This window comes from Heterocephalus glaber, unplaced genomic scaffold, assembly GCF_053883595.1.
Source record: "Heterocephalus glaber isolate CG9 unplaced genomic scaffold, H.glaber_assembly_v1.0 deba00001608, whole genome shotgun sequence".
NCBI lineage: Eukaryota > Metazoa > Chordata > Mammalia > Rodentia > Bathyergidae > Heterocephalus > Heterocephalus glaber.
In genome coordinates, this window is record NW_028258379.1 from 33812221 (window position 1) to 33956399 (window position 144179).

At 43.4% G+C, this 144179-nt stretch overlaps 1 protein-coding gene across 4 annotated transcripts; it reads left to right on the forward strand.

The window, feature by feature from the left end:
• The first annotated feature begins 723 nt into the window (after positions 1 to 723).
• On the forward strand, positions 724 to 78332 carry Dicer1 (dicer 1, ribonuclease III). 4 transcript variants are annotated; one of them, XM_004837007.4, is made up of 27 exons: positions 724 to 1024; positions 30489 to 30677; positions 31310 to 31472; positions 32555 to 32685; positions 33706 to 33840; positions 34258 to 34418; positions 36856 to 37024; positions 38539 to 39011; positions 45890 to 46022; positions 48027 to 48269; positions 49355 to 49509; positions 51768 to 51900; positions 52739 to 52814; positions 53856 to 53995; positions 56023 to 56202; positions 56442 to 56655; positions 56840 to 56993; positions 57522 to 57704; positions 57968 to 58073; positions 58884 to 59059; positions 60225 to 61005; positions 64276 to 64431; positions 67879 to 68806; positions 70472 to 70740; positions 73319 to 73481; positions 73571 to 73646; positions 73943 to 78332. In XM_004837007.4, the coding sequence occupies exons 2-27, from the start codon at positions 30534 to 30536 to the stop codon at positions 74106 to 74108; spliced, it is 5808 nt and encodes a 1935-aa protein (XP_004837064.1). In that variant the 5' UTR covers positions 724 to 1024; positions 30489 to 30533; the 3' UTR covers positions 74109 to 78332. The 4 variants fall into 4 exon arrangements, with proteins under 4 accessions (XP_004837064.1, XP_087051651.1, XP_021100317.1 ...); XM_021244658.2 differs by lacking the exon at positions 724 to 1024 and adding an exon at positions 1581 to 1600; XM_087195525.1 differs by lacking the exon at positions 30489 to 30677 and having other exon boundaries at positions 865 to 1024.
• Positions 78333 to 144179: the final 65847 nt, after the last annotated feature.

Below are 144179 nucleotides of genomic sequence, written 5' to 3' on the forward strand. Positions count from 1 at the left end.
TATTTCTTATTATCTGTTATCGCAGGTCTGGGTGTTTGTTATTTCCCAAACGCAGAGGCCCCTGCTCCCACTAAGGCAGGGCGCAGCAGCGACAGGGAAGGTGCTTCAAAAAGGGGTGGTGGTGGTGTGGTGGAGCCAGGCGTGGCGGTGCACTCCTGTAATCCCAGCATTCTGGGAGGCTGAGGCAGGAGGATCCAAGTTGGAACCCAGTCTGGACAATTCAGCGAGACCTTGTCACAAAATAAAAAATAAAATAAAATAAATAAAAAAGGCTGGGGATGTAGCTCAGTTTGAAGGGCCTGGGTTCAATCCCACGGGGTGAAGAAAAGAGCGGTGGCGGTCAGCGGGCCAAGCTATGAGAACAATTACGATGGGGGGGAAGGGCCTCGCCGAGGGCGTGGTGGGTACCAGAAGGTGCCACTAAAGAGAGGCAAGCCCTGAGAGCTCGCCAGGACCAGCTAGCAGCCGGCCTCCGCGGGCGCCCCGCACAGGGCCGCGAAGACCCTGGGCAGCCACCCGAGATACTGCGCTAGGTCCCCGCGCCGGGCCGCCAACACCTCTACGGCCTCCCGGCCCGCGCCCGCTGTCTCCCAGCTCCTGAATGGCTGCGGGGCCGAGGTTAACCTTTCACCGCGGCGCCCCATCCAATCAGAGGCCGGCTCTCAAGCCGCCGCGGGCCGAGCGGGCGTGGGGCGCGGGGAGGCGGCACGGCGCGGCGCGGCTGGGATTCTCCAAGCGGCCTTGCGCCGTTGCCGCGGGCTGTGCGCGGGCCGCGGGCGAGCCGAGCGCTGCGCAGTCTCCGCAGGCGCCGGCGGGAGGGGTCGGGGCGCGGCGCGGCAAGGCGCAGGCGGCTCCGGGCCCAGGTGAATGGAGTAACCTGACAGCGCGGACGAGGCGACGGTGAGCGGCAGGAAATGGCGGCGACGACGGCGGCGCCGGGCGGCACCGGGAGGCCTGGGCTGTGACGCGCGCGCCGGAGCGGGGTCCGATGGTTCTGGAAGGCCCGCGGCGCCCCGTGCTGCAGGTGAGGGGCGTGGGCGCCCGCGGGCTGTGGCGCTTTGTAGCCGGGCGGGGGCGAGGCCGGCGTGGGGGCCGGGGCCGGGCCGAAGGCCGCGCCGGGGAGCTCGGGCCGCGCGCACAGATGGCGCGGCCTCGCGTGCCGGGCCTGCAGCGGACCGGACACTGCGCCGGGACCTCGGCGGCCGCGGGGCGCGGGGCCTCGGGGTCTCGGGGTCTCGGGGTCGCGGCCTCCCAGGCCAGAGGAGCCGGGCTTCTGACAGGTCCCGGGCCGCGCGCCAGAGTGCAGCCGCCCCCGGAGTGTCCACGCAGACCTGGCGTCCCGCCGGCATCCGGGCCTGCTCCCACGGTGCGGGTCGCCGCGCGGGCCCTGCGTTACCCACGGGAAGCGAGAGCCTTGGGTCCCGCGCGGGGCAGCTCACTTGTGTTTATTGGCAGGTGACCGGAGCTGGCCCCAGGGGGCGGGTGGCCGAAGCCATCTTTTTGCCCCTCCCCTTGGATGTTTTTTGTGCCTGGATGCTCGGACCCTGGAAGGAGCCTCTCACGGATCTTCGGGTTTGCGGGAAATCAGTGTCTGTTTTAGGTTAGCGCTTCTGATTTACGTGAATCTCCTAGTAAGGTTTTACCTGCAGGACTGAGCCTGTGTCATGAAGATTTGCAAAAACCGATGAGTGAGAGGAGTCCTTGCTCTGTAGTGGTCAGTCATTGCTCTCGTGAGGAAAGTTGTGGTTAAAGGGATGAGTTACTGATGGATCCGATAAGATTTAAGTATTTTTATGATGATCAGGTTTTGAAAACCTTCATTTGATTCAAGTTGGTAACTTGAGAGTCTGTGCTTGTGTCTTTGGATGTTCTGACTCTTTACAATTTTTTAATCCCAATTGTCTTGTTTTCAGGTGCAGCAGCGAGTAGAAAAGGGCTCCAGTTAGGTGTTAAACAACTTAGAATATATTTTTTTAAAATGTGGTTTTAAAAAGTTAACTAAGTTGAAAGTGTAATGCTACAATATATTACAAAATATATTACAATTTTAAATAAAAATACTCATTCTAACCAAGTAATTTATTAAGAGATGGGTTCTGGATGAGTCTCGTAGCAAGTAGAAACTTCTGGTTATAATCTTTGGGGACTGGGTTCTGGAATGATCAATGTATTTTGCAAAGTCTTTAAAGCTAACTGGCGTGTGTATGTTATATGTAACATATACAGTATACTTACATATATAATTTTATAAAACTGTCAGTAGAAAAGACTGCTAAAGATTGCTTTCAATCTGGTTACTATAAGCATTGCCTGGGCCGGGGATTTAGCTGAGTGGTTTCGTGGCCTGCTGCGAAAGCACAGGACCCGAGTTCGATCCCGGTACCGAAAAACAAACAAACAAACAAAAGCATTGATTGTGTGAAGCAAATCTGTGGATTTACCCATGGCATCAAAACATTGATTTAAGAAAAGATGAAAAAGTCAATTTTAACTTGAGGATAAGAGACTTTTTCTTGCAATATTTTAGTAAGAGTTTTATTTAATTTCTGTGCTACCCTGTCTTTATTAATAGTGCAGTTCCAAATACTGTACCATGCCTGTGGCTCTGTATGAGTTGTATAGCTAGATTATTTTGCTAATGTTGAGGTTCATTGTTTTGGTTTTAGAAGACATTTTATTCTGATGTCATGATGCCCATCATTCTTATTTGCTAGTGATTTTTGCGGTGTTAATAATGAGTAGCACTTTCTAGGGAGGATAACTTTATGGTATTGAAGTATTTTATCCTCTGCCACTGTCTGATGTGTAAGACGCTGGTTTCATTTGATGAAGTAGATATTTCAGAAACAGTCTCTCAATTGTGACCTTAACATGTTTACTTGTGGCAGAAGAAACAGAAACATTTAAGTGTTTCCTTATTTGTCAAGATGTGTCAGATTCTCTACAGACATTCTCCATTCTCGCTGTAACCCTGAGACAGTCTCAATATTGTCATTTTGCAGGCAAGGAGTTAAGACTCAGTGATTACTGCTCAGAGTTGTGAATCTACAAATGCCCATCAGGGCTGAATGATGGTTTGACCTCAGAGTCTGAGCATGCAGGCTCTGTGCTGTGCACTGCTGTTCCAAGTAGACGTTAGGGAAAAAGCCTGTGTGATGTGCAGAAAGTCCCCTGTTGGTGCTTGTGGGAGGAATGAAGCTCAGTCTAACCTGAATGCTCAGATGACCTCTGCTTATCTGAATATTTCAGATTTCTTTTAACGTTGTGAAATACACATAACATTTGCCATTTTAGCCATTTTATGTGTATGATTTAGTTGCATTAAGCACATTCACGTTGTTTTACAGTCCCTCTCCAAACTGTCCATCTCCAAACGTTTTCATCTTCCGCAACTGAAACTCTATACCCATTTAAATACTAATGCCACGTTCTAACCTCCTACCACACTGGGCAATCACCATTCTTTGTCCCTTGTCTAAGAATCTGACTGCCCTAGGAACCTTATAAAAGTGGGATCATATAGTATTTGTCCATTGATGTCTTGCTGATTTCACTTCACGTGATACCTTCAGGGTTCATTTATGTCGTAGTATTTGTGAATTTCCTTTCTCTGACTAAATGATATTCCATTGTATATACAGAGCCCTCCTCACCCCACCGTGATGGTTTGACTTACAATCCTTCAGCTTTCAAGTGGTGTGAAAACAATACATTCAGTAGAAGCTATACTTCAGATTGTGAATTTTGATATTTTCCTCAGCTAGCAATGTGTGTTATGGCTCACCCTGGTCATCTGTGTGATTGTGGCATAAACAGATGATACAGTACAGTGTACTGTGTTGCTAAGATCGGGTCTTTGGTAGGATAGGTGTATTAAATGCATTTTTCACTTAACAGTATTTTCGACTTACAATGGGCTTATAGGGACATAACCCCATTGGAAGTGGAGGAGCATCAGAGTATGCCATATTTTTTTTTATTCATCTATTGGTGGCTACTTGGGTTACTTCCATCTTTTGACCATTGTGAATAATGCTGTTATGAACGCAGGTGTACAGATATCCATTTAAGTCATTGCTTTCCCTCCTTTTGTTCTATGTATACTCCAAAGTGGTCAGCTTGTTTCTTAATCATCAGAAACACTAGACTCAGGATTTATTGCAATGTAAATTTTCCCAGGATTCTTGGAGACTGATAGTTTTCTAAACAGTTTCTCTATGTCAATAAAAGTCTTTTATATTCTTGAAGCCCCTAGGCATTACCCACTTTTATGATCTTGGTTCCTGTCATAGCATGGCATATAACTGAATTCATTAAGTGGATCAAACATAGAGTGATGTTCTCTATTGAATGCCAGAGGATACTGCCAAGACCTCTTTTTAAGTTATATGAATAGAAAGTTGGAGCCAAATGACTTATTTTGTTTACCTTGCATTTAGGAGTTCAGCTCATCCTGAAAGCCCTGTGGATGCATGTGTATTATATTATCTCTTATTTACAGGTTTCTTTGGAGATTCCCCCTTCCTTATGCACTTAGGACTTCCTCAAGTAGACTGTAGTCTTGGAGGCACAGTTATGTCCTTGATTATTCTACCTCTTTAGCCTGTGAGACTTGGACCTTTTAGTCCTTAGTTTCTGGTTTTTGATGTTTACCAGATCCTTTGTGTGATAAAAGTTTATCTTCAGTTCTTACTAAGTTCTGTTAAAGAGACTGTGGTATTAGAACATTCTCTTCAGGGACAACTGTCTATTTAATACAGTAATTTATACTCTGTCTCCTTTGAGAAGGATAAATGATGTTCTCAACAATAATAGAAAGGTACTTTCGAGGACTCTTAAGCATAATGGTAAAATGTTGGTGAAGAGAACGGAGGGAGGGAATTGGGTGGAAGAGCTTAGGGCAAAGTTAACTCAGGGCCTCTGTGTAACTAAAGTTTTTTTTTCCCTAAGGTGCCAAAATGAAAGAGGAAATAGAATTATTGTTGGCATTGATTAATGAGAGGAAGTATGCCAATTAGGAGAAACAGACATTTCTCTTTTATGAAGAATTAATCTGTTGAATTTTTACATAAAATAACATAAGGATGTAGGGAGAAAATGTTTCCCAGTTTACAGATGATAGAGAAACATTTTTCACCTGCTCTTGTAGAGAAACTGGATAAAAGCCTCAGACGTGGTAGAAAAACTTGAGTAAGGTAGGTGTGCGTGATTCTGGTGATTTCATTCATCAGAGTTAATTTGTCTTTCAAGTGTGTTTCCTCAAAATGTCGGCTGTCTTGTTGAGCTTTTCACTGGTGCCAAGTAACAGCCCATTCAGGAATAACTCTTCTAGACAGCATAGGCTATGAGGATTTTCCAAATACTGTAGTTATTTTCTTTAGGAGTGTATGTTGGTCTAAGAAGTAGGATTCACTTGTATGTGGGTGTTTACCTGGTAAATGAATGAATACAGACAGAAGTATTATTTTTGAGGTATAGCTAATGAAATTTAATTTTTAATCATGTAAGAAAGCATTTGTTAAATTCTAAATACAAATGGCTTTCCCAGCTGGATGTGGTGGGACATGACTGTCAGTCCCAGCATTCTGGGAGGCCGGCTGAAGCAGGAGGATAGAAAGTTTGGCTCTAGCCTGGGCAATTCAGTAATTAACCAGACGTTTTTTGTTTTTTTTTGACATGAATGAATATAGATGTTTATTCACTAATTTATTAGTTTAACACATGCTAATGTCAAATTGAGAATTAAAGGGTCGGGGATTTAGCTCAGTGGTTCTGCTGCCTGCCCCGCAAGCTCAAGGACCCAAGTTTGATCACTGGTACAAAAAAAAAATTGAGAATTAAAAATCTCTCCAATTTCTCTGAGTTTTTAAACCCATAGCAAATTTCGTTCACCTTGTTCTTTATTTAGCAAATATTCACTCCATCCTGTCACTACTGTGTACAGATTTTGGGAGTAGGTACTGTGGAACATGGTCGTTCATGTGACTTGCCTCTTATCCTAAAGAATGACTTTTCTTTTTCCATGTTTCCTTCCCCTCTTCCATTCTTTCGTTCTTTTTTCCCTTAAGAATCATGCATTGGAGACAGTTATGTGAATATAATTCAAAGGAAAAAATAATGACCAGACCCTATCTTAAAAAAAGAGGCTTGGGCTGGGGATTTAGCCCAGTGGTTCTGTCGCCTGCCTCGCAAGCGCAAGGACCTGAGTTCGATCCCCGGGACCAAAAAAAAAAAATGTTAAAAAAAAAAAGAAGAGGCTAAAAGGCTTTCCTGCTTATCTGAATTGCCAAGGAATTGCTGGTACTTCGTTAACATTCAGTTATGCAGTATAAATAGGTGACTAAGAAGATAGCATGAGACATTTCCTGAATATGTCAGTATGTCTGTTACTAGAAATGAGACATGACAGGCTTAAGTGTGGCTACAGGGTTTTGGTTTTTGACTCCCGTATTGACATTAAATTTTCTTGGCTATGTTAAGGTTTGTAGAATAGTGAGGATTAAGTACATCATGCATCTTAATTTCTAGATATAGTTTCTTGGCCTGTAGAAAGTATACAGTTTTGTTGAGTAAATATATTAGTTTATGTAATATTTTTGAAGTTTAAAAGCCAAAACAGTTTTGTGGAGAGTAATATTGCCTGCATATTATGGCTTCTCAATTTTGGAGTGGTCATGCTACTTGTTCTCCATTTGTGAGGTCCACCTGACTGGGTCATAAACACATTGCAGATGGAGGGAACAGTTAAGAATTGCTGGTATAGTTGGAGTCTTATTGGTGTTTTGTGTAGACTTTATCATTGTTGAAGTGGGCTAAACCAAGATTGTTTTGTTTCTATTAATTGATAGCTCAGTGTATGCAAAAAAGTAGAGATTTTAAAAACACAGTTGAAAAATCCTCTTGGGGATTAAAAAAATCGACCAGTCAGTTAACCAGTTGAGAATTTTTTTTGGTATTGGGGATCGAACTTGGGTCCTTGGGCTTGCAAAGCAGGCGGCGAAACACTGAGCTAAATCCCGGGCCCCCCAGTTGAGAATTTTAAAAAATGTTGTACTTGAATAATGAGAGAAGAATCTTAGTCTAAAAATTGATCTTTGAAATGATGTAAAAAGGTTCTTTGATTAAGCAGTTAGAATAGTAAGCCTATTTGAAAGGAAAAAGAAAGGCAGTAGACTTTTCTAATACTACTTGGAGATATTTTGAGATTGCTGTGTTTCAACCCAGTTCTGCCATATAACTTGCACTTGATAAAATTTAGGTGATATTATTTTTTCTTTAGATAAGTGTTTCAGAGAACATTTTGGTGTATTCTTTTTTTTTTTTTTTTTTTTTTTTTGGTACTGGGGATTGAACTCAGGTCCTTGCGCTTGAGTAGCAGGTGGCAAAACCACTGAGCTAAATTCCTGGCCTTGGTATATTTGTAATGTGATTAAATATAGCCTGAGTCCCCAAATTATTAATATTGATGGGCATGTCCAGTTTTATGACAGAAGATGAAGAGAGCTTGAGCATATATTTTATGAATGACTTTTCTGTGAGACTTTTGGTTCATTCTTTTCAGTTGGATTTTTATAATAGTGATACCAAGTGTGATAGTACCTTAAACATCTCCATGTTTCCCTGAATAACCTATTATTTATCTGCTATGCATGAATAAATGCATCATCCCAAAATACTTCAAACCAATGTAATTAAAACAGACCAGTAGTTCTTAGGCATTGGAGACTCCTGATTTGATGGAAGATATGAATTTTATACTCAGAAAAAAATGTGCATGTACCTACTTATAATTCTACATGAAATTATAGGAGGTGCAGTGAGCCCTATCCACAGACACTTGATCTAGGCTATGTCCACATAGACACATGTAATAGGGAACATGGAAATTCCGGGTAACTGAGGCAGATGTGATTGATGGAACTGAACCGTTTAAAGTATGTTGCAGTTAAGAAACCTTTGTTCTTTTCTACTTTGATTTTACTTCTAACAAACTTGCTTGGTGATTACAAGTCACCCTGGGCTTCTAGACTTCGTTTGTTTTTTTGGTACCGGGGGTTGAGCTTGGGACCTTGCACTTGCAAGGCAGGAGGCAGAACCACTGAGCTAAATCCCCAGCCCTAGACTTGGTTTTAGTTTGTCACATGTTTGTCATATTTTAATTGTAAAAGCTTACTATATTTTGTATATACCACTTTATTGATATTACCCAGTGTTTTTAGGGTTATTGTTATCATCTAGCTAAACATTAAAAAAGAAAATAAACCCAAATCCCCAATTCTAATTCTTTATATGTACCTGTTACAAATAATAAATTCAATTTATTAATCTTAGACCAGTCACAATTGTATTTTAAGGACAATGCAGAAATTCTGTGAAATATATGAACATATAATAGGAAGACCTAAATTGGCATTTAAGCCAGGTGTGGTGGTGCACGCCTGTAATCCTATCATTGAGAGGCTGAGGAGGGAGGATCCCAAGTTCAAGCCCAGTCTGGACAACTTAGACCTTGTCTCAAAATAAAAAATTTTAAAAAGGACTGGGAATGTAGCTCAGTGAGTAGACCTTGGGTTCAACCCCCAGTACCTCAAAAAAAAAAAAAAGCATTTAAGTATAGTATATAAATGAAAGTTGACACTGAAGTGGAGTTAAGCAAGCTGAAATTTCTACATCATGTTAATATCTTACAAGTAATTTGTTATTGTTCATGTAATATATGGGCTTACTTTCCAGCCTTCAATAAAATAATGAAGGAATTACCAATCAGTGCTTCACTTTTGGGGTATGTTTATTAAAAAAGTTTCCAGCCGGGTGCGGTGGTGCGTGACTGTAATCCCAGCACTTGGGAGGCTGAGGCAGGAAAAAGGCCAGCCTAGGCTACACAGCAAGAAGCTGTCTCAAAAGAACAAACAAACAAAGTTTCCATTGACATATGACAGACTTCAGAAGGAGGATACTGTTTTTACAAGGACCATAGCACTAAGTCTTGTAAACCACTAGCTCTTTTTGCTGAACATCAGTAGCATTCCAGGAATTTTTATTTTTATTTTTTTTTTTGAGTTGAGACCATACTTTGCCCAAGAATAGAAAGATAAGTAATTTTCTTAATCCTCTTTAGTATAGTTTGGTTATTAAAACGTGTGTGTGTAATATATTATAGGTAAATATAAAATTACATTTTATATATGAAGTAAATACACTTGTACAAACATATGCAATTTGTGTCTTGTATAAGCAGTAAATCCTCAGGCAGATCCTTGTGTTGTCTATATCATATTACATAGCACATACTGGTTTCTATATTATAAGTTTACCTAGTTTATTTCACTATGTGTGAGTCCCCTTTAAGTTAACCACTTAAAATGGCACTTTCCATTTCACTAGAGAAATAACTTGTTATATAGATTGAGTCTAGGTGTGCCTTGCATTTAGTTGTCATGTCTCTTTACTCTTTTCTCAGCTTTTGTCTTTTATGATGCTGACATTTTTGATAAGTACTAGCCAGTTTTATAAAATGAGCCTCATATTTGATCTTTATGTTTTCTCATGATTAGATTCAGGTTTTGCATGTTGGCAGGAAAACTACATGAGATACATGTAAGTTTGTCACAGTATTGGTAATCTTAACTTTGTCACTTTGGTTAAGGTAGTATCTGTGAGTTTTTCCAGTTTTTCCCACTGTGAAAACATCAGTATTGATTGTAATTAGTAAGTATCTGTGCAGAGATACTTTCAGACTTTGTAAATATTCTTTTATAATCTTCATCCATGGCTTTGGCATCCATTATTCATTCTTGCCTCAGTTACTGATGTCTTGGTTAAAAATTACAAATGTGATAGTGATTTTTCTGTCGTTCCAGCTGCTTTTATTAGTAGACATTGAAGAGAGCTTTACTTGAATTTTAAACTTGACAAAATATGTTTCTAAAGTGAAAACTTAAAGTTTAAAAATGTTGAGTCTTTGGATCTTCCCCAGTTACACCTTAACTTTAAATTGTTTCTGAAACATCTTAAAGGCTAAAATCAGATTACTTTGAATTACTGTGGAAAAGAATTTTATAATAGTTAGGAGTTACCTGAGAAGGAATAGAATGGGTATAGTTGGATGATGTCAGAATTTAACATTGTAGGAACTGATGCCTCTAGATTTTTTTCCACCTTGTGGTTTTGAAGGTGGAACCTAGCGCTTTCTGCATGCTAGGCAAGTGCTGTACCATCAAGGTACCTCCCCACCCTTTGAAAAAAAAAGTTTTTATTTTGAGACGGGTCTTGCTAGGTTGTCAAGGCTGGCTTTACACTTGCTATCCTCCTGTCTCAGCTTCTTGAGTAGTTGGGAATATAAGCATGTGCCATTAATACCCAGTTGCCTCTATCTTCTACAGTTTCTAGCTAGTTCTTTGGGCTTCTTTGAGGTACCAAGGATAGAGACATTAACTTATTGAAATACTTTGGGTTTTTTAAATTCTTCTTAAAAGTAGAAAATATGGCAGCCTAGAGATACTTTTAATATGGAGATTTAGATGGGTGGAATTTGTTCAAATAGTATTTGACCTGTGCTTTTCTTCGATTTTGGACACATCCAACTTTAGGCATGGTTATGTTGAAATCTAAAGAGTACGTGTATGTTAAATATTTAGAGAACCTTGGAATAGGCTCATAGAGACGTGTATGAAGAGGAGAAGTGAAGTTGTGGAGAGCTGTGGGGGCAAATTTTACTGCATTCAGTGGCTTCACAGGGGAGATGTTTTCATTATCTAAATTATCTAAATATTACCTATTATCTCTAAATTGTTGTCTTTGTACACATCATCCCTAGCTCTAGAAGTAATACATGTTCAAAGTGTAGGGACTTTTAAAATGCAGAAAAGTTTAAAGTAAAATGAAATCATTTATTGTAGTAATTCCATTATTCATTTTTGGGTGAATTTTCTTTCTCTTCTCTTCTTTTTCCTTTTCCTTCCTTTAGTTTTCAACTGAGACACTATCATCATCTAACTGTAAATGAAAGTATTGTGCTGTTTTCATTTAATGCCACAACATAGGCATTTTTGCACATTATAGACCATCATCATTTTCAATGCCTGAATTGAGTTCCATCATGTAAAATGAAACATGGTTTGCCAAACCATTCCTTCATCCATTCTTGGACATATAAATGGGCATGGGATGAGATGGGGTAGATTTCTTTGCTATTACAAAGAAATGGTGAAGGGAACATTTTTGTCTGAAGATTTTTGTGGTAATGCTGTAGGCTAGATTAATGTGCATAGACTTTTAATGACAGATACAGCACTTAAAAGTGAAAATGTAGGCTCCCAGTGCAGAGGAAGGGCCTTCCGGGCCGCCATACCAACTCTCCCAGTGCAGAAGAAGGGGCTTCTGCACTGCCATACCACTGCTTGCAGCTCAGAGGAGGTGAGCCCTGCGGGTGCCAACAGCACACACCCACCCTGTCCCATCCCCCCCCAGCCCCCTGCCCCCATTGAAATGAGAAGACAGATAAATAAGTCTCAAAACCAGACTTCCAGATCACCTACAGCAACCCCAAAGGGAAATGAGATGGAACGCTCCGATACTCAACCACCTGGACTCCCTGAACTGGCAACAAAAGAGGATCTGGAAAAAATGAAATCAGAAATAATTTTGCAGATAATAGCAGAGATTGTGCTCATAGTGCAAGACATGACTAATAAATCTAGAGAGGAGCTGAGGAACATGATGGAATCCCAACACAGGAAACAAATGGAATCCATAAAACAGATGCAAAAAACCCAGATTTCCAGGAGATTAAAAACTCCACTGAAAGTCTGCACAGCAGAATGAGCCAATGTGAGGGCAGAATTTCAGATATAGAAGCTAAGATTGCAATTAGTGACCAGGGAAAGAAAAATTGCTTTAAAATTATAAGGCATCATGAGAAATCAATCTAGCAGCTGCTAGACGATGCAAAGAAGAATAACATAAGACTGATTGGAGTCAATGAAGAAACAGAAGAGAGTGCAGATGACATAAAAAAAACTGTTCACAGAAGTAGTGGCAGAAAAATTCCCAAGTGGGGGAAAAGAACTTGACATAAAGATAAGTGAGGCGCATATAAGATTCCAACTAGCCTTGATTAAAAAGAATCTACACATAGGCATATAATTGTTAAGATTCCAGAAACCCAACAGAAGAACAAAGTTCTACAAGCAATGAGAGAAAAGAAACAAATCACGTACAAAGGAAAACCCATCAGAATCACAGCAAACTTCTCAGTGCAAACCCTCAAGGCAAGAAGAGCTTGGAGTGACGTATTCTAAGTCCTGAAGGAAGACAGCTTCCAACCCAGATTGATGTACCCTGCAAAACTATCTTTCAGAATTGATGGAGAAATAAGATACTTTCATGCCAAAGAGCACCTTAGGAACTTCATGAATTCCAAACCAGCACTCCAAACAATTTTAGACAATGTTCTAGGAAAAGACAGTGAGGGTCACAACCCCAGGAAGCACAGCAGAATGAATCCGTTGGGTCTGACAAGAAATTAAATGTAAAGGGGGAGAATCCAACAAAAAGAAAAGTCATGACAATGATAAGTCAGTATGTACCAGTTATAACCATCAATGTTAATGGTCTGAATTCATTCAAAAGAAATAGACTGGCAAAATGGGTCAAGAAGCAAAATCCAACAATATGCTGTATACAGGAAACACAAAAAAGAAACTCATAGACTGAAAGTTAAGGGGTGGAAAACAATACTCCATGTGACGGGAATCCCCCCAAAAAGCAGGAGTAGCTTTCCTCTTTACAGATCAAGTGGATTTCAAACCAACGCTGATTAAGAGAGACAAAGAAGGACACTACATCCATGTAAAGGGAAGAATTCAAGAGGAAGAGATGACAATCATATATATGCACCAAATGCTAGTGCACCCAACTATATAAAACAAATACTAATGGACATGAAAAATCATGTATGCACTAATACAATAGTAGTGGGGAACCTCAGTACCCCACAGTCACAAATAGATAGATCAGCTAGACAAAAATAAGCAATGAAATACTATAACTCAATCAAACTCTTGAACAAATGAACTTAACAGGTGTTTACAGAGTGTTCCACCCCACAAAATCAGAATACACATTCTTTTCAGCTGCACACGGGTCATTCTCCAAAATAGACCACATACTTGCTCATAAAACATGTTTAAGTAAGTGCAAAGGAATTGAAGTTATCCCCTGTATATTATCAGACCATAGTGTGATGAAATTGGAGATCAACAGCAAAAGAAACTGCAAAAATTTCATAAACACATGGAAATTGAACAGCACACTTCTGAATGACCAATGGGTCGCAGGAAATTACAGAAGAAATCAGACAGTTCCATAAATTAAATGGCAGTGACAGTACAACATTGGAATCTGTGGGACACAATGAGAGCAGTCTCATAAGGGAAATTCATGGCAGTGAATGCGCATATTAGGGAAACAGAGCCAGCCCAATTAACCTGATGCTGAACCTCCAGCTTCTAGAAAAAGAAGAGCAGGACAAACGGAAAGCTCATATAAGGGAGGAAATTATAAAGATCAGATCATTGATTGCTGAATCAATTCCATGGAGACTAAGAGAATAATACAAAAAAATTAATGAAGCCAAGAGTTGGTTCTTCGAAAGAATAAACAAAATTGACAAACCCTTAGCCAACCTTATCAGAAAAAGGAAAGAGGCTGGAGATTTTGCTCAGTGGTTTCTCCGCCTCCTGCACAAGCACAATGAGCCAAGTTTGATCCCCAGTACCAAAAAAAAAAAAAAAAAAGAAAAAAAAGAAAAGAAAAAGGAAAGAAAAGAAAAGGCCCAAATCCATGCAATTAGGAATGAAAAGGCTGAAATTACAACGGACCCAGCAGAAATCCAGAGGATCATCAATACCTACTTCAAGAACCTATACGCCAATAAGATGGAAAACACAGAAGAAATGGACAGATTCCTAGATACATATGAATTACCAGAGTTGAATGAAGAAGACCTAAAAATTCTAAACAACCCAGTATCAATGAAATTGAAAATGCAATTAAAAACTGACCAACTAAGAAAATCCCAGGTCCTGATGATTTCACTGCTGAATTCTACAAGACATTTAGAGAGGAACTACTGCTATTACTGTTTAAACTCTTCAATGAAACTGAAAGTGAAGTAGTACTCCCAAATTCATTGCTGGAAGCAAACATCACCTTGATCCCCAAAGCAGAGAAAGACCCAACCGAAAAAGAGAACTATAGGCCAGTCTCACTAATGAACATAGATGCAAAAATCCTTAATAAAATACTGGCAAGTAGAATCCAGAATATCATCAAGAAGATCATACACCCTGACCAAGTGGGATTCATCCCAGAGATGCAGGGATGGTTCAACATATGCAAATCAATCAGTGTAATACACTATATCAATAGAGCCAAGGACAAAAACCATATGATCATCTGAATGGATACAGAAAAAGCATTTGACAAAATCCAAAATGCATTTATGATAAAAGCCCTACAAAAAATTGGAATAGATGGCCTCTACCTCAATCTGATAAAAGCCATCTATGAAAACCCAACAGCCAGTATCATACTAAATGGTCAAAAACTGAAATCCTTCACACTAAAATCAGGAACAAGACAAGGATGTCCACTATCACCACTCCTGTTCAATATAGTTTTGGAAACATTATCCACAGCAATTAGACAAGAGAAAGAAATAAAAGAAATAAAGATAGGAAATGAAGAAGTCAAGTTGTCATTATTTGGAGATGACATGATATTCTATATAGAAGACCCCAAGAATGCCACCAAAACTTCTGGAATTAATAACCAGATTCAGTAGAGTAGCTGGATACAAGGTTAACACACAAAAATCAGTAGCTTTCCTCTACACAAACAACAGACTCCTTGAGAAATAGGGCAAACAATTCCTTTCACAATAGCATCCAAAAAACTGAAATACCTAGGAATCAACCTAATAAAAGAAATCAAAGACCTCTTCTCTGAAAACTATAGCACTCTGAAAAGAGAGATTGAAGATGATATCAGAAAATGGAAAGACATCCTCTGCTCCTGGGTAGGAAGGATCAACATAGTGAAAAAGGCCATACTTCCAAAACTGCTATATAGATACAATGCAGTCCCAATTGAAATCCCAGCAGCATACTTCACAGACCTTGAGAAAACAATCCAAAAAGTCATTTGGAACCAGAAGAGACCCAGAATAGCAAAAACATTCTAGGTAACAGAGACATGGCAGGGTATCACAACCCCAACTTGAAACTATACTACAAAGCTATGGTGATAAAAACAGCAAAGAAACAGACCTGAGGACTAATGGAACAGATTAGAAGATGCAGAAACAACTCCAGACACACTCAGCCACCTCATGTTCAACAAAGGAACCAAACACCCTCACTGGAGGGAAGATAGCCTCTTTAATAAATGGTGCTGGAAAAATTGGGTTTCAACTTGCCAAAGATTAAAACTAGACCTATATCTCTCACCATGCACTCAAATAAAATTGAAGTGGATTAAAGATCTAAATATTAAAGCAGAAACACTGAACCGGCTGGAACAGAGGTTATGTAGAACTCTTGAAGACATTTGTATAGGAAAAGATTTTATGAACAAAACCTGAGTTGCCCGTGAACTAGCACAATCAACAAGTGGGATCTCTTCTTATTCAAAAGCTTCTGCACAGCAAGAGAAAGTACCAGCAGTGTGAAGAGACAACCCACATTGTGGGAAAAAATCTTCACCTGCTGTTCCTCAGACAAAGGTCTACTATCTAGAATCTACAAAGAACTTAAAAAAAATCAGACCTCCCAGATTTAAAGACCTAGTCCAAAAATGAGCATCTGAAATGAACAGACATTTCTCAGACAAAGAAGTAGACATGCCAAATAAACGCATGAAAAAATGTTCAACATCACTGGTCATTGAAATGCAAATGAAAGCAACGCTGAGATTCCACCTCACTCCAGAAAGGATGGCTGCTATTATGAAATCAACCAATAACAAATGCTGTCAGGGCTGTGGGGAAAGAGGAACATTGCTCCACTGCTGGTGGGAGTGTAGACTGGTGCAACCACTGTGGAAATCAGTATGGAAATACCTCAAAGAACTAGGACTGGAAGTACTATTTGACCCAGTTATACCCTGCTGGGGATCTTCCCCAAAGAATTAAAAGAATCATACCACAGTGATATGTGTGCACCCAAGTTCATAGCAGCACAATTTGTAATAGCTAAAACCTGGAAGTATCCCAAATGCCCATCAACTGGAGACTGGATAAAGAAAATGTGGGTTTTTAAAAAAAGGGAGTACTACTCAGCCAAAAAAATGAAAAATTTGAGACATTTATAACTTAATTGATGCACATTGAGTCCTTACTCTTATGTGAAATAAACAGGACACACGTGTAAATACCAAATAGTTTCTCTAGTGTCAGAAACAAAGTGTAAATAAGGACTCAAAGGTATAATAGATAATGTGAAATAGGAAGAAAAGAGGAAGGGGAAGTGGGAGGGGTAGGGGAAAGGAAAGAAGGGAATGGAATTAATATGAGAAAAGGAAAAAATGGAAGCAAAGTCTTTGTAGATAGGGTTAGAGGGGTTGAAGGGAGGGCAGGGGAAGGGGGAAAAGTAAGAACCAAGAGAGATCACGTAAAGGTGCAAATTTCCAATGATGAATGTCATTATATTGTATGCCTAAAATGTACCAATAAAATAAAATTTTTAAAAAAATGAAAATGTAAGTATAGTATTTTTCTTTTCCTGTGTATTTGACTAAAGATACTAATGTTTAAATTCTTGAAATTACTAAGCCATTTCTTTCCTCATTAGTATCTCAATTTTTAGTTGGAGCTTAATTTTTTCATAATACATGTTCACTAAGTAATAGTTGATAAGTCCTTGACATATTTATCTTATATGCTGTGGATATTTTGACTATTCCTTGTCTTTTTATTTTATGTATTTTAACTTGTATTTTGCATTTTCAAAACTTAGCCATTTGAGTATTACTACTTTCTTCCCCTCTTTGTAGCATTTCATTGGCTAAGAAAGTTTAGTGAAATGTTTTTAATGATGTCTGTACGTAGATAGTGCGGAGCACATAGTCTCTTGTAGTTTGCTTTTTTGTTTGTTATTGGTTGATTGATTGATTACTTTTGAAGAAAACTAGTAGGTCCATGCATGCCTGTAATCTCAGCCATGAGGGAGACTGAGGTAGGAGGATCACAAGTTCCAGGCCAGCTGAGGCAACTTTAATTCCATACCCTTTAAAAGGGTAGCATGTTCTGATTCCCTTAAGGACTTGTTGTTTATTTCAGGGTAATGTAGTTGCAAGTACTGTATAAAATCTTGTATGTTTTAAAATATATATGAGATTGCATTTTGCATGCTGAATTTTCGGATTAATAAAACATTTTGTTTTTCTTAGTGGTTCGTTAACATTTTTAACAAGTATTATTCATCATCTGTGGTTCTAGATAAAGACAGTGGTTGATTTTTTTTAAACCTACTCTTTATTGAGCATTTTCTGTGTTCTAAGCAGTTACTTCTCCTGACCAGGTTTAAGATCTCATTTGATCTTCATGATAATCAGATATTCCTGTCTTAGTCACTTTCATCCTCCCTCAGACACTATCTGGCACACACAACTTGGAAGGAAGAGAGGCTTATTTTGACTTAGTTTTAGAAGTTTCAGTCCATGGTCTGCAGGCTCCAAACAGGAAACAGCGTGGTGGAAGGGCCCATCACAGAGGAAAGCTACTCAGGTTGTGACGGTCAGAAAACAGAAGAAGAGAAGGAAGGAGCCAGGGAATGAAAATACCCACATCGAGGTCTTGCCCCCGGTGACTGCCTCCTTTTGACCAGATCCCACCTCCTAAGAGGCACATTTAGCTTTGAACTCATCTGTGGATTAACCCACTCACAGTGTGGTGCCTCCATGACTCAGTCACCTTCCAGAAGCCTGGGGAGGAAGGAAGGCTGGACGGTTGGCTTCTAGGTTTCTGGTGGTCTTGGTCCTGCCTATGTGGGACGGCATCTGTGAGAAGTGACTGCATTTTCAGAGGCCAGAGCATCGTCTTGATTTAGAAAATTAGCTAAAGAAGGCTGAGGTTTTAAAAAATCCTGTTATTAATGTAGAAAAGGAGGTAGGTGGGAGTTGTTTTTTTGTTTTTAAACCACTAGGATCTTTTCTGTGTGTGGATTCATTTTGAGTGTATCAAAGTGTGTGCCCACTTAGCACCCACCACCTTCTCTTGTAAACATCCTCTTCTCACTCCAGTTGAGCAGCATATTTCAGGGTTTCTCTAGTACTCAGTTCCAGTAAATAGAATTGTGTTATTTGGCATGAGTTATTATTTGAGAAATAGGCTTTGTTTCAAAATTAAGCCAGGGTTGGGGAATAATAATAATAATAAATTTCTAACCCAGAAAATCTCCACAAAGGTAGAAGAGAAAACACTTATTATTTAATACCGTTGAACCAGAGTGTAATGTGCATTCCACACAGTTGCTAGAAATTGCAAATACAAAAAGAAATGTGGCTCTTGTAGAGCTCAGTGGTATCAGTAAATCCAAACTTAGAAACTGAAAATGAAAAGCACTTTTTAGGGGGGGGTCTTAAAACAATTGCCAATCAGGAAATAGGTTCAAATAGCTCTGAGTCAGAGCTATTCAAGGAAGGTAGGGAAAATGAAAGCTTATAGTGAATAAACTGTGTTGATTTATTGCAAGGTAGTAAAAATTCTTTTGTTGGGAAACTTCTTTTATTTTTTTTATTTTTTTGGTACCGGGGATCGAACTCGGGACTTCCCGCTTGCAAGGCAGGTGGCGGAACCACTGAGCTAAATCCCCGGCCTGGGAAACTTCTTTTAGAATTTAGAACGGGTGCTTGTGTGACGGGGCCTTGTGTGACCAATAGAAAATGAAGAAAAGAATTTTTTTATTTAGTAAAAATATTCATAAAAAAAGAGTCCTGTAACCTTGTATGTCTTGAGTCTCTTGCACAGTGTAGTTATCTGTTGGAGCTGCTGGTAGTTAGAAGGTAACCAAAGTTCCTGGGCCTGGGCAGCAGCTGGAATCCTGTGTGTGTCTTTCTCCCTATGGCCTCCTGACTCCATTCTGAAAGGCTCTTTCAGTGTTGTTTTTATGTAATTTTTCTTCAGTTTAACAGTAGTTATAATTCATTACATCCATGTTTTCAAGATAAAATTGCTAATTTTCTCCTATCTTTATGAATAGAGGTAGGTTTTACAATTCGGAGTCAGGTTACAAATTAGGCCCATTTTCTCCTAGAAAACTGGGAAATGGGGTGTTGGCTTTCTTGGTTATTGTTCAGAGTGGCTCTCAAGTCTTGCAGGAAACATTTTATAGTTATGAGACTGGAAGCTTAGATTTACTTGCACTGAATGGGAAAGAAAAAGAAATTCTGAAAAAGAAAAAGGGAGAAGGGACCTCTTCCCTCTCCTTTCCTCAATAGGAAGAATTTTGCCTCTTTAAAATTTGTTTACCCTTAGCCATGCAATCGTATCAGCTCTTCCAACATTTTTTAGCTTTCTCTCTTAGCTTACTGGAGTACTTTTTTTTGACAGTGTTCATGCCACAGTGTCTATAGTGTTTTTTTCCTTTTTGCTTAACGTGAGATTTCATAGTTATGCATTTTGAGCTTGAGAATAGGAATGAAATGATGGTAATATTTGTAAAGTTAATAATGCTAGGGCCAGGGATTTAGCTCAGTGGTTCTGCCGCCTGCCTCACAAGCGCAAGGACCCAAGTTTGATCCCCAGTACAAAAAAAAAAGCTGGAATCTGAAACAGAACAAAATGGAAGAGTTGGAAGTTTCTGTTAACCAGTTTTGAAAATTTCTATCTTTTAGGCTTCAGTTGGTAGAGTTAATTATCTTTGAAAGGATGCAGCCTGATTACTACATTTAGATGCTAAGTTTGCTGGTTTGTACTAAAGCTTGACCAAATGTTTGGTATTGGCTTGTGTATTTCAGAGTTATCTTAAAGGGACCTGTGCAACAGGATTTTGCAGGTTTATAATTTAAGTCATGGTCATAAATTAGTATTAGTGAACTACTGGTTTTGTATTATCAACATAAAATAAGTTGTCATTAGACTTGCCATATAATCTTTCTAATTATATACAGAGCTATCTAAGGAAATAATTTGGATAATTTAGCACTAATTTTTTAATAGTTGAGTTGCACTGAATTTTAAAGGATAGTTAGTTTATTCTTTTAGTTAAGATGTAACTAGAAAAAAGGTGAATCTGGTGTGTGGCCCATCAGGCCATGTTGTTGTGTATTATCTACTAGGTGACAGTATAAAATGGAATTAAAAATCAAATGGAGGATGAGATTACCTTAGGAAACAAACTGACATACTGGGAGATAGGAAGATACACTTACATAAAGCACGATCCTGATTTACCATAGTGTTTGTCAAGTATTTTTTTTATATTATTAATTTTATTGGAACTTTTTTTTTTTGGTAGAGGGGATTGAACTTGGGTCCTTGTGCTTGGTGCAGCAGGCGGCGAAACTACTGAGCTAAATCCCTGGCCCAATATTAGTACATTTTAGATATATAGTATGATGACATTCATCATTGGAAATTTGCACCTTTACATACTCTATTTCGGTTCTTATTTTTTTTCCCCTTCCCCTGCCCTCCCTTCAACCCCTCTGCCGCTCCCTATTTACAAAGACTTTGTTTCCATTTTTTTCATTTTCTCATATTAATTACATTGTCAAGTACTTTGCTGCTCTTTCTTTTTTTTTGGGTACCAGGGATCGAAGTTGGGACCTTGCACTTGCGAGGTAGGTGGTGGAACCACTGAGCTAACACCCCCCCCGCCCCCGGCCCCTTGTCAAGTATTTTTAAAGTGAAGTATTTTGGCGGAATATGTAATGTCCCCCATTTCTCCCTTATATCTAATTGGGTTGTGTCCACAAAGGTTTTTAAATTTTTCTTCAGTTATATTAGAACATAATACTAATTTTAAAGGGCAAGTCTTTCAAATATGTGCAGTACTGTCTTCTAGTCTCCCAATAGATAAGTGAATAATTTTATGAGGGCTCTTATTCTGAGTTCACTATGAAAATTTTGTTAAGTAGCAAAATTGTTAAGTGGCCAATTTCCTAAAACTGATTTTATAAACTGAGTTGTCTCTTGTAAAATATTTTCTCAGATTGCTATTAGGTTGCCTTGGGTATGAATTAATACTGACTTGGAAACTGAGAGAACTTAGAATCAGTATTTTGAGGTAAGTATGTGTATATTCAAGTAGTGTAAAGGCTGTCCTAGTCTGCTTTCTTAATTTTCTTAGCAAAAAAAAAAAATGAGTATGGATGAGAAAGCTTAGTCTTCCTAGGAATGTCCTAAAGGTCTGGAACTAGATTAAGTAAAAAAGAGACCAGGGCTGGGGATTTAGCTCCGTGACGCCATGCCTGTCTCACAAGCGCAGCGTCCCAAGTTCGATCCCCAGTACCAGAACCCCCCCCCCCCAAAAAAAAGAAATTAGGGGCTGGAGAGTCAGCTCAGTGGCACCCTGCCTGGCTTGCAAGTGCAAGGTCCCTATCAGTTAGATCCCTGGTATGTGGGGGAGGGGTACCTTTAGGAACTATGTCCTTTCTGAGCTTTTGATAGCATAGGCATTGCAGTAAGCTCATGAGCATAGATGTATTCTGGTGTCTTAGCTAACAAAAGTCAGTATGTTTTTATTAAGTTAAACTCTACATATCAATACTTAACTGCTTTCTTAGTTGTTTTTGGTTTTTTTGCGACAGGATCTTACTATATAGTTCAGGCTGGCCTTGGACTCTGTGTAGTCAAGACTGGCCTCGAATTTATGGAGATATTTCTACCTCAGCCCCCAGAGTGCTGGGATTATAGGTGTGCACCACCACACTCAGTGCTTTCTTTGTTTTTGGTTTATAATCTCACTTAGGAGAGGCTCCCTAAATTTAGATTTCTCCCTAACACTAACACTGACATTGTTAACTGTGTTCTTGAATTCTTTAAGTCATAAACTAATTCTATAAAGAGCTTATCGTACAGATTAACTGATTTAACAGATTTTTAACAGATTTAACTTTTTTGTTTGTGCTTTTAATTTCATTTTGGGAAATTGGAATTGCTGTTGGATTTCATACATGTATTAGACTTATTACTAGGTTGGTTGGATTTCTCAGCAAAGTGCCTCTTCATGCTGACTTTTATTTCTTTTGTGCATGCGAATTTGGGAAATAATACACAGTTACTTCTGCATTTTTCAATAGCCTATGGTTCATGATCTTTTAAAATGATGTTCTTTGATTGCTTTGTGTTCATTTTGAAATTTTTCCTTGGTCTTTTCTCTTGCTTTTATGCTCATCTCTGGAAGTTGGGCATGTTACTATTACAGCTCATTCTCTTGTTCTTTGTTTTAGGCTAAGACTTGCTATCATAACATAACCCAGATGTCTTTTGTGTAAAATTTACTGGGAAATAGTGGCCTCCCATACAGCTCTGTCAGCAGGGCTCCCTCGTGTGTCTGTTCAGTTTACAGGGCCTTGTGCTTGGCTAGTTTTGCATTTTTAGAGCAGAAGCTTGGGTGTGCTGTGATTTTACAGTAAACTGCGATCAGCGTCAAAAAGATTGCAGCAGCACAGAGAGGTCTCAGCACTAAGGTGGTAAATCTGTGATTTATCATATGTAGCAAGGGGAAGACTTTATCCTTGTACTTCACAAAGCTGTTTTACCTTGTGCCGAGATGGAAGCCAGGGACTCGCACAGCAAGGCACACTTTCCGCCTCTGAGCCGTATCGCCAGCCTCACCAACCATTTCTCTGTGAATAGTAAGTAGGGAGAAGCTATGAGGCAGCCTCACCGGTTTCCTGAGTGTAGGTGATTTGACAAAAAATTTAAAACCTGCAGTTGAAGAAAGAGTCACTTGAAGTTACTGTTTTTGATTGTACCAAAGCAGTTTACGGTAGTAGGTTCATTTGCGAAACTGTAGAACTTTTACTTATGAGGATTTAGGCCTTTTTATTAAGGCCAGGTTGAAAAAAATATGCTTAAGCATGTTAAGGAAAGTAAAAATTGACAAAATTATAGGTTTTTCTGATTTTACATTATTAGATTATCTATTGAACTTTAAAATCTTAGATTTGCTTTCCCTTAATAGAAAGTACTTTAGTGGGGCCAGCCAGTAATTTATTCAACTATGGCTTTATGGAAAATGTAATTGAGAGGGTTAAATTGCTGTCTTCTGTGTGCTTGTAAATCATCTCTCCTACACTCATGCTCCAGGACTGGTAGGAGTTGGTGGAGGTACATTTTTAAACCAAATAGAAATACATAGGAAACCATCTGTGATTCTGTACTGTGCTTCACTGTGTGGGCATTCATGAATCTCTGACTCACTTTGTATAACACTTACCTGTAGATGTGGAATATGCTAGTAGGAAATTTAAGAAATACAGAGAATGAGACACACATTTTGTTCTGGAGCATGCTTTCCCTTAAAAGAATAAGATGTGGGCCAGGGATTTAGCTCAGTGGTGCTGCTGCCTGCCCCTCAAGCGCAAGGTCCCAAGTTCAATCCCGGTACCGAAAAAAAATTAATAAGGTGTGCTTATATGTGTCTCTGTGAATATATGTAATACGATATAAATGGTGAAAGCAAATAGAAACTGAACACTCAGGTACCATTGCTTTTGTTCTGCATTGTTTGTTTAAAGTACACTTTAGTTTGTGGAAATTAGACAGTATACATTTACATAGAATAACTGAGTGAACTGGGTTGAACACATAGGATTAAAATATAGGAATAAACATATTTAGGAGATGGTCATTAGGGAGGAGTAGGCATTTAGCTAACCGAGATTGCTCTTCAGTTGTGGGAGTAGTTGGTGAATGGTGATGAAAGAGAGGTAGCTTTGTATGGTGGGTGAATAATTTGACCAAGAGGGTAGTGATGCAACGTTATACAATCCTGAGTGTGGGGCAGCAATGTTCAGAGTATGCTTTGGGACCAGAGAGCACAGAGGAATGTGCTTGATTCATTTCCTATTTCATATCAAGTTTCTTTTCTACAAATTTTCTTTTAATAGTTTGTATCACTCCTTATAGCTTTTTTTTTTTTTTTTGGTTTGGTTTCATTTTGTTTTGTGAAAGCAAATAGAATCTTTATCTTTTAATGATTACAAGTTTCAAGTCTATACTGACATGTTTTTGACATTTCCTTTTACAATGGAATGTATCTATTTTTCTTTAGAGCCAAATACTGATAATACTATATACTTTCACCATTGTTTGTTGTTTTCCTCTCTCATTTTCAGATTGATTCTTAAGAGACCACTTGCCTTGTCTTTTCCCCAGACTTTGTGCAAATTGTAGGGAGGGGTAGGAAAAGTTGTGCAGTGTCTTGACAGCAAATGGTTTCTGTGCTTTGAGACTCTGGACAATAAAGTGCCTTGTACCTCTTCCTCCTCCAAGCTTTTTACCTGCTGGTGTGTAGGAATAGGCGTGTCACACATGGGTGAAGTTGGTGTTGGGACATGATACAGGGCATGAGAATCAATAGCAATCAGTGTTTTACTTTTCACCTGGAATTTTGGTCTGCCTTGTGGGTCTTGGGCCAGCTTCCCTGGCTTGCCTATTCTCCTTTGTGTTCTTACTTTTAGATTTTAAAAGAAGATTTATTTCTTTCCTTGACTTACTGTGGAGGGAAAACTGTCCAGATTTTTCCTTAATTTGTTTCTGAAACAAGCATTTGATCCTTTTTAGTTTTAAAAAAGATTTACAGGCAGCAGATAGTGAAAAAAAATACTCATAAAGACAAGAAGTAAATTTCTGTTTCAGAAGTCTCAGAAACTTCTAGATGGAACTCCTCCCTTGTTTCTTGGGCTGAGAGTGGTACTAGATTCAGAACTTTTCTCCTACAGCGCTTTCTAGTTTCCTGTGATGGGGATGCAGGACCTCTTCATTATCTCATTCCTGATATCTGATGCCTTTCCTTATGTCTGTCCCTGACTTTTCTTTTTCCTTTCCTCCCTCATTTCCTTCCTTTCTTTTCTGCTTATTTCTATTCTTTTCTCTGTTCTTTTTCTACTTAGACCTTTTACAGGGAGGGATAATAGTTTGCTTTTGTTGATGAGTCTCAGAAATTTCAGTCTAGCTTGGATAATCAGGAAATTTGTTGGCTCATATAATTGAGGCTGTGTTTTTGAGGTTGGTAGATCCAGCAGCCCAGCAGTTTATTGATATTACCAAGAGCCTACTTTCTCTAATTTTTGCTATCTGCAGTGCTAGTTTCATTCTAAGACTGGGGTTTTTCATAGGTGTAGGGTAATTTGAGCAGCAGATGGGGCTGATAATTTCTTGTACCATGTTCATAGGGAGAGAAAGACAAAGACTTTCTTTTCACCTACCAAATGAAAGTCCTAAACATTTTGCCATTGGATTAGCATGAACCAGTTCTTCTGGCCAAGGGAGAATCCTGTGCCCATGGACTTAGGTCTGGGTGACTGGCAGAAAATAAGAAACTGAATTCTTGATGAGTTCAGTGAGCTGCTCTTTGACTGAGACTACACAGAGTTGGACACCAGCTGTTTTGGTGGAGTAAGTGCAAGTGGTATTTGAGAGACAGCCACAGAATCCATTGTAATTGTACCTTTAGATACATAAGGGAATGGAGTATTTATTTAAATTATAATATAAATTTTAAAAAGAATTTCAGTCATACCCTTTTTGATTGAGACTAGTATCTCTAAGAGATACCTTCTTAGAGATATTCCAGCATTATTCACAATGGCCAATTTAAACAACCCATGTCTGTCAGTAGTCAATGTGCACACATAAACACACACAGGAATGTTATTCAGAAAATGAAAAAGGTGGCAAGACTTAGAATAAGACAAAGAATATGAGGTAGGATCATAAAATATGGTTAATGTATACATAAAAAATTTATTACAGTGAAAGACACACTGCCATTAATCCCCTCACAATATTGTCACTCCAGACACACTTATCCCATCATTCTTGACACTTTTGAAGCAGTTCTGGAAGTCTTCTTTCCTGAGTGTCTTCATGGGGTGTGATTTAAAAAATATGGTGAATGCTGCTGCCAAGGGCCATCCAACAGAAAGGAAGACTTGTAAAAATATTATGGTAGGTCCTTGTCCTTGTCTACCTATTCGACAGATTTGGCACCATGCGACTTCGGGGGTTTCCTCAAACTCAAAATGGCCATGAAAGGTAAACATTTTGAATTGATTCAGGACATCGAGGCAGCCATGACAGCTTAAGTAAAAAGACTCACAGAAGAGGGCTTCTAGAACTGCTTTGGAAAAGTGACAAGAATGATGGCATAAGTGTTTTCAAAGAAAAGGAAAGTTTTTTTTTTTAAGGTGGGAATTAATGGCAACATGTCTTTTACTATAATTTTTAAAATTTAAACATTCTCTGTATTTTTTAATCATACCTTATATCTGTTTTACCCTTTTGCTTCATTCTCTTTTTCCTCTTGTATGTAGATTCTTTTTCTGAACAATTCAAGAATACCATGGGCCTGTGCCCCTAAATATTTAAGTATGTATTTCCTGAGAATAAGGATATTTTCTGCCAGTGCTTATTTAATCAGTTTCCGGGAGGTTTTTTTTTTTTTTTCATTTTTTTGGTACCAGGGATCGAACTCAGGTCCTTGCACTTGGGAAGCAGGCGGTGGAACCACTGAGCTAAATCCCCAGCCCAGTTTCAGGGAGTTTTAATGTTGCTGTTACCTACAGTTTATTTATTTTTTATTTTTTAATTTTTTTGGATCCCAAAAATGGAGCATAAATTCTTTATTTCTTAGGTCAGTTTTGCTGGTTATATTTATACTTTCTGATAGTGCTTCTGATGATGATATTTTGTGTTGTTGGTACTGGGGATTGAACTCAGGACCTTGAACTTCTGAGGCAGGCACAGCGCCACTGAGCTAAATCTCCAGCCCTCTGATGATGATATTGTTTAATGTTATCACAACTATATTCTCATCATTAGTTGAAATGTTGGGGCAAGTTTTTTCTTGTTCTTGAACACACAAATGCATGCAAACATGGAGGCCTCAGTGTCTTATGACAAGTTACCATCATTTTCACTATTCTATTTTTTATCAAACGAGTCACCACATACAACTCACACTTTTTCAGTTCCTGACGCTAAAGACAACCATAGTTAACAAAAGGAAAGATATTGTCGAAGTATTCTTTTTGAAGAAAATAGTTTAGTAATCAGCTTTAAATATTTCATGTGTAGAATCTTTGGTGAGTCAGTTTACATAGAATGCAACTATGTTGCAGTGTTAATGAGGCCAAGGTCATGAGGGCCTAAGTTCAAACCAGTCAGTGTGGTATTCTGTGGTTATAAAAGGTACCCAGTGTCCCACACAGCCTTTTATGCAAATACTAGTTATCATTTGGGCTGGAGAGAGATTGCAACGGGAGGAGTAGGATGACTCTCAGTATACATTTATGATGTAAAAGCCATGGAAATAAGATTTTTTTAAGTAAAGTTGAGTGGGTAGCATGATCAGTCACGGGGACTGACAGTGCATTAATCAGCCCTCTTGTGTGAAAAATGAGTCTAGAGAGTATGATTTCTGAGGGTAATCATAGTTTGGGGATTGTATAGCTTAGGCAGCACAACTGTCCACCTGAGCATTTCTTTCTGTACCACATTCTCAGCACATTGTTTTTTTTTTTTTTTTTGGTCTGTTACCTACAGTTTAAAAGATACACCCAAAACTATTCTTTATGAATGAAATCAGTATCTCTAAGAGATATTTGACTTGCATGTTTGTTTCATCATATTCACAGTCACTAAAATACTGAAACAGTCTTAAGTTTGTATCTTCAGATGAGTGGTCTCTCTCACACATGTACATACCCTGGAATATTCAGCTCCAGAAAGGAAGAGCTCTTGCCATTTACACTAACATTTAGAACATTATGCTTAAGTAAGATAAGCCAGGCACAGAACAACAGCACATGCTCTCACTTCTATGTGAAATCTACAAAAGTAGAATTTTTGCAGGCAGAGAATAGAATTGTGATTACCAGACGCAGGAAGGTGGGGAAATGAGATATTGATGAAAGGGTACACTTACATAGAGTGAATAAGTTCTAGAAATGTAATATACAACCTGAGGGCAGTAGTTATTAATAATTGTATATATTGTATATCAGAATTTGTATATCAGAATTTGCTAAGGAGTAGTTCTTAAAGTTTTCTCTCTTTTTGGTACTGGGATCAAACTCGGGACCTTGCGAGGCAGGCGGTGGAACCACTGAGTTAAATCCCCAGCCCTAAAGTTTTCTTACCACACCAAAAACTGGTAACTGTAGAGAGGTAAATGTATTCATTAGCTTGACTATAATAATCAGTTCATTATGTATATCAGAACATCACACTGCCTACTTTTAATATAATCAATTTTTAATCCTTTATGGCATTGTTCTTCAGTATGAGATCCTATCTGGGATCAGGTTTTATGTTTAGTTGTCATACCCCTTTAAGCTATACCACTTTCATAGTTTATATTTTATGACAGTGTGTGTGTGTGTGTAGTGCTGGAGAATGAATGCACACTGAGCTACATCCCTGGCCTTTTAAAATTTTGAGACAGAATGTCACTAAGTTGGCCAAGCTGGACACAAACTTTTGATCTCATGCCACATCCTCCCAGAGTGTTGGGGGTTACAGGCATGTGCCATCATGCTTGGCCGATACAGACATTTTTGAAGAATACAGCGTACCCCCATTAAAAAAAGCTTATTGGCAAGGTCCTGAGTTCGATCCCTGGTACCAAAAAATAATAATAATTTAAAAAAACTTATTGGTACCTGTTGCTGAGAAAAAGAAAGTTGAACTGCTGAGGCTACAGATCCTGAGGGCCTGAGGGCTTTGGAAGAGTGGATGTCAGGTACAGAGTGAAAACAGTGGCAGCTGGGGCTTTGGTAGAAAATGAACATAGTTTCTTAGATCCAGGGAAAGTTATGGCTTGGTACTTTCTTATAAAGTACTCTGTTGTACTTTGCATGCCACCTTCCTCTGAGAAAGGTAAGGAGAATGGTTGCACTCTGATCTGCAAACTGCTTTCTAGAGGACATCCTCAGCTCCTGCAGCAAGGTGCCCCAGGGCCATTTCCTTGAGATAGCACTTTATAGTAGCTGGATGTTGATTTGTCAACAGAATTAATCTCTGAATCAGAGTTGAGTATTGTGCCTAGGCATGAAATAGACTTTATACTTAAGACTTCTTGTTAGATTAGACAGAACACCTTAATTGTATTTTGTACAATGGTTATAAATATAACATGCCCGGAAGGGCCAGAAGTCTGGTCAGGAAACAAAAAGCTGGATTCTCTGTCCAGTTTCACAGGGTGATAGCAATGAATACTTCAAAGCAGCCTAAGGGAGAAAATTCTGCCTGAGGGACACTACATTCTGCTGACCATCCAGAATGCTGGTGGTGGACTTCTACAGAAATTTAAAACCCTAGCCCTCTGTTCTGATTATGAATTTTTTAAAAATCCAATTTTTATTTTGTAATATGACAAAATAAAAATATAGAAAAATATATGAAATATGGAAGAGTGCTTAGCATGAAAAAATTTTCATTTCACAGAATGGAATACTTGAATTTATCTAGGATATTTATAGTTTCAAAGATACATGTCTAAATAGTTGGTCAGTGTCCAGTTGTGGTAGATTGTTAGTTGAGTAAAACACCATGTGTTCATCGTCTTGATAAATGACATAATTAGTGCAGGTGTTCACATCTTTCCTGTGGTGTAGGCACAGTGCTGAACGATGTCATTATTTTTTCAATAATTAAAATTTATGAAGACTATATATTTACATGCTTATATATATTTTATGTATTATAGTCTTGTATATACATATTTAACAAGACATCATATTATACAGGTTTTAAAACCATATTTTGGATACTGTTCTATGTCAGTATAGATACACATTATAGTCTTAAAAGATTTAAAATATTTCATTAGCTATACATTATTTAGCTGATTTTCTACTAATAGGTTTTAAAGTTCTTGTTTTTAGATAATAATGCAGCCGCATGTACTCATGTACTTATATCTTTGTATAGTTTTCTGATTCTTTAAGACACATTTCCAAGTGTAGAACTTCTGGGTCAGGTATAGAATGCTTGTCTTTTTTTTTTTTTGGTACCGGGGATCAAACTTGGGACCTTGTGCTTGAGAGGCGGGCACCAGAACCACTGAGCTAAATCTCTGGCCCAAATGCTTCACTTTTAAAACAATCCTCTTAGATTAGGTGAAAAGTTAAAATATCTATAGGAAGAGTTTCAAAAAGCCTCTGGAAATGATATTCTGATGTTTCTCTTGTTTCTGTGCTTTCTTTTGTTTTAACCCCGCATGGTTGTGTAATGGTATTCTTTTTCCCTTTTGTAGTAAGCTGTGCTAGAACAAAAATGCAATGAAAGAAACACTGGATGAATGAAAAGCCCTGCTTTGCAACCCCTCAGCATGGCAGGCCTGCAGCTCATGACCCCTGCTTCCTCACCAATGGGTCCTTTCTTTGGACTGCCATGGCAACAAGAAGCAATTCATGATAACATTTATACGCCAAGAAAATATCAGGTACTAATGAAAACACTAATACCGGAGCATTTTTTGCTAAAATGGAGTAATTTAGCATATAGTTGACATGACTTATAAAACTCATTTACTCTTCCAAGCCTCCCTCTTCTGATTAATTTTGTCATTCAAAACACTTGTTCTTAATAGTCCTTTTCTAACATCTGCTGGGTAATTGATTTGTTAGTTCTGTTTGTGAAGTTTCTTACTTGTTTTCTCTTCTATAAGCTCACTCTTCTTTAATATCCATTTGGGTGTGTCTGTGCTAATGAGCTGGGTAAGAATTGAGATTGTTTTGAAAATATTCAACCATGAACTGGCAGAACTACAATTATTATAAGTTTAGTCATTCATATTATTTTACAGAAATAATTCTGGGCAAAAATAATTCTTAAATGAAGAAATTATAAGGCCATTTCAGCATGTATTTACAGTACAGCTATATGTAGCAAGCATTTTATTTCTGTGATTATTATTCTTATATAAAGTTACAGAAAGTTTTTCATTTTTTTGGCAAAGCTCTTGGAGGAAGATTTTAGAAAATAGTGAAATTTCCTGGTTTAAAATAGAATTCAATTTTCTAAATTTTGTACTTAGGACAGAGTATATAATCTTTTTTTCCATCATATTTCTAGGTTGAACTGCTCGAAGCAGCTCTGGATCATAATACCATCGTCTGTTTAAACACTGGCTCAGGGAAGACATTTATTGCAGTACTACTCACTAAAGAGCTGTCCTATCAGATCAGGGGAGACTTCAGCCCAAATGGAAAGAGGACTGTGTTCTTGGTCAACTCTGGTAATAAAAAATTATTTCATCAGTTGTGTGGAGGAAATTGGATGAAGTGTTATGTTTAAGCAGATTGTCTCAGTGGATATTAAGTTAAATTATTGAAAGTGAAGAGAGTTGGACAAATATAGTAATGAGCTTTTTGAAGCTCTGTTAGCAGAAGTATCATTTTGTTTATAGTATTTCTTTCAGTTGCTCTAATTCTGCATTTCTTTTGAATGAATTACTTTTTTTGTTTTGTTTTGTTTTGTTTGTTTTTTTTGGTACTGGGGATTGAACTTGGGTTCTTGCGCTTGCGCAGCAGGCGGTGAAACCACTGAGCTAAATCCCCAGCCATGAATGAATTACTTTTAATCTAAGTTAGTTATTTTTATTCTTGATATTTTAGCTTCACCCAAAGTATGTGCTTGATTATGAGGTGCATACTTTTTTTTTTTTTTTTTTGGTACCAGGGATCGAACTCGGGTCCTTGCACTTGAGCAGCAGGCAGTGAAACCACTGAGCTAAATCCCCGGCCCCTTGGTGCATACTTTTTGATTTAGAATTTTGTGAAAGAAAATTATATGCTTCTTTTAAATAGGTTATTGAGTAAGAGTTTAAAGTACAGATTTTTGTATGTTTGGGATTGTACATAATAAACAAATTGTGCACCTAAGCTTAAGGGTCCTTATATAACCATGTCACTCCTTCCCCTTTTTGTAGATTGTAGCATAACTATGTACATTAAAACATATGAGGTGGTCTCATTTCTTGGTGAACGAATCGGATTTTACTGAGGGAAGCCGGAGGGGTGGATCTGGTGTGGCTGCCATTCCAACCCGGAAGGGATACTCTTAGATTAGAAGAAACCAACTGGGAAGAAGAAAGATGGTGTAAGATTCTTTGGAGTGAGTGACAGGCCAAGTGGCAAATCTTGTAAGTGCATTTTGGAGGATGACTTTGAAACTTTGATTTTAAATTGGCTATTTAAAAAGCTAGTGGTTAGGTGTAAGAGCTGTAAGGGCTTTCATAACTGTCTCAGTCATTAGTTGTCCAAAGACCCAACTAGGCAAGACTTCTCATATTTACACAGAGTATTCTATTGTAATCAGCGAACCAGGTTGCTCAACAAGTGTCAGCTGTCAGAACTCATTCAGATCTCAAGGTTGGGGAATACTCAGACCTAGAAGTGAATGCATCTTGGACAAAAGAGAGATGGAACCAAGAATTTACTATGCACCAGGTAAGACTTGTAGAGAAATCTCACTTTATAAATCCTACAAGTCCTTGACTTGGTTGGTGAGATGGCCTGTAGCCTTGATTATCTGAGTTAGGTTAAGCAACTCTTACTTTCCTGCTCTTTCTCAGCCTAAAGACTAGCCCTATGTGCTCTTTCTTGTTTGACTGTCAAGTAAATTACTAATTTGTGTTGCTTTTAATCTGTAGGAAAAAACCCAACATTCATGGTTATTTACTTACTTGAAAAACAAATTCCTATGACTGTTTCCAACTTGCAGATAATCTGCCTTAAGAAAATTTACTCTTGAGTTAAATATATTGAAACTAGACAAATTTCTTTGCTGACTTCTTTGAATTTTTGGTGCAAATTTCCTCTACCTTCCATTTTTCTATATAGGCAGCATATACTGAAGGTCTTATGTGTGGTCTTGGGAGATACAGAGTGGTAAAGAGCTTCTTCCTACTAACTTTATAAACAGCCTGCGCCCTACTGGTATTTCCCACATATTGGAATACATCCTCAGAAATAAAGCACTTTAATTGACCACAGAATGATAGGCTATAAAAAAAAAAATTAAGTCATCCAGAAAACCTTGCCAGTTCAGTAGAGGGGGGAAGAAGTAAAAGCAGTGAATTGCTTTGTGATTTGACTAAAGGGTCTTATCAGTCAAAATATGGCCTGAAGTAGGTTTGGTAGATTTATTTTTAAAAAATGTTCTCCCTTATCAAGAATTGTTTACTCATAATCTTTTCCCGTGTTCTCCTAATTCTTGGTTCCAATGTATGAACATCTATACCAGTGATGATGAACCTTTTAGAGCTTTCAACAATAGCTAACAGCCCACTCCAGCCTGCATGTTGCAGATTTGCCGCCACTGGTATACATTTAAAATTTAAAAAAAAATTTTTTGACCAATGAATTTCTAAATTCTCACCTATGATATAATGGCTCTATGATCTGATCTCATGTAAATATATACAGCAGATGAATGGCATGTTTGTACTGATGGCAGTTTTGTTTTAGGTTCTCATTATGACTTGCTCTGTTGCCTTGAATGTTTTGAAAAATGGATACTTATCATTATCAGACATTAATCTTCTGGTATTTGATGAGTGTCATCTTGCGATTCTAGACCACCCCTATCGAGAAATTATGAAGGTAAGTTTTTAGACTTTACCTCTTAACAAGTCAAAGTAAATTACAGAGAATGTACAGTTTTCTTTTAAGACATGAAAAACAATAATATTAATTATCAGTATTTGGAACTTGGTTCCAGTGTATGAATGAGTGAACAAATGAATATTAATGTTTATTTAAATCTGTAAGTTTTTAAACATAATGTAAACTGCATATACTAAAATTTTGTAGTGTGTCTAAGTCTGCCTTTGAAAAACTGCTTTTAAAGAAACTTCTGTAATTCTATAATATTATGTCATCCGTGGTATATTGGTGTTTCCACTGAACATAATGCTTTTTAGTGTCTTTCAGTAATTTTGATATGTTTTAATATGGTAGTGTCTGTATTATGACCTTGAAAAATGAAGTGTTTATTGTCAGTATTTTTCATTATGTTAGCTCTGTGAAAATTGTCCATCAAGTCCTCGCATTTTGGGACTAACTGCTTCCATTTTAAATGGGAAATGTGATCCAGAGGAATTAGAAGAAAAGATTCAGAAACTGGAGAAAATTCTTAAGAGTAATGCGGAAACTGCAACTGACCTGGTGGTCTTAGACAGGTAAACAGTTCTGATAGGCATGGCTTGAATAAGACTAGTTGTAACTAATGTTAAGCCTTCAGTTTCTTTTGTTCTTTCTCAAGATACCTCTTTAAGTGAACTATGACTGTTAAGACTTAAGAATTCTTTATAAATACATTACCTGCAGATACAAGCATCCAGTCTTGTTTCAGAGAGCAGCAGACAAGGCCTTTTTACCTTGGCAGATCATATTGCAAATGTCAGGTCCTTCTATTTCCTGATGTTACCTGAGACTAAAGATTTTGATAGTCAGTTTGGGTTTTCTGTCAAAGTGCGTGCCTTGTTACTCTGATCTACATGTTGCATGTGATGCTTTGAAAGAACATTAATTTATTTAGAAAATTTAGCAATATGCTTTAAAATATTTACAAGCGTCTTACTATTAATAGGTTGCATATTTTTGCATATTACTACTAATAGGGTGCGTATTTTGGAGAAAGACACTGTTTATAACTTGTAGGCTTGTCCATGTTTTAGGAAGTTTCAGTTTTGAGTTTCATTAATTTACACATGGACACACACATGTTCACCATGTTACTGATTTGTTTAAGTTGGGCCAAGAGAGCTGGAGCCTACATAAATCAGAAAAAATATGGATCTTTAAGTAAATTATCCAGTTCATGTCAAAATAATCATAACCTTAAGTACTAGATAGTCTTTTAAAAAAGCTAAAGATTACCAAGTGGTGGTTCTTAGGACAGGTATAACAAATAGAGAAGACTGCTGTGGTTAGAGTTGAGTCATACATGGGTTTGATTACTTGCTCCACTAATTCTGAGCCATGTGACCTCAGGTGAGTCACCTCCCTGAACCAAGTGGCATTGGCAGTGGTTTCAGAGGATTCTTTGATGGGCGGTTACATAGATGTGTGGAAAATGCCTTGTAGTGTGCTTAGCAGTCAATAAAAATTTGGGAAATTTTCTTTTTACAGAGAGAAGACAAAATAACATTTTAGCTTCATCCAACTTAAATATCCCAATGCTATATGAAATAAAAATCTTATAACCTTTAGGACATGCTGTTTTTGTTTTCCTGAGTCAACATTAGTTATAATGTAGAAATTAAAAGGCTATTCTTGTGCTTTTCTCTGGCCGAAGTTTATTTTTGTATCCTGTACTAGTGGAAGTTTTTGGGAGAAGTACAGCTATTAGAGCAGTTGAAGAGTTAACTGCTAAGTAATCTTTTGGCTTAAGCATTATCTAGTTGTCTAAATGTGACACTCTAGTTAAGTATAAATTCTAGTTTGGGTTAAAAAAAATGAAAACTATAGTATTAAATATGTCCTCACTATATTTCTTAATTAAAATTACTACATGTGCTTTTAGGATACTACTGTGTGTCTTTCTGGTTGTCATATTTTGTGGAAGGAATGACATCAGGAGTGAGTGAAAGCTGAGGAATTTTCCTTCGGAGGATACATTAAAAATGAAATTAACATTTGCAGATGTTAAAGATTTCAGACAGTATGGAAACAACACAGTATATTTAATGGCAAAGCATCCCCCCTGCTACCACATCCCTGTTTACACTTTTTAGAAATAGTTGTTAATTGAGTTTCTCAAATCTTTTGAACATTTTTGATCTTCATGTTGCCCAAAGCCTAAGGAAGCAAAACTTGGAAATCTAAACCTAAAAAACAAGACAAAAAACCCTGAGATAATATTGAAATTTATCCACACAATTATTATTATTATTTTTTTTGGTACCAGGGATTGAACTCAGGACCTTGCGCTTGTGAGGCAGGCGCCGGAACCACTGAGCTAAATTCCCATCCCTATCCATACATTTCTTTGAACATCAGTCTTATGCAGGTGTTCCTTCTAACCTAACAGGCATGCCTGGCACTGATAAAAGCATCTCTCTAGAAAAACTGTGTGACTCTGCCTGTTGGCCTAAGTGGAAATAGAAACTGAAACGAGTTAGATACACAGAGGATCATAGGTTGTAGTGGGTTTTTACAAAGAGAAGCCAGGTGTTTGGGCAGGCATTGGGGTAGCCGACAGAGGCTTCAGAGGAGGGCAGGGCTGGGTTTTATTAGAATCACTTGCTTTCTTTGAACTTGCATTTCTTTCCTAATCTTCCCTGCGTGAGTATTAAGATAAGGAGTATGTAAGGTTCCCGCCATAATGTTTGCAATGTAGTAGATGCCCAACTTGAACTCTCTTCTTTCCCACTTCCTTTTTCCTTTAGAAAATATCTTACAAATAATTCTTTAATTTTTTATAAAAAAGGTTAAATATTTCCTGTTGAGAAATTTAGAAATACAGAAAGAATAAATACCTAAGATCCCATCCCACTGCTAACACTTTGGAATATTTTCTTAGTATTTTCCTCTTTTCTTTGTTTTTTGAAAAACAGTTTTAATGCATTTTCACCATTGCAATATTAATGACTTTTTTTATTTCTGATCTTAAAGATACACTTCTCAGCCATGTGAGATTGTGGTGGATTGTGGACCGTTTACTGACAGAAGTGGGCTTTATGAAAGACTGCTGATGGAGTTAGAAGAAGCACTTAATTTTATCAATGACTGTAATATATCTGTACATTCAAAAGAAAGAGATTCTACTTTAATTTCTAAACAGGTAAGCATATATAAAGAATAAGTATAATAAAGTTTTTGTTTATTTTTAATGTTGAAATGAAAAGCTAGTTTCTACACATTTTAGTTTAAGGCCTTATCTTTATCTCCTTGGACGTTTTCCATTGAACATGTCGTATTAGATTGAAGGTTAAGTTTACTTGATATTTTTATTTTTAAGTATAGCACTTCCTTATTTAAGGAGATGAGTTACAATTCATGTCATTGTTTTAGTATAAGGAATGAGTCCAGGTTTGGTTTTGTTTTGCTTTTGATCAGGTGAGTTAGTTCCTGCTCAAACCTGTGGACTAAATGAGTGTTCTGTTGTCGTCTGATGTGTAACTGGACATGAGTCCGCTGTCCTTCAGAGGTCCAGGTTGAGAAGAGAATCTTGAGAGCAGTGGTGCTGAGTTGGACCTCATGTTGAGAGCAGCAGCTCCTTACCCCTCAGCTTTTTAGAAATACAAATTATAGGCCCCACCACAGACCTGCCGAGTCAGAAATTCTGGGCTAGGGTCTCCGTAATTGAGTTTTAAGTATTAAAAAACCCTGACTTTTGAGTTTCGTCAGGCTCTTCAGTGCTCCTGACAACTTGGAGCTTGAGAACCACTGCCTGGGTGTTGGCTGCTGCTTTTGGATGTTAGCACTGTCTTGAATGTAGTTCTTCATTTTGCTTATGCTGATTTTTTTCTAGAGTATCAATGCCCAGGTTTTTCTCACCCTTTTCATTCTTGCTGAGTCCATACTATGTCTTCAGCTGGAATGTAGACCAGCAATTTCTGTATCTTAGCTTGGCTGTGGATTTTTATTCTGCTCTCAGCTAGAGTTGTAAAATGTGACATTCTGGGGAAGCTCCAAGATCATAATCTGGATTTAGCTTAAAGATGAGGAGCCCTGCCCTTGTGTTACAGTTTTCATTGAAATAATGCCAGAAGACAGTTGTATAGGTTTCAAACACTAACCTTTATAACTTGAAATACAGTACTGGCTGCAGACAGGCCAAAATTCATTCATAGTTCCTAATCTTTCTCTATTTAATATTTATTATAATGACCCCCCCCATACCCTGCAGTGTATGTATGTATGACCAGGGGATGTTATATGTAAAGTTTAAAGAAAATCATATTGTTCTTTCTGGAAGAGCAAAAATTGCTAAAGTAAAATTGCTCTGCTAACATAGTTCTTTGAATAATTTCGCAGGAAGTAAATGACTCTGTGTAGTTCTCACTAATCACAGATGTAAAATTGAGTCTTATTAGATTTTATTAACCTTGTGCACTTGCATCTTTTCTATTAGATTATTGCTGGGAAAAAAAAGTGATGGTTCTAAGCATAGACGTGTGAAATGGCAGAGACTGAGGAAACCACTGACCCCTGCCCCCCAGTATTAGGGTTCTCTTGGTGGGGCAAATTGATTTTGAAGGGACAGCCTGAAGACACTTACATTCTAGCTATACCCCTTGTGAAAATGCTACACGATTATTGTCTAGTATTTGGCTCCTTCTTATTTTTTTGTAGATTCTATCAGACTGTCGTGCAGTATTGGTAGTTCTGGGACCCTGGTGTGCAGATAAAGTAGCTGGAATGATGGTAAGAGAACTTCAGAAATATATCAAACATGAACAAGAGGAGCTGCACAGGAAATTTTTATTGTTTACAGACACTTTCCTAAGGAAAATACATGCACTATGTGAAGAGCACTTCTCACCTGCCTCACTTGACCTGAAATTTGTAACTCCTAAAGTAATAAAACTGCTTGAAATCTTGCGCAAATATAAACCATATGAGCGACAGCAGTTTGAAAGTGTTGAGTGGTATAATAATAGGAATCAGGATAATTATGTGTCTTGGAGTGATTCTGAGGATGAGGATGAGGATGAAGAAATTGAAGAAAAAGAAAAGCCAGAGACAAATTTTCCTTCTCCATTTACCAATATTTTATGTGGAATTATTTTTGTGGAAAGAAGATACACAGCAGTTGTCCTAAACAGGTAAATCTCTCAGGTTTACATCTGTTTCCGAATAGAACAAAGGCAGCTTTTTGTGCTGTGAAGGGATAGATTGTAACGGTGCAAGAGCCAGCATGATCGGTCAGGGTCCTCCACACAGCCCCACCCATAGTTCATGGGTAATGCTATCTTGGGGTTGGATGTGGGTGTCTGTGTGCTGGGGGTTTTTATAAATATGATAGCTTGCCTGAAGGCTGATTTTGGCATAACTGAGATTTTTGTCTTAAAGGATATAATCTATTCTAAAGAGAAATGGAGAGCAAGTATAAAAATTTACATTTGAAAGATGAATTCCTTATTTTGTATTTAATTTTTATATTCATTTATCAGGCATGGCATTAAGCATTTCTCACCAAGCTTTCTCCTTAGAGTAATTTGTTTTTGTTTTTTTTTTAATTTTTGAGACAGGGTCCTGCTATGTAGCCCAGGCTGGCCTCGAACTCGAGGTCATCCACCTGCCTCAGCCTCCCAAGTGCTGGGATCACAAGCGTGCGCCACTTCGCCCACCCTTAGGGTAATAGGGTAAACTTTATCTGAATATTGTGGTTTTTTCTTGATGCATTGTGATGTTGTGAAGTAGCCCTTTGGTCTTCTTCCTGTTTACTGGCATGCAGCTTTTTAAAATCTTTGGATCTTCAAGGTGATTTGTATGCTAATTAGTCATTTTATGGGTGCCTGACTCTCCACTGCTTCAGGTTGGGGCTGGTTTTAGGAAAGACCATGCAGTGAGGTCGGAGAATTGGGTCTTTTAGCCCCACCCCAGCCCTCCGAGGGCGGAGTGAGTTGGAAGGCTGAGTAGATGCTGGCAATCTTGCCTGTACAGTGAAGTCTGCATAAAAGCCCTAGAGTACAGGGCCTGAGAGCTTCTAGATCCTGAAGGTGTAGAGGTTCCTGGGGGGCGGCACACTTTGAGGTCTGTGTCCCTTCACACATGCCTTGCCCTGAGGGTCTCTTCATCCGTGTCTGTCTGCACTGTTACTTACAGTTAACAGGTGAATGTAAGCGTTCTGAGTTTCATGAGCTGCTGTAGCAGAGTAACCAAATTGGAGGAGAAAGTGGTGGGGATCTGACTTGGAACTGCTGGGTGGGACAAACAGATACTGCAGCTTAGGGCTTAAAATAGCACCTGAACTCAAGGAGTAGTCTTGAGGGCTGAAGCTCACAACCTGTAGGATCTAATGACACCTCTAGGTAGATAGTGTCAGAACGGAATTAAATTAGAGAACATCCAGCCGGCTGGTGTCCACTGCCACAGGGTTGGCTGCTTGTGGGGAAAATCCTCACACCTTTTTGAGGTTTCAGAAGTTTTCTTTGTTGCTTGTTGTGGTCTGAGAGCAGAGGAAAGACTTTTTCCAGTTTGGGGGCTGTGATGGGAAAGTTTAGAATAACTGGATTTGGGCCAGGGATTTAGCTCTGTGGTTCTGCCACCTGCCTTGCAAACGCAAGGTCCCAAGTTCAATCCCCGGTACCAAAAAAAAAGAAAAGGTATTTCTGGTAGAATAACTGGATTTATAATTTGGATTTACAGACTATATAATAAAATTTTCTGAATTGGAAGAAACGAGTTCAGTGAGTTCTGAGAATGAGTAAATGTGACAATGAATCTGTATGTTAGGTTGTAGATTCCAGTCTCTTTCCCTTTTTCACTAAAGGTTAATTTTTTACTGATGAGAGACTTAGCCAAAGAGCTCTAGTTTAAATTTGTGTCAAATGATCACTTAACGTATGGTCCTTTTGGGTTGTGGACCTATTTCTGCCAAAATAGGGACCTTATTTTGTGCTTAAGACAATCTACTTTTCTAGGAGATCCATTAATTGACCAAAATTGATCTCTAAGAAGCCTTTTCTGCAAGTAGTGATCTCTGAGGAAAAATTAAGCTTTGTTTCCTGAGGTAGTTTTTTTTTTTTCTTTAACTGCTTGTAAATGTTTAGAGGTTTTAAGATTTTTTGCGTAATGAGAAATTGTACTCAAGGGTAGTCAGTCATCTGGCAGTTTTTAGTCTGGTAATTTTCATAGTCATTGAGCCTGAACCTTCTGATGAATATAAAGTATATAACTTCAGGTACTGAATTACATTTAAATCAGAAGTTTAAAGTTGGAAAGGGGCCTCATTGACTATCTAATCCAACACACTTATTTTTATAAAAAAGAAAAAGTGCCTCAGGAGGAGAAGTGATTTTCTGTATGTTAAATTGCTAGTAAGTGGTGGAGACAGTTTTAGAATCCTAATATCCTAACTCCTAGTTTCCATTTGCTTCTACCATCATAATCCCCCTGGGTGTCACAGAATCCTGGAAACTGGTGCTTTACAGTGGGAAGATGGCCAGGACATAGCCAGGGACCTTGACTGACAAGGAATTGTTTCTTAAAATGGGGAGAAGGCATTTTGGGGGTCAAAAAGTTTAACACTGGCTCAGTCTAAGTCTAGTTATGGATGTGCTCCCTGCCCTAGATAGGATAATTTTAGGATTGAATAAATTTTCTGGGGCTTAGAGAGAAGAATAGGCATTTATTCCTCCCCCAGCCCTGCCCTTTTGTTGTGTAACTGGGAATTGATCTGCATGCATTTATGTTTCCATTGCAGGAATACTAGCTTGAAAAAGTTTATCCAGAATCAATCAGTTACTTCCTATTGACTTTAAGGATCAGATGGTGATCAGCTTTCAGAAAATGTGGCTGGAATTTAGTGTTATAGGGTGAATCAAGAGCAGTCTCAGGGTTGATTTTATGAACAGCTAATTAAATGTAGAATAGAAGTCTTGTTCCAGTAAGCTTTTTAATAAGCTTAGGAAAACTTCCTGAAATCCAGATTCTTTCCTTCCGTCAGCTTAATGGGAGGAAAAACCCTCCTTTGGTGAAGTTTCATGGGAATAGATGCTCTGGCAGTACACATGTAGTTTTCTGTTCTCCTGAGTAAAAATCAGTCACAGCTACTTCTCAGTGCAGTGTAGGAAGGTGCTCAGCCTCGTGTTTACAGCCTTGCTCTTAACTTACGTAGGGATTTATAGGCCACTTTTATGTATACCTGAAAAATTTTCACAGCACTCCGTGAAGGAGGAAAGTAGATGTTCTTACTATATTACAGATGAAGAAACCAGTTCTGTTTGTGACCCTGCAGAGTGGCAGAAAATGGCTCTCAGTCCTTTCACCATGTGATTTACTGGTGTGGTGTGGTATTGGTAATGGACAAACCTGAGTTCACATCTTGGCTAATCCTTCCCCCTTTTTCCCCCTAACATCTTTTAATTTTGGAATGATTTAGATTTGTGGAAAAGTTAAAAAGAAGGTACAGAGAGTTCTCATATTCTCCTCACCTACTTTCCCCCATTGTTAACATTACATATCACCATTGTGAAAACTAACATTGATACATGGCTATTTACTAAATTCCAGACTTTTATTAGATTTTGCTATTTTTTCTGTTGTCCTCTTTTAAATTCCAGGTACTATATCACATTATTATCATATCTCCCAAGTCTCCTTTGGTGTCTTTAGCTGTTTCTCTGTCTTTTCTTGTTTTTGATGCGCTTGGCAGTCTTAGAGAGTACTACTAGTCAAGCATTTCAAAGAATGTCCCTCTGAGTTGAGTGATGTTTTTCTCAGGATTAGGCTAGTGTTACAGGATGTAGAAGAGTACTATGAAGGTCAAATGCCTTCTGGTCACTTGATATTGGGCCTCATGATATAAACATGAAACATTATTGATGATGTTAAACATCATTTGGTTATAATAGGGTTTGCCTGACTTCTGCATTGTGAAGTATTATTTCTTTTTCTTAAATCTATGCTTTGGAAGCAGATTTCCAAGTCTAGCCCATCCTAGCAGGGAGGACTAATCTACTTGATGGAGAAGGATGTATCCACATATATGTTTGGAATTCTCCTGTAAGAGAAATTTGTCTCTTTTGTCCTGTTTACCTTTCTATTTATAGTTATTTAACCATGTATTTGTCAGTATGGAGCCATGTTTATTTTAAACTTTAGATTATAATTCAGTACCGTGTTAATTTATTTTGTTGCCCAATTTGGTTTCATCATTGGCCATTGGAAACTATTTGAAGTTAGCTCCTGTGTTCCTTTGACATACCCTCATTCTTTTTGAGTATTTTCAAATTTGGTAACGAGATGCTTTATTACCCCCATACCTTAGTAGAGATTTATAAATTATTTTTTATAAATTTAACTTTTTAAAGCCTCAGCATCCATAAAGAGTAATGATATTTCTAACTCTTATTGGTTTGTTAATGAAAGACAACATATACAAAAGAGTGTTTAATCACCTGACACAGTAAATGCTAGTTCTCAAGTTCTTTGTAGACGTATTTTGGGGATCCAGTATCAGTATACTGTCCTGTCACGAAGGTTTTTTTTTTTTGGTAAGATTATAGAGGAATTATATTTGGTTTCCTCATATTGATAATGAAATGTAAGAAGGGATACTATTAGAGGCACTATTGATAATACAGTTGAGGTACATTGTAGAAAGCTACGGTATGTTTGTATCTTTGAAGTTTTCATTTCAAAGTTGTCTGCATTAACTAACATGTTTAGTCAAATCTCAAGTTTCAGTAATAATTTTCATTTACATATTTCCTATTTTGGGAGAGGCATTTGCATATACCCACATAATATGATCTTACCTCTGCTGGAACTTGCATACATAGGTTGAAAGTAAGTATAGACACTCTTATAAGCAGTTTGACAGTAATTTTATATCTACTAAATAAAGTTGGCACTTTAATTTTGCAAAAATTGGTCTCTGATCAGAGATTTTGTAAAAACTTGCTCTTCACTACCAACAGTGTGAGAAGTCCTGTGTGCACTGGGGAACAGTATAGTTGATCAGATAGCTTGCTTGTGGAACAATTCTGATAAACTCACTTTAAAAGTTAAAAAACAAAACATGATTTCTGACCCATTTCATGACCTCAGGAAATCTTTAAGTAGTTTGTGTTAGTTTGAACTTCTTGAGGACAACAGATAAACTTGTTTTCCCTGAATCCTGTGGCTTTGGGGACATGATTAAGCATCTGTTAAATTTATGCAGTACAGAAATCATTTTCCTCTGTAAATATTACCAGCGTAGGCGTATAACATTGAATTATTGCTTGCAGGACTTAAAAAAATACATGTCATGTCTCTTCTGTTCTCTGCAGTTTTGACATGGTTGTCATTAAGGAGAAATAAATTACTGTTAGTGTTTTTATTTCTTAGCTATTGAAGCCTGCCATATGGGTAATTTTGGCAAAGTATATTCTTTGCTTAATTAAGAATGGCTTAAAATTGTTTTTAGAAACTTCTTTTACATTCAAAATGATACTTATATAAACTAAGATTTGGAAGTACATGTTATTTCTTGTTTTGTATTCATTAAGTTTATTGATACATTTTAGATATGCAGTATGATGATGTTCATCATTGGGAATTTGTACTTTTACATGCTATATCTTGGTTCTTATTTTTTTCTCCATTCCTCTGCCTCTCCATTTCTCCACCCCTGCCTATTTACAAAAATTTTGTTTCTGTTTTTTCCGTTTCTCGTATTTGTTCCTTTCCCTTCTTTCCTGTACATGTTATTTCTAAGGTAATTTATTTCAGATTTTTAGGCTTTTGGGCATACTGTTTGTTTGCATATAATGCTGTTCTCTGTTACATCAAACATTTATTATAATTAAACCTTGAGACATAATAAGGAAGTTTCTGATTCTGGACATTTTAAGTACTTGAGCTGTAGAACAGATTCTCCAGCTAGCCTAGATATGCCAGTGTTCTGTTGATTGGAGGCAGGAGATATTTTAGATGGCCACTCGTATTCTCCCAGCTCTTTGATATTAGCCTGTTCTATGTATTTAAAAGAATGGTTTGACTTTAAAATGTAATTTTCTATTAGGAATTTATGCTATGCAGTATGGCTTAGAGGAACCATATGGAGTCACTTATGTCAGGTGTAGAACCATTTATCCTGTGTGCTGAGTTTTTGAATGTATGTATTTCCAGAATAGCTGCAATGGCAGCACGAACTGTTAACCTTCGGTGCCCACATAATCTGACCCCGTCCTGTCTTGTAGCTCTTTTCTGTGTCTTAGCCAGGAGGCCAGCTCTACATTACTAGCACTTTGTGTTACTACGAGAAGTAAGCAGGAAGGAGGCAGCAGCTCAGGGGTCTCTTCTCTTTTGTGACTCTGTATTGGGGCGGGGGGGGGACTGCTGTCGTTTGTGCTGAAGTCCAGCACGCTGCTATGCCGAACCCTGTTTTGCTGCCTGGGGACCAGAACGTGTTGCCTCTCAGATGAGGAGGCATTTCTTTTCCAAGAGCACTGCTCCCAGTAATAAAGGCTGTTGGATAAGAGGAGAAACAGCAGCTGTTCTTCTGTCTCTTGTGCAGCTGGAACTCTTACCACATCTGGTGGGGAATGTGACAGACCCCTTGGTGTCAGACTTGTTCCATGTGAACACGGCCACAGAGGAAGGTGCATAGAGGCAGCTGAGGCCAAGTGTGTGAGAAGTATGTTGAGCTAAGATCTGTGTTTCTCAGTCTCTCTGTCCTACCCTGGGCCATGTTTCTATTAGGTCATCATCACCAAAGCAGAAGTTGGAGGTAGTGAGACTGTTTCATTTGTCAGTGTAAATCAGCCTTGTATTTGTGTTGCAAGGACTTGGTCCACAGATCTATATGGTGAAGCATGGCAGTGATTTCTGTTGGATCTAGGTGGAAAGAAAAATACTAAGACTATTTCATTAGGTGTGTTGCAAAAAATAGTGTGCATATATTTCTATTTTAAAGAAGACCTTAGAAACAAAACCTTGAATGTATTTCCCTCAGCACTGTTTAACTTCCAAATGTGTATAATTTTCTTAGATTGATAAAGGAAGCTGGCAAACAAGACCCAGAGCTGGCTTATATCAGCAGCAACTTTATAACTGGACATGGTATTGGGAAGAATCAGCCTCGGAACAAACAGATGGAAGCAGAATTCAGAAAACAGGAAGAGGTAACATCAGTAACTGTATGGTGGCACTTGTCAGAACACACACAGATACACTTAGCCCACAGGGATTCCCCACTGTGTAGCTCACTCCCTGGCAGTTTCTTCTTTTGTAATATAGGGTACTTGTTTATGTGTAGACCACTATCCTATGAGGTGGCTGTGGTGATTTACATAATTCGAACTAGAGAAGCTCTCTGGTAAATCAGTTTTATGTCTTAATTGTCATCAGCTAGTTCATTCCCCTTTATTGGATTGGTGTCACACAACTACTGTACATCTCATAGAAACGTGAAACATGGGTGATGGTAACTCCTGCAGACTCTGTGTGGTTATGAAACAAGCTGACATCTTTTTCCCTAGAATATATTTTCTTTTTCATTTAAAGTCCTATCTGGGTTGAATATTTTTTGAAAAACTGTATTTTATAGATTTTAAGTTAAATTTTCTCATGATTTTTAATGTCTTATGTGTAGGAAGCATTAGAAAAATGCTGAAAGCTAGTTTAGTGTTCTGGCTTGCAAGTAAAACCTTTCATTAAAATTTGTTCTTTAACTTAAATTTAGCCGAATAATTTCTGCTAAAGACATCATTTTTGTTAAAACTTTTCGATAATAGTCCAGGTTTAGGGATTGCATAAGCCAGTCTTATAGATCTGTCTGAAAACCAGCTTATGTTATTTCTTAACTCACAAGGTATGATTGGAATATATGGTGAATGTTTAAACTTTTAAAAATTTATTATAGTAAAAGGCACACTGTTGTTAACTCCTTATAGTACTCTCCCTTCCTTTAAACGCACTATCCCATTGTTCTTGCCACTTGCCTAAGCAGCTCTAGAAGTCGTTTTCTTGTGTCATTAGTTGTGCAGTTGCGGCTCCCTCAATGTCCCGAATGGGTTCAAAACATTTACTCTTCATGGTCATTTTGACTTTGGGGAAGTGCCAGAAGTCACACGGTGCCAGATTGGGGAATAAAATGGATGACGACATTTTAATGTTTTTAGGAGTCTGCTTTTTCATTCCATGGCACTTGGCAACAGCATTTACTGTATTTTTTAGCCATACCTCAGACAGACAACCACAAAAGAGGACTTCCAGAAGTACTTCAGAAAATGGCAAGAATGATGGGATGAATGTGTTCAAAGTGAGGAGCAGGAGAATATTTTAAGGCATATTAATAGCAATGTGTCTTTTATTATAATTATTTTATTTTTTTGAGTCAAGGTTTCGCTATGCAGTTCAGGCTAGCCTTGAACTCACTATGTAGCCCCGGCTGGTCTCAAACTTGGAGTGATCCTCCTGCCTCAGTCTCTTAAGTGCTGGAATGATAAGCATATGCCACCTTGCCCAGCTATTATAATTATTTTAAAAAATTTTAACATTCACTATTTATTTCAGTCACCTTGTATCTTGGATTGGGGAGTGATGTGATTTTCAATCTCAAGTGAAAAAGCTTTCCCTTTATTTCAGTAATTCTGACTCCTTAAATTGAAAATTTTCGTAGGTGCTAAAAAATAAACAATGCTCTGCTTGTCATTTTTAATTCCAAGTGAATTGGAGATTTTAATGATAGAGTTTTGAAATGTTTGGAGGTCTGTTGGTTGGTAGGGTCTCAGAGGCATCCATACTCATTCTGGAGGATCAGGGTATCAGTGGGACTTCAGAAGTGGATTCATTTGGATAGGTGGTTAGGTCTACTTCTGTTTGTTAAAGAAGCCAGCCCCTTCAACCTGAAGGCTTTCTGTGATTAGTGGCTTTGGTATTTCTGTAAAATAGGCATTTTGATTTTCCATTCATATTTAGTTGAAAATTCGTGTCATTAAATCACAGTTCCTGTGTTGATGTGGCTGTGCACTGGGGTTTCTGTGATACTGTCATCTTGTTTAGATTGACCATAGAGATCTAGTGTGCTCAGGGTATCTGTCAGAAATAACCATGGTTACTTATTTTTATATTCTTTTCTTTGGAAAATTTCTTAGAATTGCTTTTCTTGGTGGATTTTTTTTCAGGTACTCAGGAAGTTTCGAGCACATGAGACCAACCTGCTAATTGCAACAAGTATTGTAGAAGAAGGTGTTGATATACCGAAATGCAACTTGGTGGTTCGTTTTGATTTGCCCACAGAGTATCGATCCTATGTCCAGTCTAAAGGAAGAGCAAGGGCACCAATCTCTAATTACATAATGTTAGCAGATACAGACAAAATAAAAAGTTTTGAAGAAGACCTTAAAACCTACAAAGCTATTGAAAAGGTAAGATCAAAAAGTTAACTTAGTATCTTTGTTAGTCTTTGTGTACATAGAATATGAGGTGTGATGGAAACATCACAGAAAAAGACACATTACCATTAAATATCCCCCTCTTTGAAGACACTTATCCTGTCCTGGCTGCTTTCTGCAGCAGTTCTTTAAATTCTGCTTTGTGAGTGTCTTTAGTTGCACTGTTGTGGCTGCCTCAGCATTCTCAAATGATTTTAAATTGTTGCTTTTCGTGGTCATTTTGACTTTGGGGAAGAGCTAGAAGTCACGCAGGGCGAGATCCAGTGAGCAAGGTGGGCGAGTGCACTGTCATGTTTTTATAGGCCTACTTTCTGTTGGATGCCACTTTCTAGCTGCATTCTCTGTATTTTTGGTCACACCTCGTAAAAGATACAAGAGAAGACTCCTAGAACTGCTTCAGAAACTGGAAAGAACGAAGAGATAAATATTTTTGAAGTGAAGGAGGGGGTATTGTGAAGGGAATTAATGACAGTGTCTTTTACTGTAATGATTTTTTTTGGTAATGAATTTTTAAAAATGTAAACATTCATTGTATTTTTCAATCATATTTTGTTGATAAAAACAGTTTATTCACAGAGAAGTGTCTCGTCTTGACAGGGGTATGAAGTATGTATATTTTAAGGAAGTTGTGATCACCAAGACCTGGCACTGTTTTACAAGTGACTGGAAAGTCCCAGTAAACTAGCTGTGAACATGGTCATGTGGATCCCTGGGAAAGGGTGTCTGGGCAGGATTATGTTAAGTATGGACAGTGTAGAGACACTGAGTTGTGGAGAGAGAGACAAAATGCCATAGTAGCCTTCCTCAAGAATTACATGTATGTGTGATGCAGCGCAGCGTAGACCTACACTGAATGGTTAACATCTCCATGTGTTAGGGCTGGGAGGCATTCTGTGGGAAAAGTTTTTTGTAGCAAGTAATTGTGGAGTTTTGATAAATGTTTCAGAAAAATGGGTATGTCATGTCAAAAGAACTTTTTCTGTAGGTGCAGAGGCAGACAACTAACATGGCAAAGAAGACATTTGTTCTCATCCTCAGTTCTGTTTTAAAATGTTCAGATCTTGAGAAACAAATGTTCCAAGTCAGTTGATACTGGCGAGACTGACGTTGATTCTGTCGTGGATGATGATGATGTTTTCCCACCGTATGTGTTGAGGCCTGATGACGGGGGTCCCCGAGTTACAATCAACACGGCCATTGGACACATCAATAGGTATGCTATCAGATCATTTCTGTGGAAACCTGTGAATATCGCAAGATTTAAGTGTAATAAATCTGGAAGTATTATGTTGTTTACATTTTACAATCAAACAGCCTTTGCTTTTATGCCTTACAGTATTTTGATGAAAAAAAAAAGAAAAGCTTTTGTGATATTTTTTTTCCCTTGCAAAAGCAAGATTGTTTAGTAATAAATGTTTAGGACTCTATCAACAAGGCTAATGCAATGACATGCTTCATTTAATTGGATTTAATTTAATTTTATAATGCTCATTTTTTTTACTAAATTATGGAATTTGTTATTTTGCACCAAAAATGTTGGGTAATACTGAATTTTCCATTAGTAATGAAGTGAGATTATTATAAATTAATTTGTACTTTTGAATATGTTTCAATTTACTTTTTCTGATAGTGACATTTCTAAGAATTAAAGAAAAGCAGATACAGAACTAAGAAAAGCAGGGACATAAACTGGATTATAAATCAAGATAAATTTCATTCAGATGCAAAATAAAGGAACCTGTGTAAGATTTTCTTCAGCCTTTTATTTTAAAACAATTTCAGAAATTAAAATGTTGCCAGAATACTGCAAAGAACACTCAGACACCCTTCCCCAGAGAGACCACTCAGGATTCACAAGAATGTTCTCTGTAGCGAAAGCATCCAGTCCAGGATCACGCACTGCACCCCTCTGTGGCATCTCCCCAGTCTCCTGTGGTCTTGCCCTGACTTTAATGGCCTTGAAACTTTTGGAGATCATTTTGTAGTCTGCCTTTCATTTTGAGCTCAGTGTATATATTTTGGTCAGCGTGCCACTGAAGTGCTGATGGGTTCCTCTTGTCCTGCTTTGTGTGCATACTGGTAGTGGTAACATTGATCACTTGATAAGATCGTCATTTTTATATATTGTAAAGTTACCTTTTATTTACCCTTTTGTAATTAGTAAATATTTCATGGGAAGATACTTTGAGACTACATGAAACTTACTCTTCTTCCTGGTAGATTCATTGGTATAATAGCCATTGGTACTCTTCTTTGAATTGATGGTAATTATGATGGCTACTAAATGGTGATTTTTTTCTAATTCCTGTTAGTTGGCATTCTACTGTTAAGGAAAAGGTTTTTCCTTTCCATTTATTTATTCTTACTGTTTTTTATCTCTGTGAATTTATAGATCTTGTTTTATTTCATTATAATGTTACTATCATTTATTACTTATTTCCATGTTAAAATTGTATCCTGTTTGCCCAGTGGGAACCCATTCAAGCTAGCTTTTCTGTCTTTTTAGCATGTCACCATTATTCTTGAAACCTTCGTTTTGTTGTGGCAGAAGACATTTTGAACTCAACTGGAATACATTCCTTGCCTCAGCCTTGACATTGGCAGTTTTTTCAAGGGGTCCTGGTTGCTCTTAGTGGAGAATAAGTTATGTATAGAAACCAATGCTAGTATATTACCACAGCCAGGCTTTTTAGTGGACAGAGCTACAAAGTTTATTTGTCACACATCTATACTTACTTTCATCCCCGTACACATTTCTGTCTGTAGTTGCTTCTGTGTCTGATTACCTGTATTTTGGTCCCACACACTTTAGTATGACATTAAGAGGTTCATTGTAGATTTGCTGTTTTATTTCTCTCTCTTTTCCTCTAATGAGAAGCCTGGTTCACCATCTTCAGAATAAGCACTGCGTGCTCTGTTTGCCGCTGTGTGCTGGTTTCCCTGTTCTGCAGGCCCCTGGTTGCCGTGCTGTCCCCTCACAGGGCTGCTGCCCATCCAGCTCCACCCCTCCCAGGCCTGGCTCTCCCTGGCTCGCTTCTTGATCCACACCGTTGCTCTTGTTCTGACAACCTGCGGCTGTCCTTCTGGCCTCTTGATGCTTCGCTTTACACATGTCCTGATGATTGTGGCAAGTGTGAAGTTATTAAGGCATAAACACTGGCAGTGTAGTCTTTTCATGGATTCAAAACAGTACTCTGCACTATGCAGTATGGTGACACTAGACACAGCTATTGAAATTGAATAGTCAGTGTAAGTTAAAAGGTTATTTTGGAGTCGGACATAGCAACTTCAAGTGCTCAGTTCTGTCTTACTGCAAGTTGGAAGCGGTGAAGTACATACTCCATGTACAATTGTCAATCTAGTGGAGGGGAAGAGAACATAAGAAACAAGCTTTAGGCTGTGAATATCAGTACAGATTTTTCCATCTTTTTCTCATGTGTAGATTCAGTCAGAATTTCTGTTTCTTTACAGATACTGTGCTAGGTTACCAAGCGATCCGTTTACTCATCTAGCTCCCAAGTGTAGAACCCAAGAGTTGCCGGATGGTACATTTTATTCAACTCTTTATCTGCCGATTAATTCACCTCTTCGAGCCTCCATTGTTGTAAGTTTAGAAAAAAAAGTGATTATACCTCTTGAAGTATGTCACTAATGGATTTGTTTTTCCTAGTTTCTCTTAGACATACAAGTTACAAATTTGATTTTAAAATCTATTTTTAAAACTATTTGTAAATCTCTTCTGTAGTCTATGTGTTCAAATTTTTAGTAGACTGTATAACTTATAGATTCCTAGAATTGGACTTAGATGACTTCTGAGTTTTCCTTATTAATGTGAACAATTTTGGTAGAATTATTGAGGTGTGATTTTAATGCCTAACAGCGAAAAAGTATTCATTAAATATAGTTGGGCTACTCTAGTTATGTTGTCAACTACTCAGAAATCTGCCTTTTGGGCTTGGGGTGTAGCTCAGTGGTATAGGTCTTGTCTAGCATGTGTGGAGCTCTTAGTCCAAACCCTAGTACTGCAAAATGTTAAAAAGATAAATAAAATAAAAAACAAGAATTTCCTTTTGTAAAATTTCATTTTTTTCCTTGATTTTAACACTGACTTGGAAATACTCTATGACTAATTCTATTGCACGCAGAAAGCAGCTTAGTACTATTAATCTTTGTTATAGTTATAATCTATCTTTTTTGTTATTTAAATTTATCAAAATTGTAAAATCGTAGTCATGACCTTATTTACAAGGCAGTGTTTTTAAAGATGGATATTTTGAATATAGGTATTAGGAATTTTAAAAACTTACTGACATTTTAAAAATAAATACCTTTGGGTAAAGTGAGCTTTAGAGATACTAGGGCACAGGTTCTGTGGGTGTTTCATGTGTCAGTGATAATACAGCATTGGAGATGCGATGGAAAAGTTTTTTTGTTGTTTTCAGGGCCCGCCAATGAGCTGTGTACGATTGGCTGAAAGAGTTGTAGCTCTCATTTGCTGTGAAAAACTGCACAAAATTGGTAAGTAAATGTGCTTGAGAAACATGTAAAAAATAAATTATAAATGTTGCTTTTAAAAAGTATGGGCTGGAGATTTAGCTCAGTGGTTTCGCCGCCTGCTGCGCAAGCGCAAGGATCCAAGTTCGATCCCCGGTACCAAAAAAAAAAAAAAAAAAGTCATATTAAGGACTTTCCAGGTGTCTGAGGAGTTTGTAGGGCTGTGAACTTCTGCTCTTGGTGTGCTTGGTGAGTGTAAATGTAAATATTACATAACTCAAAGGCTCTGCAGTGTTGTGAGACCTCTTTATCCTCTGCAGCTTAAGTATAAACAACTGCCATTCATTTGCCTCCTTTAATGACCCTTTTTAAATGCTGTATATAAAGGTTTTAGGGCCAGGGATGGTGGCAGATGCCCATAATTCTAGCACTCAGGAGGCTAGGATGCAGGAGGATCACTATGAATTCCAGTGTAGCCTGGGCTACATAGTGAGTTTAAGGCCAGCCTAGACTACATAGTGAACCCCACCCCCTGCCCAAGAAAAAAGGAAAAAATTATTTAAGGAATACAATATTTGACTTAGTAAAAAAAATATATCATCTCGAGGTAAATACCTACTATTGTTATAATTGGGTGGGACCATACATGAATGAATGAACCAACAGGTAAACTACAGTAACTAACTTCTGATAACCATGGGATCATACATCATAAACATTTGTGTTTATTAGTTTCTCAGTATAAAACTTTCTCTTTTTTTTCTTTCCTTTCTTTCCTCCTTTTCCTTTGCTTTTCCTTCTTACTTATTGGGAGAACTTATTTTCCATGGACTTTTTGTTTAGTGTTGTATGCTGTAGTCTTTCTAGATGTTTTATTTTGAATCTGAGAACAAGATTTGCCATCCTGCTCCCTAGACTCTGCCTAAAGTTTCATGTCTGGTTACTGTGACATGACAAGTTTCTATTACTTTTCTGCTTGTTTCATAAACTAGTGCTGTTATTTACTTAGAATTAGAGTGGCAAAGTCTGGGTTATTTGCATTAACTCCCTTTCTAAACTTCTTAGGTGAACTGGATGAACATTTGATGCCAGTTGGGAAAGAGACTGTTAAATATGAAGAAGAGCTTGATTTACATGATGAAGAAGAGACCAATGTTCCAGGGAGACCAGGTTCCACAAAACGAAGGCAGTGCTACCCAAAAGCAGTTAGTATTGATTAGAAGTGAATAAAAATCTAGTTGTTTTATTTCCTGCTGCATCAAATCTAACTTCCTCTGTGTAGTTGTTTCCCAGATCCTTGTAATGCTATCCACTCTGTGGATCTCGGTGCATTTCCTTGATTCTCAGCTGCTCTCAGATTAGCCCCTTTCATTTTAGATGGTTTATATTCATTTTTGATGGTTTATATCATTCAAAGAGACATTCTTTGTTTGATTCAATTTAGTGGTGTGATTATTGCCTTACTTCCCATCGGCACTGAAACAAGAGGGAGGCAAGTGGAAGTGTTTTCTCAAGGTGGTGGTGCCTGGGAAGGTGGAAGCACAGATGTGAGTCACCAGTTTGGCCGAGGGCCACTAAGAGCTGAGGTTATTCAGTGGAATCCTAGCGGGGTTCACACTCTTAAACATTCCTGAAACTGACTTCTCGTTATACCTTATTTGACTGAAATATCAAATATTTGCTACTATAGTATTTTCATCTCATAAGAATCCCCCAAAAATAGGGAATTTTGCTGTGTATTTTGGTCTTAGCTATATGTATAGTTCTTTTGTGTTTGCAGTTGTTACTGAGTTTTTACACTTCAAAAATTATATCTAGCTAAGCATTTTCAAGACTCAAAATCATACTGGTTTTTCAAAAATCATGACTGTTAGCTACTTTTGTGTAATGCTTGTTTCCTTCATACCCAATTTTTCTATTGGGCTAGTTTCATATGATTAAGGCCGCTAATGATAAGTATTTTGAGAGGTACCATAGTGTAACTAATAGGCACGTTCTGTGTTATCTGTGGTCTCTTGGACAGTATTTCTATATCTTTTGACTACAGATGCAATGATTTATAACTGACTCTCAGAAACTGATAGATCTTAATCTGTAAAGTTGTGTTAATATTGAAAGCTTAGAAACAATCTGAGATAATTTAATTATGGCTCAATCATGTAATGAGATAGCCGTGAAATATGATGATATTGATTCAATGAGAGGTATTTCATTGTAACTGGGGATGAAAATCAGATTATTTTGCATGTGTGTACACACCAGTCTGTTGTATGAGTCTTTTTTATTGAAGAATATGAAAATGTTTATCTTTACAGGCATTTATACATAGAAAAAAGCTAAATAATGTAACTGATTGTGAAAGGTTGTCTTTTTTTTTTCATTAAGTTTATTGGTACATTTTAGGTATAAAATACAGTTACATTCATCATTGGGATCTTGTACCTTTACATGATGTATCTTTGTTCTTATTTTTCCCCATTCCCCTGCCCTCCCTTCACCCCCTCCACCCTTCCCTATTTACAAAGACTTTGTTTCCATTTTTTTTCCTTTTCTCATATTTTTTCTTTTCCCTTCTTTCCTTTCTCCTACCCCTCCCACTTCCCCTACTCCTTTAGACATTTTCTTTGTATTTCACAATATCGATTATACATTTTGATTCTTATTTACACTTTCAGTATTTCACACCAGGGAAACTATTCAGTATTTACATATGTGTGTCCAATTTATTTCACTTAAGAGTATGGCCTCAATGTGCATCCACTTAGCTATAAATGTCTCTAGTTTCTCCTTCTTTATGGCTGAGTAGTACTCCATTTATATATTAAAAAAACCACATCTTCTTTATCCAGTCCGTTAAAGGTTATCTTTGAGTGATAGGATTATGTGTGATTTTTTAAAAAAGTATTATTTTTAAAAATACTCTGGCATGTTCAATTATCTTGTTATTTTATTTATATTCATCTATATCTGTATCTATATATATATGGAACAGTGTATTATAATGTATAGACTTGGACAACTGTGTAACCCAGGCCTGAGAATGTTGACTTACCCAGCAGAGCTGAATAGTTGAGAGGTCTTGTTCCCTGAGAGGTTCTTTTTTTTTTTTTTTTTTAAAGCTTTTTAAATCAGCTTTAAGTACAGCTAGGAATAAATTTCTTTTTTTGATAATATCTAGAATAGTGGCCATTTGTCCTTGAACATGATACTTAATTTTTCTTTCCAACTCTAGATTCCAGAGTGTTTAAGGGACAGTTATCCCAAACCCAATCAGCCCTGTTACCTATATGTGATAGGAATGGTCTTAACTACTCCATTACCCGATGAGCTCAACTTCAGAAGGCGGAAGCTCTATCCCCCGGAAGATACCACGAGATGCTTTGGGATACTGACAGCCAAACCCATACCTCAGGTAGTCCCTTCCTAATGACTGTTGATGTTGAAGATATCATGGTTTTAGCCTTTTTTTTTTTTTTTAAGAAAAAGGTGGAAATCTAGCAGTAAGTGCCTTTGTTACCTCACAGTATTTAATACTTAAAGTTTGAAGTGTCTCTTTTACTCTCCTCATAGAAAACATTATTCTCTTGTGAAGTTAATTGTAATGGAATAAAATAGCTGTGCATGTTAAGGGTTGCTTTTCTTTTTGCTAAGATTCCGCACTTTCCTGTATACACACGCTCTGGAGAAGTTACCATATCCATTGAGTTGAAGAAATCTGGCTTCACACTGTCTCTGCAAATGCTTGAGTTGATTACAAGACTTCACCAGTATATATTCTCACATATTCTTCGGCTTGAAAAACCTGCACTAGAATTTAAACCTACAGACGCTGATTCAGCATACTGTGTTCTACCTCTTAATGTTGGTAAGAAAGACCCAGACTTTAAAGAACTTTTATTGTAACTTAAAAATGAAGTGTTTCCTTGGTAAGTTAGCTTACTATATGTGGAAGTAACTCTAAATTAGATACATGTGGTAGTGTATGACTTGAATAAGAGTTTTATCTGTACTATATTTTAACCAGCTAAAGAGCCTTTTTCTTCCCTAAGTTAATGACTCCAGCACTTTGGACATTGACTTTAAATTTATGGAAGATATTGAGAAATCTGAAGCTCGCATAGGCATTCCCAGTACAAAGTATTCAAAGGAAACACCGTTTGTTTTTAAATTAGAAGATTACCAAGATGCAGTTATCATTCCAAGGTAGGTATTTATTTAAATGAGAAGGAAAATGATGGTGATGCTGTGTTTCAGAAGATACATGTTCGCATGGGAGTGTATGTGAACTGTAACTGTAGCACGTATAGGGGAAGCAGGTATCTTTCATGGTGGGCATGTTTACTCTGGTTTACTTGTTTAAAAACCAAGCCTAAAGCTCTGCAGGTCAAGGGTTTTTGTGTGTGTGTATGTGAAATTCAGATAATCTGTTGATAGTCTTTCTAATTAAAATCTCCATTGTTAAAGTAGATATTTGAAGGTGCCATTTAAAATTCTCACATAGTTAGAACTCTCATAGATAGTTAGAAAGTCAGTTTTTACTTGATAAAGCTTTATAGTTCTTAGATCTCAAATACACTTGAAATGTGTCTTGGAATTATAATTTTCATTAATGTTATTAGCTGTTGCTTTTTGAATTCTTAGTCATAATTTTTGTTTCCATATTAAGACAATTGTGTTTTGAGAATAGTGGATTTAAACAAAAAAGCAACTGATTGTTTTTTCTTTTTTTAGATACCGTAATTTTGATCAGCCTCATCGATTTTATGTAGCTGATGTGTACACTGATCTTACCCCACTCAGTAAATTTCCTTCCCCTGAGTATGAAACTTTTGCAGAATATTATAAAACAAAGTATAACCTTGACCTGACAAATCTCAACCAGCCACTGCTAGATGTGGACCACACATCTTCCAGGTAAGAGCTTCAGAAATGGCACTTAGATCCCACTTGAGGCTTTCCTCCTGAGGGTTGCAGTGGCTTGCAGAGGGTCACTGTGCCCCTGGCCACTCCTGGACTCTACACTCGAGGGACCTTTGTGCAAAGATTGTCCAAAGGCTAGTTTACAAGTCTGCAGTTTAGATTAGCTCTTTAGGTGATTCGTAGGCACATTGAAGTTGGAAGACCATTGTGAGAGCATATTTTATCTGTTTGGTAAAATTGTTTTGAAATTCTTACAGACTTAATCTTTTGACACCTCGACATTTGAATCAGAAGGGGAAAGCACTCCCTCTAAGCAGTGCTGAGAAGAGGAAAGCCAAATGGGAAAGCCTGCAGAATAAACAGGTAATGAGTTGTTCCTAGCGTAACTTAGTATTTTTAAAGATAAGTTTTAGTTTTTTATCGTCAGGTTAGCTGAGAGATGTGTGAATATTTAGGAAGTTATCTAACTCTTACATTTTGTTTTGTTTTATTTTATTTTATTTTTTGGTACTGGGGATTGAACTCGGATCCTTGCATTTGCGCAGCCGGCAGCGAAACCACTGAGCTAAATCCCCGGCCCCATTTTGTTTTATTTTAATCAATATTACTTACTGAATCTTATTTGAATGCCCTTTTTAGCAAGTATTGAGAGTTTTGCTTTTACCGTTGGTTCATTGTTATAATTGTATCATGGAATCACCCTCATAAGTCTTAGCCTAAGTCCCATTTGGATTTAAAGGATTATTTTAAAACTTTTTTTTTCAGTAATAGAGACTGAATCAGGGAGCACTGAGCTACATTGACAGCTCTTTAAAAATTTTTCTTTTTTAATTTTGAGATCTGTCTCAGGTCTTGTCCAGGTTGGCCTCAAACTTGGCAGTCTTTCTGCTTCAGCCTTCCAAGTAGCTGGAATTACAGACATGTGCTACCATACCTGGCTTAAAAAATTTTTTTTTTAAATTAGATTTTACTGCCAGGGATTTAGCTTAGTGGATTCGCTCCCTGCTGTACAAGTGCAAGGACCAGAGTTCAATCCCCGGTACCAAAGAAAATTAGATTTTACTAGCATTTATGACTTTCATTTTTATCCAGTAGTGAAATTGGTCTTTTTCTTTTTTTATTCTTTGTGTATGTGCTTTATGTTTACCTACCTACTTTTTTCCTTACTCAAAGATACTGGTTCCAGAACTCTGTGCTATCCATCCAATTCCAGCATCACTGTGGAGAAAAGCAGTTTGTCTCCCCAGCATACTTTATCGCCTTCACTGCCTTTTGACTGCAGAGGAGCTGAGAGCCCAGACAGCCAGTGACGCTGGTGTGGGAGTCAGGTCACTTCCTGCAGATTTTAGGTATGCCTGTGCTGCTGGCCAGAGGGAACATGGGTCATGAGATCCCATTTGCAACAGAACAGAATTAAGTTAAAAATCATAATTTCATATAAAAATATTTCTTCAAAGAGTAAGAAGAAAACATGGGCATCTAATACATGAAAAAAAATTATTGTTTGACTCCTACGTGAAAATCTGCACATTCAGTCATTGAGCCTTCTGTTCTCGGAAGTTACAAGGGGGTGCACTCCTCACATACCAGTTATCATTTCTTCTCAGAGGTGACACTGAAGTGAGAGTACCAAGAGTTGAGGCTGCTTCTTGTTTTAAAAAACTAAATATAGGGCCGGGGATTTAGCTCAGTGGTTCTGCTGCCTGCCTCGCAAGCACAAGGGCCTGAGTTCGATCCCTGGTACAAAAAAAAAAAAAAGCTATATATTAATAAGCAGTTTCTTGCCTCAGTGTATTTTTTGTCCTCATTATTTTTTCTTATTAAGTAATAAGTCTCCATTCCAGAGAAATTTTTGGTTTAATCACTCAAATTAACTTTGGTTGTCTAGTAGACAATCAGACGATTCTAGGGAGTGAAACAACTTTAAATATTGATAAATCACAGTTGTATTTATTAAATACTTACTACAGCACCAGACTCTATTTGAAATGATGTAGCCTGGGATGGTCCCAGGACCTTAGTTAGGATCCTTAGCCATGTTTCCAAGTGCAGAAGCTTAGGCACTGAGAGGCTCTGTCAGTTGTCCAAAGTTGCTTTCCTGGTTATTCAGGCATGCGGTTCTGTCCTTGACCTCTGGGATCCAGACCCCAAAGGCTACCTCTGGGCTCTCTGATCTTCTCAATTACTGTGCTGTGCTCTAGGGCAAGGATTAACACCTCCCCATAGACTTGACTGCCACTGATATATGCATGACTGGCCCGTGTCACCCAGTGGGACAGTCAGGTATGTATCACCAGTGGTTCAAAGCCAAGCAAGACATAAGAATTACGGGCCTGTCATAAATGTGTTAAAGCAGTAGAGTGATCAGGTATGGTTTGGAAACTTGTTTCTCTCCTAAAGTAGGTATATTTTTATAGCGTTCTCTACATATTTTTTAAAAATTCAGGTTGCTGTGACTCTCTGAGCCGAGTCCTTTTTAAAGATCTGATGAAGTCTGTAAAAATGTCTTTGCAGATACCCTAATTTAGACTTCGGGTGGAAAAAATCTATTGACAGCAAATCTTTCATCTCAATTTCTAATTCCTCTTTGGCTGAAAATGATAATTACTGTAAGCATAGCACAATTGTAATCCCTGAAAATGCTGCACATCAAGGTGCTAATAGAACCTCCTTAGAAATTCATGACCAAATGTCTGTGAACTGCAGAACGTTACTCAGCGAGTCATCTGGTAAGCTCCAAATTGAAGTTTCAACAGATCTTACAGCAATTAATGGTTTTTCTTACAATAAAAATCTTGCTAATGGCAGTTACGATTTAGCTAACAGAGACTTTTGCCAAGGAAATCAGCTGAATTACTACAAGCAGGAAATACCTGTGCACCCAACTACCTCATATCCCATTCAGAATTTATACAATTATGAGAACCAGCCTAAGCCCAGCGATGAATGTACTCTACTGAGTAATAAATACCTTGATGGAAATGCTAACAAATCTACCTCAGATGGAAGTCCCGAGATGGCTGCCATGCCTGGTACAACAGATGCTTTTCAATCGCTCAAGGACAGGATGGATTCTGAGCAGAGCCCTTCTCTTGGCTACTCCTCAAGGACTCTTGGCCCCAATCCTGGACTGATTCTTCAGGCTTTGACCTTGTCCAATGCTAGTGATGGGTTCAACCTGGAGCGGCTTGAAATGCTTGGTGACTCCTTTTTAAAGCACGCCATCACCACATATCTATTTTGCACTTACCCTGATGCTCATGAGGGCCGCCTTTCATACATGAGAAGCAAAAAGGTAAGCCATGATTTCTTATTTTAAGCAGATAACTCTTCATTGTGCCTGAGAGTGTTTTAAAATGTTGGGGAACTTCAGAGGATGGGGAAGTGTTTCCCAGAGATTGCTCCACTGTTCCGCCAGGGCCAGCTGAAGGCCATCTGAAGGACCAGCCAGCAGGTAACTTGAGTGTTTTGTGATGGTGACACACTCAGGTTTGGGGCTTAACTCATTTGTATGTGCCTTATTAAAGAAGTTTAGTTCATATGTGCCCATTTGTGCAAGTGTTTGTACCTCCTAGATCCTGACAGGAAGATCTAGGCATTGCAATCAAGGCATTGCAGTCAGTTCAAGGGGCTCATGCTTTATCCCAGGAGGGTTAAACTTTTGCTTGGAAGGGTGCATTTTGGCACACAGGTGTCCACATGTAAGACAAGTTCTTCCTCCAAGGAGCTCTTCTGCAAAGTTGCATGGAGCATGCAGAGGAAAAAGAACAGGCTTCACAGAACTCAGTTAATGCTAGAGTACAGAGTGATGGTGGAGTTCTGAGTAACTGCCCAATAGGCCCAAGGTAGGACTCGTTCTTAAACTTAATGTAGAAGAGAGTAGTTAAGGCAAAATATGTAAATGATGATAAGACAGGTATCACAAGGTGACATGGGCCTCCTTGGTGAATAACTTAAAAAGCTTACAGAGCTGCTCAAAAAGACTCTCACATGTGAGTCAGGCAAGGAGGCATTAGTGCAAAAGGTAAATTCACAGTACAGAGCCACAATGAGCAGACCGAACGACAGAGCAAGTTAGCTCACTCAGTGGATCAAGGTGATGGTTGCTGGAAGATTGGAAATTGCTTCGCTAAAACTTGAAAAGGCTGGGGGCCAGGGGCTGGGGGTGTTAACTCATGTAGCCCATGGTGGCTGGCCTTGGGGGCTAAGTGTGCATGTAGTCTGTACACTGTAGACATTGTACAAAGGGATTTTGTTAATAAAGTGATAGTTTGAAATGACTAACCTTGTAGCAGAATGTAATGTGGGTTGGAAAACAGAACAAAATCAAAAGCAGGAGCAGAAAATGGGATTGACCTAGAGTTTTGATAGTGAGGAAGGGATGAGGTGAGTGATAATTTCAGAAGAAATAATAAATTTAGCTAACACAAATGGCTTATTCTGCCAGACCCAACTAGTTATTTCTATCTTGCCTAATTAAGTTATTATAATTTGGAGGGTTGTATACTTTTATTGTCCCCATTTTATAGATAAGGACCATGAGGCAGGAGAGGTTCATTTGGCTCAAAGGCACATAGTATGTAAGGGCCAGAGCTGGGATCCAGCCCAGTCTGGCTTTGGAGACCTTGTCTTTCACTATCTTTTCACTATATTATGCTGTTTCTGGTATTTAACACGAGGCGGGGCACAGCATTTTAGAAATGTTATCTTGCATAATCTTCTCCACAAGCCTCTGAAAGGCAGCTAACATGTCCTTGTTTTGCAGATGAGGAAACTGATCCCTAGAGAGTGTGATTAGCTGTGTAAGGTCATCCTGCGGGGCCAGGATAGTCAGTGTGTCTAAGACCAGAGACCACTCTGTACCCGCCCCCCATCTTGTGCTGCTTCCTCTGGGTGCTTGAGGGAGCCTGGTGATGCCCAGATAACAACTGGAGCAGCTGGGAAGCTGGGCACAGAGGCAGTGCTTTGTGAGCGGGCAGGGGAAGATGTGGAAAGTCGGTTAAGATTTGGGGTTTCGGACCTTATGGACTGTGCAGTGGGAATGTTCAGATAATCAAGGGTTTAGGACTCACAAACATTTTGGAGAGTAGTATTCATAAGAGTGATAGTTGAAGCACCGAGGACAAATGAAATTTTCAAGGTGTGTTTGCAGGAAGAAAATATCAAGGCCTGAGAGTGTGAAGTAAGAAATAGTACACTTCATTAAGAAAGAAAGGAGTTATTTTATGTTGTAAAAATTCATACATTATTCATGTGCTTTAGAATCCTTTGATTCCTGGTTTCCCACAGAAGGACTCTGGCGTTAGGGCTGGTCAGGACACCCCCTTGGCAGGTCTTTTGCAGGCTGCAGCTCTGCTGCTCCCTTCGAGAGCCCACATAGGCTCCAGTCCTGGGCCCGCGCTCATGGTCCTTCTCAGTGAGCCTTCTCCCATTGCCACCTGTTACACTCTGCCTGTCCTGAGTTTGGCTTCATACCTGAGTCCTTTTCTTTCTCCCTTCTCCATCCTGCCAACCACAATTCAGTGTCCTCATTGCACATCATCCTTTTGTGCTGCTTTACTCTCCTGGTATGGAAGAGTAGCATAGTAGGGAAGTAACATTTATTTGAGCAGTTGCATTTTAGACTGTAGGGAAAGTGCTTCAGTGCTCAGGCCTAGCAACCCTTCCCTCACAGCTCTGTGTGCTTTGCAAGGGCTGCTCCTTGTCCCTCTGACTGTCCCTTGGGGCTGCCTGGCCAAGTGCCGCTCAGCAGCGGGTGCTAAGTAATAGTTGAGTTATGTGGAAAAGAGCTCATGAAATACTCCAGTAGCAAATTTTTAGAAGATGGAAATGTGATCAACAACTCTAAACCCTCATCTCCAAGTAGAAACTAGACAAAAATGCAGTGATCTGAGCAAATTAGGGAAGAGATAAAGACAGCCCAGGAAAAGCAAATAGACCAGAAGGTGGACAATAAAGCTGATTGACATGAATAAACAAGTGTTCTTTATTACCTTTGCTCATTTTAAAATGATTGAACAGAAGTGTCTCCAAATGCCATCCAAAACAAAGGAATACTGTTTGAGAAAATGTTAGTTAAAATTGCATCTGTGCCTTAGATTCTAGGAATATAACATGATTTTAGCTCTGTGCAACGCCAGTTTCTACTTTGTAACTATGGTTGATGGCATTTCCCCCTTAATTCATTGAGGATAATGTGACATCCTGAATTTTTTAATGTAATCTTTTGTACTCTGATAGGTTCAATTAGCATGTTGCATTTTATATCATTAAATTGTGTTTTTAAAACTTTGACATTAAACCATTTCATTTGATTTATAAGAAGTTTGCATAATTAGATACATTAGATTCTTTTAGACTGCATTTTATATTTAGAAATATTTACAAAAGGATGTAGAATACTTGGGAATCTAAAATTCTTTTCTTCTTGTAAGTAGGTAGAAAAACTGTGTGGTGAACAGTCATAATAATGTAGGACATTTAGCTTAGAATATGTTAACATGCCTTGTAGGATTTCCAGCAGTGATCGTTTATGGATGTGTTTAATGAATCTTTTCTGCCAAAGGTCAGCAACTGTAATCTCTATCGCCTTGGCAAAAAGAAGGGACTGCCCAGCCGCATGGTGGTGTCAATATTTGATCCCCCTGTGAATTGGCTTCCTCCTGGTTATGTAGTAAATCAAGACAAAAGTAACACTGATAAATGGGAAAAAGATGAAATGGTAAGTTTTTGGTAACTGGGAGGCATTTAGTTTCTGGTGAGCTGGAGACTGTTTTCTTTCCATGGCATCTACAAATACCTACAATAGAGCAGATATTTGATATAGTAAATTAATTTCTTTAAATAAACTGTCTTCTGTGAATGTAGAAATACCAGTAGTATAGTTTTGATGGAGGACAGTTTCTGTTTCTACCTTCCTTTTCGAAAGACAGAAAACTTGGTTATGGTTTTGACTTGGGAAAAAGGGAAACCTTAGTCTCACTTTACTGTTAGGTATTACCGTTTACCACAGATCCCTGTCTCCGCTCAGTGAAGGGACTTTTCCGTGACCTACAATCTCTGAGCTGTGCTGAAATAATTAATTTCAGTAAAACTAGTTCAGGGTTTCTCAGGAGTATTTTTCCTCTTGTGAACTTAAAAAAAATCATCTCCCTTCAGGTTGTAGTCTTCTGGAAATCATTTAAGTCTTGCCAGTGATTTCAGAAAACTCCACATATTAGCACCAGCTGCTTCCCTTTGTCTTGTCCTGAAGGCCAGCAGAGGGCAGCTGGGGGCCTCTGCACTGCACACGCTGCTGCGGACCAGTGAGTGGGGGGCTGGAAGATCTAGCGCTGCTTCCAAATTCCGGACCATCTTTTGGGCTTTCGTGGGGCTTTGCTTCCCACATTTATTTTACATTATTGATAGTTGGCTTGTGTTACTTCAGTTTTACTTTTAGGCTGACAATGATGACACCATTTTCCCCACAGGTTATATTATACTCTTCATACCTTCTTTTTGACCTGTAGATCCTAGATTAAGTATTTGTATTTGTTTGTTGAGCACATTTTAAATTCATATACTATTTGGCTTTTTGCAAAAATGAAACTTACATGGAAAGATATTAAGAGAATGTTTTGGGCCGGGGATTTAGCTCAGTGGTTTCACCGCCTGCTTGCAAGCACAAAGACCCGAGTTCGATCCCCGGTACCAAAAAAAAAAGAGAGAGAATGTTTTAACATAATTTGGTCAAAAATTACATGTTATTAATTTATAAGTACACAAAACCTTAGTCGAAAGTGTGTAAGTTTTGAGCTTTAGAAAAACATTTCTATGAAAAGCATTTCAATAACATTTGTCCTTCTTTATAAATACTGTTTCATGATATATTTGACTAAAAAATTGTAGCATAGGGCCAGGGATTTAGCTCAGTGGCTCTGCCGCCTGCCTCGAAAGTGCAAGGTCCCATGTTGGATCCCCAGTACGAAAAAAAAAATTACAGCATAAAGGTGATATTGGCATGTCAGGGTTTTTTTGTTTTTTTTAAATAATAAAGCATGAAGTTATTTTCCTTAATGTCTCTGATGAGTTGGGATTTTGATTTTTGGAATAGATTAAAAATTCTGTTCAGACTTGATTCACTATTTTATGAGTATTGAAATGGGCCCTTGCATTGTGTTGGAAAGCTACAGTGTGTTTTTCTGCTTTCTGCTTTTCCTGTGCTAGCCACTTTCCTCCTGGTCGGCAGTAAATAGATATAGGCAACACCTTTGCATAAGAATGCCTCTGAAGGAGAGCGTGGTATTAACTCTTATGGAAAGGTGACTTGTTCTGAGAGAAAAGGCTTGCACACCATTATTTTTTCTGCAAAAGTTTGAAATGTTTTCAGGGAACATCTCATGAGGTGTAGAACCCTCCTGTTTTGCAGATAAAATATCTGAAACCTAGAGACATCAAAGGACTTTACCCATGATCACACTGTTGATTTCTGACAGCTCTTTGTGTTTTTGTGCGTTGCCAATTTTAGCTTATACCAGCATCTTATTGAAGAACTATAAGGATTAATTCTTAAATTATTCAGTCTGAATTTTTAAATTGTAATTTGCCCTCTTCTAATGTTCAAACATTAGTCAAAACCATCTTGTGTTACCTTGAAAAAAATGTAGGGATTTTTTTTTTTTTTTTTTTGGTACTGGGGATCGAACTCTGGTCCTAGCGCTTGTGCAGCAGGTAGCAAAACCACCAAGCTAAATCCCTGGCCCAAAATGTAGGGGTTTTAACAAGAACTAGTTCCTTGAGATCTGCCACCATAATTTCTTTTGGTGTTCTTTATTCTTCCAAAAAATTTTTTTTAATTTAAAAGTTTGAAAGGTGGCCTGTGGTGTCTCTTCATGATAGCCCACCCTATGCTGTAGGGTGTATGTTTAAAAAATTTTTTTGCTACTTTTACTTGGCCCAAACTTGCCCTACAGAGCCTGTTTTTCCCCTACCTTTAATAAATGTGAAACTTTGCCACACACACACACAAAATTTTGAAAGATGTATAGTTATAATTGTATGGGTTGCCTTACTGCTATTTCTTTTCAGACAAATATAGTGTTTCCATCTTTTGAGTCTGGTTTAAAATGAAATACTTGCATTACTTAGAAAAAGGCTTGGCAGACAGTTTGAAAAACACTTTGTCAGAATACTCTGGAAAGTTGTTACAGAATTGAAGCATGCCCTCCTGCCTTTTCCCCCAAAGTAAAATGGTATTTTTGTTGTTGTTGGTTTTTTGAAAATTGTGTAACAGAAATTTGGCATCTTTCTAGCATTACAAAAAGTTACATCAGCACTGAAGCCTAGCCTATTATTAAGGTTGTCATTCACAAATAAGCTTTTGCCAAAGAAATTGGAATTAGGAAGGATCTTTTGACAGAAATTGGATTGTTGTGTTTCATGTTAGTCTAAATTTTCTTCTATTTTTGTCAGTTACGCTATAATCTGTTGCCCTGATTATTATAGCTCAGAGTAGAGGGGAAAAGCATAATTTCTCAAAATTCATAGCTTACTTCAGTGGTCACATTTATTTTTTTAGCAAAGCAGTTTAGTTCTATGTTGTAGCAAATGTACTTTGATTTGAAGTGGAAGTAGGGAGAAAAACTTTATTATAAAACCCTACTGTATTTTTTTTTTTGGTGTGTTAGAAGATTTTTTAAATACTTTCTGTTGTTCGATTATACCCTTAATTAAAAAGATAATGCTTTTATCTACATCTGGAACTTCATTTTATTAATTTGAAAATCAGGTCACCATGTTTTAAAACCTCGTCAGACAAATGTAATATCCCTGTGATCAGCATGAGTGCCTTCATTGTGGGTCCTGACAGAGTTAGGCTTCTTGGTTGAAGCTTCACATTGTGGACATTAATTTTAACTTTATATCCATGTTCAAAATACATAACTTCATACTAAATAAAGGTCGTTTTATAACTTAGAAAATGAACATTCAGAGAACATGTTTTACTTTGTCTATATGATTAAATAACTTATTTTATGTTAATTGAAAACAAATGGCCATGATTTTAAAGTTGCCTTTTAGTATTTGTGGTTGTCATTTGAAATTATCCATAACCCTTGCTTTTACTGAGTTTCAAACCCTTTTAAAAACAGCAGCTATGTCTCCCCTCCTTCCCCATTCCTTGTTTTAGACAAAAGACTGCATGTTGGCTAATGGCAAACTGGATGACGAATATGAGGAGGAGGAAGAGGAGGAGGAAGAGGAGGAGGAAGAGGAGGAGGAGGAAGAGGAGGAAGAGGACCTAATGTGGAGGGCTCCAAAGGAGGAAGCTGAGTATGAAGATGATTTCCTGGAGTATGATCAGGAACATATCAAGTTTATCGATAACATGTTAATGGGATCAGGAGCTTTTGTAAAGAAAATTTCTCTTTCTCCTTTTTCAACTGCTGATTCTGCATATGAATGGAAAATGCCAAAAAAATCCTCCTTAGGTAGTATGCCATTTTCATCAGACTTTGAGGATTTCGACTACAGCTCTTGGGATGCAATGTGCTATCTGGATCCTAGCAAAGCTGTTGAAGAGGATGACTTTGTGGTGGGGTTCTGGAATCCATCAGAAGAAAACTGTGGCGTCGACACAGGAAAACAGTCCATTTCTTACGACTTGCACACCGAGCAGTGCATTGCTGACAAAAGCATAGCGGACTGTGTGGAAGCCCTGCTGGGCTGCTATTTAACCAGCTGTGGCGAGAGGGCTGCTCAGCTTTTCCTCTGTTCACTGGGGCTGAAGGTGCTCCCGGTAATTAAAAGGACTGGTCGGGAAAAGGCCCTGTGCCCTGCTCTGGAGAATTTCAGCAGCCAACAAAAGAGCCTTTCAGGGAGCTGTGCCTCCGCGGTTGCGGCTGGCTCACGCTCCTCTGCATGGAAAGACTTGGAATACGGCTGTTTGAAGATCCCACCCAGGTGTATGTTTGACCATCCAGATGCAGATAAAACCCTGACTCACCTTATATCAGGATTTGAAAACTTTGAGAAGAAAATCAACTACAGATTCAAGAATAAGGCTTACCTTCTGCAGGCTTTTACCCATGCCTCCTACCACTACAACACTATCACTGGTAAGGAGCCCCTGGCTATCCTGCTGTCCCTGAAAAGGAGACTTTGTATTGATTGCCTTATAGAGCCCTTGTAAGGAAAGAATTTCTGCATTGCAGTCTTCATGCTTAATATGCATGGTTGGGGGAGAAAGCAACAGAAAACAGAAAGAAGTCTTTATTCTTTTTGTCTTTTGGGGAGTAATAACTGTTTTGTAACTTTGACAGTTGGTAATAGAGTGATCTTGTTTACTTGTGTAGATATCATTTTATATGCTGCATAGTTAAGAAAAACTTGGGCCTTAGTACTTTGCAGTGTTTTCCCATCTACTCCTACCCAAATACCTTTCTGATGCCTGTCCAGTGCTGCTTTTGGTTCTTGATTTTTTCATATACTCTGCATGTATTTCCATACCTTTTTGTTGTTGTTGTTGTTCTGGGCAAAAAGGATCCCTCTCAGGGTCTTTTCTTATCTAAAGATGGCAAGATTAAAAAAAGCATTTCATAGGAAGGTTTCATTGTGCTCTTGCTGACTCCACTGTCATCTACTTTTCATTGTGCTCTGTGATCTTTCTCCTGTTTTATTTAATAAGCCCCTAATCTATAAGAATAGAAGGGGAGTGAGTCCCCAAAACAGAAATGAGCCTGAAACACAGATAAAGTTTATATTTTGCTTTCTGTACAAGAGTAGTAAGTACTTAAATCCAAAATATCAAAGAAAAGTATGAAGTGTATAGTATGTATAACAAAAAGAATACTATAGGTTCAGGTGATCTGCTTAATATAAAACCAAAAAGTGAAAACTTTTCTGATTCTGGATGAGAAAGCCTGATTTTCTGTCAGAAGAAGACAGGATAGATGGCTTTCCACACATTTCTGGGAGTCATAAGGCCTGGATTCTAGCCGGTGGAGCCCTTGCCTCTTAACTCGGGGGGTAGTCTGAGAATCTGGGAAAATCACGTCTTCCCGGCCTCAGTTTTCTCAGCAGGATGGATTCTTCTAGCCGCTGTGAGAAAATCGGTAATACTGGTTAGCATTGAGAATCTCACATTTTGACAACCATTTTTGCCTAAGGCCTTTGCTAACTTCCTCAGCTCTTTATTGGGTTTTGTCAGAGTCAGCATTTCTAGTTCAGGTTGAGAAGAGGGTAGTCTTTTCCTAGTGGTCCTCCCGTGTACCACATGTAACTCAGGAGTGGTGAGGGGTGCTGTCACTTAACTGCCACATTTGAGTGCCGGTGAGGCAGCGTGTGGTGGAGACTCCACAGAGTGACACCTAGGACAGTGACTGCACCTAGCAAAGGGCTTTTGTTCTTAATAAACATTCATCTTTTGGCCACTTGATTATTTTTATGGCCCCAGTTTATTTTATTTATTTATGGAACCAGGGATCAAACTCAGGACCTTGCGCTTGCCAGGCAGGTGCAGCACCATTGAGCTATATTCCTGACCCCAACCCCAGTTTATTTTAAAGAAATTGGCTTTAAATTGGCATTAAAATTTAATTTATGGAGGCTTTAAGAAGTATGATATGTCAAGTAATTTTTCCATTGAGGAAGATCTGTGAAAATGATCTTAGGTAGAGAACTTTAAAATGGGCCTGGGGATCAGAACCTCATGTTAGTTTCGTATATGGGCAGTGTGTGCATGTTGCACAGGCTAACTCTGCTTTGGACCCTCCCTCGTGCAGATTGTTACCAGCGCTTGGAATTCCTGGGAGATGCGATCTTGGACTACCTCATAACCAAGCACCTTTATGAAGACCCACGGCAGCACTCACCCGGGGTCCTGACCGACCTGCGCTCCGCTCTGGTCAACAACACCATCTTCGCGTCCCTGGCTGTGAAGTACGACTACCACAAGTACTTCAAAGCTGTTTCTCCTGAGCTCTTCCATGTCATTGATGACTTCGTGCAGTTTCAGCTTGAGAAGAACGAGATGCAAGGGATGGACTCTGAGGTCAGTGCCGAGTTCAGTGTGGAAGGAGCCGTCCAAGTGGGGTCACAGTGGTTTGAGCTCTGATTTCATAGCTGAGCCGCTGACAGTCAGGACCATGGGCCTGAGCTGAGCGCGGCTGCATTGTGTGGGGCAGCCTCTACACTTGGGGCGCTGCGGCTCAGGTGGAGAGCAGGAACCAGTGGTGTTCAGTGCTCTGTGTCCCAGCCTCACTGAGGCTTCCAGGCCACACATGTCTAGTGGTGCTCTTTCCCTTCCCAGGACAGCCCAGCCTCAGTCAGTGTTGCTTCTTTCTTTCTTTTTTACATGGAACAGATATTTCCTGACATCTCAGGTAGGCATCACAATTATACATTCTGCCTTACTTGAAGTGGGAAAATACATGTAAAAACCAAACTTCTCAATTTTTAACCATTGGAATTTGGGAGGTATTTACTGTAAGTTCAGCCAAAGGTTCTTTGGTGATGGAGCTGATTCCAGTGTTGTGTACACAGTGAGCTAAGAATTTTTGAAGGAAAGGATCCTGCTCCAGTCTTGCCAGTCTCCTCTGATCCTCGGTAGCAGTCATCTGCATACTTGTGGACCCAGGGGAGCACTCACATTTCTTACTCTGCCCCCTTCTAATGCCCTTCATTTCCGTATTTAGTACATTTCTTATAAAGAGTCAAAGAATGTATTAACTCTGTAGTTGCTTTACTTGTTCTCGCTTTAATTAGTACCTCGTCTTTTAAAAAAATTATCCCATCCTGTTATTGGAGAATCATGAGTTTCTTTGGCCTTTTGTGAGAAAAAAATGAGAGTCTAGGTCAGTGATGACGAACCTTTTAGAGCTTTCAGTGATAACAGACAGCCCAGGGCCAGGGATTTAGCTCAGTGGCACCGTGCCTGCCTCACAAGTGCAACGTCCTGAGTTCGATCCCCAGTACCAAAAAAGAAAAGAAAAGAAAAACAGCCTGCTGCTGCACACGTGTTGTAGGCTCATCACCAATAGTGTAGATTCTGAGGTCTGGTCATAGGGCAGAGCGTCAGGTCCCGTGTGCTGCGCACATATGTGGAGGGCACGTCCACAGGCAGGGCTCTCGCTCCACTGCCTCTGAACACATGCCCACAGTGCATGGCTGACACAGCACAATCACATGGGGCAGGTGGAGAACCGTCTCACCTGTGCTCAGCACGCATCCTTGGCTGTCTCGAGGAATAGCTAAGGTCTGAATTTGAGGAATTTGCTGAAATTAGATTTAGGTTCTCTTTTGATGCCCATGGGGCATCCTGGTACTGTTAGTTTTTGTTTTTTCTTTTATTGCCCTTTGTTTATATAAACATATGTATGGAAGTTACAAAAACTTATTAGAAATGTCATGGTCTGGCTTTTCTAACTTAGTGTTTGATCTTAGGTCTATCTTTCTGGGTCTCAGCTGTAAATGGAGAGAAGCTTGGTAAATTTTAAAATTCCTTTCTAGTTAAAAATCATGGGCTAAAAACAATCATCTTGTTTTCTAGCAGTCAGCATTTTAAATGTATATAATGTGTGGCTAAACAGTTTATTTAGAAATTGTTTTTCTCTATTATCTTTAAATCTCACAAATAATCTGTGTTTTAGGAAAATTAGAAAATGCAAGTAAAAAATTAATTGAAGTTTTCTAGTTATACTACCATGATTGTTAAACATTTTGGGATGCATTATTCCTGATATATATGTGAATAAACCTATAAAGTTTAAAATGGAATTATATATGCATAGTGAATCTGTTCTTTTTACTTAATGTATTATAGCTGACTTTCCATATATTTCTTGGCATTAAGATTTTAAGTAGTCACATGTTAGTCAGTATATGGCTAATTTGTTTATCCTTTATGGCTTTTAGTTAGGATTTTTACTAAACATGGGACTGATACATATACTTATATATGCAGTTACTTTTTAAAAGATAAATTGAGGGAGACAGAATTGCTACCTCAAAGAATCAAGAACTTTCAAGAGGCTTTTGTTACATACATCAGATTTTATTCTTTTAATCTGAATATAGTACCTACTGTGTGTTAGGTACTCTGTTATAGAGAACTTATATCGAGTGGTTTAATGAAAAGAGAGCCTGGAGGGGAAAAAATCTTGCAGAAAGAATTTCCCTTCCATGAGAACAATGTGAGGCCAGCCAGGCCAGCTTTGTCCTGAGGAGCACCCTGGCCAGCCCTTGCCAAGCCCTGGGGCAAGAACTGTTGGAATGTGCAGTTCTTTGCTTCTGAGTGAATTTGAGAAGTTTTTCCCATGCAGTATTGACTACTTTTATTTCTAATTCTGATTGAATATGTTTTGTTTTAATTTAGAAGTAATCTTTTTTTTTTTTTCCTTTGCTAGGTAGATATAGAATACTATATGGGATAGGGATTTTTTTCTTGTTTCTTTTTTTAAAGATAAAATGATGTTTGTGGAAAAACCTGTTACAGTGTAGTTAGTAGGCATGCCATAAGTGAATCGTATTGTTACCCTTGTTAAATAAATAATAAAACTCATATATAAGAAAGCATAAGTCTTTAATAAAAACTGGCCTTTCTGCTTACGGGTCACTTTTCTCTGTAATAGCTTAGGAGATCCGAGGAGGATGAAGAGAAGGAAGAGGACATTGAAGTTCCAAAGGCCATGGGGGATATTTTTGAGTCACTTGCTGGTGCCATTTACATGGATAGTGGGATGTCCCTGGAGATGGTTTGGCAGGTGTACTATCCTATGATGAGGCCACTAATAGGTATTGTTGGCTCTTTTTCAAAAGAAACAAAAACAGTTAAAACATACTTCCAGGGTATTATTCATATTATTCTTTCATTTTGATTACAGAAAAGTTTTCTGCAAATGTGCCCCGTTCCCCTGTGCGAGAATTACTTGAAATGGAACCAGAAACTGCCAAATTTAGGTAAGCAAAATGTGTGCGTGGAAACACAGTTGCCATAAACTCATGGTTCTGAAAAATATTTACACTGAACGTTCTTAGTCTGTGTACTCGTTTTTTCTTTTTGTTTTGCAAAGCAAAGCTGAATTAAGGAAGAAACAGCAGCCCTGTCTGTCGGTGGTTTGTATAAGTCCTATTGTACATTTCAGCTTATACGTGGGGCTCTCGCCTTGGCCTGAGAGTGCATACAAAATGCAGGCTGACCATAATAATAAATACTTTCGACTTCTGATTCAAGCTGTTTGGATTTTTATTTACAGCCCGGCTGAGAGAACTTACGATGGGAAGGTCAGAGTCACCGTGGAAGTAGTAGGAAAGGGGAAATTTAAAGGTGTTGGCCGAAGTTACAGGATTGCCAAATCTGCAGCAGCACGAAGAGCCCTACGAAGCCTAAAAGCTAATCAACCTCAGGTTCCCAACAGCTGAAACCCCTTTTTAAAAACAACCCCCCCCAAAAAACAATTAAGGGGAAATATTTAAATCAAAAGGATGATTTAAAAATTGATATTGAGCAGAATGAATTGAAGGCAGAATTTAAAATTTGTTTGATAACAAGATAGATGACAGAATAAAACATTTAACATATGTATAAAATTTTTGGAACTAATTGTAGTTTTAGTTTTTTGCGCAAACACAATCTTGTCTTCTTTCCTCACTTCTGCTTTGTTTAAATCACAAGAGTGCTTTAATGGTGACATTTAGCAAATGGTCAGAATAATTATTGACAGGTTTTGTTTTTGTTCTGTTTTGTTTTTTGTGTGTATGTGTGTTTAATTTTGGTCTGCTTTGCTTGGTGTTAGAATGCCATGGAGCTTAAACTTCAAACAGCCCCTAGATTCAGTAGAGCCCTCTGAACACCCCTCCGTCTGTGCCATGGTGCCAGTCCTGTGATAGTTGGCAAGCCCAATAGAACGATAACGGTGTGCAAGAGATGTGTGCCAGTGTTGTCTTCTTTCCATGTTATCTTGTGTAAGGATGTTCCTGGTTGCTGTTGCACTTGATAGTAAGGGACAGATTTTTATTCAACATTGGCTGGCATGTTGGTGAATCAGATTTTGAGTTTTCCAATGCCGCATAGTCCTGCATAACAAGGGTTCTTGCCTTAAAAGTAAAATTTTCCTGGGTATTCTTTTTAATTTCTGACCTTTTGGAACAAACTATTTTATATTCCCTTCATTTTATCATGCATTAGATGTTGAGACACAGTAATACTTAAAGCTCACCAGTGTAGTTGTACCTTAAATTACTACGGGATTATACTAGCATTTCTGTCACGTGTGTACTGAAGACTTTTGAAAAACCAGAATATGTAGTCTGTGGATTTTCTTGAACATCATAATAAAACACATCTTTGGCTAAATACTCAATTTTGGTAAAAACCCCCTGCTAGGTAGTTCCACTGGTGGAAATGTTTGTGGCAAATAATTTTGCCCTGTAGGCTGTTGTTCTAACAAAATAAACCTTAGACATATCACACCTAAAATATGCTGCAGATTTTATAATTGATTGGTTACTTAGTTAAGCAAAACCAGAGCACCTTTACCTTAGTCTTCTCACATAAATTTCTTACTGTGCTTTTCAAATGTTGCATGCATATTTCACCTACCAAAGCTGTGCTGTTAATGCCATGGAAGTTTAGCAAAGTTTGCGATAAACTGCCATAATTTTGATACATCTGTGATTTAGGTCATTAATTTAGATAAACTAGCTCATTATTTCCATCTTGGGAAAAAGGAAATAAACCCCACATTTTTAGGCATTTGCCCAAGTTTCTTTAATTAGACTTGTAGGCACTCTTCACTTAAATACCTCAGTTCTTTTCTTTTGCATGCATTTTTTCCCCTGTTGGTGCTACGTTTATGTATTATGCTTGAAAATTTAATTTTTTTGCACTGTAACTCTAATACCTCTTAATTTACCTTTTCAAAAGCTGTGGGTCAGTCTTGCACTACCATCAACGTACCAGTAGAGGTTTGCTGCAATTTACCCCATTAATTATGCTTGACGTTTAAGAAAGCTGAGCAGAGGTCTCATTTTCCAGCACGTTGTTCTGAAGTTGATGCTTCATGTAATGCTGCATTTATGTTTTAAATTACAAGGGATTTTTCCTGCACCATCCATCCGCAGAGAAACGCCTGTGTGCACACAGAGAAACTGTCAGCTCTGCTTTCTGAGGAACCCTGGGTGAAGGGGGTATTGAGCTTCTCCAATGTTATTTGTCGTCTCTGATCTTAAATTGAGATCTAAATTATTAAATGAATTTTTAAGCAAATGAACATAGGTGATTTCTTTTAAAAAATATTTAATTCTGATTTGGAACCTTAGGTGTCTATTTGATTTAAAAAAAAAACCTTAATATGAGATATCATGGCAAGTTAAAACCAAGTAGTTCTTAAGTTATATAACTATAAAATATACAGTTAACAAGTAAGGCTGGGTAAGAGTTTTATTTGTGAGGGTGATTTGTGATATCACAGATCTCTTAATTTATAAACTACCTGATGCCAAGAGCTTAGGGCTTTGCATTGTGTCTAATGCATATATCCCAGTGTTACGGGATTCTCTTGCCTCTTGGCGCCCAAATCAGATTGTTTCACAGTTATGATTCCTGGTGGGAGAAGATATATTTTATAACCTGTAAGAAGAATATTTTGTGTTAATACTAAATGTTTAGACTTGGATATGATTAGGTCGTATATTCTCAGGGGTTCACATTTCCTGCTACCATTCAAAATGTCTTATCAGTGGCAAACTTTAGCCCCCCCCCCCACTTTTCTTTTTGAGAAAAATAGCTTATTTTTACAGTTTGAACCATTCTGTGATCCCCTGGTGGCTAAGTTAAAAAATTAAATGTATGAGTTAGACATATGAAATGGTTATGAACGCTTTTGTGCTGCTGCATTTTAATGCTGTCCAGTTTCCCCCAGTTTAGTTTGTTGAGATGTTTTGCATTTGTCACTTAAGAAGAATATCACTCTTTGTTCCCCCACTTTGCAAAATATGTACATCCTTTTGGCTCTGATTGCGGTGGAAACCAGTGTAATGTGGAAATGGCTGGTGGGTGTGTCTGTGTCCCAGCTCATGTGTAACGGACTGGTGAGGTGCAGCTTGAAAAAGCAGCTGCAGAAATTCCTTATGATGATTGTGTACAGGTTAGTTGGCATGAACTCTCATTGTTAATGTTTTTATTTCTTTTGTAATAGACTTTCTGCAGTCCTAACTATGCTGCGTTTGAATAGCTTTTCCCCCTCTGTTCTGTTCATGTAGCACAGATAAGCATTGCACTTGGTACCATGCTTTACCTCATTTCAAGAAAAAGATGCTTAACTGAGAGGAAAAAATGTGGTTTGGCCTTGCTGCTGTTCTGATTTACCGAATTTGAAAAAGATAATTATAATGCCTGCAATGTGTCATATACTTGCACAACTGAAATAGGTCATTTTTGTCTGTGGCATTTTTACTATTTGTGAAAGTATGGCAAAGATTTGTTAACTCTTAATTGTGTTTTTAAAATGTTTGTTACATTTTTTCTTTGACATTATGTGAAATGATTAAATTTAGAATGACCGTTAATACTCCTGTAATTATCCTTTAAAATACTGATATTTTTACTTCCTTAATGGTAGCTCGCCCTCAGAAAGATTCAGATCCCTTTAACTAAATTGCAAGAGACTCGAGCCTGCTTTGGTTCTCTTGGTTCGGTTTGGGATGGAACTCTTCACCCAGCAGTCAGCTCTTCAGTCAGCACCTGAAATCAGGCCGTGGCTGCAAACATAGAGAAGAATGGAAGCCCAGACCCACCACAGGTCACTCTTAAGGCCCAGTGATTTAAAACTATATTTTACTCGGTTTGGGGTTCTAATCCTTTTACACAAATTTAAGACGGCAAACTGACTACGGCATCTTTGTTTATCTGCATCTAAAACTGTCTGAGTCTTGAACTAGTTGGCGTTGTCTGTGGAGGAGGAACTCATGCCATGTGTTACCATCTGTGTGGTTATTTTAATTAGGTATATTTTTACAACCACTGATTGTCTTTCTGGAATTTAATTATTTCCAAATAAACTTCTTTATTTTATATTGTAATGAGAATTTTTAAACATAAAAGTGTTAAGACCAAGAATAGTAAAATGATTTTAAAAGTTATTGGAAACGCCAGTAGCAATATCTATGGAATTTGTGTTGAGACCATTATATTGTCTACTAGCAGTGAAAATGATCTTTCAGAACTAACTTGTAAATATATTTTAATCATTACTTGTTTGTTTTTTCTAGTCCACTTTTATTTGGACATCAACTACAGTCAATTTAAATTTTATAGATGCACTCAATTCACTGCAGCAGCAGGTTACATAGCAAAAATGCAAAGGTGAACAGGAAGACAATTACTGCCTTTTCTGCTGTAGATACAGTAAAGGAAAATGACTAAAATCAAGCAAAACTAATAGGTAATTTCATTGACAATAAAATATTTGCCATCACATGCTGCAGCTGTTTTTAAGCCACATAACATAATTTACTCATACAGTAACCGTGCTGCCGAAGTTTGCAGACTGCACCTTATGGATACAGTTACCTTTAGTTGTTTTCTTTCTTTTTTTTGTAATAATTGTAGCCAAGTAAATCTTCAATAAAGTTATGGTCTGTTCACTTTGTGTCCTTTTGTCTCTTTCCTTTCTTGTTTTGACTTCATTGAAGTGGGTGATAGTATTTAAATAGTGGCAGCATAGAGGATCTTTAAAATGTTTTAACTCCATGATGAATCCTATAGAAATGCATGTTTTACTATGATAAAACATGCATTTCTTGTTTCCTAAGTTCTTCTTCATGTTCCCCTACAGAATTGTATGGTCACAATTGTCTTTTTTAAGACCTGGTATTTAAATAATACCAGTGTGTTTTTTCTGCAGTTCTATCACGATTGATGTGTTCCAGGCCCTGGATTATTCATGTTGTATTTGACACATTCCTTACATGAATTTGGTTTTTCTAAAGAAGTGGACAGAATGATCAGCTTCAGGTTTTTAGGACACATTTCCAACATTGTTAATCAATTAAGAAAGAATTCTGTTATTTCAAGCTTTTGAGCCAGCCTTTTTATAAGTAAGCCAAACAGTAAGAGAAGTCACTTGGCTATAGGAAGATGGTAGGCGTAAGTTTTTTAGAATGAGAGAAGATTTAGTTTTCTTTTTATAAATTTAAATGAATCCCTTCTTTTTCCCTCCCTCTGATTATTCTAAAGAAAAGTGCATGTATCTTAAGCCTAAGGAATTCGGGTTAAGTGCCTGGGTCATTGCCCACAACTCAGATCATTCATAAGGCCGCACCTTCGTGCCACCTCTCCTTCCTGCCACCGTTGACCCTCTGCCCCTCCAGAGACGAGCAGTGGCTCTCTTCTGCAGCTCCCAAGGCTGACCGTAACTAACAGCCAAGCCACGGGTTTCATTGTGCAGACCAAGCTGTGCATGAGGAGGATCCAGAGGGAAATGGAGTGTTTTGTGTTGTGGATCTGTAGGCACAGTTCAGGCTCTGCGTGGACGGTGAAGCCCAGGGCACAGTCCTCTCAGGTGCACGCTGTCACTCATCCTCACAGAGGCACGAGGAGCAAACAGATGTGTAGGCAGAGAAAATCTTCCTAACCTGTCCACAAGACAGCGCATGAACAACCTTGAAATCTTTTTTTTTCTTTCTGTGGTAAAATATACATAAAACTTACCATTTTAATCATTGTAAAATGTGGGCTAAAGTATCTTCACAGTGTTGTGTAACCATCAAGCACCATCCATCCATCTCTGGGACTTTTTCTTTGTCCCAAACTGAAACACTGTACTCTTTAAACACCAGCTTCCGTTTTCCTTCCTTCCAAATCTCTGGCAGCCTCATTCTACTTTTTGTGTGTATTAACTTTCATAAATACCTCACATGTGTGGAATCGGGCCCTGTTTGACCTTTTTTTGGTCTTATTTCTCTTAGGTTCATTGGTGTAGCGTGTGTCAGAATTTGCTTTCTGAGGCTGAATGATATTCAGCCTGTTTGGCTGTTATGAATAATGCTATGAACGTGGTAGATACATATCTGTTTCTGTCCCTGCTTTTAGTTCTCTAGAGTGTATACCCCGGAGTGGAATTGCTAGATTATATGCGAATTCTATTTTTAACTTTCTGAGGAGTCACCACATATACCATTTTACAATCTCAGTGGGCAGTACATCGGGGCTCCAGTTTCTTCACAACCTTGCCAACACTTAAACTGTTTTGATAATTCCAAATAGGTGTGAGGTTGTATTTTTCTCTGGTTTTGATTTGCATTTCTCAAGTGATTAGGAACGGTTGGCATCTTTCCATGTGCAGCTGTGTCTGTTGGCCATTTGTATATCTCCTTTGCACAAATGTCTAAGTCCTTACCTTTTTTTGAATTAGGTTAATGTTTTGTTTTAGGAGTTCTTTACATGTGCACATATACTTTAAAATTTTTTATTAGTACATGTTTGTGAGTCACACATTTTACAATCATCTTGGAGAGTGGTTACATGTACATATTACAGCGTTTTTCTAATCTCCTTCCCCCCACCTCCCCTCTCCTCCTCTGGTTCCCCTAACCCTTTTGCATACTTGTTGATGTTACTTGTCTCAGCTCATGTTATGGCATAGATTGTTTACACTGATTGGAGTTATTAGGGTCCTGTACATGGTGCGTCCTTATTCCTCTCGCTTCCCCTTTCCCTCCTCCCCACCTTGCATCCTTGTTCCCTTGGACCACTTTCCTATTGGATGAGATCTGTCCCCTTGTCCCTTCCTACCCAACCTATATCATTTTCTTTGTACTTTGCCTCACTCAAATGAGATCTTATACAGTATTTAAGCTTGTGTGTCTGAGTTATTTCACTCAGTATCATATTTTCCAGGTACATCCATTTTCTTACAAATGCCTCAGATTTGTCATTCTTTATAGCAGAGTAGTATTCCCAACATATATTCTTTATATATTTAATGTTATTATCAAATATGTGATTTTCAAATATCTTCTCCCATTCTTTGGGTAGGCTTTTTACTCTTGATTATAGTATTTGAAAAGATTTTACTTTTGGTGACATCCGATTTATCAATTTGTTTTCCTTTTGTTCCTGTGCTTTTGGTATTTTATCCAAGATATCATTGCCAGATCCATTGTCATGAAGCTTTTCCAGTCTTCTAAGAATTGTAATTTTAGCTTTTATGTTGGGACTTTGATTCTTTTTAATTTTGTGTATGGTGTAAGATAGGGATTTAACTTCATTCTTTTCATGTAACTATCCTGTTTTGCCAGCACTGTTTTTGTGAGTCTTTTCCTCTGCTCTTCAAGTGCTCTGCAAACAGCCATCCGCCCCTCCGGCTACCCAAACACTATGCTTATGTGAGGTCATCCTTGGTTTCTTTCCTTTCCTCATGCCTTGCATCCTGTTGGTTTATCAGCAGATGGTGTGGATTTGGCCTCGTAGACACAACTTCATTCTGTTTCCACTGCTACCACCCATCCTGGCCCTCACCTGGACCGTGTCACAGCCTCCTGACTGCTCTTTGCTGCCTCCACTCTGTGCCTATCTGTTCAGCCAGAGTAACCTGTTTAAAACAGATGCAGATTTCTCCCATGGCCTACCAAGCCAGGTGGGAGCCAGCACCTGGATGTCTGAGTCCTCCCTCAGTGTATAGTAGGTTGGGGCTTTACCCATGCTGAGCTTAGTCTAGTATAGAATTTTCTGTAGGTTCTGGGGTCATGTGTCCTGCATCTGAAGCTTGCTGTCATTGAGCGGCCTGGGGCAGTCGTGACATGCTTCTGTGCCTGGTTACTTCTCTACAGTAGGGGTGGTGCTGAGAGTGCTGGGAAGGCATTTAGTTTGGACCTGATGTGTGAGAAGCATGGGTCGTTGGTACAAGTGTCTTAGCATGGTTGGTCCTGTGGTGTAGAGCCCCACTCAACTGTCTCCTGATTGAATACAAGGCAACCCTCACCACCGCTAGAGTGGTTGTCATGTGCGCTTAATATCACCTCCATCTAGCTGCCTCACACCTCCTAGAAGGGATTCTCCTTGAGAGTAGGGCCTTGTCTTGCTTCCTGCTGTGCATCTGATACCCAGCACCTAACTCAGAACTTGGGAAAATGTTCATCTAACTCCTTGTGGCTAAACCCAGCTTTGAATAAGGAGCATCATATCACCACAGGACCAAAAATCATTTGTTTCCCCATTTTGCCTCTGTGCCCTTCAGACAGCCATTTGTGGTGGTTAGCAGGGTGGTTGGCATTCACCAACAGGCTTCCCTGACCTTGAGCATAGGCTCTGGCAGTTCGGGTTGGGCGTTTACCGTTGTGCATCCCCATCTTCTGAGCCTCTTAAAAGCACTGTTTATCTGATGACTTCAATTCCGTGTCTCCCCTTACTGCAAATTGATCACAACCGTAGTGCCACTGAAATCAATGGATTTTGCCCTTCCTTGGCTCGGGGAGAAAGGAATTTGGAGAATCACTGTTCATCTCAGTGATTGAGTTAGTAAACATTTTTTTAAAAGTATTTTTTTCTTTTGGAAACAGAGCCACATGCTTAAAATAACACCTGAAGATGTGCAGAAAGTTCTGCAGTGGAAAACATAGCTTCCTGTGCAGTACTTTCCCCAAAGGCAACCACTGTTAACCAGCTCTTTTAGACTAAAGACATTTTATACAGTACAAATGGTTATGTCCCTAAACACATTTCTCCACACTACTTCAACATATTTGAGAATATTCCTTATCAGATTCACCTTTATTAACAATTGAAGTAAAATGTAATGTTCATAAAGTATAGTACATTGATTTTCAGAATGCAGTGCATGAATTTTTATGTACGTATATATGCGAGGTGGGTATGCACATGCATGTATGTAATGCCCACTTGCATGGCCGCCTCTTTCTTGGCAACAGATACATGCTGTTCCACTGTAGGGAGGTACCCTCACTTAATTGTCTCATTCTCTGTAAGATACTAGTGTTTTGAGTTAGTTGTTAGAAACAGAGGCATAGTTAATATTCTCACATGTGCTTCCTCTGCATAGAGAAGAGCACCACACACTTGGGCACTAAGACAGGTTCCTAATCCTGAGGTCTGAAAACCACTGGAAGTCAACTTTGTGGAACAAAACCTGACCACATTGAGTCGAGCCTGTTTGGTCTCTGCCACTTAAGTGTGTTTATTCATTGGCCTTGCAGCAGAAATGTCTCATTCCCAGCTGGAAGCAGACCCTCCTGTGGCTGTTAATTAATGTATGGGAAATCCACTGAGTTACCCTTCTAAAGACCAAAAATTCTAGGTTGGAAAACACATTGGTCTGGAGACCTCAAGGATTTCAGATAAGCACTTCTGGACCTGAAATAGCCAACATGTCTACATTTTTTGCCATTTACTCTTCAAGGCCATTGTAAAAATGGTTACTGTTGGAGCGTGGGTTGCAGAGATTCAGACTGGGAGCTGGACCCAGATCGCCTCCCTGGTTTCCAGCACTGGGTGACTCCAGGCCAGGTTAGAAGCAGAGTCATGAGGGTTACATGTTGGTCTGTGTCCGGTACACTGCCTCATGTGCAGCTCAGCCCAGGCCAAGTGCCAGCTGTCATCACAGTCCTCATCCACTGAAAGCCAGGTGATGCGGGGCAAGGGAAGTGACATTCGTGAGACAGTAGGAGGGCTGAGCCCGAGCCCACAGCCACCTAAACATGAGAGCATTTTAGCCACTTCCTGATGGTCTAAGGTATGTGTGTCTTACTGAATTAAGGTGGACCTCAGATATGTGTGCAGATATATGGATACATATCTGTATACGAGACACTTTCTGCTGAGAAGAAACTCAGACAAACCATGATCGTGGGACGTACTCATTGCTATGTATGATAACCCTCGTAGCATAATTCTCTATTTTCCAAGGGAGGCAAAAGCCTTCTAATCTCCCTCCTTAGAAGATAACCAGCATTGACCCTACTGGCCCTCAACATGTTACACAGCTCACATCCGCCAGAAAAGTTAGGGACTCACCTGGCCATCCAGGGCTGTGTGCATGAGGCTGATCTTGGGATGGTAAGCAAGGCACCTCATTTGAAATAACTGCCAAGCCCCACAAAAAGCACCTGTGTGTCTCAGCCTCTGCTCTTCCCTCCAGATTCACAGTCACTATTTTGAAGAAAATCAGAGGGTGCTGTATGTTAGTAAACTGCATCTGTCCTGAGGTAAGTTGTCTGTCTCAGGACAAAAATGAAGGAGCTACTCATTGGCCATGCAGTTGGTTGACAAGATGACTTTAGGGAAGTAGTGAGCCTCTCCTCTCCGTGAGTGTGTGGCACTGGGGCGTCTGCTCCAGTGCGCCTGCTCTTTGCACGTGCAGACACGCGCACGGCCTCACAGCAGAAGCCCACAGTGGCAGTGAGCAGGATGTTTTCTGATGTTGCCAACTCCTCCCCAGCTTTTCCTGCTGGGGGATGAGGTGGGTGGTGGTTGGTGTGAGCATAACTGAGAATCCATTTAGGAAGTCATTAGATAAGGAAGTGGCGATCTTACAGTGCTATTTGTATCTTGAATAGTTTTTTGTAACTTTTTAAGGAAATGCTACTTAACGACTGCAGAGCACTAACATCAAGCATTTCCTGTTTAGTTTGGTTTGAACATTGCCCTTCACTGTAAGATGCAGCACCCGGCCCCTCCTTAACTTTCCTCAGTACCTGAGTCTGCCCTGTGGGATGGAGAAGAGATGTTCCAAGGATATCAGTCCACGGGACCGCAGCAGAAGTGTTTCTTGGTTAACTAAGTTTGAGCAATCCAGGCTTAAAGGAAGTGGGAGGGGATTCTTTGCAGGACTTCTCAGGTCCTTATGCTGTGCGCCTGGGGGCTCTGAAGGGCTGCATTTTGGAAACCTAGGAGGCCACAGACACCTTCCCCTCAGACCTGTGGTTCTGGTGGGTCTGGTGGGTCCTGCGCAGCAGGCTTCAGACTTGCACAAACCCCACCTGAGGGTGGCCCAGCCAACAGGCCTGCAGTCACACCTGAACGTGCCTGTCCAGACCGGAAGTGGGTGAACTGGAAGGCTTCTAGTCACTGGGTCAGTGGCTCCTCTGTGGTGGGTGAGTCCAGCTCCTGTGGCGCTGGCTGAACGTGGCTTACAGCGCTCGGCATGGAGTGAATGAAGCTCCTGCTGGCGAGTCCGTGCCCCAGCGGCACTGGTTTGCCACATGCAGATGCTGACCGCTGGCAGAGGAGCACGACTCACAGCACTTGCCCTTTGCCCATCTCAGGACAAGGGGCAGCATCTTCCTGGTACCGCCCCCTCCACAACTTCCACAGGACCCTTTGTGTGCCCAGTGCCACCTCCTGTCCCCAGGCCCACCTCAGCCCGAGCCCAGTGGCTGTGCACAGCGCCCACACTCCCACATCATCTTCGCCTGTCTCGCCGCCACACACTCAGTCCCGAGCGCTGCTCAGCTGCAGTAGAATCTGTCAGTCGTGGCCGTGAGGTGCAGTCTGGCTTCCTCTGCCTCTTGCAGCCTTAGTGACCCTGTGGAAGGCGAAGGGCAGCAAAGGAGGGATGGAGGAGTGGCAGGCTACCAGAAGAGTGGAGGCAGGACAATTCTTGATTTATTTTTTAACTAATGTTGGGATCAAGGGGCCTCCTGAATATTGTCCGTGTTGCAGTCTTGGGGAAGGATGGGCCTTCTGGACAGCTTGACACAGCACGCACAAGTGCACTCAAGAGGCCACGGTGGATACATGTCCACAAAGGGCCACTCAGTCCCTGAAGATTTAGCTGGAATGGACATTGTACATCCGGGGGCTGGTACTATACTTTCCCTTTTCACTTTGACGGCTAGGCAGCTCAGTCCAGCTCTTTGCCTTCAGCATTTAGGCATTCTTCTGGTAGCTGGGGACGGAGCAGTGAATAGCATGACATTCCTGTCCTTGCCTAGGCAGTTACATCCTGGTAGGATAGATAAGTCACAGCCAAATCAAGGGGTAGTACTTTTTAAAACATGGAGTCTTGGGGCCTAGGATTTATCTCAGTGGTTCTGCCGCCTGCCTCACAGGTGCAAGGTCCCGAGTTAGATCCCTGGTACCAAAAAAGAAAAGAAAACAAAACAAAGCCACGGAATTTTTATGAGTAGTAGTTTCTAATTTTCCCTCACCCCGTTTGTCTCCTGCTCTCCTGTCCTGAGTTGGCATCGATGCCCTGTGTTGGTCTGTGGATGCTTTGGGAGTGGGATGCATTACAGACACACTGACACTCTGTGGTCCAGAATGTACTTAAGTGGTTGCAGACCAGGCGAGCCAGGTAGTCCCAGAGGAGGTGGGGGGAGCTCCCTGGCCACAGCTTTGGCCCACTCGTGCTCTTGCCGCAGTGTGCCCATGGCTGCTGAGGGCTCTGCTGTGGCTTTCCCCAAGCCGCGGCATTGCATTCCCAGTTTCCTGCACAGAGTGCCCAGGCTGAAGTGCGGGCAGGCAGTGGGAGGTAAGCTGCTTTCTGGAAAGAGTGTTTGAGCTTTACGTTCTTTTTCAGAACCGCAAGGCCCACTTCGGGTTTTGCTTCGTGGTTAGTTGTTGTTGGGGTTTTTTTTAAACTTCTGTTTACTTATTTTGGAATAAAGGGCTGAGTCAGTATCCCCAACAAGCCAGCATCCCAACTTGAGGTTGTGTGTATAAATAGAAAACCCAGGCTTTCCAGAACACAATCTCATGGAGACCAATTTTGTTGACAAAGGCGAGGCGCTATTTGCCAGCCTCGGGCATTTCTAGGCATCTGGAATTGCCCAGTCCTGGACACACCCCTGGGGTGATTTGACTTCCCCTCCTGTGCCAGGACAGGGAAGGGAGCTAGGCGGAGGCTCTGGGGCTGAGCCTGAGCTGCCCTGCGCAGCCTCTCTCTGGCCAGGCCTTCCCCTCTCCTGGCCCCATGAGACATTCACCAATAGTTCCCAGTTCCCAAAGCCACAGACTTTCATTGTGAAACGTGAGGGAGCTGGGAATCCTGGAGGTCAAGACTCCAGTTTCCTAAAACCTCACTCATATTCTCTCTCTTTTGCAGAACATTCTTCATTCACTCGTGACCATCAGGCCATTGTCCGCTGTGGCTAGCACCGCTGGGCGTGACACTTGCTCTGAGGACATTAAAACAAGGACATAACCGTGGGACAGGTGTAGCTAAGTTTAAACAACGATGACATTTATTCAGTGCTTTATGTTCTGAGCGCTTTCCCCACTTCATGTAGAGTGGGTACCCCTACCATTTCTATTCCACAGAGGAGTTAAACTAGGTATCCTGGACCCCACATTCAGGGCTCAGCACGGTGACAATGCGTGTGTGGAACTGAACTTCAACACAGTCACCTTTGATAAAGACTGACCAGGGTGTGGCAGCGACAACTGGAGGATTAAAGGGGACAATCACAGAAGGGCTTTGAGGAACAAGTTTGCCCTTCCCAGAGCATCTCCGCTTAGTAGTTGGTTCGTGGTGCTTGCACTTTTGGGGCCCCTTAAGGAGACCACATCATTCTTTAGATGATCAGTCCACGGATGTTCCTGAAAGGCCCCTTACATGACGCACAAAGCCCTGAATATTTCTGAGGAGTTATTTAAGGTATGTGATCGGTATACATCCTCCAAAATGAACTTACATTTTAACCCAGAGTCACAGTTTCAGTGTGGATAATGACATCCCTGCAAACCTAAGGGCGGACTGCGTTTTTCTAGATTGTAGTTTAAAACTATTTCCTTAAGCAAATCTTTTTTCATCTTGGAGTCTTGGTTCCTCAAATGTAAGATGGGGTTCGGCCGCACCAGTGAACCACACAAAGCCAGAATCTTGGATGAGGCCCTGGGCACCTGCCTTTTAAACCAAGTTGCCCAATATCCTCATGCGTAGCCAAGCTGGGGGAAGCACCAGAACAAACAGGGTCCCCAGCTGTGCTGCAGGCACAGGTGGCTGCGCTGCGTGGAGGAGGTGTCCTCCCTCCTTCCTGCCTCAGCCAGAGCTGCCCCCTTAACACTGGATGGGGGGAAATCGCTGGGCCACCAAAAACTAACATCGGGAGACCGCAGGGACCACTGCCTGGGTTCTCTGGGGTCCTCCAGGGTGTGGATCTTGGTGCCCTTTTTGCACTCTACACAGAGGGCACTGCTGCCCGGCCCCAGCTGCCTTTCCTGGGTAGGCGAGTCCCCGATCGACTGTGGCATCAGCAGCATTGCAATGAGGCCATTGGGAGCCTCTTTATGAGTTAGGATGGGGAACCCTGGTGAAGGGTCGAAGGTATTGAAGATCCTTTGGGATCAAATGTGAGCTATTACTAAAATGAGACTCCATTTAATCAGGGATAAATCTTGATCCTGTAAATTTAATATAGTTTGATGGCTCTAAATCCAGTGCATCTACTGTAGGAATTTGCTGGGTTGCATTTCTGAAATATTTAGTCAGGTGTTTTTAAAGGTATGGCTTTTCTATAAGGTGCTAATTTTTAGCGGGTGCTGCTGTTCCGGGCCTTTGAAAAACAAAAGGTGCTTGTACTATAAGGAAGTGCTTAGATGATAACCATCAAGTTCAGAAGTAGATTATCTACAGGAAAGTATTTTAGGATAAGAGAAAGGTCACACAAAAGCAACGGAGCCCAAAGCTTCTGTCTGATGTTCAGCACGTCAGCCTTAGGATGGCATCCACGTGCAGGGTCGGAGAGGCCCATGTGTGGGTGTTGGGCCCATCCACTTAGTTGGTGGCAGGAGGCCCCAAGTTCATTAGCAGCTACCTATATTCATTTGCTATGACCGCGTAAGAAGCTACCAGTTAATGGCTCAAAACACACACTCATTGCCTCACGTTTTCTGTGGTTCACAGGTCTGTGAGCTTGGCCGGGGTCTTTCCAGGGCCTCACAGGTCCTGTCATGTGACGGTTGGCAGTGTCCATGCTGTGGTAGACAGAGCTCTTGGCAGCTTTCGGGTTCAAGGCCAGCAGTGGAGCATCCCTCCTCTATACCTCTCTTCAGGCAGGCCTGGACTGCCCTCGAGAAAGTGACCTACCTCAGGAAGCCTCTGAGCAATGACATCAAAGCCAACTGATTGAGGACCCTAGTTACCTCCACCAAATCCCTTCACTTTTGCCATACGAGGTTGCCTCACCATGGCAGTGACATCCATCACATTCCAGGTCCTCCCACACTTGGGTGGGGGGTGCAAAGCATGTACCCCAAGGAACATGAATCATGGCCATCTTAGAACTTGGCCTCCACGCCATGGGGTGACTGTAACCTCTGAGAGCCTGGCTTTAGACGGTGTGAAATGGGAAAGATGGTGTGAGATGGCGGGAAGTGGGAAGTGCCTACCTGCCCCGGATGCTGTCATGGGACTAAGTGGGGAAGTGCTGGTGCTGTGCACCCTGAGGCTGGCAGCAGGAAGTACCCGGATTGTGACCAACCCTCTTCTCTTCCACCCAGGATACCACTGAATACCCTGAGCAGGAGTATGAAAGGAAGGTGCCATGCACAGGTGCTCGGTTCTCTTCCAGCCAGGAGCCAAATGAACAGGCCCTGAATCTGCTGAGAGTTCATCTTTCCAGGCAGTTCCCCCAAATCTGCACATGCTTCCTACTGGCTGCGGACATCCTTTTGGATTAGGACTGGACGCACTGCCAGCTCCTCCATTTCCTCCCAACCATCGTCCTTGGGGATCAGGAAGATGCTGTAGTCCACAGTCCCCTGCTTGCCACATGAGTGCTACCAGGGGCGCCACATTTCCTCCTTCCTACCCACCAGCCCTAAGCCTTGTCGGCGTCCCCAAATGTTCCCTGCTCATCACTTTCTGTTTCACAGTGAATGCAGAACCCAACTGCAGACAGATAGGGAAGGACAATTTTTTAAACAGATGTCGCGGGTCACCAGTAAGTTATTGATCAAACAATATCCAGAGCACAGATAGCTGCTTTTGCCATCATAACTGACGGCAAACGCCACATCGCCCGCCGTAATTACAAACACAGAGGAGCGGAGGGAAAATCCATCTTATTTAAAAGTGTTTTAGTGTCAGCAAACACATTGCGATGCCATTAACAAAGTTTTTGTTAAGGACACGTTCAACTTGAGGTTTTTAATTTGTTTGAAGTATTTTGCTAAAACAGAATTATGTTGGAGTTTATATAAAAGCAGAGAATGACATGAAAAGTTTTAACTTAAGCAGCAAAATATAGAGGCTAATCTTATTTAAAAGTAATATGTATGTCTTGATCGAGTGCCCAGATAGGCTCAGCTGGGACTTTTTAGTGGAATCGGGTCTAAGCTGTTACACTAAGTTATACCGAGAAGGTTTTCCTGAGCTTATATTGCCAGACCTGAAATACTCTTGTGGCTGCATTTAATAAAGAAACGAAAGTCTTGAGTAAGGGGATATGATTTTTTATGACAGAAGGAATGCAAATAACTTTTAGTCTCATTGCCTTGACCGGGTTTGGTTTGATTTGATGGAGTTTAATAATGACTTATAACCTGTGCTGACAATATGCAGGCCCGCACAACGTCATTCAACTCATTTATTCTGCTTGCTGTAAAAACAAAGAGATGGCAAATAAATATATGGAACGTTCATTGTTTGTCAGAGGGCCCAAGCCAAGAGTTTTCAGTGACCTTTTAAAATATGGTCCCAGGCTAGTACTAAAATGTCTGTCACTCAACACACACACTTGCACGCTCTGGCCTTTTAACCCGTGCAGCGTGTGTTTTTCTCCTTCAAATGGGTGTATGAATTTCCAATCAGCTGCAGCGACTTAGGCTTTTGCATTGGAGGATTACTGTAAATTGCAGCCTGACAATTACAATACGCAGGGCACTGACGAGTTATTAATGGGCTCGCCTACTGATGGCCCTTCAGCGCAACCTCGGACCTGCTGAGCCTCAGGCCTAATTGGATCCAGGGGTGGAGGCCCGGTGGATGAGGTAGTTGGGAGCCGGGCTCACCCGGACCCCGCCTCCAGCAGAGGAAGATATCAATTGATTTCGGATGGCTCCTGCCCGCCACGTCGGTCTCTGATTCACCTCCTCCTTAATGACTTGTATTGGCTTAAGGAGCTCTGCATTATTTGACAGCGTCAAGCTCAGATGACAAAGACCAGCAGGTGACTTTAATTGAGGACTTCTATTGCGAGAGATTTTATGCAAGACAGAGCAACAGTCCAACAGACACAAAAGAGGCCTGTAAAAAAATTAAAAAAAAAAAAATAACAGCGGCAGTCCTAGAAGGAAACCCAGACCAGACCTGGGGTTAGCTACTTTACCTTCGATTCGTTTACACTTTTTCACCCCTTCATGGTGGGATCAGGAGGGGGACCCCCACTCCTACCCCCTGCCCCTGGAAACCCTGGAAATTCTGCAGCCGTCTCTCCTCTCTTGGGGTTCATTGTTTATCTTTAGGGATGAATTATGTCCAGGCATAAATTATGTTTGACACATCTTGATGCTGGGGGGAAAAATTAAATTTCTCACTGCTCTGAAAAACATTCTGCAGAACATATCACGCTCAGAGGCATCCAGAGAGAACCGAGCGTGCTGTTTAGTTTTGCGGAATTAAATGGACGGCCTGTCTGAAGCTTCGGAAGGTGGGAGGATAAGGATCAGTGAGTGAATACATGAGAAAGAAAGGTGACAGCTGAGAGGGTCGCAGAGGTGGGAAGGAGGTGGGCCAGGCTGGGTCCTGAAGAGAGTGCCTCGCTGTTAGGGCTGCTGGAGAGCCCTGGAGACCAAGCTGCTGTGTTTTAAAAGACTGAACAGGCTGAAAGCATGGTGTCGCTTGGTGGCTGGGATCCCCGATGATTGTGCACTCCCTGTGAGGGACTGTCTCCACTGTCCAGGAAACTAGACAGACAGCCCATCTTGATCTAGCACCTCGGAACTCCCATGTTCTTCAACTACCCTTCTTCCTCCTCTCCAACTTCTTCTTTTTTTTTTTTTGGTACCGGGGATCCAACTCGGGGGACCTTGCTCTTGCGAGGCAGGCGGTGGAACCACTGAGCTAAATCCCCAGCCCCCAACTTCTTACATTATCTAAATATGCCAGGTATTTTCATGCCTCCAACCTGTGGCTTGTGCTACTTTCTCTGCCTGAATTTCTCTTCCTCCTCTGTTCTTTATCTTGCAAACTCCTACTCACCCTTCAACGCCCAGTTTGGTCACCTCCTCCTAGAGTCTTTCTAGTTCTCTCTCACGTTGCCTCCTGCCATTCTGAGTCCAAAACTCCCACTCTAATCCAGCAAGTTGTACTACTTCCACAAGAGGCTGAGGAAAGGGTTGGCTATCCAGAGGGACCAGTCAAGATACCATTAGCACCCAAGGAAGCTGCTACATGTGTCCCAGCGTCTGAGAGGAGGGACTCGTGAATTCTGAGGGAATAGTTGAGAAATGGAAAGGCAGAATTAGGGGTCACTTTGGAAGGGGGGTGGACCTCAAGGATAAGCAAGACCCTGGGGCTGCGGTGGGACCAGGCTGTTCCGGGCAAAGCTTGGCCTTGGGAAATCAGTCGGGCACTGGTGCCAGATGGTTCCTGGGCTGGGAATGTCGCCAGGAATAACTGCTGCCTTGGAACAGTGATGCAATTGGGATCCCTGGGGTCTGATCCACCTGACAGCCTGGCTTGGCTCACAAGTTATGACCAGGCTGGCAGAGACCTTCAACCCTGAAGTGAGTGAATCCATGCAGTGTCATGGCTCCACCTCTGCTGCTGCGCTGCAGAAAAGCCCTCTCTTTCTAGGGGCTCGGGCCTGCACCTTCCCCGGGGCCTCCTGTGCTGCAGTGTCTGGGGGGCCACAGCCTGATGTTGACTAAATGAGAGGTGTCGTGGAGGTGCTCATCCCAAAGAACTATCTTCAACCAAGACTCTGGCAAGTTCCGTTGCTTGGACTTGTTTTGTTTTCTTTTTAATTGGAACTCGGAACTGTTTCATGATTATTTGTCAGTCAGGTCCCTTTATAAGGTAACTCGGCACACACCTTCAGCATATCTATCTTCTTGCAGAGCCCCTGAAGTGGGTGCCCCAGGCTCCTGCTGGGCAGGTGACCCCAGTCTGGTCCGGGAGGTGGTGGACACAGGCAGAAAGAGCCACGCAGCAGGGAGAAACAATGCAGGAAGACAGGAGGTGCTGCTGGAAGGTTGGATCAGAGTGCAAGGGGATAGGCCTCCCGCTGGGGACCTGAAGGAAAGCCTGGGTCTGAAGGGGGCGACGGAAGGACAGCATGGGGCCTTGGGGGTCACGTCTGAGAGGAAGGAGAAGGTGAGGAGTCTGAGGTCTCCCTGGGCTGGGGCAACTGGAACTCCTGGGGTGAAGGACCTGACCAAGTCCTGGAGCAGGAGATTTTCAACACATTCTTTATGCAGTGAATGAGTGAATGAACGGCAAGTATTTGGAGTGGACCCTAAACCCACACCGCCAGCCTTGCCGTTAAGCCCCAGCCCGACTTTCCCAAAGCCTCCCACCCGCCCCCCGCCCTGCCCTGCCCGCACGGTGGGTCCACAGCTTCCTGTGCTCGTCAGCATCCCTGCCAAGCCCAACCCTCTCCTCTCCCCATTCAGTGACTCCGCTGCGCACTGCCCCCACTGCCATGGGCACTGCGAGGCTCTGCCTGTCCTGTCCTGGGCCTCTCTCTGCAGACGTGGCAGCCCCGCTTCTGCCTTCCTCCTCACCCTGATCCTGTCCTGAGGATCAAAAACACAGCTCAGGCCATGCCAAGCCCTCTTGGGGTGCCATCTACCCGCTTCCCCGAGCCCCCTTCCTTGCTCAGGTCCCCAACCATCCAGTGCGCTGTCTCCTGGCCCATCCTCCCTCCCCTCATCACTCCAGACCCCTGGATGCACAGGTCAGGCCGCCCACTTGCTGCTGACCTGGGATGAGCTCCTGTCACTGGCCCTGCCTTCTGTGTGCAATGGAAGGATGGACACAAAGGTGACAGGCAAGGGAGATGTGCAGGCAAAACTTAGGAGTCGGGCAGGCTGGGCGTGGAATCCCCACCCGCACAGTTGGAATCACCCACGACACTGGCCACACACAGGTCTGGCCCTTGGAACCTGCCTCACCACAAAGGTGACCCTGATGCGTCTCAGGACATAGATGCAGCTCTCAGCACAGGGCCTGGTACACAGCGAGTGTGTCAGTCTGTGTCCTGCAGACACTACGCTGCCCCCTCCCCAAAGTGAGAAGAGAGGGCGCTACTCTTGCCTGGGCCGCCCTTCTTGGGAGGCTGCCTTGGGTTCATTTTTCCTGCAGAGCCTGGCACTTGGGAGTCATGAATGCCAGCACCTCTCACCATGCTGGGAAATGATTGCTTGACTGGGTCAGTTGCGCTGTCACCCTGGATGCCCTCGGCCCTGTCCACTGCCCCACGGCAAGCTCTGAGCTGGGGAGGCAGCCTCCTAGGTTGTCAGATTCACTTTGCCCAGCAGAGCTCGGGCCTTGGCTGAGATGTTCGCCTTACACTTCCTGGGCCCCATGGGGTGGGTGGAAGTCATCTGTCGTTCCCCTCTTCACCCTGCAGCTCAAAATCCTCCACCACCCCATCGTGGAATCCTGCATTTCCAAATGTCCGGCATTGAAGGGCTGGTTTTGGGGAGATGAGGGGCAGGAGGGAAAAATGGGAGCTCTAGGTAGGAAGAGGAGAAGCTGGGGACTTATGGGGTCAAGAGCTCACCCAAGAGGGCACAGCTGGCAGGGTAGCTCTGTTGGTGTCTGTCCCTGCAGATATCAGGAGTCAGAGCCTCCCCTGGGGGCTAGCCTGGCCTTGCCTAAAGAAGCTGTAGGAAGAAGCATCCAGAAAAGGAATGGTGGGTCAGGAAGGGCTGGTGGCTGGAGCCCCGTCCCTCTGTGGGTGTGGGGACGCAGCCAGCCCCGGCTGAGCAGAGTCAGGGCTAGAGCTGTGCTGAGTGGGGAACGCCAGGCCGAGGCCCTCCCTCCTCCTCAGGCTGCTCCAGGAATGTGGAATGCAAGCGAGCTGCTGGCAGTGAGGAGCCTGAGGTGCAGAGAGGGGAAGCGGTCTCCTCTGTGTCCACCTATCCGGTGGGAGAGAAGGCCTTCGTGCTTCATACACATGCGCCTTACTTCTGCCACTTTCCCATCTCTTCTGTGTTCTCTATTTGTCTTCTCCAGGATCCTTTTATTGCAATCATCAGAAGTAAGGACAGAGAGGATTTTGAACAGCAGTGTGTGCACAGGAGAAATAAATGGAAAGGGTGGGCACATTGGTGGAAAAATCCTAGATGGCAGAAGCCATCTCCTGCATGAGAAACAGAGGTGACATGAGTATGCCATGTCCCAGCTCTTCTGGTTCTCCCACAGCCTGAGTGACCACCCCTGGGAAGAGCCGGACAGGAAGGGAGTCTGGAAGAGGCTCAGCCCCGGGATCTTGTGGTAGCTGAGATCCCCTCTGTCCTTTTTGGAATCATGCTGGATACAAACAGTTAAGCAATGATGAGGATGGTGGAGGCGATGGGAGTTATGATGGTGGGGATCCTGATGATTGTAAGGGTGGTGATTATGGCAGTGGGGGTGGTGATGAAGTTGGTGATTGGAGATGATGATGGTGATGGTAATAATAGTTGGCCAGTATCTTGTTGAGGATTTTTTTTTTTTTTTTTTTGGTACCGGGGATTGAACTCAGGATCTTGTGCTTGCAAGGAGGGTGCCGGAAACACTAAGCTAAATCCCTGGCCTTTGTTGAGGATTTTTGCATCTATGTTCATTAGGGAGATTGGCCTGTAGTTCTCTTTTTGGGTTGGGTCTTTCCCTGGTTTTGGAATCAAAGTGACACTTGCTTCCAGGAATGAATTTGGAAGACTTGCTTCCCTTTCAATTTCCTTGGTGAGTTTAAAGAGTAATGGCATTAGTTCTTCTTTAAATGTCTTGTAGAATTCAGCAGTGAAGCCATCAGGACCTGGGCATTTCTTTGTTGGTAAACTTTTTTATCACATTTTCAATTTCACTCATTGTAATTGGGGTGTTTAAAATTTCTATATTTTCTTCATTTAACTTTGGCAATTCGTATGTATCTAGGAATCTGTCCTTTTCTTCTGTGTTTTCCATTTTATTAGAGTACAGATTTTTGAAGTAGGTATTGATGATGCTCTGGATTTCTTCTGGGTCTTTTGTGACATCTTTTGCATTCTTTTTCTTTTTGGTACTGGAGATCGAACTCGGGTCCTTGCACTTGTGAAGCAGGCGGCAGAACCACTGAGCTAAATCCCCGGCCCCAGCCTTTTTCATTCTTAATTGCATGGATTTGAGCCTTTTCTTTCCTTTTTTTGATAAGGTTGGGTAAAGGTTTATCAATTTTATTTATTCTTTTGAAAAACTCACTCTTTGATTCATTGTTTTTTTGTATCGTTCTCTTAGTCTCCATTGCACTGATTTCTGCTCTGATCTTTCTAATTTCCTCTCTTGTACGAGCTTTGGGATTGTTATGCTCTTCCTTTTCTAGGAGCTTGAGGTTCTGCATTTGGTTATTTATTTGAATTCTCTCTGTTTTCCTAATGTGGGCATTCGCTGCTATGAATTTCCCTCATAGAACTGCTTTCATTGTGTCCCATAGAATCCTGTATGTTGTACTGGCATCATTTACTTATGGAAGCTGTCTAATTTCTTCTTTAATTTCCTCTGTGACCCATTGGTTGTTCAGGAGGGTGTTATTTAATTTCCATATGTTTGTGGGAGTTTTGCAGTTTCTTATATCATTGATCTCCAATTTTATTGCACTATGGTCTGATAATATATAAGGGGTAACTTCAATTCTTTTACATTTACTTAGACATGTCCTATGAGGTAGCATGTGGTCTATTTTGGAGAATGACCCATGTGCAGCTGAAAAGAATGTATATTCTGATTTTGTGTGGTGGAACACTATAAACATCTATTAAGTCCATTTGTTCAATAACTTGGTTCAGTTGTAGAATTTCGTTGTTCATTTTTTGTCTACATGATCTGTCTATATGTGATAGTGGGGTATTGAGGTTCCCCACTACTATTGTATTAGTGCTTATTTGATTTTTCATGTCCATTAATATTTGTTATATAGTTGGGGGCATTCATATTTGGTGCATATATATTTATGATTGTCATCTCTTCCTCTTGGACGGTTCCCTTCACAAGGAGGTAGTGACCATTTTGTCTTTCTTAATTAGTTTTGGTTTAAAATCTACTTTATCTGAAAATAAGATTGCTACCCCTGCTTTTTTCTGGGTTCCTGCCCCGTGGAGAACTGTTTTCCATCCTTTTACTTTCAGTCTATGAATTTCTTTTTGAGTTAGACGTGTTTCTTGTATCCAGTATATCATTGGATTTTGCTTCTTAATCCATTCTGTCAGTCTATTTCTTTGATTGGTGAATTGAGACCATTGACATTGATAGTTATAACTGATAGATGTTGACTCATACTTGTCATGATGTTTTACTATCATTGGCTCTTTTATTTCTTATTTTTTTCCTCCCTTTCCCTTTAGTTTCTTACCTTGCCTGGTGGCTTCCCTCTGTTGGGCCTCATGGAGTTGTGACCTTCATTGTCTTTTTCTAGGATATTGCTTAGGATTGTTTGGAGTGCTGGTTTGGTGTTCATGAAATTTCTCAGGTGTTCTTTGTCATGGAAGTATCTAATTTCCCCATCAATTTTGAAAGATAATTTTGCAGGATACAACAGTCTAGGTTGGAAGTTATTTTCTTTTAGGGCTTGAAATACTTCACTCCAGGCTTTCCTTGATTTGAGGGTTTGTGTTGGAAAATCTGCTGTGATTGTAATCAGCTTTCCTTTGTAGGTGATTTGTTTCTTTTCTCTAACTGCCTGTAGGATTTTGTTCTTTTGTTGGGTTTCTGGGATCTTGACTATTATATGTCTAGGTTTGGATTTTTTTTTGATCATGGCTAGTTGGAGTTCTATATGCCTCACTTGTCTGTATGTCCAATTCTCCACCTCTGTCTGGGAAGTTTTCTACTATTACATCTGTGAACAGGTTTTTTTATGTCAATTGTACTTTCTCCTGATTTTTTGTGGACTCCTATCAGTCTTATGTTATTCTTCTTTGCATCATCTAGCAGCTGCTGGATTGATTTCTCATGTTCCCTTACTATTTTTAAGAAATCTCTGTTTTCGGGGCCGGGGATTTAGCTCAGTGGTTTCACCACCTGCTGCACAAGCGCAAAGACCCGAGTTTGATCCCTGGTACCAAAAAAAAAAGAAAAAAAAGAAAAAAGAAAAGAAAAGAAAAATAAATCTCTGTTTTCATGGTCCTTAACTGCAATCCTGTCTTCTATATCTGATATTCTATCTTCAGATTCCCTTAATCTACTATGCATGCTTTCAATAGAGGTTTTAATCTTCTGAATATCTGTTTGAACCTGTTTCATGGATTCCATTTCTTTCTTATGCTGGGCATTGATGACTTCCAGCATGTTTCTGAGCTTATCTATTTTTTATCTGTTTCTTTTCTAGAGCCTCTAATCATGTCTTTCACTCTGCTCACCATCTCTGTAGTTACCTGGGAGATTATTTCTACTTTGAATTTTTCTAGAGCCTCATTCATCTGTTTTGTTCCTTCTTGTGCTATCAGTTCAGGGTGTCCGGGTGGTTGATTATCAGACTTTTCCACCTCATTTTCCCAAGAATTTGCCTTTTTTGTGGTGGAAATCTGAATTTGTGACTTGCTTAAATGTCTTCTCATTTTTGTTTTTGTTATTGTCCTTGCTTTAATTCCTGGGTTGATACTTTGAAGTTGCTTATTGTAAGTATCTTTGTTGATGTATTAAGAACACTTATGGAATGATTGCTTCTCAGAGGTGTCTTCCAGGTATAGCTGGTTTTTAGGTTTTGAGTCTCTAATGGCTCTGAGGCTATCTCATTTTCATTATACCAGGAAGGACAACTGATTAGCTCAATCACAACACCTTAGGCCAAGTGATACAATCATCAGCACAATAGCATCAAGCACCCTTTAGAAAATGATAATTTGTGGTGGTTATTAACCTATCACCTTTAACTGTGTGAATTAAATCAAGATCAAGGACCAATCCAACATATGTTTATAGTGAATAAACTCTTCACTATAGCAACTTTACCCTTCGGGATGGGGAGTTAGAAGGAATTGGGGAGGGAGGAATAGGTAGGTAAAGGGTTAGGGGAAGGTTAGTAGTGAGGCCAGAGGGCACAGGTGAGAGAAGGAGAGAGAAGAAAAGAAAAATAAATAAGAAATATGAATTAGGGCCAGAACACGAACACAAAGGGAGATAAAGAACAATGTGGGACAGCAAGGGAGTGAGGGAGAGAGAAAGAGAAAGAAAAGAGAAAAAGAAAAAAAAGAAAAGTAAAAATTTTAAAAGACTAGAAAAAAGAAAAAAATCAAAAATAAGAGCAAAAAAAATAGTGGTAATTTTGAAAATAACAAATAACAAATAAAAATGAAAGGCCTCCTTCAGGGTATGTCTCTGCTGTCACAATAAACAATGCAGGCAGTAGTGAGCAGTTATAAGTCAACAAGTCTCAGTAAGCCAGTCACAGATCCGTGAGATTCAGGCAGATTTCTGGCTACAAGTCCCAAGTTGAGCTCCCTGTCCTCCTGCAGGGTTGAACTGTGCAAGGTTCTACTGCAGGTTCCAGCTGCCCTTCCCCTGAAGATAGTCCAGGTTCCAATAGGAGGCGATGATCCCTCCAACTTACCAAGCACAGTGGTCTGGTGTGCCTTTATTGCAGATTCTCTTCACCTTTCCAGTGGGTTTCAGTTTTCATCTGGGAGCCTGAGAGAGGCCCTCTCTCTGTTGTTCACTTCTGCAGCTCAGGACAATGGCCTTTATGTCCCCCTGTGCCTCTGTAGTGTGGAACCAGGTAGCTACACAGCCAAGAGGCCAGAGGCGGCACGGGTGGGGGGGGTGCTGTTGTTGCAGGCGCCCACACAGCTAAGCTGGTGGCTGGTGGGCGTGCCTGGGGGGGGGGTCCTCACAGTCTCCTGGATGCAAGTGGGCGGGGCAAGCCAGAAGGAGCAGGGCGCAGCCACCCACATCTGACTGCAAGGCCAAGCTGATGGTAATAATAGTAATGGGAATGGTGATGATGATGATGATAGTGAAGATGGTGAAGATGGTGGTGAATATCGTGTGACGATGGTGATGATCATGTTAACTCACTGTGACTTTGGATAAGTTCTTTATCTTCACTGGCTCTCAGTTTCTTCATTTGTAAAACAAAGAGGTGGAACTTGAGTTCTTTTCCTCTGAAATTATAAGAAAGGATTGGGAGGATGTAGAAAAGAAAGGAGCAATAGGTGAGTTGGGACAAAGAGGCAGAGGGAAAGGTTTATCCAGACAGACCTCCTGCCGTCTCTCTCATCTCTGGACTGGGAAGCCCGTGCCTCCGTCCACGCCTTGGGATAGAGTCTCCCTGCGCATTCCCAGCACAGCCCTGCCTTTGCTGTCCACTGTCCACTGTCCACTGGGTTCCCCACCCTCAGAGTGGGCACCTGCTAATCACATCCACCAGGCCCAGCTCCTCTGGGAATTGCACCCCACCACACACTGCCCCACCCCCAAAGGGTCTGGAGCAAATCATTAAATATCAGGTTTCCAGCCCCTGGGGGGGTGAGTAGGTGCTAAAAAGAGGCCAAGCTGGATTTGTCAAAAAACCATCAGCTCTCACGCACAAATGTCCCTCTTGGTGCGAGGTCTAGCCTGGTGTTCAGGGGTGTGAGAGGCAGTGGGAGGGGTGCAGAGCAGGGCTCTGGGAATGTGCTTGACCCCAGGGTGCCAATTAGTTGCCCTGTTTGGCCCTCAAGGCCAGACAGAGTGGTGGGGAGCCAGGGAAGGGCCCAACTGTTGGGCAGGGGGAGGGCTGGAGAAGTTACCCTGCAAGTCACCTACAAAGTTGTTCTCCACCCAGACTGTAAAGCTGCTGAAGCCCGTGGCTTCAGTCTGCCGCATCTACTAGGTTTTGTTCACCTCTTAGAAGGCCTAAAGGGCTCTTTGTTACCGCAGAACTTGGCAAGCTGCAAAGGACTAAGAAAGCAGCTCTTCCCCCGGCTGGCTTTCTTCCACCGAGACCTACTCTGAGAGCAAGCACCGAGTACCAGCCCCAGGGAGGCTCCTGGAGCAGAGTCAGCCTTCACTGCTGCAGCGTCCCTTGCTTTCTGGTTCTCCCTCGGCCTTGGCCATCACATCTTAGTCTTCCCTGGTGGGTCCACTTCGTCCTGGCTCGGGATGTGGGTTTCCCCGCCCCTCTCCTCTTCCTCATTTTCCCTGATGTCTCCTGCTCCTGTGGCCGTGATCACTACAGCGGCTGCCTCGGGCCTAACCCTGCAGCCCTGAGCCATCTTTCTCACTTCCGGACCCCATATCTGCTGTCACCTGGACGCCTCCCCTGCAGGGGCCACAGCATCAGCGTGGAGGACTGATCGCCCCGAAGCCCTTTGAAGCTGCTGCTCCTCCTCTGCTTCCTGCCCAAGGACAGGGCACCATGCATCCACCTGCCTGGAGTGGGAGCCTGAGAGCCATGCCTGTCACAGCCTCCTTCCTCTCCTTGGTGCCCGCTCACTGGAGCTCCTGGTCTGGTCCTGCTCTCCCAGCCCAGCAGAGCACAACCCGGGTGGTCCCCTCTGTCCTGGGCCCAGAAGCAGACTCCCCACCGCTCCCCTTCCCTGCACTGTCACCACGAAGTGCAAGTTCTACTACAGCCCTCAGCCTTCCCAGAGAGCCCTGACCCCTTGGGCTACTTCCCTGAATAGGATTCTCAGGGGTCAGGAAGATGGCCAGGGCCTGTGTGGTCTTTGCTGCTGAAGAGCCACCACCCGGTACCTGTCACCCCTTTACCACCTTAGGCAAGTTGCATAATACCTGGGCCTCAGTTTGCTCATCTGTGCAATGGGGATGGTGTGCATGTAATGCACATGATTGGTGGAGGTCCGGATGAGGCGGAGTGCCCGGTTTTCACTCTTGGGTGTGTATTTGTGCACGCAGGTTTCAGGAATTACAGGGTGACACAGGGTGAACATGAGGTCCTTCCAGTATTAGCACTTTATTCAATTCATGGGGGAAGGGGGGCCTGATTTAGTTTATATTAAACTAAATGTGGGCGTGAGGAATGGGGTGTGAATCTCGAGCCTGTATGAGCACAAGCGTGTTTCCAGCAGACATCCTTGATGCCACGCCCACAGCATTTTGGGGTGCAGCACCAGCATTTCCATACCTGGGGGCTTTCTGTGGCTGCAGAAGCCCACTGTGCCCAGCCCACATTGGCAAGAAGGGCTGGGGGTCAGGGCTGGATGCTGCCTGGGCTCCAGGGCTCTCCAGCAGCTGAGTGTCAGTTGTGCGTAGTGGTGACAATCGTGGCTGTGACTTGTTTCCTGGGATCCCGTCTCCCCCGAACAGATCTGCACAATCCTGTCTGCAGCACCTGTCTCTGGGAGATGGGAACGGAGACAGAAGCCACCCATGGCTGGCAGCAACAAGCAGAGCAGCATAAGACCATGGAAAGGCTGCATCTGGCACGCTGATCATTTTGCATGCATCTTCTTCTCCTAATTCACTTGCATCCCTGTGCAAGGCACTGATCACAGCTGATGGAGTGGAGGCTGAGCCAGGCTGAACAGCCTCCCTGAGGCCTCATTGCAGGGACCTCGGCCGGGTCCAGCTCCTCGGGGACCTTGAGGCCGACGACCACTCTGATGAGTGCCCTTGGGTTTGGGAGCTGTGGAAGCACAAGGCTGAGGAAGGCACCGTAACCCAGGGGCCACTTGCAAAGCTAGACAGTGGTGGGTGACACAGAGCCCTTGTCCAGCCCATTCCTCCCTTGTCACTCTTTCGAAGCACTCTGCCTTCAGGCTGATCTCTCTTCCCCATTGGATGTGACGCGGGACATGGGGACCACTCTGTCTCGAACTGGCAAGAAGGACAAAGCAGCAGCGGAAGGGCCAGGATGAGCACCAGGGGCCCTCGGCCCAGGACCAGGCGGGCCTGGAGAAGGGGACTCAGCACTCATCCACCAAAGAAGGTCCTGACCCAGCCTAGCTTCAGGTGGCCTTCCAGAGACAATGCCTGTTCCCCACTGCTGGACAGGATTTCTCGAGGAAAGCTTGCAATTCAGAGGAAGTATACCAATTTTTAAATCTTGGCCACTACCTAAAAGAATGTAAAGTCATCTTTAGGCGACCCGAAGATCCTATTTCAGGACTGAATTATCCCTACAGGCTGCCAGCTTGTGATCATAGCTGTAAAGTGAGATCAGCCAGAAGTGGCAAGGGATAAACGGGCACCTGTTGCTCTGACAGGGAAACCTAGGCACACTGACTTCCACTGGGACAAGAAAAGCACCTGGGCTCAGTCTGCCTGAGGGGTGAAATCTCTTTACTAACTATCCCATTACAGTTGGAGCTCCCTATGTAACATAGGGAGGGAAACTGAGGCAGGCAAAGGGAAGATCCCAATGTCTCTCCTCCAGGCAGCTTCTGAACCTGAAGGCGGAAGCAATGCCCCCGGTTTCCTCCAAATGTCCTCATGCCCCGTCCGGCTCTGGTCGGGTCATGGCAGTGGCTTGACACAGGGTGCCACTGCAGGCCTCTTGTCGCTGGCCGCTGTGGGTGGCTGTGTTCACTGCTTTGTTTTCAGGGTCTGGGGCTGTGGGATTTGCTGAGCACTGCCAAAGCCCTGGGTGAGTGGTAAGTCTCCAGACTTCAGAAGGCTGGTGTGTTTATTTAAAACTTTACAAACAGTTTACAGGCAATGGACCATAGTTTACAGGCAAGGAGCTCGCTGTTGTGGCCCTGGTGGCTGGGGCGGGCCGGCCCGCTGGTCCAGAGGTGTGAGGGGCTGCCTCAAGAGTAGCACTGGCTCCTCCTTGCTTGGGGCTCCCCCACTGCGGGCTGGGTTGTGTCCCTGCAAAAGACAGGGAGAGGGCCGGGGATTTAGCTCAATGATTCTGGTGCCAGCTTCGCAAGTGCAAGGTCCCGAGCTCGATCCCTGGTACCAAAATAAAATAAAATAAAAAGACAGGGAGGAGTCCTAACCCAGCTACCTGTGTTGCCACCTTATTTAGCACAGGGTCATGGCTGAGGCAATCATGTGGAGACAAGGTCATACAGATGAGGGTGAGCCCCAAAGCCAGCACCTGGCGTCCTCAGTAGAGGCCATGCGAAGACAGAGGCACGCAATGAGGAGAAGGCCATGCCAAGCTGGTGACAGAGCTTGGAGCTGGACTGCCACGCGCAAGAAGTGCCACCCTTTTCTAGGAGCCTCTGGAATCTGGGAGAGTGAGGAAGGGTTCTTCCCTAAGACCTTGGAGGGAACAGGCTCCTGCCAACGCCTTGACTTTGGACTTCCGGGCTCCAAGGGTATGCGAGAATAGATTGCACTGTTTTAAGCCTTGTGGTTTGTGCCTCTTTATTCCTGCAGCCCCCAAAGCAAACACCCGCCCACCTCCAGGGTCTCTGCCGGGATCCACTCACAGAGCACCTGGCCTCCTACTCCTTGTCCTGACCCACACAGCTCCCATCCTGCATGGCCTCCTGCCCAAGTGCTCCTTGGAGACTCCAGCACAGTCTCTGGTGCAGGGCCCAGGAGTCCTCTGGGGTGGCGTCCCTGGCCTCAGAGCCCTCCATGTCCTCAAATGTCCCCAAACCATAGGACTCCAAACAGGTGGGCAAGAAAACAGCAGTTACACCTGGTGGCCCGGAGACATGGTCACAGGCATGGGAATGACCACCTACCAAGAGAGGGGTGGCTGGGACGGGGCCAGGAGAGGTGTGCAGAGTTCCTGCCCATGGATGAGCATGGACTTTGCCCCAGGAGGGAAGCAGGAGCTCAGGTCTCTAGCTCGAGGCTGGGGAGGAGTCTGTACCAGCCCTTGCTGCTCCAGGTGTGGGCTAGGACCCATAGCGGTGACCTCCCCGGACCTGCACCCTGACACCCTGCATGGGGTCTCAATGCTCAGCCCTGCCCCAGGCGGGCAGCAGGGTGCCACCCTGGGCCCTCTTCTCCAGCACCTCTGGGCTCAGCTGGGACCTCGACAGGAGCTGAGGCGACTGCCCAGTGGTTCTGCAGATGCGGGTGCTGTGTCTGCAGGAGGAGAGGACACCGGGAATTCGTTCTCCTCCATGCTTCCCATCTTCGCTCAGGGCCTCCATGCAGAAGCCCAGGTGTCATCCTGAATCTCCCTCTCCCACGCTCCACGCTGCTGGTCACCAAGCCCCGGGGACTGTCCCTCCTAGCTCCTTGCTCTGGCTCCCGCCAGCTCTGCGTCTGCCCCCTCTAAGCAGGTGGCCAGGACGACGCAGCAAAAGCCCTATTGTCACTGATGGGCTCCTGCCCCATGCTCCGCAGGGCCTAATCTCTGCTGTGCTGCACCCCAGCCCCCTAGCCCCAGCCCCTCTGCTGTCCATGCACTGAGCCCATCCGTCGGCAGGGCCTTGCCCTCGCCAGCCACCTGCCTGCACATCTCCTCCCCTCTGCTGCCTGGTCAACAGTGACTTTGTCCAGGAGATGCCCCCTCCTCCGGGAAGGCCTTCCACAGTCCAGATGAGGCCAGGCCTCCTGACATCTCCACCTGCACCTGTTTCTGGGCACTGGCTATGGAGGTGATTATAGATCTAGTGCTGTGTGCTTGAGGGGTACTCTCGGCACCCCCAGACACACATGCAGGAAAGGGACGGGCCAGGTGTATCCTTCCATTAACGAGAAGGACAGTGGCAGGCTGGCTGGTGTTTTGTACACACGGGGCCTCGCATTGCCCGTTCTCCCTCTGGGCCGGCCGTGCTGGCTCTGGCCGGAGGCTGCAGGAGTGGCTCTGGGCGGAGATCAGCTCTTTCTCCAGGATGAGTGATCCATGGGGTCCACCCAGATGTTCATGCATCTGAGGCACATGAGGGAGGCTTCTAGCTGGGAGGAAGTGAGGACAGCGGTCTCACATGGCCCCTCTGCCTGAGTGGCCCTCCCTGAGCACCTTGGGGGCTGCACAGTGACCAGGGCAGCCTCCTGCTGCCTGCACCTCCTGTTCTCATCAAGTATGTCACCTGACTGAGCAAGACACGGGCCGAGAATTCTCGCATGCCCAGCCCACCCCATCTCCTGGGTCCTGGCCCAGGCTTTCTCCTGTCCTCCAGCCTCCCTCCCCACCCCACGCTGGCCAGGATGTTACGGCAGAAAGCACCCCACCCCCACCCCAGTCATGGTCCTGCCTGGACTGACGGATGAGTGACCGAGTCACAAGCGAATCTTCACGGTTATCAGTCAGTTGGGCGGCAAATGAGCAAAGTGTGCGATTCCACAAACTGACCAAGATGACAACAGAGCCAGGACCGCCTTCTCAGGCCAGCGGGTCCACAGCACCACTCACCTCTGGGAATCCGGGACTCTGGTCACTGGCATTTCTTTGTTTTCATGATTTCTATTGAAGGCTAGTTTCCAGTTACTAAAGGGCGCGAAGCTTCGAGGGACTGCTGGTGCATTTGTGCATCTGCAGACATCAGGTGACACCACCCAGACCAAGGTATAGGTTGTTTCTGGCCCCCTGTGGCTCCTGCGTGCCACCCTCAGGCCCTGTCCATGCACAGGTGATCACTGTCCTGGCCTCTGTCACCCCGGGGGTTCTGTCTGTTCTTGAATGTCACACAAGTGGGGTCGGCAGTGGCACTTTTCTGCCTGGTGTCTTCACTGCATGTGACATCTGTGGGAACAGCGGGCTGGTGCATGTGCTGGTCCCCATTGTCCCTCACATGCGCCTGGCATCTCCCAGGGGACAGCAGAATGGGGAGACAGAGGCGTGTCCGTGGTTGTATACCGTCAGCTTGGGGATGAGGAGCTGGCCTCCTTGGTGAGCAGCGGGTGCCCAGTAAACAGCCTCAGGTATCAAAGCCGAACAGTGAGCAAGCAAAGTCTTGCTGTGTGACCTCAAGAACGTCCCCAGCCTGCTCTGGGCTTTGTCACCTTCTCTGAGGACAGAGCAGTGAAAGGACACCCTGGAGCCTGGCTCTGTAGTCCGTACCTCCCGTGACCCGAGGCTATTTAGTCTGCTGGGTTGGCAACCTGGCCTGAGGTTCTGCTGCCTGGTGGGCCGCGGAGCAGCGTGTCTGTCTGATTGGAGTCCATCCCCTGGCGTCCACAGACTCACTTTGGTTTATTTTCCTGAGAAGCTAAACATGCCAGCAAGACTGAGCAGCTCCAAGCCAGACGTCTATCCATTTGTACCGTAAAAATATTTTGGTGGGTCAGAAAATTGCACCAAAATGTTTTTGCAGGCAAAATGCTGCTGTGTGCTGTGCACTTCGCAGCTGCCAATGCAGCTCAACAACAGCACAGCACCAGCCAGGGTGAAGAGCTTACAGGGCACCCTGCCCTTAGCCAGGTAGCTGCAGTGGCCGCAGCATGGGGAGGGGGCGAGAGGGAGCAGCGTCTGATCGGCTCCCTGGGAGGGCAGCAGAGGACAGAGCTAAAGCCCCAGCAAGGGCTGGGCACAGGATAGATGCAGAGATGACCAGCAGCCCAGGCATGAGGTGGGAGGGGGCAGGCCCTCCACTGGGCAGCCCTGGGGCTGTGCTGCTGCTGCTGTGGAATTCCATTTCCTGGACATCTCTGCATGCTGCCCACTCTGCTGAGCTCCCAGACATACAAGACGATTCATCCAAGATCCCCATCTGCCGAGAGGTAGTGTGGCCACAGACCCAGAGCTCAGGCCCCTCTGTGATTAGTCAGACTTTATTCTGGGTTTTTCTGGCTGAGACTGACAGGTAAATCAGTGGACTTTGAGTAGAGCAGACTGCCCTGCACAGAGCAGGTGGGCCTCATCTACTTGGTGGAAGGCCTGGATAGAATGAGCACTGGCCTCTCCTGAGTGAGAGGGACTCTGCAGCAGGTGGCCCCAACTGCATGTCGGCTCTTCCAGGTCTCCAGCGGGATGTGTGCCCACCCTGCAGGTCCTGCTGTCTGAGAACATTAATCCACCCCTTAGAGCAGACTGCAGGAGTGAGGGCCTGGGACTGACTCATATGGACCCTCCTGGCCAGGCAGTGTGGCCCAGAGGGGAGTCAAGCCAGGGAGAAACGAGGGGTGAAGAGGGATCCAGGAAAGGCAGGAGCAGAGTAGCAGATGGGTGGGGTGGAGGGGGTAGGATACCAGGCCCGGGCCCTCTGCCCCACTCTATTTGTGACCATGGTTGAGACATTCTCCTGCCACATGACTCGGTTTCTCCCTCTGCAAAGGTCTCTCTCTGTGCCAGAGGTAGCCAAGGACTCCGTGCGTTGGATACTCCATAACCTCCAGAGGGATAGAGAAGGAAGGACAGTCATCCTGCCGCCATCCCATACCGGTCACACTAAGGCCTCACTCCTGCCTTCTGCCTGCTGTGGAGGTGTGGAGAGAGCCAGGCAGGAGACCCGGGCTTGTGTCCTGCCCTACCATGCATGGGCGACACGGCTAAGGGCAAACCCGGGACAGCTTGGCTTGCTCTCAGAGGGAAGTACAGCAGGAGAAAATGTGAGCCTGCCGCTTACTGCGTGCCTTAAAAACCATGCTGCTTCCTTCTGCTGAGCTCCTCCTGCAACGCACAGATGCAGTGCGACCTTAGCTTCACTCTAAGGAGTGCACAAATGCCCTCTCCTCATGCTCACCTCAGGGTGCTTCCGGAAGGGAGGGACCATTGGCTAAAGCAAGGATGGGACGATGCTGTCCTCTGTGACCCCAGCCTGCCTCCAGCTGCTGTTCCCCAGTGTCCTGGAAACTGAGACCCGGTGGTGGTGTAGGGAAAATGGCCCCACGAGGCCACCACCCAGTAGGCAAGAGCTCCCGTGCAGGGCTCAAGTGCAGCCCAGCACAGGGGGCACCGACAAATCTCGTCACTCTTCTCTTCTCCTACAAAACTGTAGAAAATGAAACAAAGGCTATTCTTCTGTCACAGCAGGAAATGGACTCCAGCATAGCTCAAGGAAGGGCTCTGTGTCTAGCAGTCCTCTTCAAAGGCCACAGCCTGCCTTGGAAGAGATGGAGCTCCTGTTTCTGGTTTTCATCCATGCATTGACCTATTTACCTGTCAATCAACCCATCCATCTTTCCATCCATCCATCCATCATCCATCCATTTTTCCTTCTACTCATATACCCTTCCACCCTCTATCCCTCCATCTAGCCAACTCTCAAGCACTAACTGAGAGCCCAATATATATCAGACCCTTGACTAGAATCCTGGAAGATGAAGATGGGGTCCTTGACTCACCAAGAGTGAGGGAAGCTCAACTTTTCTGCCTAAAGACAGGTGGGCCATCTTCCAGGCAGAGATTTTGGGGTTTCTTCCATGGTAAGTGGGGCAAGGAGGCCCTGTGGCCTTCTTACTCAAATGTTCTCTGGCTCAAGAACCACTGCAGATTCTTTTCTCAGGTTTCATCCTCAAAGTGCATACCTGCCAGTCCCATCCTGACTTTGAGTGTCTGTCCCTCGTGCCACTCAGAGCAGAAGATGCAGTGAGGAGAAGGAAGACCATTTCCTGTCCTGTGGAGTTTCCACCTTCACCGGGAGATGGACAGTTGACAAAGGAGTATGGTCAGATGGTGCTGAAGCCCAGGGAGGAGGGTGGAGAGATTTGGGGAAGGGAGGCGCTGGGGATTGGGTTGTAATCTAAACTATCAATAGTAAGTAGGAGGGCTCTAAGAAAGGGGCATTTTGGCAGTCTCCTGTGGGCAGCAAGGGTCTCTGGGAGAAGGGGAAGGGCGGAGGGACAGTAGGGACCCAGGCCCCGAGGGTGGCACATGTCTGGTGTGTTGCAAAGAACCAGAAGGCCAAAGTGAGAAGAGGGTTTGAGAGGTGTGCTTGGCAGGAACAGAAGGAAAAGACTTTATTCCAGCCCTGTGCTGTCCGTGGAGCCTCAGAGCTAAGGCCGCAGGAGCAGCCCGGGGCCACAGGGAGGTCTCTGTTCTCTGAGTGACACAAGGAGCCACCAAGAGGCAGGGAGGAGTGACACGACCCAGTTTTCATCTGAGACCACTTAGGCTGCTCAGTGGAGTCAGTGGAAAGAGGTGTGATGATGTGAGGGGGGAGAGAGAGAGAGAGAGAGAGAGAGTCTGGAAAGTGCTGTGCTACAGGTGATCGTGGGCAGCCTCTGGAAGCTGGAAAGAGCCAGGAAAGAGTCCTTCCATCCTTGAGCCTCCAGAAGGAGCCAATAGCTGACATCTTGACTTCTGGCCTCAGTCCCATCTCAGGCTTCCCCTCCAGAGCTCTCGGTGGTCTAAGCCCACCTGTCACAGCAGCCGCAGGAAATGAACACAGTCCAGTGAGGGGGCAGGAGGTGGCAGGCGATGGTGGCTCTGCCGGGTTGGGGACTCGGAGGGAGCAGAGAGCAGCTGGATTCCAGACAGAGGAGGCGGTGGGCAGGGATAGGCAGCCAAACAGGGTGTGGGGGGCAAAGGAGGAGCTGAAGACTCCGAGGTGTTGGGCCCGAGCCCTGAAATGCATCACTCCTGAGATGGTGCCACTCAAGGAAGTGATGTGCAGGAGTGAGTGACGGAGCTTGGGCTGGGGGCTCGCAGGGGGCTGAGAGCCAGTAAGGCAGAGGAAGGCTTGCTCTGAGGCTCGGGGGACAGTGCAGGGCTGGAGGGAAGTACCTTGGAGTCCTCGGGAGGCATGGAGGTCAGGGGATGGGACTGTCACTGGGGGGAAGGAGGACAGCAGGCTCGGGGGGATGAAGCACCTTACACCCAGGGTCTCCTGAGCAGGATGGGGAACTTCCTGCTGCAAGTGCTGCTGGGAGTGACAAGGGCAGACTTTGCCAGGCGAGCACAGCCTCCCGAGGGCCTGCACACACTGGCCACCATGCTGAGCTGTTATTTTCTTGCACTTCTGGAAGCTGGAAGTCTAAGCCCAAGGGGTCAACAAGGGTGGCATCCCTGAGGCCGCCCTCCTTGGCTTGTCGATGCCACCTTCTCTCTGTCCACATGCAATCGTGTGTGTGCCTGTGTCCAGTTGCCTCTTCTCAGAAAGTTCCAGTCCTGTGGATCAGGGTCCAGCTGAAGGACCTTATTTTACCTTCATCCCCTCTTTAAAAGTTCTCTTTCCAAGTAGAGTCGCCTTCTGAGGAAGCAGGGGTTAAGACTTTGCCATGCAAATATTGGGGGTCACAATTCAGCCCATATCCCAACACCTTGCACCTTGTGCAAGGCTTCTTCTCCACTCAAGAGTTGGGAAACGGAGGCTTCGAGAGGCAGATGAAGTCTCACAGCTGTCACTTAGCACATGGCTGAGCCACATCCCGTTCCTCCAGGGCAGAAGTTCCCCAGCCACCCGCCCACACAGCCCAGAAAACCGAATGTCCCTGTCTGGTGTCGCATCCCATCGCCAGCGAGCGGCAGCGCCTGCTTCCCAGCCTCACACCAGCCCCTTCACGTGTCACCCGTTGGTGGCGGCCTCGTGTAATCCAACACCCCTGAGTCAGACATTGCAGAATTAACAGTCCTCCACATGGTGTAAACACAGTCTCCGTCAAGTGGCAGCCAAAGGAGATTGCCTTTTAAATAGGTCCTGACAGTGGTGGAAAATATTACGCCCAAATAGAATCCTTACAGATGACAGACATTAATTCTTAAAGAACCCCTAAACGGGTCCTCAGCATTGTTTGTAAGATTTTATTTTATTACGGCCTAGATGTATTGAAATAAGACTATAATCTTATTGTGCTCTGACCTCTGCTTTTATAGCTCTGTATAAACAGCAGTTACCGTATTAGATGGAGAGATGTTTACGGATGGAGAAATAAAAATACGCTGATTTACTGTGTTGTGGAAACTTGAAACCAGCCTGAAGCAGGGCCTGGGTTTTGTACGTCAGAGGCTCTGTCCTGATAGAAGCAGACAGCTCGAATGGGCAGAACAGAGCTAGGGCCCAGGCGCTGGGTTCCCATCAGTGGGGAACCAGGCCTGCGACTCCAGCATGCCTGGACCTCCATCCAGCGCCTCCAGACGCTGGCCTTTGGGATACCAGAGTCAGACATGGCTGGAAAGCTCTCAGCCCAGCAGGTCTGGTTTTCTGTCCAATCTTCCAGACAGCGGCATGGCTGTGGAGCCCGGCTGACTTAACCCTCTCTTTACCAGTTCTGTGACCTTAGCTTCAGCCTTCTGTGTTTTGGATTCCTCCTCTGAGACGGGGAGCACAGGGCCTGTCTTGGTTCCTCTGAGGAACTGATGAGGTATAGACAAAGGGTCAGGCTCTCAGAAAAGTTCTTTTCCTGTGTCCTATCATGCTTTTTCAGGACTGGAGATTGAACCTGTACCTTTTCTCAGTACTGGAGAATGGACCTTCACACTGAGCTACACCTGCAGCCATTTTTCTTTTTCTCTTTTCCTTTGAGACAGTCTCACCCAGATGTGACGTGGCCCAACCTGGGCTTGAACTCACAATACCCAGGGTGTTGGGATTACAGGCATGCCCCACCATGCCCGGTCTTTTTCTTCTTTGATAAGATTTTCCTTGTGGGGAACTTCTTAGTGCTTCACCTCTCATGCTGTGGGAAGAGTTGGCCAAGGAAGGTTTAATGGACAATTGAACCTTTGAGTGGGAATTCAAATCAGCCGGGAGCCATCTGTGTAAACTTGGGGCGGGTACTCCAGTTGGAGCCTGCTGGGAGGGGCATTTGGGGGCTGAGTGAGGGGACACCGTGGGGTAGGACAATCTCGCAACAGTGTCCAGGTGAAACATGGCTGACCACAGCTTGGGGCCAGGGCCCAGGCAGGCAGGGAGTTCCCATGTCAGATCAGGGCTCCGACTGGGGCGTCATTTAGTGTGTAACAGCCATGTCAAAGGGTCAACCAGTAATTACAAAAGCCAGCCATCTCCGGGTACTTGTTGGAGAACTTATGGAGCAATTTCTACCACAATTGAGAGCATCTGGTTCGCACACACAAGTATTGGAATGCATCAGTTTTCCAGTTTGCCTTTGTGTGTTTGATGAGCGTATTCATTTATGGCGCCACAGCCATTGATAAACACGTTGATGATCGCTCCTGAGCCAAGGTGGCCAGGGGCCAGACTAAGAAGTAGAGATAGGTAAAGGAGGCTGGAGATACTACTTGTGACGGTAAATGCCATGAAGGAAGGTGGAGGGGAGCACTGTGTCCTTGCTGGCAGCTTAGAAGGGCACAGATTAATAAGGATCCCTCCTGCTGATAGTGCACTTCAGCCCAATGTCCTGGGTAGTTTGTGACTCCTTCTTTTTTTCTTGCAGTTTTTCTTTTTTTATTTTTTGAGACAAGGTCTAGCTGTCAGTTCAGGATGGTCTTGAACGCAGTATGGAGCCAGGCTGGCCTCAAACTCATGATCCTCCTGCCTCGGCCACTGAGTGCTGAGAGTACAGGCAAAGAGACCTTTGGAATGAAGAGTGCTGTTCTAGAGAGAAAGACCCTGCCAGGGGCACCCAGCCCGGGATGAGTCGGAGCGCACTGGGACCCAGACTACAGGAAGAGCACTGCCGCTTGGATGAGAGCCCGTGCATCCAGCACTGGCAAGTAACCCACCAGGGGACGTTTGGCAACGTCTGGAAATGTTTCTGATTACAGCACTGTGGGTGGGGAGGGGCACTGCTCATGGCATTTGGTGGGCAGAGGCCAGGGCTGCTACTGACAGTACTGTAGCACACAGGAGAGTCCCTTAGCTTCGAGTCTACAGGACCGTGGCTGAGGAACATTGCTGTAGATCATTGTGGAGATCAGACAAGGACCTCAGAAGCCAGTGCACTTTAAAGTCAGAGAAACTGAGGCCCAAGGAGAGCAGGGATCTTAGCCAGGACCACACTGGGAATCCAGGGCAGAGCCAAGACCAGGGCCCTGCTGGCTCCTCAACTGGTGCTGGTTGTACATGGGGCCAAGCCAGTTAAGGGATCCACTTCAGACCCTCCTGGTCTTGCCAGCGCTTTGCCTGTGTGGACACCCATACACAGGGTCGAGCCAAGGGTTAAGACAACACAGTGCCCACACAGTCTCGTGTTAGTGTAGACACAGTTGTTGCTTGCTGTGTGGCCACACACTGGGAATTCTTTTCTTCTTTTGAATACCCCACCAGGATCTGGACCGACACCAAACCAGATCTGCCATCTCATCCTGGAGCCGCAAACCCAAGCAGGCTTCCTTGGGCATCATTCTGACGGTCTGAAGCAGCGAGCCCTGGCTAGGTTTCTGCCCTTAACTTAAACCAGGGTCCTTTCTGCCTGTGGCCTATGGCACAGTTGATGGGTGAAATTTTCCGCTTCTTTTGGACAAAATAGTTCAAATTAAAGATCTTTCATCCTTGGATCCTTACAGAAGGGGCCACAAAGAGGGGTTCCTAGTTGTGGTCCTATCTGGCTGTTGACCCCAGTGTCTCTTCGAATGCTTGGAGCCAGGGCGCCAGGCCTGGCCTCTGAGTCACATCTGATCAGAGAGAATTTTCTTACTTTACTCGTACTCCATTGGAAACTGACCAGCTCCTCCCTCGGATCTGGTACAAAACAAGGTCCTGGTGTGGCTACCTGACTTCTACACATCAGTGCAAACCATGCAGGAGAGACAGCAGCTGTGGGCACCAGGCCCCTCTGTACAGGGGATCCTGTGGGTCTCCTGATCAAGAAGCAGCCCCTCGTGACAGCTGCTGAGAGGGACACTGCAGTGGGAGGAGCAGAAGTCACCTGGTGTCCCCAGGGTGGTGGTAGGGAAGGTGGGGAGAGAGGGTGAGCCTGGGGCGGCAGGCACATGGATTCTGTTTGTTTTTCTTTTGAAATAATGATAGACTCACAAGAAGTTGCAAAAATAGTACAAAGCGGTCGTGTGTGTCCTTCAGCCGGCTTCCCTCAGGGGTGACATCTTACATAAGCTCAATGCATCTCTCAAACCAGGGCATTGTCTGTCACAATATACTGTAATTAACTCCACTGCAGACTTTTCTTGGATTTCACTGGTTTTTACACGCATTCATGTGGTTTCGTTTTTTGTACATCTTTGTGTACAGTTCCATGACATTTTATCCCATGTATATAAAGCCCTGTGACCACCACCGTAACCAACGTGCAGATGGCCCCGCCAGGATGAAGGGTTGGCCTGGCCCTTCCCGGTGTAGTCACACCATCCTCCCCAAGCCTGGTCCCTGGAACGGCTTGTCTTCTCTCTGCCTCTGTAATTCGGTCACTTCGAAGGTGTTCAGTGGACTCACACAATGTGCCATGCCTGGACTTTGTAGTTTTGTCACTGAGTGTAAGTCCCTTGTGATCTGTCCAAGTTGAGGGATCGATGGCTACTTTGTGCTTTTTTATTACCAAGTAGTAGCCCAGGGAATGGATATACCACAGTTTAAACAAACCCCATCAAAATGGGCAGCTTTGCTCGGTGGGGTCAGGGCTGGCATCCAACCTTGTCCATGAGCAGGGGAAGCACTCCGCATGTGCTGTGTGGCAGTGCTCTCCGTATGCATTCACTTAGCACATTTACATGGCACCACCTGTGCAGTGAGAGCCACACATCAGTGAACACACTGGGCCACCCCAGACTCCATGAGCACAGGGCTCAGTGGAGAAGATGAACATCTAACAAATTAGAACTTCTCTCAAAGGCTGGAAGGACAAGGAGCAGGGTTCTGGAAATGGATGTAATTTGGCATTTTGGTTGCTGCTGGCAGTGAACAGATGGGGTGCTGGCTCTTGGTGTGCCAGGGCTGGGAGCAGCATGTGCAAAGGCTCTGAGTCTGGAACAGGCACATGTCTTGGAAGGGTGGACAGGAAGCAGGAGGTCTGAGGCCAGCCAGGGTGGCGAGGAGAGCACGTGGGTCCTGTGGGAGGAGCATTTGATCTCCAAGGATGGAAGCCACTGGGGCATCTTAAGTCGGGGAAGGGCATTTTCTGGTTTGTGTTTTATAAAGTTCACCCCGGCTGCTGTGTAGACCATCAGGGGAGTCTGCCAGGAAGTAGTGGTGACCGTGGTGGTCTCCTCTAAGGGGTTGGTGCTGGAAGATAGGGCAGACAGAGGGCCGGCATCCAGGAAGCGGAAGTGATGTAGAGCAGGTGCAGGTGCAGGTGCAGGCCGGACCACGTCTGGGCCTGAGCTGTGGTGAGGACCCCACGGAGCACCACCTGGAGGGCACTTCACCGTGGCTACTGCAGAGGCTCCCAGCTCATTCTCACTCTTCTCGTCTCCCCCAGGGAGTGGGCTCTCCTTTTGCTTCGCTGTGCCAGCCTCTACTGAGGTGCCTGCTGCAGAGTCCGGGCTCCAAGGAGGCCTTGGGCTTCTTCCCTTTTCTCGAATTTCCTCAAGAGTTTCCTGTCCGGGGACAGTGTGTTGGGCTGGGTGGCGGAGGGGATGCTCTGTAAGGGCATGGGGTGGCCAGGAGAGACTCTGGGGACAGCGTGTAGCAGAGGCTGGCAGTCCATGATAAGACAGCTGTTGGGGCACTTGGGTTACTTGGAACTTGGATGTGAAAAGTAAGTCGCAGGTCTCAGTGATAGAGACTTCCTGCATCTTCGCTGGAGATGGAGGCTCTTCCTCTTTCCCTCCTGCTTTTGACCACTTTTGAAGTCAGGCTGCACCTCTCCTCTGCATGTGCCTTTGGCATTGTGGGTCCGTTGCCCTGTCCCTGCTCCAAAAGCTGCTGTTAAATCTCTCGGTCGCTGGTGCTTTGTACCGAGGAGATCTGGCTTCCATGTGGCTTCTGTCAGGCCCTTTGCTCTGATGTATGGAGTTGCTGTGGATGAAGCTGTACAAGCCCAGTAGAGCCTGTCTGAAGGTTGTCGGGGTCCCCTGGGGTCTCTCTGGGCCATCCAAAGCTGCTAAATGTAGATGGAGATATTTTATTTATTATTTGGTAACATACAACTTCCTCAGTGGGGCCTCTTGGGAGGTTATCACTGGGGAACTTAGAGACATTTGCTACACATCAAATTTTACCCCTGACAATTCAAACTCACCTCAGGGACTCTGCTTGTGTGCCATGGAAGGGACACTGGAGCAGGATGTCCAGTGCAAGGCAACAAGCCAAAGGAAAACAGCACCCCTGTGCCCTTGCTCTTCTGCAGAGCTACTGCCATGTCTGTGAGTGGTGGCTGGCCTGGGAGTTGTCAGAGAAAGGGGTGGCACAGCACTGGAGGGAGGAGCCCTTTGGACTCTGAATGCAGGGGTCGGAGAGCCCTCCTCACCCGTGCTCCCCAGGCCAGCCCTGCTGGACGCCCACATGATCATGAGTTCGCCACCAGCAGAGGTTCTGAAGCGTGGACACAGCTACGGTGTGGAGGGCTCCCCTGGTCTTAAATCAGTGGCTGGGGACGCACCAGACCTGCACTTCCTGTACCCTAAGGACAGCCCTTCAGGGAGGCGAGAGGCAGTGTGATAGTGTGACACTGTCCAGTATGTCTCTGAGTCCCAGCCTGTCACTCCTTGAGTCCTCACTGTGTCATGTGGGCGAGCCCAGGGCCAGTCTCTTGGAGTGGAGGCGGCGGGTGAGACAGCGCGGGGTGCTGCTGGGTGCCTGGCACAGGGGGGACCTCTCCCTATGCAGGGGTCAGCATATCACGAGGACCCTGTTTGAGGCACCACGGGGTGGCCTGTGAGGACCCAGGGTGGGCTGCTTCAGCCTGACCAGGCTGTGGTCACCTGTAGGGACCCAAACCATGTGTCACAGAGGTTTCCAAGCCACGGAGCCTGTAGCCTGGTGTCCGAGAGGGTGGCTCAGGACTATGAGATGCAGGGCAAGGTGGATGTAGGGCAGGGGTGGTCCCCAGCATCCCTGCAGACCCTAGATGCCTTGCCAAATGTCCCCCCCATACCCCACCCCACAGGCGCACCCTGTTCCTAGACTGCTCTGGAGGCCGAAAGTTCCTAGACCCCTGCCCCAGCCTGAGCCAAATTCCTTCTCTCCAATGTGTGCTTGATTTTCCTCTGCCCTGTAAACACTTGCACGCCCCGAGGACACTGAAGGCGCCGTTTAAAGAGCAGCAAAGGATGAACTTCAGCTCGGCGTGGATTTGGGCTGGAGGGGCTGGGAGCTCTGGGGAAGGGAAGGGCCGGGCTCGGAGCCCCAGGGTCCTCTTTGGTATATGTGGCACCTGGGGCTCCGCCTGGGTGCTGTCCGAGGTCATGGAGCACAGGGCTGGCAGACAGGGGCTTCCCTGAACAGGGTCCTGGGCGTGTCCTGTCCTGGAGGCTGGACCCCTTGCTGGCTCAAGGAGCAGGCATTTCAGGGGCTCACTGGTCCCCACGCTGCTCCACTTGCTGTTCTCCCTCCCAGGGCCCGTGGATGCCTACCTCGGCTTGTGTGCACCCTCCTCGTGGGCTGGACCCGCTCACCAGGCTGCCCCAGACCCTCTCGGCCCTTCTTCCAAGTACTCACACATCCTCACTAGCCCTGGGCTCCCACAAGTGTGCACACACACACCCTCACACTCTCTCTCACAATACTCTTTTCCTCCTGGGAAGCGTGAGTGTGCGTGTCTGTGATGAGTAATCTTTTTTTTTTTTTGGTACTGGGGATCGAACTTGGGACCTTGCGCTTTGGAGGCAGGCACCAGGACCACTGAGCTAAATCCCCAGCCCTGTGATGATTAATCTTACTGGCACTATGAGTGGCTCAGCTGCCCAGGCGGCTGGTAAGACAGTAGCTCCGGGTCGGCCCATGAGGCTCTGTCTGATGAGTAAGGAAGACCCACCCTCCCCGAGGGATGGTCACCGTCCAACGCAGATGGAACAACAAGGCTCTCCTGAGCTGCCAGCTTGCAGACAGCAAATAGTGGGGCTTCCTGCTGACACCGGAAGCAAGACAGCCCTGTGGCTGACGTGGAGAAAGTTTTAGTTTCCAGCAAGGAGACCAACCAGCCACAACCTTCCCTTTGGCCAAAGTCTAATACAGAGCAAAAGAAATCAAAGCTGCAAAGGACAAGAGGAACGCAGCTGGGGACTTGAGGGGGAAGTCAGTCTCTGAGTGCCCAGGCCCGTAAGGCCTGTCCAAGGTCCACTCTGCCTGTGCTCTCTGAATGGGACAGCAAGGCTGGACGACAGCACATCTGCTTACAATGTGGCTTCTGAATATTTTAAGCCCATGGTTGAGGCCAACTGCTTAGAAAAAAAGATTCCTTTCAAACTATTCCCACTCACTGTCAAGGTAACCTGCTCACCCAAGAGTCTGGATGGAGATTTCATGCATCCATTTGGCAGGTCGTGTGTGGATCAAGGATTAATTTGGACTTTCAGGTCTTAAGAAATCTATTATTTTATAATATAGATTTTGTAATATTTTATAATAGAGTGATTCCTCTGATGAACCCAGGCCAAGTAACTTGAGAACATCCCGGAAAGGATTCACTACCCTAGACCCAGTCAAGACATTTAGGGGAGAAGAACAAAATGTCATCATTCCCAGGAGCTTGGAGAAGTTGATTCCAACCCTCAAGGATGATTCTAAAAGTTTCAAGACTTTGGTGGCAGAAGGAATAGCAGCTGTGAGGTGAGGGGGAAGCAGGAGAACTAGAAGGAGAGGTGGGGCCCACAGATGCAGCTGAGTGGTGCCAGATCATGATTGAATGTCACCTGATAAGAAGTTGATTGTATGGATGAGCAAAGAGAAAGGTTTCTTGAGGGGGGACCACTCCGGGTGAAAATGTTGCGAACATCACTGAAAAGACAACAAAGGATTCTCATATCGCATAACTTAGTTGATAAAGCACAGTGGGATTTGGTAGGACTGACTCCAAGTTTGAAGGAAGTTCTACTATGGGTAAAATGCTATCTGACCCCTTTGTATGCTGCAGAGAAATGGTTCATTACAGGAGTAGCCCATCAAAGTGGACAACTTCGTTGCTGTCTTAAGAAATTGCCAGGTACTTCAGCCTTTAGCAACCACTGCCCTGATCATTTAGCAGCTTTCAGGGCCAAGCCAATACCCTCGCCAGCAAAAGGATTACAGCTTGCTGAAGGCTCAGATGATCAGTAGCATTTTCTTTTTGTTTATTTTTTTGAGACAAGGTCTTGCTATGTAGCTCAGGCTGGCCTTTAACTCATGGGAATCCTCCTGCCTCAGCCTCCTGAATGCTGGAATTACAGATGTGCACTACTACCCACGGCCAGATTAATAGCACTTTCTAGCAACCAAGTGCTTTTTAAATTAAGATATGCACATTTTGGGCCGGGGATTTAGCTCAGTGGTTCCGGTGCCTGCCTCACAAGCCCAAGGTCCTGAGTTCGATCTCCAGTACCAAAAAAAAAAAGATATGCATAGTGTAGTGCTATTGTACACTTAATAGATTGCAGTCTAGTGTAGACATAATTTCTTTGTAAAAGTCAGTAAACATAACTTTTCCTGAGCCTTTCTTTATTGCAATGTTTGCTTTATTGTGGCGTCTGGAGCCAATTACACAATGTCTCCAAAGTACCCTTGCATAGCCTAGTGTTGCTCTGAGACCTCTGACTGATACAGTGACCCTCGTTGTGAGTGCTACATGCAGAGTGGCAGCTTCCCCCTCTCTAAGTCAGCAATCCCCAGTTTCTTTAGGGGACCTGCCATCCTCAGCCACAGGCAGTGACCCAGAGGGCAGCCTCCTCTTGGCCATGTCCAGGATAGAGGTGGACGTGAGACATGGCTTGGTCTGTGGGAGCTCTGCTTTGCCCTTGACTGGGTCTTTCTAGAAGGAGGCTGTGTGGGTGGGCTGTAAATCCAGAGCTGTCGGGGACCCCACTTGAGCCTACACAGAGAGGCAGGGTCCAGAGAGGGCCACGTTCCTTGGACACCCTGGTTCTCCTGGGTCAAGCTGAGCCTAGAGGCAGAGCCTCCTTGGGTGCTCTCCCTCCTGAACGACCCTCTTTTTGCCCAAATCAGTCTGAATGGGGCTTCTGTCCTGTGCACCCAAACGTGTTTGTAGCAGCTGGGACTTGAGATGGGGCACTGGAGGGAGCACTGTGGGGGAGGAGTGAGGCCCAGGTGGGAAGGCTTGGGGAGGAGAGAGTGAGGTGCTGGCTAAGTGGAGAAGCAGGGAGGGAAGCCAGAGCCCCATGCTCCAGTCCCCCACTTCCTTCCCTGCAGGCTCCAGGAGAACCCCCTTCACAGGTAGCGTTGGAGGGGAGCCACGGCCCTCTGCTGTCCACCTTCCCTGACATGCGGTAGAGCTGGGCCAGCTCCCTCAAGAGCAGCCTACCAGGCTGCAGGTGTCCTGAGAGTGACCTGTGCTCAGAGACGCGGGGAGGAGCCCGCTGGAGTGGAGGACGGGGGCTCCTTCTCCATCCCTGGCCGGCAGGTTCCTGTGGCCCGGGGCAGGAGGTGCAGGGAGGCTAAGCAGGGACCACGGACACCAAGTCTGGAGCTGCCTGATGCTGCACCAGTTTGCTAATACAGACGTTCTAATTTCTCCTCCACACACGGGGCGACTTTACTTACAAAGTGAGATAAAACCCCAAACAGATGTCACTTCTTCCAGAAAGCTCTTCCTCTCCTCTGAGTGGGGGCGGGAGTCTCCTTCCCCCTTGTTCCTTCCCTGCTTCCATCTAGTGACATTTACTGCTCAGGACTGGGGGTGAGTCTGCCTACATCCAGCAGAACTCCCATGGGGACAAGGACTGTGTCCTTATTATATCTGTCCGCTGCGTGGGACACCATGGCAGGAATAGCACAGGTGGTGAGCAAACATTGGCTGGGGTTTACGGACATCCCCTGGCTAGGCAAAGGTCCAGCCCTGTCCCTAAGCCCGTGTGTCATTTGTAGCAGACGGGCTTAATAAAAGTATGGATCCCACAGTGGTTGAGCGGATTCTATTGCTGTCCAGCCTGTATCTCCTTGGCGGTCTCCAAAGTCGCCTGCAGCTGCGCTGCCCACTCCAGCTCCAGTGGGCCTGGGTCACTCTGTGGCTCTGCCTGAGGTGTTTCCTGGCCCCCAGGTGACTGTGGCGGTTTTGTCCCTTGTTGCAGGGAATTGTCGCTTAGGATTGCTGAGAGTTCCTGCCCCAGGGGCACGGGCAATTCTGGGCTGCATTCCAAGTGTTCCAGGGAGTCCCCCTAGCAGAAGGCCTGCCCTCTCCTGGCCCTCTCGTCTCTGCTTCCCAGGCCTTTCTATTTTGTCCTGAGACCACCTAAACAGCTCCCCCACACCCTGCGCCTGGAGGCTGCTTCGGGGAGCTCAGCACTGTGCTTGACAGTCAGGGCTTCACCGATGCAGGCCATCAGGGTGATCAGCAGCATCCTCACTGCATCCCTGGCATTGCATTGTCACTTGCCATGACCCCTGAGGTCGAGTCTGCTTTTCAGGACCAAGGCTGCTGAGCTCAGTGACAGATTTTGCCCACATGTCACCCCACTTTCCCTTTCAGAACAGGGCAGTGGGTACTCTGGACATTCGAGGTCCAGATCAGCTGCCTATTGGAAGTCCCGGGGACTCCTTGCTGGTCCTGGCACCTGCTGAGGGTCTCACAGCTGCACTCTCTGCTCCTCTGCCTTTGAACTCTAAGGTAGAGGCTCAAGTGTCTTCTTTGGAGCAAGGCAGCGGCATCCGCCCCTCCCCGGGGGCCTGGCGATGCCTCCAGTCGGGTTCCAGCAGGAAGATCTGGGACTCGTGGGAGGCAGGCATTTTCTGGGCCCAGATGGCTGCACCCCAGCCCCTCCTCAGCAAGATGCATGTCCCTCCTGCTCCATGGTCCAGTGATTAAAGCAAACCTATTCAAAGCAGCAAGTGGAGCCAAATCAAAGGAAAGACGAAGAATGCATAAAACCCCAGCAGTTTAAGTTTCATATTGGAATATCAAAGGAATATTGAAATATAGGAATATCAAATACCAATTCATTATTTTTTTTAATGTTTTGCATTTACAGACTCAATTTCAATGGGATAAATCCTGCTGTCTGTGAAGCTCCCGTATAACATAAACTTCACTGGTTTTAAAGGAAACAGATTGGAAACCTGGGGCACGGATAGGTTCCTTTTCCCTGTTGTGCACAGGGACCAAGATCTGGGGAGACCAGAGATACTCGAGGACGTAGGGCTGCAGTCACCAGGACCCGGGGCCTCCTAACACCCAGCGTCACAGGGTGTTGGAAGCAGACAGGGCGGCTTGGGGCAACTCCTACCTTCGAGGAACCTCTGTCCTCCTGAAGTGAGAAGGGCACTTCACGGATCAGTCAAAGCTTTCCAGAACCAGTTGGATCTCTGTCTCTCTCTAGCTCTGTCATCTCAAATCTATCTGCAGTTGGCCTTCCCTACCCATGGATTCTGCACCCACAGATTCAACCAACTGCAGATTGAAAATATTTTTTAAAATGGCATCTTCACTGAACATGCAGACTTTTTCCTTGTTATTATTCCCCACGCAATACAGTGCACCAACTATTTCTATAGCATTTACAGCCTGTTAGGTATTATTAGTAAGATAGAAATGACTTGAAGTATATGAGAGACTGTGCTCATAATAAGTCAGCTCAATAGGGAGAAGACAAAGAACTCAATTGAAAGCAAATGGAAAATTCTCCAGGGAAGAGGCATGAATGGCCAGTAACAGGAAAAGTACTCAGCGTTGTTATTCTTCAGAGAACTGCAAGTCAAAACCAAATGAGGTACTGACTACTTCGAACCTGGAAGGGCAGGGCCTTCCTCATACTGTGCTGGTGGGAATGCAGAATGGTATAATTGCTTTGGAAACAGTCCGGCAAATCTTCAAGTGGTTAAACGTGGAGTTACCCTGCAACCCAGGAATTCTGTCCCTAGGTCTATACCCAAGAGAGGTAAAAGCACATGCCCACCCAAAAACTTGTATGGGAGTATCAACGGTTTCATTGTTTCCAACAGACGATAAAGTGGGAGACAACTCGATGGCCATCCATTCATGAGTGAATAAACAAAATATGGTTTATCCAAACAATGGAATATTACCAGGCCATAAAAAGGAAGAAAGTACCAATGTATGCTACAACATGGGGGAACCTATGTTAACTATGAGACCATTCATATAAAATGTTCAGAACAATCCCACCTAAGGTGACAGGAAATAGATTAGCCACTGCCTGCAGCTGGTGGAGGGGGAAGAAGTAGGGAAGTTACTGCTAATGTTTTGAAAAATTTTTGGGGGGGGCGCTGATGAAAAACTTCTAAACTTAGATCACAGTAACTAATGTTCACACTCTCTATGAAAATACTAGAAACTGTAAAACTATATTCTTTGAGTGAACTCTGAATAATATCTCAATGTTATGGCTTATATGTAGATGTTTCCCCAAAGCCTCATATGCTCATAGGTGGGGCTCTGGGGAGGTTACTGGATCATCATGGGCATATGATACTAGATTATGGATGTGTGATACTAGATTGGTCCACTGATTGGTTCAGCATAGTTCTGAGTGTGGATAATGGGAGGACCCACTCTGGGTGTGGTGACACCCATCAATAGGCTTGTAGCTTGAATGGAATGAAAAGGGAAAGGAAGGGTCACTGCTTCACTGCTTCCCATTTGCCACACCATGAACGGTTTCTCCTCTGCCATGCCTCTCTGCATGATGCCCTGCCTTGGAGCCAGCAGACCACGGACTGAAACCTCTACTAACTGTGAGCTAAAATAAACCTTTCCTCATTTAACTTTTGGGTGTCAGGTATTTTGTCCCCTAAGACACTCAATAAAACTATAAGGAAAAAAAGATCCCAGAGTGTATTAGCTTTTCATTACTATGATCAAATACCCAAGGAAAGCATTGGAAAGGAGAAAAGGTTTATTTTGGCTCATGGTTTCAGAGGTTCCAGTCCATGGCACTATTGCCTTCAGGGCTATAGCAAGGAAGAAGCAGCATGGTGGAAGGGTGCAGTGGAGGAAAGCTGCTTACCTCCTGGAAGCAGAGAGAGACAGAGGAATAGCCAGAGAGAAAGGGAACTGGGACAAGACATAGTCCCTAGGGTCACAATTTCATAGTCTCCTTTCTCCAACTAGAACACACTTCCTAAATTTCCATCACCTCCAATAATGCCATAAAATTAAGATCTCATCAGTCAATCTCTCCACGGGTGAAGTTAAATCCCTCATGAGCCAGTCACTTCTCTAGGCCCCGCATCTGAACCAGGCTCAACCAGTGATCAAGCCCTCAGTACAACAGTCTGAGGGGCATTTCATATTTACACCACGACAGGGCAGAAAGGTGACAGCTTGGACCTCAGCCCTGGTGAGGAGGAAGAGATGGGAGGAAGGGGACTGTTTACATAGACATGACCAAGGTTTGGAGGGTAGGCTGGTTGTGGATCAGGAGAGATAGGGTGGAAGTCAAAGTAACTCCCAGTTTTGGCCTGAGAAATTCATGCTGTGTGTGGAGATGGAGAAGCTGCAGGAGGATGTATTTTGAGGAGGACCCTAGGCTTTCCAGGTGGCCATGCACGAGCACTCTGGATGCATCCCAGTGCAGACCCGGACCCATGCAGGCATAGCATAGGTGCATCACTCTACAGCTTAGAAAGCACTCTCGTTCCCATCTTCTGATCCTTTCCCCACAGCAGGGTGGGAGCATGCATTCCTGCTCTTCCTTCTGGTCTACCAGGGAGAGACCCAAGCTCGAAAAGGCATTGGGCCCCTCTCAGAGAGAGCCCTGTTGGTGAGAGGTGGGGCCAGAAGCCCTCCCATGTCCCTCTGGCTTCAGTAGCAGTTGGCAAGACTTGGGTGGACACCCAGTGCTGACTCCCCTTGGCTGGGCATCCTCAGCGATTTCTTCCCTTAGCCTGAAGTTCTGTGTAGCAGGCTGACGTCTCAGGGTGTGATGGACTTTGAAAACCCTATAGCAGCCCCCGTCTCGGTCAGATCCTTCTGGGTGCTCCAGGGGCCTGGGGTAGAAAGATGTTCAGGCCATAGCTGGAGTCTCTGAGAGCGTGGATGAAGCTGTGCAGAGCCATCTCCATCCAGTGACCCCTAAAGCTTACATCCTGTGGGACACTGAAGACAGCAAGGGGCTGCCTTGGTGTGGTTTCCACTTCTCTGTGAAGCACTGAACCTCAGGCATGGTGCCATCATGGCCACGCCTGAGCCCTTGGTGGACAAGGGCCAAAGAGTTTGTGACAATGAAATCGTTGCGCATGTGTGTAATGGGATTTACTGTTGCCCATTCTCTTCCTTCATTGATCCCACCAGGGTTCATTGTGCATCTCTGCTGGCATCGTCTCTGGAGGGGGTGTGTGGGTCGGGCCTCATTCTGCCCACTTCACAGATGAGGACACTGAGGCTCAGTGCAGCAGGTGACTGATCAACATCTTCCCCTGGAAGAGGGGGAGATCGGAGTGCAGGGACCAAGCCTTCAGCCTCAGTAGCTCCACATGGCCACAGTGGGTGCCCAGGATGAGGTGAGGGAGGGGCAAAGGGTCCTGACCTGAGCGGGCATCTCAAGCTCTGGAGCTGCCGGGGGTGAGCATGTGTCCCCAGCAGGCCCTGGGTCCTCACGAGCTGCTGGGCCAAGGATGCTCAGGGCTATGTCTGCAGGGGCACCTTCCTTCTGAGGGGGGGGGGGAGACAGGAGAGAGAGGGAGGAGGGGAAAGAGGGAGAGAAAAGAGAGAATTCAAATGTGTGTTCTACAGTTTACTATGGTAGGTAGCTGTATGACCTCAGGCAAAGTTCTTTATTAAATTACCAAATTGCCAACTTTAATATTATTGGCCTAACAAATGCTTCCAAAGCCAGTGCCCCTGGCCACCTTCTGGGTCTGTCGCGAGCAGAGCCACTGTCCCCACCTTGGACCTTGCAGTCCTGTGGAGAGGCGAGCGCCCAGATGTTCATCTCAAAGCATGTGGGTCCGTCTGTCCCACCTTGGTCTCCTGTAGGAAGTTTCTGGGAGGTAGGACAGGCTCCTCGGCATGGCCAGTGGGGTCTGGGCTGCTCCTGGCCTTTCCGGCAGCCCCTGCGTGTGCCGGGAGTGACAAGCGCTGGGTGTGTGGATCGTTTCAGCTCTGTGTAGATTGAGTTCTGTGGGAACGGCTCTCCTATTCCTGCTCCTCTGTCCCCCAGGGCGTCTGAAAGCAGGCTCTGGTGGGCTGGTCCCTGCCAGCACCTCCCGATGGTGCAGATCTCAGTGACATGTGGAGCCCAGCAGCCTACCTCAGTTTTCCCAGCGAGGCTGGGGCATGGTGGCCACGGGAAAGCAGGAGAAAATGCCGAGCAGCCTGGCCTTCCCTGAGCCCAGCACTTGCCTGGTGCCTGAGCAGGGCAGCCATGTGCTCGGGAACCCACACTGGTGGCTTTGGGGGTGTGCGCTGCACCCTGGGCCCTGTGTGTCTGGGCTGCTTTTTCAGGGTCTGCCTGGCTGCTGGGTGCCCCTTCCCCGGGGCCTTCATCCCCCAGACTCTGTTACCTGGAAGACCCATTGCTTGGCCCTTTCTCCAAAGTGACTCTGGCTGGGGACACGGGGCAGCTGGGTGGCTCTGCTGAGTCAGGAGGCTGAAAACTGCAGCTCGGGTCTCCGCTGGGTGACTGTACAGGTCCCTTGGAGTTGCAGCCTGTCCTTCTGCCAGCTGGGAATAACTTGCTCTGCCTCAGGCCCTTTGCTGAGGCGCTCTGCAAACTCGGGTGTGTGGCACAAATGCACACGGACTATCCCCGAGTGGGCTTCGTTCCTTAGAAGGAGTGGTGGAGAGAGCGGCATCCAACAAACGGTTACTGACCGGGAAACCTAGCCTGCTCTCTTTCAAGAGGCTCTGCTCACCCACTCCCCTCTCCCGCCTTACCTGGGCCACCTTGCAGTGCTCACCTCTGGCTTCCTGCCTTTGCTTGCCCCAGTCTGGGATTTCTCTGGTCCTGCCGCCTGGCTTTAAAGTCCTCCTCACACTTCACAGCCTGGCAAATATGCCACTCGTGGCCACAAAACATCTCTGACACCTCCTGCTCCCTGGAGAAATGAGCTCCTTCTCTGATTCCTCTCTTCTGAATTGAATCCTTGTGGGATCTGTGTCCCCAGGATGACGCCCCTCTCCCTGATCTCCTCGAAGGGCCCTGCCTGTCTGGCTGTCCTGCCTCCTGCCACTGCCTGTTCACGATTTGTTCTCTCTTCCCTCCCCCTGTGCCTTCACATGCGCTGTCCTCTCTGCTTCCCTGATGGGCCCTTCCACTTCCTTCATCCTCTTTGTTCTTAGGTCTCCATCTGGGGATGGCTTTGTCCAGGAAGCCCCTTGGGGTTGCTGCTTAATATCCTGTGGATCTGGGTCTTTGGAGGAGGCTTGTGGGGAGACTGGCCTACACAATGCTGCTCCAACACTGTGTGTGCTCACATTTGCAGATCCAGCAAGGTTGTGGAGCCGGAGGGAAAAATAAAAGGTCCTGGGCTGGAAGGGCCAGTTGGTGGATGACCAGTCTGCCCCCAGGAACTCATGGAGGAACAGCTGTGGCCTGCTGTGGGAGAGGTGAGTGTCACCCAGCAATGGCCACCATGACCCAGCGTGGATGGCAGAAATGGGGTTACCCATGTCCCATCCAAAACATTCCCAGGCAATGACGTCAGAAACAGCTCCTGCTCAACTCCTGTCATCCGGAGTGTAGAACGCGAGGGAACGAAGCAGAACATCGCACTCACAGTTGTAGCCACACTGTACGTGTCCCCGGGCGCAAAGCAAAGTATATGCATGTGCATGTTCCAGATTTGTTTCGTGCGAATGGAAAAAGCACCGCGTTGGTTGTAACTTCTTAGGGCTGGGGCTTGGGCTACAGACCCAGTCTTGAGATAAAACGGCACAGTTCCCAGGCGGCCCATCTCCTGGAACAGCTTCCCAGAAGCCCCGGAGCCCTAATTGCAGACTCCGATGGAACAGAGATGTTCCAAGAATGTTCCCAACCACGCGACTGCATGTCTTTCTCCGGTATCCCCAGACTGAGGCTTTCTGCCACCAGGGCTGCTTCCCTCCGAGAGCACGTGGGGGATTCCAGGGCTTCGCCTGTGGGCCCTAACATGGGTGTCTCTGCACCCCTCAACAGCCGCCAACCCAGTTGACTTCAGTCCCAGAGGAAGGGAGAAGTGGCTCCCAGGACTGTTCATAACACCAAGCCTGGAAGAGAGGAGAGAAGACTCCAGGAGCAACTGGAAGCCCTGGCAACTGGAAGGCTCTGTGTCTCTTGCAGGAAGGCTTCTCAGGGACTTCTAGGGCTCTGAACCCTCCTTCTCCAGGAGAAGGGGGCATCTTAATACACACTGAGACGCAGATCCTTCCTTTCTTGCCTCAGAAAGGCTGAAGAAGGAATAAGCTGAAGAGTCATTGTCCACACGTGCACACACAGCTCACACATGCATAGTCCCTCTTTAGTGTGTGTCAGATTTGATCAAACAGCACATATTTATGTAGCAAAGAGCATAAAATAAAATATCAGATGTTTGTGTTTATGAGGCTCCTCCACTTCCTCCTTCTTCCTGAGGGAAAATCTTAGACTCATTTTTTGTTTTTTGTTTTTTTTTTTGGTAGCAGGGATCAAACTTGGGTCCTTGCACTTGCAAGACAGGCGGTGGAACCACTGAGCTAAATCCCCAGCCCCTCAACTCATTTCTTTACACAGAGTCATGTCACCATCCCTTTGTTCTGTTTGCCCTTTGTTTTTGGACCTACTGCCAGTTTGGATGTTGTGGTTTCCCTCTAAATCCATGCATGTGTTAAAGGCTTGGCTCCAGGTGGTGCCCTTGTGAGGTTGGAGACTTTGGGTGGTGGCCTTGGGGGAGGTCCTAGGTCAGGGGGGCAGAGCCCTGGAAGGTGCCTGGGGACTGATCTCTCTCTCTCTCTCTCTCTCTCTCTCTCTCTCTCTGCCTCCTGGCTCATGAGGCAAGAGGTCTGGTCTACCAGATGCTCTGCAGCATTGTCATCTGGTCCTCTTACTACAGACTTCAAACAAAGGGGCCACCCAGTCTTGCACTGGAACCTCCAGAATGATGAGCCAGATAAGTCTTTTCTCTTTATAAACTGATTGCCTCAGGTATTTTGTTATAGGGGCAGAAAACTTATTAACACAGCCACTCTGAGGCTGATCTGTCACATTCAAGGATTCCTTTCTTTCAAACAGCAAAGGCATCCCCACCTAGGAAAGAATGAGTTTCAGTGATGTCCCAGAGTCACGTGGCTTGTGAATGCTGTCTAGTACTAAAACCCAGGTTTCCTGCCTCATGGCTGTGAGCAAGGGAGGGAGCGGAGGGGTGGGGAGCTTGCTCAATGGGAGAGGACTGGATGTTGGTGATGATTCTCTTTCTGTTCCGTGATCCCACTTAGTGGAATTCCTGCTCTGGCCGATTCCCTGGGCCTTGAGTGTGGACTGGGTCTAATGACTCACATCTCCCCAACAGTGCCAAAGTGTCACCAAAATGAAGTTACAAAAGGGCTGCAGCTTCCATCTTGGGCATGCATTCTCTCGCTCTCCGGGCTCCCTTGCTGTGGAGGAACCAGGTACTGCCACACTAAGCAGCCCCAGTGCAGAGATGGGACAGAGCATGGCCTGCAGGACACAGGGGAGGGGTCCCAAGATCCCAGCCAATGCACTGGGAAGTGGATCAGCCCCACTTGAGCCTCCAGATGAAACAGCAGCGTGACCATGCTCAGAAAATGGCAGGTAATGAATCTTTACTGTTCCAAGCTGCTAAGTTTTAGAAAATTACAGGTCAATATCACTCATGAACTGAAATGCAAAAATCTTAAACAAAATATTAGTGCTCTGGATCCAGGAACATACAAAAAAGAAAACAAGTCATGCTTAGAGTAGACACATTCCAGATATGCAAGGCAGAATCCATTTTAGAAAACGTATCAGGAAAATTCACTGTATTAATAGCTGAAAGGAGACAAATAATACAGTGATCGAAATACAGCAGCCCCCCCAATTCATGGTTTTGCTTTCTAATGTTTCAATTACCTGCAGTCCTGGTTCAAAAATACTAAGTGGAAACTTCCTGAAATGAACAATCCATCATTTTCCATCGCATGCCGCCTGAGTAGCCTGATGAAGTTTTATGTTGTCCTGCTCCATCCCACCTGGGAAGCAAACCATCCCTTTGCCCAGTATTTCCATGCCGTACACACTGCCCACCCTTTAACCACTTAGGTATCAGACCAATTGTCACAGTACACAGTACTCCTGTCCAAGCAACCCTTATTTTACTTCACAATGACCCCAAAGCACAAGACTGGTGATCCCAGAAGCCGGGAAGCAGATACGCCTTCTGCTGACACCTTTCTCAGAATGTCAACAGTAGCCTAAGGCTGCTGCTCCACAATGCCTGTCATTCCATCTCTTTGTCTTGTCACATAGGTGTAGTACCATCTCAGCCCCTCACAAGAAGGTGAATATGAGACAATAAGATACAGAGAGAGAGAGAGGGAGGGAGGGAGGGAGGGAGGGAGAGAACGTGTAATACAGGATATTGTTATAATTGTTCTAGTTTAACATTAGTTGTTATTAATCTCTTACTGTTCCTACTTAGAAATTAAATTTTATCATAGATAAGTGGGAAAACTGTAAATCTAGGATTCAGTACTATCCACAGTTTTGGGCACCCACTTAGGGACTTACAGTGAGTGTATATCCTTTGGGAAGGGGGACTACTATATTTACCAAAAACAACCAAACCAACAAAAAAACAAACCAAACCTTTTGATTACATACAAATCATGGTAGAAGCCCTTAACAATTATAAGGAATGTTCTTATGTTGATAAGGAGGACCTGCCAGACCTTGAGCCATGTATCCTACTCATCAGTGAAATGTTAAAATATTTCCTTTTAAAGTCAACAAGTTACTGCTATCATTGCTTCTAACATTTAACCACATTTTCAATGCAAAAAGTAAGAAATGTAAATAAAATTTATAAATAATGGAAAGGAGGTAACAGGAGTGTCATTCATAGATGATATTCTTGTCTGCATGGAAAGCCTAAAAGAATCTAAGCACAAATTTATCAGAATTAATGAGGCAGTTTAGGATGTTTGTTGATGTTTGGGCAAAGCTGTGCATCCCCCATACATTTGTTGAACTCCTAATTTCTGATGCCACTGTATTTGGAGATGAGCCCTTAAAGGAGATAAATAAAGTTAAACAGTGTTACAAGGCTGGAGCCCAAGTCTGATAGAATGAGCGTCATTAGAGGAATAGGAAAAGATGCTAGAGATCCGTCTGTCTTTCTGTATGTGTGCACAAGAAAGGCCACAGGAGCACCCAGCAAGAAGCCACCTGCTTGCAATTGGAGCAAGACCTCACTGGAAACCCACGTGGCAGTCACCTCGATCCTGGACTTTGAGTCTCCAGAACTGTGAGAAAGTCAGTTTCTGTTGTTGACCACCCAGTCTATGGCCTTCTGTGATGGCAGCCCTGGCCACCCAATCCACTAGATGTAAAATCAACACAGGCAATATGTATCCATTACATTTCTATATAGCAACAAAGAGCAGAAAGTGAAATAAGAATGTACCATTTGCAACCGTGACAAAAATTAAAGTATCTGAAAGTAGAGTAAGGACACTTTAGTTTAAGACTAAATAGGAAACTATAAAAATGTACTGAAAAGCATTAAAAATACAAAACATCAGAAGGACAAAACATCTGTATAGAAAGGAAGATGTAATATTTCATGGTCTCAGTTCTTTCCAAATTAGTTTGTTGATTAAAGTCCATTTCTATCAAACTCCTGAAGATTTTCTTGTTTGTTCTTTTTTTTCCTTTTGAAAGAAATCTGGCAACTGATTATAAAATTTATACAAAATATTCTGGTTAAGAATAGCTAAGACTTCCCCAAAAAGGAAACTACAAGCCCGATGATCATCCCATGCTCTTAACACCTGACGATGATTTCCGGCAGGTGTTAAGAGCATGGGATGATTGTAATTAAGACAGCATGGTGTATAGGCAAGGACAGAAACATAGACCAAAGGAACAAAAAAGATACCCAGAAGCAGACTAATGTTGTGCAGATCTTGTATGTGAAAAATCGGCAGGCACAGCAAGAACAAGAAAGGCTGAACTGGTCAACACATGGAGCTAGACCAAGTGACAATTTATACCAGGATAAAAGAAATAGATCCCTACCTCACACCATAAAAAAAAAATTCAGACAGAACTAAGACTTGAATATGAAAGACAAACATTCTAGAGTTATGGAATAATTTTTAAGATAAAATTTTGATGAAGCCAAGATTATCACTCTTTTAAGTCTTGTGATTCTGAGGATCATCTTTAAGAAATCTATCCTCACCCAAATGTCATGAAGATACAGAAGTTCTAACTATTAAAAGATTTCATGGAAAGTGAAAGTATAAGGCCTAAACTAGAAAAGATTTTTGTAAAACATGATTGACAAAAACTTAATATCTCAATAGAAACATAATGGATAGCACATATGTAGTTTTATAATTTGTAGTAGTTATAACAGAAAAGGAAAAAACACACAGGTATGATGGGTGTGGTGGCGAATGCCTATAATCCCAGCCTTTGGGAGGCTGAGGCAGCAGGATTCCTGCAAGTTTGAGGCCAGCTTGAACTACATAGTGAGTTCAAGGGCAGCCTAAACTATATAGAGAGACTTTGTCTCAAAAAAAAAAAAAACCCAGAAAAAAAAAAAGGTACAACTGATGTTAATATTAATTAATGTTAATGACATATAATGCATGTAATCGAGTGCTTAGTGGAAAATATTTTACACTGCTTCAGTTTTTTAATTTAATAAAAATTAAATACACTTAAAACTCACTGCTTCAGTAACACTAGTCATATTTTCCACACAGTTGTGGCAAGGCCTTGCTAGCAACTTAGGGAATGAACAATCATTTTTCAATGATGTAGACACATACCTTTTCTCAGATTCCTGTGCACAGAGACTAAGACCAGAGCTATTTCATTCTGGAACAATCTTACGTTTAAAGCAATAGAACCCCTTTCAGAACACTTTGAACATAGAAGAATGGCCCACAATCTCACAGCGGACATTTCCATGTGGTCCTGAGCACACACTGCACGTCACACACGCAACACCGCTGTGCCCGGCCCCACGTTCATACACACGCAGAGTGACACGGCTGTGTGTTTTGCGAGGTTAAGTCCAGCACTGCCCCTCCCAGAACCTTGCATTTGTCCTTCACCCACACAGATCCCACCGTCTCCCGCAGTCCACAGAAGGCTCTCAGTAAGTCCTTGTTGAGCAACTAGGCTTCGTGACCCTGTTCAAGCTGCTTCGTAAGCATTTGTTGTTAAGTCAAAGCTCATTTCCGATTTGTAGCACTGTCTTCCTCATAATCTTCCCCAAAGGCTGCATAGCATCCCAGGGAGCACTGAGCATGCACTGAGCCATGGGTACCAATGAGGAGCTTTACAGGAACTGCCTTTATAAACAACACTGAGCGGGACATCTCCGCGTGCACGCTATGTCTTCCACTGAATCAGTCTCTAGCACTTGGTCTCAGGGTGATAAGCCGAGCCCAAAGCCTGCGATTATTTTCACAGCTCTTGAGATGTGTTGCCAAATTGTCTTCCCCAAATGTCTTGCCAGTTCCCCCTGCCAGCTGGCCCTGGGTCACAACGCAGCATTACCACCAGCTTTGCCAGCGGTTTGTCTACTGTTAAAACAATCCCTTTTGCTAAATAAAATGGATTGGTTAAGGATTGCTTTTGGCTGCCTGTTAATGTTTTGTTTCATCAGACTTGCATGTCTTTTCTTTTGAAATTTTCTCTTTGGCTTCAAAGCTTAGAAAATAACGGCTCCTTCAGGACTTTGACAAATATTTGGTTCGATTTTCTGCTAGATGTTGGGGAATAATTCAATTTCTTAGGTATAGCTTTAGTTGGAATAAAATAGCCTGACAGCATTGCAGAAAATTTTGAAATAAAGAAAAAATGTTCATAAACACCGCTGACAACCTGTCAGGACTACTATTTTTTGTTAGCCCTGTTCCTTATTTTCCACATGCATAAATATTTTCATGTTTTATTCATGAGCAGAAATGACTGCATATTCTGCTTTTTCACTTAGCATAATAGCATAAGCATTTTTTTCCATGTTGCTTCGTAGTCTTCTTATGAATAGCTTCAATGGCTGCATAATATTTCACAGAGTGAATGAATGTACCATGTACTCTATAACTCGATTTCACCCTCTTTATTTTTGGATACTTAGGTTGCTTTCAACTTTTTACTATTAGAAATAATTCAGCTAAACACTTTTTAAGACATAAAGTCATCTTCGGATCATTTCTTTCTAACAGAGCCCCACAGCCACATTCCTGGCCAGCACAAAGTACCACCCTCTTTTCCTCCTCAGCAGCAGATCCCAGATTCCGTCCAGGGCAGCAGCATCCTCCCCTTCAAATGACTTTCCCAGATTCCTTTGTGGTTGGCATTGCCCTTTGACTCAACAAGGAGCAAATAGCCGCCTGTAACTCTAAAGTACTGGGAAAATGAGTTCTTTCTGCTTGAAAAGAGTGATTTAGATACCAGGAGGCTGGAAGCCACGCCCTAAGCTGGAAAAGTAGACAGAGAGAGGGAAGACCTTGGCCATTGATGACATCATGGAATGGATGCCAGCCCAGACCCCTGGAATATTTCTAATTAGTTAATCACTCTTAAAGCTATTTTAGAATACTGTAAAATACATCCTTGGACTTCCCAGAGGGAGTGGAGGATGGAGGATGTTTAAGGGAGTAACATAAAATATGTGAAACATCTAGACATACACCAGTTGCCTGTTGTACAATGTATCCTTCAATGGTTGCTCTGGCTGCATGTTTTTGTCTTCCCTCACATTCCTGGGTTGAAATCTAATCCCCCTATGGTACTGCTCTGAAGTGGTGTCTTCAGGAGGTGATTAGAAGGGAACTTTTGGAGGGTGAAACCCTCATGCATCCGTTGGTGCTTTTTTAAGGGTTCAGAGGGGTCATTTGTCCCTTCTACCACGGGAGGGCATAGAAAGAAGGTGCCCTCTATGGAGCAGAGAGTGAGCCCTCCCCAGACCCTAGCTCTGCCAGGGCCTTGATTTTGGAGTTCTGGGCTTCCAGAACTGCAGGCAATAAATGTGTGTTGCTGATAAACTGTCCCGTCTGGGGTATTTTGGTATAGCAGCACAATGGACTGAGACACCTGCCGGGAATATCTAACAAGGTATACATTCTCCCCATTAAGAGGTCAAGGAGTAGGGCCTTACACAGTATTTTCAGGCCCCATGACTATTGAGTGGCAGAGCCTGGGTTCAAATCCAAACCTGCTTCACTAGAAGTTCCATGATCATTCTGTTTTGACCAGAAACCTGGCTACAGTGTGGGGAGCTCAGTTCCTTCAGTTAACAAATGCTGTAGGTTCAGAGGCAGAAGCAGAGATGAGCAGGGACTTGTATTTCAGCCACGGGAAGTGTTCACATCTGAGTTCACTGTCCCTGCAGTAGATTCTCCATTCACATTCACAATGGTGCCCCACCTCCGGCTTTAACATTCTCCTTCCATTCAACATTTTTAAAAAACTTCAAAAGCAATAAACATCCACTATAGAAAATTTGGACCATATAAAGAACAAGCTCAGCCGGTGTGGTGGTGCATGTTCATAATCCCAGCACTTGGGAGGCTGAGGGAGGAGGATCACCCAGAGTTTGAGACCAGCCTGACCTACATAGCAAGACCTTGTCACAAAACAAAACAAACAAAATAAAAATCATCCAGAGTCCTATACCCAGAGTCAATTGCCATAAACATGTTTAGTATTTTCTTCCACCCTTTTTCCCACATTGCTATTATTTTACATCCTTATATACTATTTTGTTGCCTAGTCCTAGCTAGTTAAGTGCTCAACAAACACATATCTTATGAATGGATAAGTGGATGGCTTTGTATCCCATATCTTGGACTTTGACAAATCCTTGCTGAATGAATGCATAAGACAATGAATGAATACTTTTACCCCAGTGCATGGCCCAACTCATAGACTCTTCCTGTTAAAGAAGTAATTAAATGCTGCTTCTTTATAAGATTTTTCAGAAACGTATTCTCATTTCCTTAAAAACTTATTGGTGCTCTTTTTAATGGATGCGTAATACTCTACCACTTCGGCTTCTATGTTCAAGCTCCCATTGTATATTTAAATTTTTTTAAACTTTTCACTGTTACATACAAGGTTATGGTTAACAACTGTGTGTGTAACTTTTTGCATATATTTCAGTAGAGTCCCCAATATGGAATTCTTATGTCCAAATTTCCTGATATATTGATGCTGATATGACTCTATTCTGAAATACTCTTCTGCTATGTGATCAGTCCTGCAAGGCCTACACATGCCTGTATCATCTTCAGCCCAAAAGCCCTGAAGACCATGGATGTGCGTGGATGTGCTTTTCACAAAAATCATATTTTTTTCATAACTAAGCTCACAAGGCACTCCAGGACAAACACAATGGGAAAAGCCCAGAATGATTGTTTTTAAAATGGGGTTCATTAGGTGCTTCCTGCTTCTAGTGACAGGGTTTTGATCACGGCACCCATCTCTTCTGTACCAGGGGCCCGGCGGGTAGGGGGTGACACATCTTCGCATCTTTTGACTGAGGGGCTCTGAGTGGCTGCAACCTGGGCTGTCCCAGGTGTCCACAGGGATGGAGGCTTCGCTCCTGCTTAGTGCTGGCCCATTTTGTCAGGGAGACCCTGGGGAGTCAACTGTATGGTTTTACTGGGCTTTGCAGCCCTCTGCACAGCTCTGACAAAGGCCTAAGTTTTGGGTAGCAATGCACATCAGTACAATTTGTGGACTGCATTATAATTTTCCAATCAAATTCATGGGCCTCAGTTTTGAACTTCAGAGAACTCCTGAGAGAGAGGGTTACTGTCACACCCCTGTCACATGGTCACACACTGGCATAACCAGGACCCAAACTCAAGTTTCCTGAGTCCAAGTCTAGGATTTTTCTGCTTTTCTCAGGACTGATGACCCTGCAGGCTGGTCAGCAGGCACCATGTCTTTTCTCTGTCCTGGGCAGAGGGAGGCCCCCTCACAGGACCCATGCAGTAAGGAGGTCACATCACTGGCTCTGGTGATGACAGTGGGTGGCAGTAATGTGGGGGTCATGTCCAGGCTGAGGCAATGAAGATTTGGTGTGTTGATTCTCCTGTGCCTCCTTCCCCAGACAGAGGTGATCATGGAGGAGGGACTGCTTCTGGGACGGCAGAGCCACACAAAAGGAGTGCCCTGAAGCTTATGTCACCCCACGGTGCATGGCTGCCTGGGAAAACTTCCCAGAGCTGCATTGGAGCTGGTGTGGGTAAGCAATCAACCCTGTATCAAGCTACAAGATTTGGGAGCATGTTTGTTACTAAAGCTTAGCCTTCCCTAAACTGACCGATACAAGCAATGAATATGTATGTAAATGGATGTGTCACATGGGTGTGGTGGGACCTTCTGTGGTGTGGTGGGGCCTGGTTTCTAGGCCTATCTGTCCCCTTTCTCATTTGTGACTTGGCTAAGTCACATTTTGAATTTGTTTTCTTCTCTCCAATAGTAAGTGATTGAATACCAATGGTGTTAAACTGTGTGTTTTATTCTTCTCATTTTTTAAGACAAGGAGTTTTTCTTTGGTGGACAGTATCTATGCTGACCTTCCTTTGAATAATCTAAGAAGTGTACCGCTCTGCTGCCTGCCTGGGGGAGGATGTGGAATCTAGCTTTATCTGCTTGGCCTCCTCGTGCTTGGCCTGTTCCCAGCATCCACCCGGGGCCCTGGGGAGGTCCTGGGCTCTCTGCAGCCCATGATGGAAAGCTGTGGCCCACGGGGGCATCAGAGTTATCTTCTGGTGCTGGTGTTAGAGATGGTGCACACGTATTCCAGACTGGGGGCTCTGTAGCTTTCCTCCCATCAGGGTGGTGGCTCTCCTAAGAAGGCAGGCAACAGTCTTCATTGAATCTGTGCTCATTTTCTTTTATGCTTTGGAAAAATGTTTCTTAATGCTCCTAGGACATACTAAGATCTAAGTGCGGGGGCCCAGAGATGACGGAAATAGCTTCTGTCCTTACCAGTCACACAGAGTGAGAAGCAGGGGCAGGTACTGAAGGCTCAAACAGCACATTTCAGCCACGGCACTCGCACCCAAGACATTACCATTTAGTGAGCAATTATGTTGCCGACACTTCATACAAATTGCCCCCACTTTTTCTGAGCATTAGCCTCCTAGATGTCCCCAGAACCACCTTCAGGGCCACCCTTCCTCTTATCAGGCTGGGGCCCCCCCGCAGCACCCTCTTGGTGGCCCTGCACAAATCTCTTCACCTCTGACCAAGCTCTGTCTCCACTCCGTTCACCAAGTGAGCCACAGCTCCTTTTCTGTGTTTGGGTCATTGTCCCACTCACCCCTCCATCTGGACAAGCCCAAGAAAGGCAGGGACGGAAGATGGAGCACCGGAGGTTGCAACACTGGGAGCGCAATGGTGCGCACTGCTGAAGCTGCACGTGGGACTCCCGCCATGGAAGCGGCACGTGGGATGCAGGTGGCCCAAGCAGCACGTGGGACATGCGCATGGAGGGCCTCCCTGCCGGGTGCCGCCTTTCCAAGGCTCCCCTTGCAGTACTCCTCCTGGCTCTCCTCCCTTCCCTTGCTGCTCTTTCATTGTACCCCAGAACCCCCCAACTAGCTTTGCTTCATTCTCTTTCTAGAACTTCTTCCCACCTTTTGGATGAAGCTTTGGCTCATCAACATGCCGTGCTGAGAAAACTGTTAAAGACAGATTGTTAGAGAACTGCGTCTTCAGATTTGACTTTCCTTTGATCAAATACCCTTCTGTCTCTGTGAGTACCAGGAAGCAGGCACCCGTTTATTCTTCCCTGATGTGAGTCTGACCTCCCTTACTTGAGCCCCGCTTGGAAGGCATAGTGGCTTTTCTCTTCAGGGCTGGCCCCAAACTCCTCCCTTTCTGTGCCTACAACGTGCAGCTGACTCTCCCCCTCTATTGCTTCTGGATTTGTGAATTCATCTTCTGGATAAGATGTATTTGGAGTCTTGGTGGTCTTTTTGCAATCACTGGGGGACATGAAGGGTAGTGAACAATTCCTTACCCATTCCTAGCTGAAGTGGGACAAGATGACACTGCTTCCTTGTCTCATTGCTCATTCTGCAAACAAACGCCCTTGTCCAGTCTGTTTACTGCCTTCATTTGCACCCATTTTTGCACATTCTGTCGATGATTTGATAGTTGTAAAATACCCCTGTGTGCAGGGCCGAAGCGCTGGTTGGGTTCCCATGCTCATGGAGGCTGTGATGTGCCTTGTGGGGAAACACAAGGGTTAAACAGATCAAGCCTGAGTTTCGGTGCCTTTGGCCCTGAGCTCAGTGTTAATAAACCAACAGTGGATATTCAGAAGGTGACTTTAAACAGAATCACCTAAAACTAGGTGGTGTGTTGACCAGGTGACAAGAGCGTGGTCAGCAGCTCTCAGAAACCTCGCCCTGTGTTTCTCCTGGGAGCAGTGCCTTAGTAGTTGTTCATTTGATGTTGGGCCAACTTTAGAGAGCGTGGCTGCCACAGACAGTGAGCTGCCACTGCCCTTATTTATCCCTCCTATTTTGTGTATGAGGGCAGCGGGCACAGGGAAGCCAGGTCTCGAGTTCAAGCCCAGTGTGGCTCGCTGCAAGGTCCCTGCTCTCTTCATGAATTCAGCAGCCTCCTCGCCTGCCCAGACCTTTGAGACAGGAGGTTTATTTCTGTCTCTCAAGGGGTGGTGGAGAAATCACCCATCCCCTCTTGTCCGCTGCATTTTGATCATCCCAGAGGGATCTAGGGCTTGGGAGTACTCACCCCCTCCAGCCCTAACCTGGGCAAGGGTCCCCATTTCAAGGGCTCGCACCCCCCAACTTTGAAGCTTAATAGCTTTAAAATCTTACAAGTTGTAAAAACAATTAAAGCAATAATCTTAAAAAGAAGCAGAATACGGCCTTCAAAGGAATGCACGCCGTTCACACTTCGTGGTTAAATGGGGCCTGTAGCTGGCCCGGCCCTGAGAAAATGCAGAGGCGCCCTGCGAATTTGTTGATGCCAGTTTGGACAGACTGTTTATTTTCATGATTTCATGGAAGAATTTTAATTTAATGAGTGTTTTATACTCTAATGTAAAGCATCATTCGAGCCCTGTAATTACTGTGTCAAAATAGGCTTCCTTAAGCGGCAGCAGCTTGAACTCCAAGGCTGTGCCCTGCATCTGAATCAGGCTGGGCAGGGGGAGGAGGGGCAGCTGGGAGCCTGGGCGGCTTTAGCGGAATTGGAAATTAAGGCCACGAAGGGGGTGAAGGCGCGTTGCCGCGTTGAGCTAATTCCCCCCAGTCTGTGGCTTGGATGTTGGCGCTGATGAGCCAGGAGACAAGTGTCCCAGAGTCTTCGACCCGAGGAATAATTTACCTTCATAAAGCCCTGTTTGTCTGACTGCCGCGCCAGTAGGTAATTTCAGACACATACTTCATCATTTCAGCTTTTTTTTTTTCAAAAGGGGGACATTCTGCGCTTGGTTTAATACATGACCCATAAAAATTATTATTTTTCCTCTCTTGTATTTCTTTGGGAGTGTGGAAGAGGTTTTGTGTGGCTAGCTTCCGGACCTGCAGGCCCAAGTAGATGGCCGGGCAGAGGCTCGCTTTGGTGACTTCGCCCCACCCTGGCCCCTGCCTCTGCTCCTGCTCCCTCTCTGGCCTAGCCGCACATTCCTCAGGCTCCTCGGCTGCTCCCCTATGGGTCTCCGGATGGCCTTTCCAGATGTGGGCTTGCTCCATCGCGCCCCCTCGGCCCTGGACGGGGATCCCCCAAACAAGCCACAGGAGCGTCTTCTCTGGGGTATTTATTTTCATGTTAAACCGCCCAGATTTGTCCTCATTGTTCCAAGCCCAGGAATCCACGGTGCAATTTGATAACTTGCTATTTCTATCCCCGCTCAGAAGTACATGTGGAGCTGAGACTCTGCATACTTTTCTAGCACAGGGAGCGATGGGCATTCCACTTGGGTACTGGGCCAGCCTCTTGCTCTGCATTTTCATGGCACTTGCTGGCTCTGGAGTGAGAGCTGCAGGGGCCATGAGCAGGGCCTGTCACGCGTTGCATGTGGCAACTGTCAGGATTCTTCATTGCCTCCTGCCACTGGGACAAGGGCTGATGTCATCATTTATTACATGGGCACCTGAGGCTCAAGGAGGTGAAATGCATCTTTAGGTGGAACAAGGCTTCACCCGGTGTCTTTTCTGCACCCCTAGTTCGAGGTGCTTTCTAATGAGGACTGTCAGGTGTAGCAGAGGGGGGAAAAGACACTTCGCTAAATTTAAATTCAGATAAACAAGTGATTTTTAAATATACCCATGCAATATTTGGGATGTGCATACACTACAAATGTATTTGTTTACCTGAAACTCACATGGAACTGGGCATGCTGCTTTTTATCTGGCTACTCGATTTCCAATTCACCAGCTGCCTTCCCTTAGATGCATTGAGGTGTAAATCCACTAGTTGTGAACTGCTGGCCCCTCCGGCAGCAAAGTTTGTTTTGGACGGTGTATTTGAAATTTGAATTTGGGGATTTTTTTTAGATGGAGCAGGCGCTGTGCAGCCACCATGACCCCCCGGCTCCTGATGTCACCATGGTGGTTTCCGACGGGGACAGGCTGCTTGGTCTCCCGGGCTTCCGGGCTGGGCATCCTCCGCCAGCCTTCCTAAGCCTCACTCCTTGTGTACTCTCCTTGGAAGTTCCCATGGCAGGTTCATGCAGCCTTGATGTGTGCAGGCTCCAGAAGAAGGAAAGAAAATGTGCATACTGACCGTAATGTGCAGTGTTGCTTTAACAGCCGCTGTCCGGATCAACACCCTCACAAATGGGTGTGGTCGCCATCAAGTTTACAGATGAGCCAGGAGGCTCAGGAAAGCTCAGAATGTCTGACTGTAAAAACTGATTCAAGCCAGGGTGCCTGGCTTCTCCAACATCTCATCTTTGTGCCCTCCGACGATCTGTCAGTTTGTATTAAGATTCACTTGTTCATCTCCGTGACTGACATTTTTTGAGTGACTGCCATGTCCTGCACTGTTTGGGGGTCTATTGTCTAGCTGCTCATTTTTACTTCTCTCACTGGGGAAGGACCGAGTCCAAAACTGAAGGGCATACGAAAAGATCTTTGTCGATTCTAGTTCTGAACTACAGGGCTGGGTGTCGGATTTTGACTTTTTAAGAACCTCACATGTTGGTGGAAAATGCCCTTCTCATTTTCTGCTGCTATGATGCCGCTAACTTCTCCACTGGATTTATTTCAAAGTAAAAAGAAGCAACAAAGATTGCGATTCTTATGCTGTAGTTGCTCTTTTTAACTCAATTACGTTTTGACAATTCGGAATGAAACTTGGGGGCATGTCTTTGTTTAAGCCCTCGGCCGCGCATAGAAACAGTCAGCCCAAGGTATATGGCTAGTGTCAGGGCTAACAATCTTTGACAAGGGCATTTAGCGGTTGTAATTCAAATCTAATTCAGAACATCTTAGCGCCGGACCTGTCAGGCCCTTGAAATGCACTGTAACTAAAAAACCAAGGGCAACAGTCCCAAAGTCAGCTCTGTGCGGCCTCAAGTTGATATGTCAACAAGAATAGTTACAATTAGGGATTCTTTCAAGCATACTAAACTAATTTACAGTACTCTGGAAAAGTGGGAAAAGGACCTGAGGCTTAAAATCCCAGGACTTCTAGATTTCAAATCCACAGCACATAAAAATACAATTAGAGTTCGGCACAAAATAGCACAGGCTTGTGTCTGCCCTTTTGGTCGTGTGAGTACTTTTTGCCCTTAAAAATAGATATGCTTAAAAATGCACGCATGTATGTAGTTAAAACACAGTAATAACAGTTGACTCCCAACCACTAAAAAAAAAACCCTTGTCAGGTCTTATTAAGATCATGTTGTGGGTTTGTTGAACCCTAAATCGGCAACACACCTATTTATTATTTGTGGATGCTGCTTGTAATCGAATCTGTCTTAATTGGGGAGTGTTTCTTCTTGAGAGGGTTCCACATTTAGCCGCAAAAGCACCCAAAAGCCATGTGGCCTGGTCAGTTTGAGTTGGAATGAGGAATGTGGCTGGAGAAAAAGGACGTGGACATGGCTGGCCATCGGACACAGACAGGATTATAGCAACCAACATGTAATTTTACCATCAATATAAAACAGGGCTCGATTTTAAAGTGCTCTGGTGATTTGAGGCAGCTGTGCATTTTTAAAAGGCACTGCCTTACTTAGTGCGAGGACAAAGGCTAATGGGAATGTTTGCAGATTTTGCTTTTATGATTTATCTACTTTTTATGCACAACAATATAGACCCTCCACTCGGGGGACTCATAAATGTGATTTTACTTCCCAAATTACAAAGCTAGTCAATTATTTGGGAATGAGTCATTCGTTCAAAAGTGTCGGTAATGTGATGTGTTAACCATCAGGAAATTTTACACCAATTGGAATTATAAACACCAGATTTAAAAAAAGAAAAAGGAAAAGTGAAAAGAAAAAGAAAATCTTAGCGGGCAGTTAGTTCTATTCGTTAATGGGAGCTCTATTTGGGGAAGGCAGATGGAAGAACATGTGAGTTGGGC

Bases quoted from the DNA above. Each gene is read 5' to 3' on its own strand.
- Dicer1 (XM_004837007.4), top strand. From the start codon at position 30,534: ATGAAAAGCCCTGCTTTGCAACCCCTCAGCATGGCAGGCCTGCAGCTC. The intron at 32,686-33,705 runs GTAAGACTTGTA...GTTTTGTTTTAG, and splicing joins AAGAATTTACTATGCACCAG to GTTCTCATTATGACTTGCTC. The intron at 70,741-73,318 runs GTCAGTGCCGAG...TCTCTGTAATAG, and splicing joins TGCAAGGGATGGACTCTGAG to CTTAGGAGATCCGAGGAGGA.